Below are 121,896 nucleotides of genomic sequence, written 5' to 3'. Positions count from 1 at the left end.
TCCTTTATCTCACTCAAGCCACACTGGGTGGAATTGGGGTCAAGTGAATGTGTTTGATTGAAATTAAGCAAAACAAAGGGCGCATCAGTGCATCTCGGTTGCACATTTCAATTGCAAGTGCAACATCACATGCGCTAGGTGGTGCACTGTGTAAGTGAGCAAGTTTATGTGGTTTGATCATTGGTAACAAAATCTGTTGCTCAGTAGCGCCACTTGCGCTGGCCTAGCGGCAATACCTATCAGTCTTGTGTTATTACAGCCCTCATGACCACGACAGTGTCAAGTTAGCCGCACTAACACACGGAACCTGCTGTCAGGACTGTCAAAATAAAACGTGCACCGTTTTTTTGCATGTAGCAGCAACTTTGTATGACATAAAGTAGTGCAATAAACTAAAATATATAATTTAGCCATTAAATATATTTAACAGCTTCAGGTTTTAATATAGCAATAATCATAGTATTAGACATAATATTAAACAAAACAATGCCATACTTTTACTTTGCCGGAAACGTTGGCTACTTTCTGACGTGTGTCTGTCTGTCTTCGGGCGGCTTGACAAAGCTTTGACCACGAATGAGCCAATAGGCTGTGGAAGGCAGAGTTGTCCCTGTGGCCGCCATTAAAGAAAGGAATCCATGAATTCAAATGGAAACCAACAGGAACAGAGGCAGAAATTATGACCGAAATAATCGTTAAAATATAGGCCGATGACACATTTCAAGAGGTTTTTACAGGATGTATTTCGTTTTTAGACACATTTTTGCGATGGAGGAGTAAGACAGGACGTCTTTATTTTTTTAAGCAGAGACCGTTTTGGGGCTAAGGGGGAGGGGGAGAGTTGCTTCTTTGCTCTCCTTTTCTTTTTGTTTTATGAACATTTTTCGCAGCCTTTAATTAGTTTTTGCTGTGTGCTTTTGAGATGTCGACGTAGAGCCCACACAGTCTCTTTTATGCGCTTTTAGCTCCGGCGGGGGAACTGCAATCGGAAGGTTGTTGAATTAACTATCCTCCAGCCAAATGTTCCAAAAAATATTTCTCGTTGATTGAGCCTGAACATCTTTTGAAAACACAAATTCGCCAATTGTTCTTTTTTTTCCCGGGAAGTGAAATGATGGAGAGTTGGATCTCGCAGTGAAGAAGGATGAGTTCTTGTTATGTACCAAACGGGGCCAGCTTGGAGGATTGCCATTCCAATCTATTCTGTCTGGTAAGAGATTTAAAACTAAAGGAAAGCAGCCATTTTTAACTAGCTGAACGGGGGCTAAGCTAACGTTAGCCACACAGGCATCAGTTGATAGGAGCTTAGCTAGGCTTACGGCCTGTCGAGCTGACATCATTTCAGGGCAACAAGGCATCCCAAGTCGCTCGTGTTGCCTTGTTCCCTTGTTTTAACACTTTGTCACTTAAACCTGGCTGGAACGGTCTGTCTGTTACAATCTTCTTCCTCTTACATTTCCATTTCTTCTATTCGAAAACTAAACATGCAAGGTTAACGCCACTCGCTTGTTAAGCTTTATTTACTACATTGCTCTGGATAGAAACATCAACATATCGCCTGTTAGCACGGAAATACAATGTTGTGCATTTTACTGCCAAAAAGCCCGACTGCGTGTCCCAGTGAGTTACTTGTTGTAGCACTTTCGCCGTCTCTCCTCGACACCTTGTTTATTATTAACTTGCTATCTCGTTCTCATTACATTTCCACTATGTTTTTATCAAGTGGTGACCCGCTAAAGCAAACACCACATGCACTTCAGTTTGCAGCTTTAACTTCAGTTTGCGGAGACTAAGGGAACCACTGAGCATTAGCTGAGGAATGCTGTGTTGTTGTTGTTTTTTTGCACAACTCTGACAACTCCTGGAGGGACGAATGTCAATGCCTAATTTGCACACCTTGTCGATAAAAACACGCCCCTTACGCTTTGCCCAGAAAGCTATTTTTGTTGTTGTTGTTGTTGCAACAAGCATGCAACAAGATCTTTTTTGGTAACAGTATTGGTTTGCAAGCGTTAATTATTGATGTAATATCTCATCATCTTGTTTGCCAGTGCGGCTTAATCTCCTCGGACTTCATTTTCTAGTATTCACACCAACTAAGGCACGGGCCCCAGGCTGATTATGTAATCTGTGACATGCATTCCTGTGCATTTCAGACAACTAGGTAACTACATATCTGAGCTACACTGTCTGCTACTCTATAAGGTTGCGATGAAGCGTACAGTGTATTCCCCTTTCACTATCTTTTCATATGTTGTCAGTTGTGGCCAGCTGACATTAACCTAAATACACGTGGGATATGTAGTGCAGTGAGCATCCACCGTGTAGTCCAGTCTTCACCCCAGCAGCATATGGAAAGGTGTTGCTTGTGTGTGCAGCTCCTCCTCTGGCTGTATAACCAAGAACATGGTTCTGAATGTGTTTGTTGTTGCAGTTAATAGGCTTGTCAGCAGGCTTAACCACACTTTGATTTGTAGGTTAGCTGAAGAGTGTAAGGCCTACCTGCTCGAGCTCCTCTGAACATCCTGCTTCCCAAGCTGGAGACGTGTTTTCTCGAAGGCTAAAATGTCACCCTTCCAGAAAGTAGAGTTATGTTATAGATTAAATGACACACGACCACTTTGCGGTACAGTGCCACAAGTGAAAGACCACAAAGTACATTGATCCTAGATTGATTTAATGTGTATGCAAAGGAAATGTTGTTCAACGTTAAGTGAGCAGCAGGAGTAGAAAGGCCTCAATAGTAATGTTGACACAGAATGTAGTATAATAACAGCATAGTGAAGTACTACACTGCTCATGCTACAAATTGACACAGTCTCCAATCTGTCCGCCCCCCCCCCAAAGGTAACATTTTATTGCAGAAAAATCCCCACTCTCTCAATACTACTTAGTTGGGTCGATTGTGTGTGCTGAGCTCGTAATTACAATGTTTACGACGGCACTTGAAGGCAGCGTTGGCCACAGTGGACAGCAGAGGTAGAGGCTGGTAGTTGTGGTGCTGTGCCTGTCTGGCTGACTTTTTCCTGCACACTGACAGACTAAGCACAACACCACTGCTGTTATGACTCACTCACTGAACAGACTCCACTTTGTGGTTTTATGGTGAAAGAATGCGAACACATTGTGGGACTTTTTCCCCCCTCTTCGTTTTTCAGTGGATAGTCTTCTCTGGAGTATGATTCTACTTGTTGCATACTTTTTGTGGGGGGGCATTTCAAGTGGGTTTATGGGAATTAACTTGATGTGTAAATTCAGTTTAGTCTGCTTCTGTATTATTATGGACCTACGTAGCTGACATTTGTAGTTTGAGCTTCCATGCATTTCAGCCCCGAAGGTTCTCAGATTTAAAGAAGCACTCAGCAAAAATAATCTGTTTGGTGATTGCATCGTATGTGACAAGAGCTCTGTTTTAATTTCAATTTGAATCTTCTTCAACCAAAAATGCAAACACACACTTGCTTGGTCAGTGACCGGGTGAAGCTGAGGGAGAGGTGAGAGACTTGGTAGGAGAGGAGCATCTGCAGCATGATTTGAGGGGCTTCACCTGTTGCTTGTCTCATATCGTGAGAGGCAGGAAGGCAGCTGTTTGAACACAGCGCTCCCGACTGAGACCCAGAACCCTAAGTGGCCAGAGGGAAGGTGAGCAGCTGGGATAATCAGGGGCCGTAACACCCCCCCCCCCCCGTACGTGTCACCTCAAGGAAGGAGCACTCCCGTGCTGTATCCAGCACCTTTGGCCTTAGATTCCCGCCGAATGCAGCAGAGTTGTTTTTGGCTCCCGAGTATGAAAGATAAAACTTCTCATGACCCACGAGCAGTTGCTCGCATACTTAAGCATTTGCTAAGATGCAGGCAGGTGGCGAAATTGAAAGTTTCATAGAAGAGAGTCGTGTGTTTGAGGCTCACTCGCGCACAAAGCCTGGAGAGCTTGGCCGTTATCCGTGGCACCCTCTGCTTCTGCACACAGGCTGTCACTCATGTATTTTGAACGGACAGACGGAACAACTGCAGAAGGCACATTCATCCCCGGTAGAGCAGTCTGCCTCGTGGATATTGTTGGTGAGGAGTGGAGTAGTGACGGGTCCAGTCTTTGAGAGAGGGGCTCTTCAGTTCTGCCTCTTCAGGCTCAGGAATACCTAAAGACAGAAGTTCATTTTCTTATCTATGATCCAGAGGTTTTATACTCCATCACAGAGCAGGGGGACAAAACTACAGGCAGTGTGACTTTCTACACCATAACTTGTTATGACTTTTTGGAGTGCTATTGAAAATGCAGTTTAATGGCAGTTGACTTCATAAATGATGTAGCCTGCTGTGCAGCTAGAGGGGTGGCTTGTTTAAGAAGAAGTCTCTTCAAAGACCTCTAAAGTCATATTTAAAGCTGGAGGGAGTTGTAGAAGATGTGACTAGAGTTAATGGCAAGGCAGATTTTTCTTCCAATGCTTGCAATCACTCTTTATTTTTCTGTTTCAAACCCAGAACGTTGCCACCGAGCAGTGCAACACAAGCCTTAACGGATCATCTGTATGTCCAGATGATGATGTGCAAACACAAAGATAAACGTCTTGTCTCTTAACAATCAGCAGTGCAAATACTTGGCTTTTTTCCTGTGTAAACAAAACGGGTAGAGAGAGCTGTTTCGTTGAAAGTGTCTTCAGACATTTTTGTTGTTTAATTCATAATAACGGTAATTAATATGAGCTCTTTAAGCTCTAGAGCTGCTTCCGATCCTCACTTTCTCAAGCATGCGGCCATACTGTATACGTGGTGAGACTACCGACTGACCAGACCCCCCACAAACGTCCGTGTTGTCACTTTTGAACTTCACAGAGTTTCCGTTTCTCACCACATCCACACAGTATTGAGCTCAGCTACTCTCGCTGGGATTGTGAGGTAAAACTCGTTGGCCTTTTTTCGCTCTCTGGCATCCAAGCAGTGCAGAAGAGAAAAGAGCGCTCTGAATGTCAGTGAGTACTTTTCAGCTCCACACTGCAGCTGGGCCACATCATGTATCGCTAAATTCTTTCACTGGAACAAACGTTTGCAGCACCTTTTCTTTTCTCTGGTGAAATTCAGTATTATTGCTGTCATTTCAACACTTGAAGCCACTGAACAGAAAACTGTTGATTTAAATGTCTCTAATTGTAATAACTGTGCTGTGTGAGATGCACCTGCAGTGATCGTTATTTCAGAGAAATGATTGGAAAGAGCTGATGTAGATGTGATGCTTTTAATAATAATCTAGTTATCTCATTTCAGATAAAAGGCACAAAGCGTTCAATAAGTCATTTATTACTGAGGATTTCTTGTTGACAGTAACACACCTGACCTCTATACCACAGTTGCTGTCGTGAAGGTTTGCATTGTGCCACGTGTTTCTAAAGGAAAGATTCATAATGTATTCAATTGCCTACTTGGCAGAGAAGCTGCAGCATAGATGCAAACGTCCCGATGGTGGCAGAAACAGTCCCAGAAAGAGGTGATGAATGGAACTGTAATGTAAGATGAATCGTCTGGCCTTCTGCTCTCGTAGACCGTTGTATTTCAATCCGCACATTAATGGCAGCGGCGGCGGCGGCATTAATCAGCATTCCGGCTGCGACTGCTACTACAGCCGCTGAGTCACAAGAGAGGAGGCAGGTCAAAGTTTCCGTGCCCACAGGATGTTGTCAGTTGGTTCAAGTTGCCCTGCGTGAACAGTTGAACCGCAGTCACTGTGGTCAATAACAACAAGCGTGATGGTGTTTTCTCTGCGTGCCTATTTAAAAAGTCACCTGACACCAGGCTGGCCGTTTATTAAAAGGTGAAACCATCTCCTGTTCACTTGCACATAGAGCAGCTTGTTTGCTTGAATTCAGAGATTGCCTTTTTTTAAAAACTTTGCCAGCTGAGAAAGTGTGTCATTGTCAAATGTGTTTTTATTCTATCTTTACTTGAATAACACACGTAATTGATTAGTATAAGTTGTCATCAGTTGGGCTAATGTTCATTTGATTGACTATAGTAATTGATTGTACCTGCTTAATTGCTGTACTCGAATTTGATTTAGTTGGAGATTGGATAGAGAGCAGCTTGCCTTGCCCTATATTCTTTTACTGTAACGTCTACTTGGAAGGTGATGCAGCAGGAAATGTCTCGGTCGGGTGGCCTCTTAACTCTTTACTCTCACTCTATATGTGTCAAGGCAGTTTCGTACAACTTCATGATGATGCAAATACAAGACAGCCCTGCTGTGTGCAGCACGTAATCATGTCAGAAACGTGTGATACCAAAATGTATGAGGAGGAGAGGCCCGTAATAATATCTGCGAGGCACTCCTGAACACAGCCCTGTACATGATGAAGCACACACCGTACCTCTGGAGCCTGGTCAGTAAGAGGATGGGGGGGGGTGTGTTCACATCTGCACTGCTTACGGTCTGCTTTCACAGTTAACCGTCACTCCCGCCCTCCCTTTGCATTGTGTGCACAGATGTTTCCTGGCGAGATGCAGGTGTACTGTGGTGCTTCTCACACTCCAGCAGGAAGGAGCAGCCTAACTGCTGCAGCTCTGTCGGTGCACACAGACCTAGCTCTGCTGTCTGCACCCTTGGAGCCTGTCCTCAGCATGTGTAGCACCTCTTGAATTCCTTAGGAGTGTTCATCAGAGCTCATGATGCTTTGATCATGCATCCATACAGATGCTGTGTTTAAGGGAAATATGTGGATGTCCAATCGGTGTTGAAGCAATAACTTCCTCAGTGCGTGACCTGTAAAGCAGAGTTCTTCTGCTTGTGGAGCCATGCCGGCAGTGCCTAGATGTCCCAGGATGCATTGCTCTGAGCTTCTGACGCCTGAAGGGTTCCCGCCGGCCGTGACCTCTGCCTTTCTGCGCCGACTTTCTTCGGCCGCCTACGTTGAATATCCCAGAGGCGGAGATTAACAATCCAAGCTGGAATAGCAGCCTGTAGTTCCTCCTCACATGCGACTGCGTCACTGCCGCGTCACATGACGTGGCAGTGATGCAGGAAAAACAACAGATTTTTCAGCCGCAAACTCAGCTTTCTGGGTCAATACAGCGTGCACCATCATTTACCATCAACACTGATTAGACGTCCACATAAGTAAAATAAAGTTAGGATGACTCCTTGGGCTTTTGTGTGCTTGCCCTTCACTTATTCCCTTGAGTTAGTGGTGAAGAACAAGTTACACACATGCTTTCTGTTTTCTGATGATGCATACAGTGCATACTTCATAAACCAGCTTGCCTGTATGCTGCTGTGGTGTATTAATTGGACAAGTCCAGGAGTCATAAATATAGTCAGCACTATTCTAACCTCAGGCTTATTAATGATTTGTCCACCTGTGTGTGTGTGTGTGTGTGTGTGTTCTCCATCCTTATTGCTTACTAACTTGTTGTTGTGATCCCGCTCTGCTCCAGCTGATGCCACACAATGCTCTGTTTTGACAGTCTCCCCCCAACCACCATCACAACTCGCACCACAAATCTCCCAGCTTATCCCTAGCCAGGCGAAACACCACCGCATCGCCACAACCACGGGTAATCACTTGTTCAGGCTCAGCGCCTCTGCTCTTGAGTTAAGATATCCCCCTGAATTGTAATGGATTAATTGGTTGAATATACAGAGGGACAGTTTGCCAACTCAGCCTGAACGGGATAGGTTTAACCGGCATGAAAATGAACAGTCCACAGTAACAGATTACTTGAAATGCCTACAGGGACAGATAGAGGACCAAGATTGCCAGCGGAAATGGGGCTGTACGCCTACGGACCCGTGCGCATGCGTGTGTGTGTGCGCGCACGTTTCTACATGTTGAGGTCGACATGGGTTGTCTGTCGGCGCTTGGATGATTAGCAGCAGTGCTAGCTAGCAGCGGAGCGTAATGTTCCTGCTTTAACACTTAATAACTCCGCCGGTGATTTACTGCCTGTGAGGCTTTTTTCCTGCGTGTTTTGTTCTCTCTATAAAAGCCAGACAGCGTTTATAGAAAGGCAAAGCACCCCCACCAGCACTCACCAATAATGAGGATTAAGGTGGAGAGACCACATTTACCAGCATTAGTTCTTTCCTATTTGTGTTCTGTACATGTTGTTCGTGGTGATATTGGAAGCACAAGTACACAGTTCTTTGCAGAAACAAACAAACGTCCCAATTTTTAAAGTCTTTTTTTTTTCCATCAACACACGAGGCTCGTGTTTTGTCATTTACTTTGTATCTTTTAATCTCTTTGTTTTTGACAGCCCATGTGTGTTATTGTCAGAAGTAGTTGGTGGTTGAACTGCCCCATAAAAGAGGATTAATACCTGCTCTTTACACTGTGCTCAGCACATGTTTACTCCGAGGTGCTGAGTGGATCCTGAAGCAGCGACTCTGCACACTGACCGTCTCTTTCTCTCCCCTCTCTCCCCCCCCCTCCCTTGTCTTGCAGGCTGACTTAACAGGGATCAAATGGAAGAGGTTCGTGTGGCAGGGTCCCACCTCCGCGCCCATCCTCTTCCCAGTGACGGAGGAGGACCCCATCCTATGCAGCTTCAGCCGCTGCCTGAAGGCCGACGTGCTAAGCGTATGGCGGCGCAGTCAGCGGCCGGGGCGGAGGGAGCTTTGGCTCTTCTGGTGGGGGGACGACCCCAACTTCGCCGACCTCATCCACCACGAGCTCGCAGGTGGGGGCTCCTTGTCTACACATTAAGGGCATTTGCTAAACAACGATGCGTGTTTTATTAAGATGTGCAGGTACGTCGGCGTTACGCTGCTGTCACACAACGTGGGGGTCAGAGGTCAGGGTCAGATGCTGAACGTGTTGTTCAGCACCCAGGGTGCTTGTAGGGATTCAGTGACTGAGTTCAAGGGAACAGGGAGAGGGCTCCTTGGCACAGAGGGGGTTCTCCAAGTGAAGGAGTCATTTGCCCTGCTGCTGCATGATAGTAAGGCAGGTGGTCAGCCAAGTTAGTTTTTCTAGTTTTTTGCAAATTAGATGATTTAAAAGAGGGAGTGAGAGAGGACCTCTGTTCTATGGGGGCGCCCGTGGCTTACTGGGTAGAGAGGGTTGTCCACCAACCGAAAGGTCACCCGTTCGATCCTCGGCTGCACCGTGTCATGTGTCGAAGTGTCCCTGAGCAAGACACTGTACCCCTAACTGCTCCCCGGGCGCCTGTCATTGGCAGCCCACTGCTCCCTATATATACAGGGATGGGTCAAATGCAGAGAATAATTTCCCCACTGTGGGACTAATAAAGGAATGTTTCTTCTTCTTCTTATGTTTTAGTCTCTACTAGAAATCCATGAATATGAAAATCACCTCCCCATACCGTTGCACCTTTTGTTGGATTTACTGAAGGTTATAAAGCTAAAAGAGTGATGGCTGTAAAAGATAACGGGAGGTGTGGAGGGCTTGCAGCTTTTGTTAGAGACGCACTTGAACATCGATCACCCTGTCAAGATACGTTATTGGTCGTACAATGAAAAATGATACAGATTCTGCTGTCTGATTGTCAGGTAGGCACAGGGGAGGAGCCCTGTAAGTGAGAGCCTCAGGGAAGTGTTCAAATCTGTGTAATCTAATACCCCCCCCCCCCCCCACACACACACACACACACACACATGCACCCTCCTCTAACTGATGAGCTAGCCAGCCAGGCTGGTAGTGCCAACACCTGTAGGGTGACTCCCTCTCACACGCTGGGCTTCACAGCAGATGAGGCAACACCGTGCATTTTATTTTGACCAAGCAGAACAAGGAATCTAACGTCACATGCTGTCTTTCCACAAAGGATGAAGAGAAAGGTGTAAGACGCTGGGCTCAGTCCGATTTATAACTCGAGTGAGAAACACAGCATGCAGGAGCAGCCATGCAGAAACGAGGCAAATGCATCCACCCCTCCCCACTTTCTCCTCTTCTCCCTCTTCAGTAACGGTAACATTTAGCGGTGGAAGATGGGGAAAGGCCGTCTTTAGTCATGCTCTCTGCCATGTAAATTGAACTTTGGAGTCTGAGCCAAGCACAGTCTGTGACCCTCCTTCATTATGGGACATTGTGCTTGAAGTGGACTCAAAATGGGAAGCGAAGGCTACGATGGTCCGCTCGTTCAGCCCTAACGGGTCCGCTAATAGAGTGTGCTACATTTCAAGTGGGAGAGTGTGGTATGGACAATCTATATTTGGACGATGTTGGGAGTCACTGCTGTGTTCTTAATCTGCCTTAGGGGAGATTAAACGTGATATTGTTCGTGCGTCAGGTGATGGAAATTGCATAATTGAATATTGACCGGGAAATCTCGGCTGCATTCTTCCTCGCAGCTTTTTTAAAAAACAAAATCATGAATCATGTTTTGGCAGGTTTTGTTTTTGATGTGGCGCTCTTTGAATTTGTATTAAAACACCACACCTAGAGCACATGTATTCCTCTTGAGGGTGATGTCGACGTGGACAGCCACAGAGACGTGCACGCCGAGCACCTGATGAGCTTTTTCCCCCATGTTTGTCAAGTGTTTTGCACCCTGACTCAACAGTGTCTCTGTGTGAATGGTTCCCAGATGGGCGGTATTATCGCTGTTTCCTGTTTTGGAAGCTGCGGCTCCCTTCTCTCCAGTGGAAGGCGTCTTCCTCCTACTTCTTGAGCCTTTCCCCCTCCTGTAGCTGCTCTGTGTGTAGCCGCTGTGTTGCATTATCGGTGAACTGAAGCAGAGCAGCCTCTCTAGAAGAATCTAAAGGCAGCCAGAAGGCTTCTTTTTCCTCCTCCAACCTCGACTCTGCAGCTGCTGATCAGTCTGTTCAGAGCGGTGTGTCCTGAGACCTGATAACACAGCTGAGACGGGGATGGAGGAATGTCAGGACCTCTGTCTGGATGGCTGTTACCTGTGTATGCACCTGGGGAGAGGACGCTACTGTCCTCTCCCAGAGCCCTTTAAGGCGTGAGTATACTCAGAACTGCATGTTAGATGGCTAAATAGCTTATCGAACTCTCTGTCTGTCAATTTCTGTAATTTTCCCCAAACTGTCAATCTGACATTCACACCCACTTCACGCTGTGATTGTCTAGCTATGCCTAGGTGAGAAAGGAGCCAGAGTTTGAGCTTCTCTCTCTAGCTCTCCCTTTCATTCTTTGCACACTCCTGTCTGTCACGTCTCCTGAGAACAACACTATGGAATGCCTGTCAGGAGAGACTGTTTATAAAATCTGCGCCGGTTCCCCCGTATTCAAACAGTCTCGTCTCCTCCTCTCTGCGACGATCAGCTGTTCACCCTGCCTTCGTGTGGCCGGTCTGACCCGCTATGAATCGCCTTCAGCCGTGGTTCGAGAACACGTCGTGCGAACCAGGTCTTTCGCTCTACAATAATTCCACCCTTAGTGCACCAAAAAAAAAACGTGATCAGGGATTTGTAAAAGTTATATTGGCTCTCTTTCTTTCATCCGATCCGTGACTCTGATCTGTAAGACGATCCGAACTGTGAGTCTTATGATGCGTTGCACCGCTACCTGAGAGCCACGTTATTTCCTGCTGGGTCTGACCATCTAATTGGGAGTAAGGGGATGTCACGTGAATGCTGATAGAATTAGGTTTTCTTGGTCCTCTGTAGGGATGGGTCGTGATATTGAATTTTGAAATGGTCATTAAATTATGAAAAAGTTTGAGCGGGAGATTGGAGGGAACAAACTGCTCTGTGAGCGAGGAGTGCAAGTTATCACCGATCCACTCGCATGCCTTGTCTTCTGGCTCAGTTCGGTGCTTTCCTCACGAAGGCATTAAAGCTTTTTTACAGCGCTGTGAGATGTGCTACGATGCTACTGTGCACACAGATGAAACATGCAAAGACGACTACAGCCGTCAAAAAGTTCTGGAACTCTTTCCCCTGAAACAAATGAGGTGGAGTGCAATCTGACGGTCTAATACGTTTGTATACCAGCGAGTGTTGTCCATGCAGACAATGACAGGACCTGCCCGACTGAAATGTCCCAACAATTGTTGCCTTTGAACCGCCGCACACTGTATTTTCCAGCGGTTCAATGTATTTTCTGTTTGCCTTTTGTCCTAGCCTGGCTCGGGATTAAAAAGCTTTTTTTCCTTTTGCGTATTCAGCCTCTTTTTAGTCTTATGGCAATGTTGGCGGTAAACATGAAAATCCGCTCTTTTCCTTTCATTTCGGCAAGCCGAAATGGCGCTTACTCATCCCACCCCCCCCTCACCCCCCTCCACCCTCATTAGATTAGCGGCCTGTGAAAGTCTTTTAATTTTGAGCAAGTGCCATTTCTGTATACCAGCGTGCCAGTAATCCCTTCTCTCCAGGGAGATGAGGGGAGAAGGAGTGAGCTGGAGAGATGAGAGTAGTGAAGGGAAAAACTTGAGGGATCTTTTAATGTCTGCCGCTTAATCACCATTGAAGGAAGGGTAAGGGTAACCACCAAGCCCCCCCCCCCCTCTACACTGTTGGACACCTCCCCCTTGCTCGCGCTAACACATGAGTAAAACCAATTATAATCTTCCCCTGGCCATGCACAGAAATGATTCCCAACAAGTGAGCTGCTGAATTAAACGGCTTGCCTCCCCCCCCCTCCCACTGGTTGAGTATAGGCATGCATCAAATGCAATGCTCTCTTTATCGTCATCTCGCCTCAAAAGCTGGTGGAATCTCCTGACCAGAGGCATTCAAAGCCAAGGATAAACGGCTGCCTTTACCTCCCCTCAGATCTCTTTTTTTGGGTTAGAAATAAGGAATGGATGTCTGTCTGTGAGGCTAATTGCGCCGTCGTACATTTCTTCCTTGTCTGTCCTGGTCTCTTTTCCCATAGCGTCTCTCCCAGTACGAGTCCCAGTGGGGCCGCTGACAGTCTGGCTTCATGTTTCCCTCTTGGGTCTTTCCTAGTCCACTGGTCCCTCAGCTGCATGTGACTCTAGAGTGATGGGCTTCACGTTGCAGTCGTTCCTTACCTTTCTAATGAAGTGGAAAGGGGAGAACTCAAAGAACGCGGACGTAGGAGAATTCGGCAAACGTCTGTTTCCATGAAAGTCATTTTGGTGTTGCTTGCTTGTAAGCGAGTCAAACATCTATCCGTGCATATTGCTCTGTTGTAGCAAGGCTGGATTATTAGTCGCCTAATGGGAAGGTTGAAAAGGGTGAGACGGTCATCTGCTGCCCAGCACAGGTTATCAGGGAGCAATCTCCACGGCGGTCCCTGGAGCTCACACATCTATTCATCACCGGGCGCCGGGTCGGACCGCTAGAGGACGACTGACAGAGAAACGGTGGGGGATGGAAGTAGAGGACTGCATTTCAATGGTCTGTCTCCTCCACCAGTTGATGAACACTTTGTCTGGGATCCATCCAGTGATGGAGGGAGGAAAGCTTAATGTAACAGCTCTAGGTGAGCTTGTTTTGCACAATGATCTTCTGAACATTGTTTTTGTTTTTGCTGGTATGCAGTAATTCTTGGCTTTCTTCTCTGTTCTTGTTTTAGCTCTCTCCTCTGTGCCTTTTTGAATCGACGGTTAAATAAAAACAACCCTGCTATGTACCTCAGGGCAGAATATCCAGTTCCAAAGGGCATATTTCAGTAGTCTGCGAGGGCCCTGTTGGCTGAAGGTTTCACTGTTTTTACAAGTCAGACTATTTTTTTTCCCCCTGTCTTCTGTGAGGGGCTCACAACTTCAAAATCATTGAACGGCCTTCATACCTGTGAGCCGTACTCCGTTTGAAGCACTACCTGCAGAATACAGATGTTTGTTGACAACAAATTTCCACAGCTTTCAAATACCAAAACATCTGTTGACAGTGTGTCTGCTCTTCATTTCAGTACCTCTGAATCTCGTTGTCTGTAACTGTATGCCAGCGTGGTGAAAGAATTCATCTTGATTGTATGTAAAACAGACTTGAACCATAAAAAGGAAAGAAAGATGTTGTTGATGTAAGTTATTTTTACTGGTAAAAAAAGAACCGTATGGGTCAAACCATGTTGTTGGCACGCAAGACGAGTAGTTTGTACCTCACTGTATTGTTTAAACATCCCCAATGAGGACTAGAAACTTGGATTCGCTTTTATTCAACAAAAATAAACACTGTTATTTTAAGTGAAACATCTTTTTAATGTCACGTCTTATCGAGCTTTTATTGGTTTTAAATTCAGTTATTTGTAAAATACACCTATTCCAAAAATAACTAAAACAGCAAAACATGTGAATCACTCGACTCAAATCATGTGAATATTCTGAATCAACTTAACTTCTAGTCATCATCTTAATCTTCACGATCATCATACGTGATCATTTCACTGCTGGGAATTCCATTGCATCATATCTGGTTTTTAAAAGAATGATTTTGGGCATCTGACATTCATTTGCATGATCAATGGCAGGAAATACCAAAGTGTTCGAGGACATTTTAAACTGTAAATTGAGAGGCTCAGGCACAGCTTGAGTTTTTCCTCATAGTCCTGTTACGTTGACACCATGGCCTGTTTTAGTGCGTTTGTGATTCAGTGGACTTTTTAACGCTTTCTGTCAAATCGTCAAGTTGCTGCCCCTGTTTTCTAAAGTAGCCCGTCTAATGAAGAAGCCCCCCGTCTGTGCAATCAATGCAGTTCTTAATGCATTTTGTAATCAGTTATTTTGCTAATATTGGGTGACTGATCTCATCATGCTCGCGTCGTAAAATGTCCACGCATAGCGAATCACAACTTGTCAATAGAAACAATTTTATTTTTGAATTTAACAAAGTAGCCGACTTGACTTAAACGAGCTGTCGGCTGTTTGGCCGCCAGCCTGCACTTCTGGAAAGCTCTGAGCTTTACGCGTGTCGTGGCAGAAGCTTTCGTTGATCATCAGGGAGTGTGTAGTGAAAAGAAACGGATCTGTTCCCTGCCCTCCACACAATCACACGACCATTCCTGCCTTCTCATAGTCCGTACAGTCGACGGTCTCTGAATCTAAAATACAACTCGGATGAAACTGCTGCCAAGTTTATGTGACGGCGAGAAATGCAAACGGATCTTCCCGACGTGCGATCGGTTTAAGGATGTGCGAGTGGTTGTCAAGTACCCTTTAAAATGACTCTGCAGGCTGATTAGTGGCCGTGTGGCATGCTGAACCGTTGCACATACAATAATCCTCGTTAAACAGCGTGTGACTTTAAAACACCAGTTGTTTTCAAATTCAATAAATCCTGATATTTGGTGCTGCTGCCATGCGGCCGCTCTTGTTTCTTTCCCGGTGCTTGTTTTCATAAATCCGTCGGTAACGGTATCTGCTGTTCCTCCACTTGTCTGCATTGATAAACCTGCCTGTGGACTGTAATCTTCATGACTTGACAAATCTTGAGAGTATGAAAATGTGGGCTCATATTTGTCTATCACAGGCCCATATTCTTACAGCAAAATTGTCAAGCCACCAGTTATGTGGTTGTCTGACTCTGCACTCGCAATCCTATTTAAAAGAATGTAAGAGCATGTCTGCTCTCTGGGATAGTGACGGGAGCGATGACACACGGAAACGAGTGCGATACAGACGCAGTCCCACAGTGATGTAAAGCCCACAGTAACACTGCAGTGGAGGCCCCAGGCCAAGGATTCAGAGAGAAGAGACGCCGTGCGCTCCTTAGAATCCCCAAATGTAAAAAGCACATAATTGGGGCAGGAAACAGTGCTTTCTGGAATGACATTTAAAGATCCCGTTAATACAGTGAAAGCTGTTTCTTCTCTGTTAGTTCTTCTCTCAGGCACATTGTTGTTTTCTATACTATTTGATCACTGGTAGTTTTGGTGAAGGCTTGTTGGTGTGGTGGTCACACAGAGGCCATGGATGTGTATCAAAGATAATTAGTCAGTGATACACATGGTTAACCTTGGCTTAGGATTTATGGTGCTTTCTCTTTTTCTTTTTTTTTTTTTTTTTCTTTTTTTTCACTTCAAAGATGGTTCTATACTTCAGTGTGCGACGTCGAGAACGATGAATAGATAAACCCGGAGCAGCCCCGAGGAGAAAAAAGTAGAGGAGGCCGATGGCTTTTGTGCTCGGGGATCAATTTTCCGGGGCTAATCTCCTTCCTGTGAACCACCCTCCGCTTTCCTCTTTTCCTCCTGCTCCATCTCCCTCTCCCGCTCTCTCTGATAGATCTCCATTGACCGGCACAGCGCAGGGACTCCACCATGCATGCAGCTCTGGCCCATGGGTGCAGTCTCCCTCTCCTCTCTCGCTATCCGTCTCTCTTTTCCCCCTCTTGCTTGAGAAATATTCATTAATTAGTAATGGAGCTTTTACAGAGCACCAGTGGTTCTCTCTCTCTCTCTCTCTCTCTCTCTCTCTCTCTCTCTCTCTCTCTCTCTGATAAGGAGGAAGTGGAGGAGAGGAGAAAACCTTCTGTCCAGGCTTGGTAGAATCCCCCTGAGCTCAGTCGATCACAGGGCATTAATCTTGCTGTTTAATGACCGACTGCTGCTCTAATTGCTTATACACAGACGAGCAACTGGGAGGGAGCGGGGGGGGGGGGGGCTCAAGTATTTTTTCCTTTGCGTTTACTCATTTTCATAACTTTCTTGTTAGTTTATATGGCCTCCAGAAACACCCATGTGCCATTTTGTGATATTACGGTGTGTGATAAGCGGAGCACTGGTTGGATCTAGATGTTCTAGGAAAGGTGTTGTGCACTTTTGAGTCTGAAGGACTTTCACTGCTGGAAGTAGATGTGAGTACTCTTAATTGAGCTCCAGAGCTCTTCTAAAGGGCAGCTCATCCAGGCCTGCTGCACGGGAGGCAGCGAACGTGAACGTGTCCCAGCCCATCAGCTGAGCTCATAAATCTTTGTCCAAACGAGGCCACTCGTCTTAACGCCCCGCGCTCTGACCACCGCGTCCCAGCCTCCCATCACATGTGAACTCAGAGATCCATCACCAGGCTGGAATTTCGGGTCACGGATTATTTATTTCTATAATCTTTTTTCAACAATCTTGGGTACCTGAAGTGTTCTTTACAACCACAGACGGCACTTTAAAATGATGTGTTGGTGATTAGATATATCGCGGCTCATTTTGGATTGGTGTGAATGTCTGACGCTCTCGCACTACTTTAACTCCATTACTTGTAAATAGCAATGACACCGAATGTAAGCAAAGCAGCTCTAAAAGCAGCTGAGGAGACTACTCTCTCTACAGCTAACCTCGGTTATAATAATAATAATAATATTCATAGCATCAGTGAGTTATGATAATTCAAACTGTTCTGTGAAATGCATTGATCATCTTAATTATTTCTCAAAATTTACTAAATAATTTTTGCACTAAAGTTTTCAGTAAAATTTTAAAATACGAAGTACTTTCCATTTTTCAAATGTTAAATCCACACAGGAGCAAACCCAAACAGGCTTATATAGACTCTTTTATTAATGACCTGGAAACATGCTACATATGACATGACCTATATCGGGACGAACCATTAATTAATGAATCAAGAAAATCTTCAGATCATGATTACTGAAAATACTTGTCAGCTGCATCCAAAGCGATCACTTTCAGATAAGACGGTTAAACGGAGGATTTGCTCCGTTATGTTCGTTGAATAGTTCTGTGCTGCTCTTGACTTTTTTACAGCTTCTATCAAGTGACGCACGGCGGTACAAATGATGCTCCTTTTCAACTCGCTAGATCTGCTGATTATCTTTAATCTTTCGCTACTTCACATGGTTTTCCATTCAGACGTGTTTTTTGTTGTAGAGTAATGTTGAGAGTAAGTCCTCCAAGTCCTGTTACCTGCCCAGGATGTTTGGTTTTGTTTGTTATTTTGCATTACTAATCCTGGTGAGTGTTGCATTGTCTCCATTGGACTCACATAGACCTGCACTGCAACATTGTTTTTGTCTGTGTGTCTGTCTGAAGAGGGGAGTGTTGCAGCAGGCGTTGCATGATGAACGTGAGGTCGTTGGGAACACTTGATGTAAACCAGACGCATGTTTGAGAGCTGCTTGAGGGAGAGACTGAGCAGGAACAAGTGACAGGGAGGAGGAGGGAGGAGGAGGAGTGGTCCTGGCAGAGGAAAGCAGATGGGATCGCCATGGCACTTGATGTAAAAGTAGGCGTAGGCAGATTGCTGCCACTTTTACAGAAGAGCCATCGTCCACAGAGTAGTGAAGCAGGACTGAAGGTTTAATTGCAAAGTGCAAACAGGGTTGATGTCTCTCGCCATAGATTTGAGCCCTGCTGCTCTCCTCATTTTCAGTTTGTCTTTGAAATGTTATCAGTCACTGATCTGTCTCTTCAGCCAGCAGTAGTTTGACCTAAATGCTATTTTGTTTCTTCTTCTTTCTTCTCCTGTCCTTCCTCTTAATCTGCTGTCAGTGCCTCGGTGCTCCTGCTTTCTTTTCTTGTTGACTTTTTGCCCTCTTGCCTGCCGCGGCTCTCAGGATGGCCAGACCAGCTGCCGAATCACTCAAAGCAAACTTGGGGAAGGGAAAAAAGTTCTTCTCTCATACATACTGTATCCCATCCACATTTACTAGAAATTGAACTGTCTTTATACTGTTGTTGATTCACATTTATTCTGCAGTTGCTGTGAATTTTTTATGGGAAATTGCTGTTTTCCTTCCTTTTTCCTGCCTCTGCCCTGCTTTCCTGATCTTATCTCTGTGTGTGTGTGTGTGTGTGTGTGTGTGTGTGTGTGTGTGTGTGTGTGTGTGTGTGTGTGTGTGTGTGTGTGTGTGTGTGTGTGTGTGTGTGTGTGTGTGTGTGTGTGTGTGTGTGTGTGTGTGTGTGTGTGTGTGTGTGTGTGTGTGTGTGTGTGTGTGTGTGTGTGTGTGCGTGCGTGCGTGCGTGCGCGCACCTGATGAATTAGTTTGTTGCTCTCAATATTATCGGGCATGCAGCCCTCTTTACTTGGCAGCTAGCCTGAGGTTGTTTTCCCTCAGTTGCATGTAATGTTTTCGAGGCTAGTTGAACACCCACATTGCGTCCATGCAACATTGCTGTCTGCTCAAACTCAGGAGAACATATAAAAGCTCTCAGCATCTCCTCAAACCAGCGTGTCAGACCTCCAAGGCTTGCACAGGGGCTCACAGTGTCTCTTTAGTTTAAGGAAGGAAATCAATGCAATTTCCTCTTTTGATAGCCTTGGAATCATCCAAATTTGAAATACCTTTTATATCTTCCTTGGCATTACAGCAGCAAGCCAAGGACTCTCTTAATAATTGAATAGGTTTCGATTGACTTGCTTCTGGACCGGCGTGGGCCTCCCCGGTGCCTGCGAAGCCGACGCAATGGGTGGGTCACACTCACACACCCGGTATTTATTTCGTCTGTGCTCAGACAGAGACGGCACACTTGGGGAGATGTTTGCCGGAGACTTGACTGAAAGGAGCTTAAGTGCTGTAGGCTATGAGCAGTGGCCGTCAATGAGATTAGAGCAGCGTTCAGGCCATCCTATTCAGCGCAGAATAGGATTCAGAAAGCGACTCTGATATGGGTGTAGCGGTGCATTTATTCATCCTGAACAGCTCGGTGCATGTTCGGTGTGCGTCTCGTCTCGGTTCGGTGTGCCACATGAACCAAATAATTACAGTCCTGTGAGCCTAACAGTCTAATTACACTGTAACTCTTTGCAGGTGTGGAACAGAAACTCAGAAGTGCAAGTTGTGCCAGAGTGTTGGCAGTTTGTCGCTTTCTGTCTGCTGGTTTGGCTTCTCTCATGCGCTGTTATACAGGCTGGGACAGTGAAGATCATCCCCTATCACTCACTGTTTGAAGGCATCATGGTTTGCCAATCAATCATAGCATCACTGGACAATGACTGGCACATTGAGTGGTACCAAGGGTCAACCGGAAGCCGGTAACATCTTTGTTTCTGGAAGTAGCGACGTCAAACATTCCCCCATGGTGTTTAAGCAGCGACTCGCTAAGACCGCAACAATGTCGGTGGGAGACGCACCGTTACACAATTGCGGAAATGTTATCATAATCAGTTTAGTAAAAACAAATGGTATTCATACATTGTATGCCCAGTCACAATACAATGTTCCTGCATGTGCACAAAGATTTATTTTTCTGTACTTCCACATCTCTTTTTGACACATTTGCAAAGGACAATGTAGATATTTACGGCAAAATAAGTAGAAATAAAATCTTGGATTCCCCCGCTGACAAAACAAAACCGGGGCACTACTGAACTGTGAAACTTTAAGCCCCTAACCCCCCCGGTGTCAAAAAGGGCCGAAAGCACCTGAAACCTCCACAACATGAAAGCAGGCAGCGGCAGGTTTCCTCCTGTTTGCATTTTCATCGCCTGAGTACAATCTTTTTTTGCTGCCATTCCCAGATGTCACTTTAGATATGACTTACTGTTTTGCATTCCAGGAAATGTGCACTTTCTGTATCGAGGTGTCAAGTTTCAACCGGTAGATTTGCCAGAGGGTGACCATGTCCCAACTCTCCTTCAGTGATTGTTCCCGCCAGTGAAGGCACAAGAGCCTATTCAGAGTTACCTGTGTGTGTGTGTGTGTGTGTGCGCGCTACAGCTCATGAATTCAATGAGTGTGTTTAGTCAGTGACATTGTCATTGTGGAACTGTGCTCAGAGTTGATGTCGTCCACAGGAGCAGTCGGTGTGTAAACATATTCTTGAGCTACAATGTGGAGAGTTTGAGTTCAAGCAATGCCTTCTTCCAAATAGAAACAAAAGAGTTTGTGATGTTTGCTGTTTACTTTAAGTGACACTTTCTTTCTCAATTCAAAGCCTAGTGATAACATATCATCCGTTACTTTGAAGCTCGATATTGGTGATCCAGTGCAACGTGTCAATATGTTTGGTATGACAGTTGGTGCTTCCATACTTCATCTTGTAAACATTGTATATCCCTATTGGTGACTGTGCCATCTGATGTGTGAGGCTGCTTTATGCTACGCCTCTACCACAGCCAGCAGCATCATGCACCATTCTCGCTGTAGCAGTGAATAGAGTTTTATGTGCTGTCAAGATTGACATTGTTTGCCTTGGAGAGTTCTTTCAGGTTTGTGAAAATGGCACCAAAACTCTTGACAGCTTTCCACTCCTCTGACATTTTTCTGTCTCTCTCTCTCTTCTTCTTTTCCTCTCCAGCCGAGGATGATGGGCTGTGGGAGAACGGGCTTTCCTACGAGTGTCGCACGCTGCTGTTCAAAGCCATCCACAACCTGCTGGAGCGCTGCCTCATGAACCGCAGCTTCGTTCGCATCGGCAAGTGGTTCGTCAAGCCCTACGAGAAGGATGAGAAGCCATTCAACAAGAGGTACGTTGGCCCCACTTGTTCTGCTCCACGTTGTCCTCCTTTTATGGCAGTGCTCTGCACGTGGACCTGCTCTTTGGAAATGGGTGTTTTTTTTCTTCTTTTGGGCACGTTATGTCTCTTGTGGGACGTGGTCTGGCCGAGCAGCGCTCCAACTGACTCAGGATTGACAGTTTTTATGTGGATGCTATTGAACCCACACTTGCTGGGTTGGGGGTTCTGTTCCCACTGGCCACACTTGATACAAATATATGTGTTCATATAGATGCTCTGGACATAGGCAGATATTAAACCGCATATATTATGTGCCTCTGATCTTGATTCAAGTAGCTTATGATTCGATGAGTCCAATGCAGTCTATATGAGCACATTTGTGTTCCTTCTTTAACATTAAGCTGCACAGTGCATGCTGAGGCTGCCACCATATCAGATTTTCACTACACGATTGTCGTGACCAAAATAATTCATAATAACGATATTAACGCGATATCTATATATATTTATAATTTGATAGTAAAAAGTAATATTTTAAATATGGAAGTTCAAACGCAGTTTTCAACGGTATGAGTTCAGAGGTGTAGCTCAACACAGTGATCTTGTTCTTATACCCAAAGCGGCACAGCACCGTATCGTTAGTTAGTGTTTTTATTTCGGGAGCCTTCACTTGCTTGCAGGTTGCTTTGCATCTAGTTCTTTAGTGGAGAGCACTTCTGACGGCTCCTGTACCCGAGGCAAACAACAAACGTAGGATTGTAAACGGATCAAGCTTTATGCAACATTACTGATGTCTCAGAAAAAAAAAGTCTGGATTGAGCGGCGGATCAGCTCAGGACTTCCCTGTATTGTGCACTACATTACAGTTGTGATATGAGGTGCTGTGTGTCTCCTATCCTTCCTCTGAGTGTGTCTGTGTACAGCTGAGACGTCCTCCCACCTCCTCTGTGCTATCGGCTGAGCTGGATTTCTCCCCTGCTGTCTGGGTTTATTGATAAGAGACGGAGACGCCGGGTAGTGAGGAGAAAATGACCGCAGCAGTTTTTAACCTCCACCAACTCCCCGACTCTCCCTACCTCACCCCGTCTCCACATTTAACACACTGCTGTTGTTTGTAAAGAAATATATAACTATGGTGTGAGGTGTAACAGATTCTGTGCTCGCATTGTGTCGCACCTGCAGGGTTGTGTCTGATGAGGAAGCAGACGGCAGCGTCTAAACTGTGAGAGAGTCTCTAGAATCATAGAGGCCGTTCTAAATGCAGTTGATAGCTTCCACACTTTTCGGTGTTATTGTTTTTGGAGTTGTTGCCAGATTTCTCTGGTGACAGGTGACCGCGGGGGCCTCGCAGCGACATAATCCTGCATGTACACGGACACACACGCACGCGTGTGTTTGTTAACAGGCTGCCAGCGTTAATGCAGACTCTTTGTCGGCCCTGCATCTGTCCACAATGACTCTCACCTGTCAGGACAAGTGTGATAGATTCCCACTTAACTGGCAGAATAATAGACAAACGCTGAGACAAAATAATGCCGAAGAGCAAGCCACTTCTCTTTTAAGCGATATTCATGGCTTGTTCTTGAGCTGTACTGCCTCTTAAACCAGTACGCTGATCACAGAGGGCCCCAGTGAAGGGAAAGAAAAAAAACAGAACAATGGTCTTTTCCTCTGCACCGGAATTCACAGGCCATTCTCTGTCTGTGTGTCTGTCTCTCTCCCTCTCTCCCTCCCTCCTTCCCTTCATCCCCCTCTGCTGTCACAGAGCAGACTGGGCAGGTTATAAATAGTGGTGCAACCACCCTGAATCTTAGTTGTCGTCAAGGATGTTTTCCCTCTCCCTTTGGTGTGTTCCGCTGGGCTCCAGCCACGCTGGGATTTTGACAAACAAAGCGCCACAAAACTGTGACGGAAATTTACAAGACCCCTTTTGTGTTTTTTTTATCTGCCGGCTACTGCGCCCAGACCAGCTGGTGTGACAGTGAAACATTTCCTCAGCTGTTATTGATGTGGGGCGGTGGTATTTGTAATTATTGAATCACTCTAGGAATGCTGTTTTTTGTTTCTGTGCGTCCCACTGTCTTGTGCTTGCATGTGATCCAGAGCTCCTCTTCCTTTTTTCATGCGTTTTGTCAACATAAAGATGCTCACGTTTGTGTTCACTCCTTAGGGAGACTTTAATGTCAGTGCTCAGATCTTACATCAGTCTCAATGACTTGCTGATTCCACAGGGAATGCCGTTGAGCATTTTCCAGGGAATTCCCACTCTTATTGTCCGGCGAACTTAACTATGGATTCACTCCTGTCATTCCTGGATACATTTCCTTCCTCCCTGAACACAGAAACACACATTAAACGGATTAGTTAACAGTGTTTGCCATCACCTCATCTGTCTCCTCAAAGCACCTTGTTTACCTTTCATGGAGACGAAGGTCAGGCACTAGTTGGTATTGGCTATTTGTCTCAGTCACAAATGGATGAACAGCAAGGGAAGTCGACAAGGCTTTAAACGCACATGTGACCTCGAAGTTGTCATTAAATATATTTGTATAATGAAATTGTTTTCTTAAGAGCATTGCCTGTATGGTCCCAATAAGACAAGTGTTCAATAACAGTAGTTCAGAATTTAGGTCGGTGTGGTTGTTTATGTGCGACATCAGACATGTTGGCTTCTGGAGAGAATCTTGATTGATTAGTCGATTATCTTAGAACATTGTAGTAAATTAAATATTTCTGAGTTTTGGACAAAACAAGAGATTCATTTCATGACATCACTGTGGGCTTTAGGTAATGTTGACGGACATTAATACAGGTTTTCTGAACCCATCAATTTATCAATAAATTAAATTAGAGCAATCGGATCAACGGACTGTGAAAAATGCACCATTGTTGCACACTCGTCACGCAGGCTGCTCAGATCACATGTGCGTCTGGGAAACACTGGCTACCGTTCTGATCATCAGGCAACTCCTCTGCAGCATCCAGAGTCTCCAGTTGGTGGAGGCTGCGGCCAGCTGACAGTGTTCATAACTTCAACCCCAGACCTCAGCCTGTGTTAAAATGCTTACATCATCTCTCTCTCTCTCTCTCTCTCTCTCTCTCTCTCTCTCTCTCTCACTCTCTCACTCTCTCTCACTGCTCTCTGTTTTAGCCTGATGTGTGTGGTAAGCAGCAGGCAGCCAACTGAATTCTCAGACTCTTTGATATCGATAACCTCTATTAGAGCCTCCAGTTGCTTTTATCTCCTTTTCATATCAAAGTTAGAAGGAATCTGCCATATTTTACATTACGTTGAGAGTTAAAAAGCAATATTAAAAAGAAATGAACTGTTCTTAGTGTATGTTAAAAAATAGATCAATGCACATCGATCGGTTGAAGCCTTTGTTTGTTTATGTGGACTGCAAATGCAGCGGTGTGTGTTGATTACAGCTGACGGTAATTCTCTTTGTCTGGAGTGCAGGCAGCTCCAAGTTGTGCAGCGTGGTTGTTTCTGTGTGAACCTTGTGCTGCTAGGTAGACTGGCTTCAGGAAACGGAGAGAGCGGGAGAGAACACAGGGGAAGGAGGGAGGCAGGGAACGAGCAAGGCAGAGCTCCTCTTGGTTGTCATGGCAGCAGGGAAATGCACCACGGGATGGTGTGTTTCCAAGGTGAAGCGGGATGCCCACGCTCTATTGGTCAGTTTAAGGCAGACTAAGGCGTTGACTTGCTCCTAATTGGCTGCCTTCTCGAAATTCTGAGCAACGTTAAATCCAGCCTGCTTTGATGTTTCAGTTTGATCGGGACAAAAGGGACGTCGCTTCTTATTTTATTTTATTTTTTTATCTGCTTGATATGCGCTCCGTTTTAAAAACCATGGAACGTGGTCCCGCTGCACTGCAATCAGGAGAGAGTCAGATTACTACTCCACTGTACTTGAAGATGTGTAGCCGGCTGTGCATTTAGTCGCTGTTGTCTGACTGAAAGCATCATCAACAAATCAAGCTGTTATCAAACGAGGCCAGTGTGCTGCAGCTCACATTACAAGAGCCAACGATAATATAGTTATACAATAACAAATATGCCTGCATAAACACACGCGGCTGTCTGCGTTCGCCTGCAGGGCTGCTGCGTGTTGTGTCGCCGAGCACATTCTCCTTCTATTGTTTTGGCCCGACGTTGGAAGGCGAGTGTGTGTGAGTCCTGGTGTGCTGTGTCAGGCTGAAGCAGAGCGCAGCACTCTGCTAAGTAGGACAGTGCAGGATAAAGGGCCACTGCCTCCAGTCTGGGGCTAAAGCGCTAAATTTATCCCCTCCCTGCTCCCAGCACAACACAGACACACAGGGAGACGGCCACACAAAACATGCTCGTCAACAATCGGTGTGCCAGCCGGTCCACACAGAGGGCAGTCGAGGAGCTGGCGCACAAGCTTTTAGTTGGAATTATTGGCGGGAGACACGAGAAATGCGGCCAGACGAAACTGCGTCTCCAACATGTGGTGTTAGAGACGCCCTGGTCTCCCCTAGACTTCATCAGTCTCTCTAGCCGCAGGAACTCCGGGGACACTGGGCTGTGGGAGCATGTGACCCAGCGCTCTGGATTTATCATGTTGCTGGAGAGATCCTGTCCAGAAGATAAATATGACTCTTAAAGGAAAAATACCAATGTTTCTCATTGGCATGGGTCATTTCCTTAATTGCTGCACAATTATGTTATTAATAGCCCATTTCCCATTGCTTCTCTTTAGTGTTATGATTTAAAGCAAAGTCTTTTGCATCACTGACCTTACCAAGACCCTTTAGTACTTACTTTAACCCTATGCCCCCCATTTGAACTCTACCATATTATTTATGTTGACTGCACTGGTTCAGAGAGTATTCATCCATTATGTTATTACCTGACAGAAATAAGTCATCATTTCTCTTATAAAAATTGCTTCCTCTCAGTTGACAAGGATGGATTATATCTTTCTATCATGGTGAACAAGGAACTGCATTTCCAAAGAAAATAAGCAGTGTGAAAAATGTACGTAAGATAATATAATTTTTAGAGAAACTAAACTGAAATGATATGGCTTGGATTAAATGTGCCATGGTGACTGACAGCGGCAGATGCAGCTGCCAGTAGCTCCCATGAACTCCGGTACATTTATGTTTTGATTTGTTGTCTTTTTGCCGTTGTTACTGGAGCCCATACGGGCTCGGGCAGTGATACACTCATCGACATTGGAGAGAGAAGCGCTGGGATTGGATTACGTGCAGCGGACCTTGAGACAATCACTGCCCGTGGACCTGGCCGGTCAGAGGATAGTGGAATGGATGAAATGGGATTTGCGCTGGCCCAGCACCGTGAGGTCAAAGACTGTTTTGCCCACGTCTTGTGGACGCCCTGCCCCATCGCGACATCCGGGATCGGCGTGTTCCGTGCGGACAGAACGCAGACGGGACAAGGAGACATTCTTGGAGACAAAAATTCCTCTGTTAAGTCTTGAAGAATTAAATGGCAGGAGTATAAAAACCGCAGTATATCGAATCTGTCATTTAACAAAGTTGTTCTGCTCAGGTTAACTAAATGGGGAAGTGAAAGAGTAGCATACTCCTATTCCAGATTCTGGCTACTCTTACACAACTCTTTGATCGTGCATTTTGTATTTATATGTAGCATCAAAATCCAATTGAAAAGTCACGTAGTTTTTCTGTAGAGGAAACTGGTGCTACGTCAACTTCCGAGGTTTGCCTTCAAAATACACGTCATCCCTGCAGCACTCTGTAACATTGGCATATCTGGTGACACTGTGTGCACAGTGAGCAAAATGTTTAAAAGTAGTGTGAAGATGCAAGAGAACATCAGAAAACTATCATGTTTCCTCACCAATTACGGCTCATAATGCCAGCTAGAGCCCTCAAGAGAACAAGGGAATTTATCTCTCATTACCAAAGTGAACAGGCGTCGGGGTCTCTCTGTGTGTCGTAGCACTGAGGAAACCCGTATTGTGGGATTCAAGGGTAGCGGCAGGGAGGCAGGGACACGTTTCTCTCTTCGCGAGGGGAATCCTGTGTCCTTACATTTCCTCCGCCTCCTCTTTGTTCCCCCGCGCTTCACACAGCCGCTGCACTCCTCCCATTCCTCCCACCTCCCTATGGGACCAGAGGCTATGGCAGAGTTTGGGCAGAGCGAATTTCTGAAGAAGTCGTCATAGTTAATCCGTCAGACGTCCCTCCCTCTGCCTTCCTCTCTGTCTTTTTCTCAGTAACTGTGATTGCTGTGGTGCTGTCTTGAATCCAGAGGTTCAGACAGATGGTCACATTTAAAGATAATCCCTCATGTGGCGCTGAACCTTTCACCTCATCGCTGGAGACTACAAGGTGACTGCATTGTATTAACAGATTAACAGATTGTGGATCCTCGCCACAGCGTACGGCAAACGCCAGAGAAACCTTGACATGAAGTTACTCCAAACTGTTCAGATTCACTGCACAGGCTGATAATGCAACTAAAGAGTCCTTAAGACACACCTGAGGGCTGCGGAATACATAATCCTGATTTAGAGCCGGGGATCAGGGGGCTGTAAGTGATCTGGTTTTTATGTTTCCTCTCACTGTTAAGACAACACTGCGCAGCCATCGGCCAAAACAACTCCCGATGCATCCTCGAAGCTCGATTGATTTGAAGTGTTTATAAAAGTGGGCCGAGATTGATTCCATTTTCTGAAATATGTTTTTTTGTGTTTAATTTGAAGTAATATCTAAGAAGTGAATGTCATGCAGTGTCAGTGGAGTGATCCAAGATGCATTTTAAGATCCGGCCTGTTGGAGCACAACTTTGCGGCTTTCAAACTGATCGGCTGAGTTGAGCTCATTGCGCACATCTTTTCCAGCTTCATTAATGGAACTTGGCAACACGACATACAAATACTGCTGGTAGTGGTTCTGATGTGCAGTTTGATTCTAAGTCTGTGTTTGTCACCTCTCCGGTACACACTTGTTTCTGTACTGCGGTATGCTCGGCATCATTTGAGAGTTTGATTAGTGTAACAGATGCTATCAAAGCGTCAACAAGTGCACGTCCACTGCCATGCACAGAGCATGAAGAACGTCCTATTTGTCCACAAAGACACTTGATCAGGCCAACACATATCGTTGATTTACTTGGAAAAAGCTTACATAGTCTTATCCACTGGCTCTAATGTTGACAGCTAATATTATTAAAAAGTAAAAAGGGAATATACTGTTTGTAATCTCCCTTTAATTTAATCATCCATTCAGTAAATGTTTGCATGCACCATACACAGTTACCCTGATATTGAGTCCCCACCGCTGGTATTTATTGTGACTTTCTGCAGGTTAATTAATTTGTTCAGTAAAACACAGGGATTATGTCGCCCTGTTAACCTTTCCTCGTTTCTCTGGGATACAGTTCGGAAAACCCACAAATACAGTCATGGCATTTAGTCACAGTTCTGTGTCACAGCTGGTGGTCGATCTTTAAAGCACAGTAACTACGGTATAACGTGATTTACAAAAAGCGTTTCAGCTAATAGAAAAGGAAAGGGGCAGAAGTAGGCCTCGTCTTTGTGGGTTCGCTGCAGAATCCCAGCTTTAATCCAGGGTGACGCGGACTTAATTAGCCATGGCTGTGGGTAATGAACCTTTTATTATTACAACTGCCCATTTCATATCACTAAGGGCACGGTGACCTAACGGGAACACGGCTTAAGACGAGCTTCAATTGACATCTCTTTTACGCACTACTGTACCATAAAAGTAGTTTTCCCACTGTCAGGTAAATAGGATGCTACACAGTTAGATTGTTTGCAGCTCTGCGATGTTCTTTGAATGCATATTTTTGGCTATTAAATGCACTCATTCTATCTCACTGCAGTGATGTACTAAGTGCCTCTTTCACGAGAAGCAACAGATGTGGCATCACAATCACGGCGTAGTTGCAAAGTGATTATGCGAACATGTTAATGAGCATAATTACTGAAAATATTCTTTCAAAGGTATCTGGCTCAGGTTGAGGCTGCTGCTTTTTAGCTGACAGCAGGTGTATTAGAGGAACCCTGGGGTGTGTGCGTGTGTGAGAGAGTGAGACGTATCCTAACCTGGGAGGCAGCTGGAACCTGACTTGTTGTCGGGGGGTTATGTCAGTATTATCTTGAGCTGGCTCCAGCTGTATCGGTGAGTGGCTACGATAGGCTTGCAGAGGATCTGATCTCTCCTCTTTCGGTGCTCTCGTCGTTCTATCTCTTTCCATTTCTCCCTCCCAAGTTTAATCTGACGTTTATAAAGAGGCTCACCCCTTCTCCGTTTGTGGCGGAGGGAAATCAATTCAAAGTAATAGAGCTCCTAGTGTGCGTAAGTGAATGTGCTGGCCTTAAGAGTTTCGGTTCAGTGTTTCCTCTAGCACCTAGTCTTCTGTGTGAACCCTGTGCTAAAGCCGGAGCTTGGTCGTCTCGCAGGGCCGTGTGTGTGTGTGTGTTAGTGTGTGTGTGTGTGTTAGTGTTAGCAGCAGACAGTGTTGTTGTTTCCCAGGTGGCCAGACAGTAGGGAAGATATTATCGCCCTGGATATGTGTCCTCTAACTCAATGCTGTTTACCACCTTCCTTCTTTTTTTCTGTCGCTCCTTGCTCATTTGTCTTATCACTCTTGAATGTCACCTCATTATCAAATGAAAAATATATTTGCCATTTTTATGGCTCAGCATTTTTATTGTCCCATGTCAATTCCTAATGTGGCTTTAATATGAAAGTCAAATTTGCACTGCCTTGAAATAATCTGCTGACAGGTCAGGGTACACCGAATGCCCCAAACTCAGGCCTCAGATCGTGTCTCGGGTTTGAGACACAGATTGGATCAGCAGGACATGAAAAGAGCTAATAGAACTTTTAGAGATGCCTCTGTTATGTTGTTTTGCCGCCGATACGGATCGGTTTTGTTGTCGTCTTGTTTTGTTATAGCAGCTGGTATACAAGTCTCCATACTTTGTTCTTGATTTTTAATCCGCGTGAATGACAAATTAACCACGGTCCGTTACATCATTTTAACAATAATACAAACTCCATCGCTCCACCGCCTCCTCGCTCCTTCCAAGAAAAGCGTTTGATAACTAGCATGGTTTCTTGGTACGTCTGTTACCTCACTGTCCACAGTCGGAACAAGTCATCCCCCGTGCAGTGGCTGATTGTTGTTGTAATTCCAGAAACATTGTTTGATCATATTGTGCCAGAAACTGTGCCCACGCCAGCACGTCCTGTCACTGCAGCGGCGCGTGACCAGTCAAAACATGTTTACTTGTAACAACAAGCTGCTGCACATGACAGAAATCCATGCGCACGACAGACCAGAGGTGACTGCTGTGTCCAGAGAGGCAAAATGGCCAGAGAGGGAAGGGGGGGGGGGGGGGGCTCCTCCCAGTAGTCGGGACACTTGCTGCTGTTGTTGTTGTTGTTGTTGTTGTGGTGCTGAGGAAGTGTACACCAGCTAAACGGAAGCTCAGTTCTCAGAGCGCCACCGGCCAAGTCCAACAAACATCTGTGGAATGTTACAGCTCGGCAGCCTCCTTCCTATTTCTCACCTCTCTGTCTCCATATCTTCCACACACCGTCCTTTGGCTTTTGATTCACCTGTAAGCAAGTTTCCTAGTGTGTGTGTGTGTGTGTGTGTGCGTGTGCGTGCGTGCGTGTGTGCGTCCGCATTTATCTGATGCCTTAAAACCACAGCAATAAAATAGTGCCACGATGCCGATGAGTGATTATGTCAGGATAAATGTTAATTAAGTTAAAAATGTCAGAGAGGCTCGTAAAAACAGAACATATTTTAGAAGCGACTTTACAGGACTTGGGGAAATAAACCTCAATGAAAATGCCGCTAATGCATGAACAATTGGCAGGAACATCATAATCCTGTGATCCAAGAATAAGAGTGTTGATGGATTTATAGCAGCTCAGACCGTAAATGAACGAGCTGGGATGCCCTGTCCCTGTAGATTTACATGGGCGACTGCTTTTACTGCCATTTAGTGCGACAACAAGCCACAAATTCATCCGCTGGCAAGCCTCACAGATAACTCACGGAAGATAATGAGATGATGTCGCTCAGAGAGTCATTGTTCATTTCAGAGAGAACAACCCTGTTTCTTTCCATCATTGCCACCATTTTCAAATCATAGAATGATTCCACCAGGTGAGAAATAATTCTTCCAAGAATGAAAGTTTGAGTAAATAGTTAGTTAATTATTGAAAGCCAAGCTTGATAGAAAATTAGCTTAATTGATAAATCAATCTACAGAAAATTAATTTGCAAAGATTTTGATGATCGATACATCATTTGTTGTTTTTTCAAGGAAAACATTCTGTAGAAATGCATTGCACACGCCAGAAAATAATGACTGAAAACCTGTGAAAAGACTGAAGTATATCGTACTGACTTGTGGAGTTAGACAGTAGAACTGTTTTTCACCAGTTTGCTGGCTAGCACTGCTGCAGCCGACTCTGTTGCTACTTTCATATAATTGCCGACATTTTTATCTTTCCTTTCATTATCTGCGGTGTTATCAACTCTGAATACATATTTATTTTTGCTTTACCGGGATTAAAAAAAATTCTGAAAATAATCCTCAATTGCATCCATAGAGAGTTTCATATCTGTGGCAAGCGAGCGGAATATATGGTCCAGTGCAACCTACAGACGTTTGAGGACAAAGATGCAGTCAGTGCAGGTACATTTAGTGTACTGCCAAAAATACAAGCAGCAATGTATACATACCTTTTTGTAAACACATGTCATATCAAAACTTTGGGACGATTAAATGGCCGGTCATCTGTTTGTGTGCTACACAGCGGACCGCCCATTTGACACTGATGGAGGCTGTCAGTCCCACGCCGCTCCCTCCCTCCCTCTTTGCCGCCGCACAGAGCTCCGCTGGCCTTTGGCACCTCATTTCCATGGCATGCCAGCTGAAGGCAAATGTGCCCACCTGCCCTCCTCTGTGTGCGGGCCACGCTCCAAATCCTCACTGGATTATCTTATTGTCTCCTTGCCGAGCCAAAGGCCACCGGCCATTTGCATCCGAGAGGTGGAGCGGGGAGTGCCCTCCGCGGACAATCACAGTGGCGTGCGAGTGAGCGTACGCTGTGAGTGACTGCGAGGAGAGCAGATCCGAGAGCAGAGCGGAGGAGAGGAGAGGCGAGTGGGAGGAAAGGTGGAGACAGAGAGAGAAAGGATGATTAAATGATCTTGTGGCCCTTTTTTTTTCATGCTCCAGCGGTAAGCCTCCCTCCTTTATGTTCTCTCTCAACATGACTGAGAGACAGCGATAACAACATGTGATGCCACACATCTCATTAATGAACAGCAGTCTGACAAGTGTCTAGTTGTTTTGAAGGCTGTTTTTGGCTACACGATCTCATATTTTCTCATCATTATTTAAATGATGTATTTAATTCCTCTGACAATGGAGCAAAGAAACAAGATGAGAAATATGTAGTTGTTTAAAGAGGGATTCAAGCGTCCGTCCATTAGCTCATGCACAGTGTGCTGCTGACAGGTGGTATTTTAATCACACACATGCACAGTTTTCTGTGGTGCTCAACACTAGCCTTGGGTTTTGGCCCTTTTTTTGTAACGTAAGCAGTATCTCGCTGCAGGGGAGACTACATTCTAAAATCACTGAGAACCTGAGTCTTGAGGCAGGTTTGCCACTTTAACAGACAATGTGCGATGGGGGAAGGCCCCCGAGGGGGGTTCCTGGGGACCCTTAGGCAAAGTAAGACAGAGTTTTCAAATGAAATCATAATTTCATTATGGTTTCATTTGGAGTTAAGTCAGGGGTGCCTGTGTTCATTTAAAGGAATAGGTCAGTATGTCACTGCGCCTGGCCGAGACTGGCTGCTCGCTGCAGCTTCATATTTACGACTCGGACACGAGTGGTGTCCATCTTTTCATCCTGCGCTCTGTGCTGCAGCCCGTCTGTCAAGTACAGCTTGATCCCACAATCCCACAATGCCACAACCTGTTCGAACAGTCACCGACCTCCCGTTGCTAGATTAGCCCGAATTGGGCTGCGGCCGGACATCAGCCAGCAGCAGACTGGGTGGCGGGATAGCCTCAGGTCCTAGCTGGGTGAGCTTAGCTGCGGTCTCAGCTCTGGGGCAGTCAACTCCGCTTTCAGTGACTTCATGCGCAAGCTTTCGACACTATGGAGAGGACAGTCAGACACTGATAGAAGAGAACCAATCATGTCTAAGTCTCTGCTTTATTGCTTGATATTTCTCACTGTCTGTAGTTGACAGGAACAAAGTTGATAAGATTGTTAAAATGCACAAGGATGTAAGAATTTCTGAAAGGATAATAAACGGAATCTAACTTGGCAAGAGAGAATATATTCCCCCAAATGTTCCTTTCATGATTTCAACTAATTTACAAAACAATTCAGTGTTTTGTTTAATCATAAACAAAAATAAATGTGTATATTTTGTATTCTCGGTTTTCTGGAGGTTAATGAAATAGACTTATCTGTCTGTAATACTATAAAAGAAAGTACTTGATAAATCAGTGTTTTGGCTTCCCCCCGTGCCTACACTAGACCTGCTCAGATAACACACACACACACACACTCACACTTTCCCACCATGCTTACCAGCTGTTGTTTGCACATGTTGTGTTGTTGTGCATGAATCTAGCACGATGGTGCACGTGTTTGCGCGTGTGGACAGGGCAGTGAACAACACTCCTGTGTACAGACAGACTGACTCATCCGATTGGCTTGCGCTGCAGTTTTGTCACAGCACAAGCTTCCGTAAATCCCGCTGCCTTTGTGTGTCGCTGGGAGACGCGGCGGTGAGGAAACGTGTCATGTGCTGCCGTTTTTTGTTGACGTTTCGCTGCCTACTCGGCCAAGTGCTAAGCGAGCACCTGTTGGCTTTTGAACCACCCCTGCTCTGTCGGCAATCACTCTGCAACTTAGTGGTTTAAGTGTCCAGCTGTTCGGTCGGGTCAATAGTGAATAGATGAGACTGGCGTCCAGGATTATCTCCACTGTTCCATGTGACCTGAAATATTACAGTTGCATAATCCAAAATTGTGTAGACAAACGGATTACAGAATCATGAGGTGACATTTGGAGATGTAACGTGATCCGTTCACATAGAACACGTAGTCCTCTAATCACGACGGTAACGTGATCATTTAGCATGTAATGTCAACAGCGTGCACGTCTGATAATCTTCTTAACCAATCAGCTGACACCAACAGTATTGTAGCAGATTTTAAATCCATTCTTAACTAATGTGATTGTGTACGGACTGCTCTGCGTGTGTGTGTGTGTGTGTGAGAGAGAGAGTCGGGTTGTACTACTGCCTGCTGAGCCACAGATGGCAGCCCTCCACCTCGAGCTTCCAAGTGACCTGCAAACGCAGATGTGTGTGAATGTGTAGCGTCAGCTTTGCTGCGCGTGCGAGAGGAGAACGGTAGATCTGTTGATGTCTGCAGAACACGAGCAACACATTTGGTCTTCTTTGTTGTATTCTCGGTGGCACTTGCTTTTCCTCTCCTCTCCTCCTCTTGTCGCTGTCGAGGCCCTTTCTCCTCTTTTCCTCCCTGTACATAAAAACACCCCAGCGTCGGTCAGCTTATACCTTCTTGTAATGGCAACGTAGATATAGCTTGAGAGGATAACCAGCCCACAAAAATGGTTCATTACTTTGAAGTGAGTGTTAAATAACCTCAACACCCACTCTCCAGTCCGTCTCATTCCAGGTTTGCCACTGCTCCTCGTACTCTGCTCCATGCTTTGCTAATGAGGAAGACTCATGCCTGGCTACAGTTCGACTCTCCATCTCTACTTTTCTACTTGCTGTTTCTCACATATGCTCCAGCTGGTTGGGTGTCAAGCCCTGCCCCAGGACTGGACGGTGTTGTACACACACACACACACACACACACACACACACACACACACACACACACACACACACACACACACACGCGCACACACACACACACGGCAGGAGCCTAGTGTCATTGACTACTCCGGCACCTTCAGCAGTCGTGCCACACCTCCCAAACAAAGGAGCAGGTAACACTTTGCTCCGCAGTGTTACCTGCTTCTGTGTTAAAAACGCACGGCACAGACACCTTCATTTCTTAAAGGCCGAGAACCATTTTCTTTTAAATTAAGGCCCAAAACAATACTTAACCACAGTCACTTTTATTTCATCAAACATTATTAGCATTTTGCGTTAGGAAGCATAAAGACTGAATATAAGCGTCACACAGGCAGACTTGTATGTTCAACTAAGTGGATATTTGCACTTAAAGTCTCTTTCTTTTGAAACGGAAATGAATATTTGTTTTCACCGTGAATCTAACACTATTCTAAGATTTTATACTGATGCTTCAGTCTTTTTACTCGAGTATTCCATTAAAACAATTTGCTGATATTTGTCAGTTTTAATAACAATGTAATTACTTGATACACTCTTTGTGGCACAAATATGAGTTTGGAGGATTGGATTGTACTGTACTGGACTGGCTTTCCCATTTCAACTCTAATGTTGACTTAGGAAGGGTTCTTGTTCTGCGCAACAATGTTCATCAATGTTGGTGGGGGGGGTGGGTGCCTCAGGCTGAAAGATGTCAAAACACTGCAGAGCAGTTTATAAAATTATGAGACAGGATTTCATCACGGCAGCAATAATTTCATCTTTCATCGTGCCGATATATACGAGGCAAACGGTAGAAAGACGCCGTTCGTGTTATTAAGTAATCTACCAGGAATGTGCGCCTAAGCGTTTTTTGGTCGTACAGGTTGCCACATTGTGGTCTGGCAAAAGTGGAGTCTTGTCCAACTGTTCTGCTGGGCGACCCTGCGTTATTTGACTCTGCATCAACACAGTGGACTCATTCAAATGAATGAGGCGGCTGTGCTTCCTCATGCAGCAGCGGTAATGTCATCCAAATTGACAAATTAAGTGGACATCTTCCAAAGTTAGTTCTTTTTAGTGTCCAGCTCCCTTTCTGTAGTCCCTTTATGTGCAGCTCAGCAAGGAAACACTGTGTGGAAACCCAAAGAGAGAAGTTGGCAGTAAAAAGACCATAACTTTAAAAGATACCCAATTGATTTGTTTAATTCAGACTGCAAAAGCCTCGTATATTGGTTGAGAGTGAAAACCCGCAGGAAGGAGGGCTGCTTTCCGACTAGTTGTACGGGATGAGGACTGTGGACTTGCATTGTAGTGACAATAGGACAGGATCGCTCCATGGCTAGTGTAAACCTTAGGAATGACTACAACGACCAGTAGAGCTTCCACTGCACATATATATCACGACAGAAAAAAAAATCTGAACCTATCCTTAAATTTCCCGACAGTTGCAGTCCGATACCTGAATATCTAATCCTCCCTCTCGCTCTGACTCACCCTCATTGGCCTACTTGCTTCCAGCTGTCCAATTTGAATATCATACATTCACAGCCATTCACGAACTAGCACCACCTCATTTTGACAGAAAAAAAACCCCAAGTGGAAGTGTAAGAGGAATGTGAAGCTCTGGGGGGGCTTAGGGCATCTCTCCTCTACGTAGGTGGTATTATCTTATTGAAGTGTGCTCTCTCTTTCTCTCTCTGCCTCGCTCTCCCACTCCTGCTCCTTCTCTTTAATCCTCTGCAGAGTAGGTGTGCCAGAGAGAGAAGACTGATATTTGCTTAACCAAATCCTCGGAGGAGGCAACCCTCTTTGATCCACTTCCAAATTCACAGCGCTCACTTTCATTCGCTCATCCGCCACTTGCGGCGTCTCTCTGCACTCTCTGCATTTGTGTGTTTTTGTGTGTGTGAGAGACAGAGGAGGACGGGCTGAAGGAGAGAGGAAAGCCTGCAGACAACGACCTGCATTGTGCTCTCTCCTTCAGTCTGCCTCGTCCTTGCTTTCCGTTTCTTCTTCAACTTGTCACTTTCGTTGTGTGTTGTTGAGGTCAGACTGGCACAGACAGGCGTTGTTTAAGCAGAGACAGAGAGGGAGAGAGAGAGAAGCTGAGCGTATTGGCTAGAGAGCCAGGGTTAGTCCGGGCTTGCCCCTTTGTTTTACACCCACAGCGCTATCCACACCACAAGGACAGAAACACACTCGCACACACCACCTGCGAGCACCGCTTAGTCGACTTACTTTGCCGTTTAAGTCTCTAAACTCAAATGTCCCACCCATATGTGACATTTATTGAGGGGATTACTAGTTAACATCCTGCTGGAAGGATGCACCTCTTAATTATTGTCTGCAGCGGCATCAGAATATAGACTTGTCCAGCCATCAGAACGATTTGACGCAGGCTCATGGGGCGTCTTTGTATCACCAGAGGGTACAGAGTCTTCTTCTACTCCCTTGTGTCTATCTCTGGCTTTATCTCTCCACTCAACAGTCTCCGTTTATGTCGAAACGGAGTGAGAGGAGAGATTCCAAGACAAAAAAAAAAAATTCTGTCTCTACCTCTCCCTGCCAACTCCTTTTCTTTCCCTGTGAGCAGCATCATGAACTAGACTCATCTGATCTGCTCCCTTTTCCCCGCGGCAGTCACTTCTCCACCTCACTCTCTATCGGAGTTAATCGTTGCACACGTAGTAGTTCTTTTCAAAGGTGCATATTAAAGTAGCGTGATCCAAAACGACTCATCTCTGTTCTCTCTCTCTCTCTCTCTCTCTCTCTCCGTCCTCACAGTGAGCACCTGTCCTGCGCCTTCACCTTCTTCTTGCACGGTGAGAGCAACGTGTGCACCAGTGTGGAGATCAACCAGCACCAGCCCGTGTACCATCTGACGGAGGAGCACCTCACCCTGGCTCAGCAAGCGTCCAGTCCCTTCCAAGGTAGGTTTTATTCCTTTTTATTTAGTCCGCCGCACACTGCCGTTACTTTGTGAGCGGCTCAGAATCCACTGGGAAAAGTCCAAATGCACTGTTGGAGCTAAAACAATTAAAGCAAACATGTTACATGGCAACAGCAAACACTGCATCCTTCGGGGAATTCTGCAGCCCCCCCTTTGAGCCAGTCAGAAACAAACACAGAATGTGACTTAAACCTCGTATGTAATTATGGTGCCTTGGGTTGTCATTAAAAAAACTGAAAAGAAAGCTTGTTGCTGGTACACATCATACCCACATGTTTCCTGAAAAGCTGATCAGCAGCTCAGTGGCTGGATAAACACATAGACAGTGTTGCGCTATAGTGTGTCACTTTGATTTGACCCTCAAGCGGAGCGCCACACAGTTATGGTGAGACACAACATTACCCTCCAAGTATGCGTACGACAGATGAATAAACAGAGAGTGATTTTTGTGGGAGGGAATAAATACAGCTACTCTGTCTTGCTTTTGCTTCTCTCCTTAGTTCTTTGCTTTAAGACTGCCTTGGAATTTCCTCATTCCAAAACAAAAAGCTGTAATCAGCTGACAGAATCCAGTAGAAGCCCCCCTGACATTTGCTTGTACACATGCGTGCGTGTGCATTCAAACGGTAGCATATTTATAGATTTTTTTTTTTTTTTTTTTTTGTGATTTCCAATGTGAGCTAAAATGTAGGGTTAGCTGAGGAGGATACTTGACACACTGCGACCTAGTAAAAATACATTTAGGGATAAATTACCAAACGCTAACATTTATTTTGACAAGCAGAATGACTCAGTCGGACCCAAACTGTGAATATGGGAATCATCTTCATGCTGGCACCACAGCAGCTGTCTAAGTATGAATTTTAAACTTTTGAAAAATCAGCTGTGAATTATATGGCTTTGCCGAGCTAACAAAATATAAAAAGTATGCTAATCAGACATTGGAAGGTAACATCTAGTGGACGTGCTGCTAATACGTTTACTTTCAGCAAGCCAATTTAAGTACAAAAGAAAAGCTCGACATGTTTTCGTACGCACATTACTGCTTGCGATTAATCTAAGAAATAGCATCTTCTAAAACACGAGTTAATCCTCAGGATTCAAGGACCCCACTTAGCTCCAAATAACTTCAGGCTGTTATTTAGCAAAGCACACTGCCTGTTGGCCCAAGGAGATAAGGTGGAATATACTCAAGTAGATAAGAGAATTATGCTTTCACAAGCATTTTTCTCTTAAAATATGTTCACGTTAACGTTAAATACTCAGCGCAAGTGTATGAGTGTAGGTTTTTTTATGACTTATGTTGGTAAGCTGTGTGTGTGCTGTGTTAGGTGCTGTTGCCAAGATAATGTATATTCAATCTTCTGTCGGGCTGTCTTTCATTACTGATTGGCCTGCAGCCAGTTAAGCAAAAAAAGCTTCTGTAGTCACTTTAAATTATGGTGGCGTGAAGCTATAAAAATGCTGGGCTCTAATGATATTCCATCATTGGCTCTAAATTCATTACCCCGCCCTAAACCAAACACCATATAATCTCAAAACCATTGTTTGCTTTCGTTTCCTCTCACACAAGCAAATGTTAATGTCATAACCATTTACTTTGTGGAGGGGAGGAAATAGGTGGCTCTCTGAACAACACAATCACCCTGATTGTATTTGTAACAGAGTGAGCTATGAATATCTCCCTCATGCATTATTTGTCCGTATATGTGCTCACTCCCCCTGATCCTTGCCTCTGCAGCCGATGTCACAGACATGGACCCTGTCGTTGACTTAAATTAGTACTTTGCCCACAAAATGACCATTTGTACATCAATTACTCACCCCTCGTTACCTTGGAGTCTTGAAGAAAACTTTGCTTTGCTCGACAAACTCGTACATCTTCGTTAAAACCTAACTATTTGAAGTACTGTCAGAAGTAACCCTTGCTGAGGCGCGAATTCCAGGTAACACATTGTGAGTAACAGTTATTTAGCGGGCGAAGTATTCCTTTAACAACAACATTGCCGCCTGAACCAGACTCGAGATAATACACGCATTGTGGTTCCAAATAGAAATGCTGCTTCGAAAACTGACAAAGGAGCACTTCATGAGTTTACCTGCTCATCTTCGGTTAAATAGACGGGATGCAGCCCTCCCCTCCCCTCACGCCCCCTCCAGAGTAATAACAGTGATCTCTTCCTCCACTCACCACAGTAATTCCTCTTTAGCCCACCCATTAACTGTGTAGAGCTCTCCTGAAGGGAGGTGATAATGTCCCGTCTAGTTAAAGACCGGTGCCTTGGATAAAAATAAAACGATTATAGGATCTTGGCGTATGGATTGCTGTAAGGGCGGTGATGGGGTTTGCTGGACATTTAGGATGATCACATTGCTCCCCAGTCACCAACTAGTCGATAGTTACTTATGGCTCATTTTATTGGTCAATGAATGTCCTTTTGCCTTTAAAATCTTCATGTCAAGTTCCTCCACAAAGACGCACACACACAGCTCCTCTTAGTCCAATAACATTGCTTCAGTAGAATTGCTTGACGATCTTGAAATTTAACGATTAAAATTCTATAAATTCTCATTTTGATGGGACAAACTGTAAAACCCTGAGGCACCCCTGGAGGGTCGTGTGTGTGTGTGTGTGTGTGTGTGTGTGTGTGTGTGTGTGTGTGTGTGTGTGTGTGTGTGTGTGTGTGTGTGTGTGTGTGTGTGTGTGTGTGTGTGTGTGTGTGTGTGTGTGTGTGTGTGTGTGTGTGTGTGTGTGTGTGTGTGTGTTTTACGTTCAGCACCGTCTGTGTGTTTTGTCATTGAGTACACCGAGTGTCAATACACAGGTGTGTGTTTTCACCGCCGCAGTGCATCTCCTCCTGGCTAACCAAGCATGGCGTCAAGGAAGGGCTGACTTCCATCCCCTTCATCCATCCAGCCCCTCCTCTCCCTCGCCTCTGACAAGCTTGGTTTACTGCGCGGCAGAGCGCTCCGGCAGGCAGACCTCTCCAGGATGTGACCTCATAAAAGGGCGCAGAGTGAATGTAATGAACTCTCAGCCCATTACACTGATCTGAGCACATTTGACATGTCTTCAGGGAGCCAGAGATAGGCTCACAGTCAGAGAGAGAGAGAGAGAGAGAACCAGAGCGGATGGAGGGGAGGGTGCGATGGGGGAAACCGGTAAATCATTTCCATAATTGTGCTGAGTTTGATCTCTCTTCCACAACTGGCCTCAGGTCTTAGGTGTGTGTGTGTGTGCAGCGAGAAATGCAGAAATGAAACGGGGGGGGGGGAGTTGGGTTGAATTTAATTAAGGTTAATATGATCGACCAAAGCTGGATGTTGTTGTGTGCCGCAACGTAACCTTTTGTTCTTCCCTCTGCGGGTTCATTTTTGCTGAGGCAGTGTGTTCTGTGGGCATCAGGATGCATTGTGTCTCTGAGCACCAACCTTTGACTGGTGATGCTCCACAGTGCTCTCACTCCACTACCTCCTCACACCTGCCAGTCTCTACCTTAAAACCCCCAGAAGTGTTTCATCGTTTCCAAACCTTCCCCGTTTATTGTTGTAATCCTCAAGATTTCAGTCCTGGTTGATTTGGTGACACCTGTGGTTGCCATGGTAACAACAAGTGCGGTTCAATGCCACAGCTTGAGCAAATCATCTGTCAGAAGTACAACGGGAGAGATGTATTTATTTTCCAGCGCAATCCAACTTACTCCCCTTGTTTTAAAGGCAGCCAATAATAATTATAATCGCATTTCATGCTGCGAGTGGTTTTCCACACAATAGCAGGGCAAATGCCGATAATGACACGTCTTAGTGTTTTGTGGATGCATCTTTGATGAACGATGATTAATACATTGTTTCCTGTGCTTGCTTCACAATAACACAGCCTCTCAGTGGTAGTAGGTAGTAATTGGTACAGTCCTGATATGGTGCTGACAGAGTGAACGGTAAACATTGAGGCCCATATTGACGAGACACAATTGCGCTGGATTGATCCGCTGTTTGTTTGTTTTTATTTGTTTTGCAGGGACAATGCACACCAATCAACAGTTGTACTGTAAGTGAGCCAGAGTTAGCCAGAGAGGCTAATTTTCATCTGCTGTCCCCGGCCAGATGTTTGAAGGCAGCCTAAAATTACAAAATTTCAACTGGAAATGGAATTAAAATTCATAGACAAACAGACAGCAACGTATAGACAAAACCAATACACATATAAGCAAAGAAAAGTGTACGACACTAGAGCAGAGCAGACATAACAGGCTGCAGCATGCGTCAGGCAGAACAAACCCACCTACAGCACAAGCACATGTATAACACTGAGGCACATAACATACACATCAAAATGGAACAAATAGCAACACTGTGAATCCCTCATGCTTAGGAAGACAATCTGAATCCTGCCTGGGAGTGGTGGACTCCGCCACGACCAATCAAAACTAATATATAGCGAGGAGGTTGCTAAATGTATCTATATCTAGTGAGTGCATGGTATAAACATTTGTACCATGTTTGTTTTTGCGATAACTTTAAGTGTTGTAGGATCTCGGAGGTAATGCATGTCATTTTCCTTTTCCTACTCTTTATTTATTTTTATTTTTTTGTCACGCCGTTGACTCCCGCCATTTTCCCATCATGGGAGCTGTCCTTTGGTCCAGCCGCAGGATCAATACCAGGGGACCGAGGCCATCCAGTCTAGTAATGACTCTAGAAAAGCAGCGCAGAGAGGGACCTTAACTAATGCTCACTCACACACACAACCATATATATATATATATATATATATATATACACACACACACACACACACTTGGTGTGTAAATCTAAGAATGATATGCATATAGTTTGCATGCTCATATGCATGCATTATGTATGTCGTTTATGGTACTATCTGCCTTCCCTGATGGATGGAGGTCTGTTCCACAGGCAGACTGATGGGCTCTCTGTGTGCTCTCATATGTCTGTGCAGTCAAGTGTGTTTGCTGAGGAGTCGCCCTTTTTATAAGCCTCTGTTTATGGGCTCTGAGAGGCCACCGCTTGCCAATAATTGGCGTCTGGATTGCTCTCTAAGTATTTGGCGAGTCAGACGGGACCGGCTCGGTCCAGCGGCGCTCTGGAAAGGTCGCTGCTGATTCGGCCGGAGATGAAAGCATACGGGGGGGGGGGAAGGGGAGGATGATTAAGATGAGAATTAGATTGTTGCAATAGCGAAACTGGAAAGAAGAATGAAATATGCAAAGTAAGAAGGTATGAATTGAAGGCCAGAACTTAAGGAAAGGGCACAAGGAAAGACTATTGATAGAAAGGAATTTGGACAAGATGGGAGAATAAGGAGGAAGAAAAGAGGTAAAGAGTGAAATGGTAGAAATAAAGTTTGTTGAAGAGGAAACAAAAGAAGAGATGGAAGAAGACAGAATGAGGACTGTGGAATGAAAGGTTCAAAATGTGAGCAAAAAATTTGGATTTTTAAAAAAGGAAGTGAGTTAAGGATGTAAAAATTATATAAAGCTGGAAGGAGAAGAGGAAAGATTAATGAAAGTAAGAACAATAAAAGGGAAGTGCAGGAGGTAAAGGATACAGAGTTGAACAAAAGAAGTATCCCAAATCCCAAATTGAGGTGTTAGAATCTGTATAGCATACGACACCCTCTCACCTTAAGAATATCTCTGCCTGTGAGAGGGATGAGTGAGTTTAAGATGTCCTCATGCTGACTAACGTTGTCTTGTCTCTCTGTCCTCTCTTCTCCTCCCCACCCTTTCCTTCTGACTAGTGATCCTGAGTCCTTTCGGCCTGAACGGGACACTGACCGGTCAGTCGTTCAAGATGTCAGACCCGCCCACCCAGAAGCTGATTGAGGAGTGGAACCAGTTCTATCCCATCAGCCCCAGTGCCAAGCATGGCGTGTCGGAGGACAAAGCGGAGGACATGGATTGGGAGGATGAGTCTCTAGCCTCTGTGGAGGTCCTCGTAGGTCAGTTTTTGCAATATGATTTGAGATGAATCTTTGGTGAGGTGACCTGTTTTAAATGTAGAGGCCACTGCGTTGGTTTTGACTGCTTTGGTGTCGTGAACATCTCGCCTCTGCATGTGCAGGTGGTGTGCGGATGGTGTACCCTGCCTGCCTTGTGCTGGTGCCCCAGTCAGACATCCCCGTTGTGGCCCCTGTGGGGTCCTCCCACTGCACTGCTGTCTACCCGGGTGGCCACCAAGTGCCTGCTTCCCAGCGAGAGCCCGCCATGTCTTTGGTGACCCTCACCCCTCCCACATCGCCTGAGGAGGCACAGACAGGTAGTGGTGTAAACACAGCGTCAATTTATAAAGACTATAAAGGGCCGGGGTTGCTTTTGATTTGATTCATCATTAAGAAATGTTCTCAAATGTCTGTTTAACCCTGCCCTTTGCCTCCCCCAGTGGACTCCCACTCGGCCCAGAAGTGGGTTAAAATGCCTTCATCGTCTGATGCGTTCAGCGTGGACAGAAAAAGTCACCACGGAGGCAAGATTCCACGCCGGCAAGCCAGTCAGGTAGTGGAGCGCGTCTGGCAAGAGTGCAATATCAACCGAGCCCAGAAGAAGTAAGTCTGTTTGTTCTTTTCTGGGGAAAGTAGCGCGGATTGATCAGCCGTGCTTCATATGAAAGTTGAACCCAAGCGATTGTCTTTGTGTATTGATCGGTGCTGCGGTAGATTAAACAGGCTGAGAGAGTTCCCTGTATCTGGGAAAACATCAGAAAGTGAGCAGGGATTGAGAGTTTGAAAACGAGGTGGGAGGGTTATGGTTTATGTAAATGAAGCACACAAGCACACAAATAAGATACCAAAACAACCTCCATAAGAACAGCTACTCGCCTGTCTTCCCACCTAATTGGTGCACTGTAAAATCATCAACAGTGTGTTCAAACCATTTGCTGAGTCTTTCATCTCGGTAGAGAGAACCAGCCAGCCTCTCCTGACGGTACTTGTTTTTTTACGAGCACTCACAAGTTATTGGTGTAACAAGGCGAGTAAAGAAGAGCGCGGCAGTGTTCAAGTGCTCTTCGAAAGTCTGACATTTAATTTTCAGTTAAAAACAATACAATTAACAGAACTACTTGAACTGGTTCAGGGTTCGACACAAGCCCAGATGCCAATGCCTGGTTAATTACATCGAAATTAACTTTGAATGAGGTGTGTGTTTCTGGAGTGAAGCTGGTCAATACTTGAACATTTCCCTGAATTTAGTCTATTTTATTTTTTCGTCTTTCACTGACCTGTGCGCCTGACAACCCTGTTGCCTTTCGGTGTAATTTTCCTACACCTACATCAGTCATATATATACTACATTGACAAGGTTTTCTATAATGTCCTATCATTCATATATAAACCATCCAAAAATACCAGAGAAACCGACATGGAAATAGTAGTCTCTAGTAATTAAAGTAGGGGTTAGCTTGCAGTTTGTTTTGCCACATGGTCTCTTGTGTTATTCACCATCAGTGAATCTGACACATTGGGAGCAACCCGGGATCTGTTGCCCCTTGACCAAGCACAGAATGTCGGCTGGTGTTAGCTGCTGGGCTTGTCGGCCAAAATATTATTGCTGCAAACAGGGCGATGAAATCAGCCTCAGCACCAAGCTCTCACCAATCACCACTGTATACCAAAGGGTCGTGCACATTTTTTAGGATTTGGTGGCACAATTTTAGGATTTGTGTTTTGAAAAAAACAAGAAAAAAAGAGGATGAGTCTGTTCACATAACTAAAGAGCTGCGATACTCACAGACGAAAATAGCCATTTAATTGTGTTTTTTTTTTGTTTTTTTCCTTCCTTCCTTCCTCAGGCGAAAGTTCTCAGCCGCAACCAACGGTACCTGTGAGGAGGAGCGGGCTGAGAAAGCGGGAGCCTGGGATTTTGTGGAGCATTCACAGAGGTCATACTGCAGCTGTTCCAGGTCAGTCACTTACCACGTGGATATTGTACAGCATGTGCAGGTATTGCTCATACGTGTGCTCAAAGACATTTCAAAGAGGTTCAGCACAGTCTATGGAGCTTTGAACACCGGCACAGAGGGACACAGTCAGCAAAATATCTGCCAGTTATATCCACGTCTAGTCCGACAAGCATATTATCCTTCATATTTTTCAATTCATCACTATTTTGTCTTAAGTGACAGCCTTGCCGGGGCTGAACCCTCTGCCGCGGCAGTGTGTTTCTGTAAGTCAGACATTTCTATTCTTGCACTGATGGGAATAACGTGAGGGAGAAAGAATAGCTTGACCTCTGATGGAGCACTCGAGGGATGCTGCGGTGTAGAAAGGACCCCGCGTGTTGCTCTTAGCGTTGACGAATTAGCTCAAAAGATGTTGAATGACGTTTAAATGTCACGAGAGTCTGACACCTTACCGTTAATGATATTCTTTGTTTGTTGTGCATGCTTCCACCTTCACACCTCTATTCAGCATGACTATTTTCTACATTCAGCCTCACACTTGCAAAAGCTTGATTTCAGCAGTGTGTTTGTTTTTATTGTTCATCACATTTTGATTTAAATACTTTCTTTGAAGCTTTCTTTAATGACACGGCAAATCAGCTGTAACCTGCAGCCTTCAGTTGGGCCACAACTAACTCATACTTGTTAATCTTTTATTTTATATATTATATATTATATATTATATATATTATATATTATATATATATATATTATATATATATATATATATATATATTATATATTATATATATATATATATATATATTATATATTATATATATCGTTTTCTCCATTAATCGATTCGTTGTTCAGTCTATAAAAGGTGCCTGTAATATCCAAAATCCAATAGATTGAAACACAGTTAAGATTCATGCTTAATGAGCAAGTACTATCTAAACAGTTTTTCCGTGTGTTTTGATTGGTTGATACCTTGCAAGTGTGGGCATACTTCCATTTGGGAATTTTTTGCACAAGGCTTTTTTCTTTCTTTCCCCACTGAGGGAGAGGAGAGCCGGCTTGGGCCGCAGAGTGGAATCGGGCCGGTCAGCTGGAGCATGCTAATTTGTTGGAAGCCACCCAGCACTTTGGCGACACAGATATGGGAAGCTGTGTGCGTTGCCAGCTTTATTGGCCATTAGCTTTGTTTTGTAGATGGAAGCCTTCCGTGTGTCTGCTTATCTCGACATCTAATTGTCAGCACACGCTAGGGCCCTGGCCATCAAAGAGACAACGCTTCCTCATCAACACCCTAATGTACAACCGTGGCAGCAGGCTGAGCGGCGACCCCGCGACGGAGAGGCTAAAGAAACACTGATGTTGACCCAGGAGATAGGCGGCGGTGGTGGTGTAAGAGGAGGTGGGCCAACTGGCTCGGTTTGTCAGGTGGTCTCAGGTGAGGTGGTCCACACGGCAACCAACAGATCCTGATGACCACGGCGAAGCCTTGTTATACTGTGTTCCAGTGTAATGTATCATCAGATCAGCTTCATTTGAACTAGCCGAATAGGCAGTAGAGCTAAGAATGAGGTATTTATTTTCATCTGTCAGCACTTTGGTTATTTGCTTTATTGATTTTCTTTTTGGAGGTTTTGTAAAAAGGTAAACAAACACATCCACATAGTGGATTAAATGTTGCAGACACTCTCACACTCGTGCTAATTGATTGGAGATGAATACGTGGGGCTGTCACGTTGCAGGTGAGAGGATTAAGTTACTTGTTGTTTACTAGACGTAGCAGATGTAAGGGGTTTAGAAGGAGATTTTACACAAGCTGCACAAGATCGCTGCGTATCACGACAATGAAACATTCTCCTCATGTACTGTCTCTGTTGCCGTTTTGCTTGGTGTCGCCGGTGCCTCATAGTCTCCCCATTTTTCCTGTTTGTCTTCTTCTCTGCAGATACAAGTCAGTGAAGCAGCGAACAGGCAGCACCCCAGGCCAAACTCCGTCGGCGGGCCAGCCCTCCCAGACTCCTACCAAGCACAAAGCTGGGGGAGAGAAGCCAGAGAAAGGTGACAAGCTGCAGAAAAGACCCCAGACACCTTTCCATCATCGCAGCCTGACCAGCGACGACGCGTCAATAGAGGCCGAGGCAACAGCTGGCCAAAGGTTAGCCATGAGGGGCCAGGACGGAGGAAGATTCCCTAGTATGCGCTCCACGGACGTGTCCGGCATCCAAAAAGCCCCCCAGCTCCACAGTGGGGGCGTCAGCGCTGGGTCGTCGGAACAGGTCAACTCTCCCCAACCCCCACCACTTAGCCCCCACCCCTGCGAGCGTGGCGAGGAGTCAGGGGAGGGCATGAAGAACCCTTCAACCCCCAACAGCCAACACTTTTACCAGCCGCCCCCAGAGCCCTGCCTGGTCGGGGTGAAGGGGGGCGGCGAGGAACCCGGAGGGCCAGAGGGCCTGAATCAGCACTTCCACTCCCATCACTCCCACTCCCACCACGGAGCTTCGACTTATTCTGAGCCCCCGGAGCCCACTGTGTATGTGGGCACGGCGGTCAACTTGGAGGAGGACGGCTCCCACGCACCGTGGCGGTTATTCAATCTACCCCGCAGGAAAGATGCCGAGATGCCCACACCACTGCTGCCATGGGACAAGCTGAGGGACGAGCCCTTAGCGTCGCAGGACAACGTGGTGTCGGTCACAGAGTGAGTGACACCTGCCAATTTTTAGATCACATTTTCGATGACTTCTGTCACATACATAGACAGGGCGATAAAGGCTTCAGCCCTTCGCAGTTAGGCTTCCAAACCCTCCATTTCCCACCTTTACCTCTGTTAACAGAGAGGCCCACTTTAGAATAAAATGTTTTGACAGAGTAATCATGCAAAACCCTCTCATTCTCTTGCTATCAGATTCCCCCGCCTCACTCCCCCTCCCTCGTCCGTCAGCTTTAGAATGTTCAGTATATCACTTAGCTGCATACAGCATGTTAATCTCTTACTACGTGCCTTTTTGACATCATACGCCAGCTCTACTCATCGATTCCTTGACACACATACTGGACCTCGGAGAGAGGAAGTGTAATGATAGGGTTAGATGAAGATAAACCTGCTATTGTAAACCAGTTCGAGATGAAATGAGTACTGTCAGCTGGCATGGAGCATCAGTTTGGCAGACAGTGGAGGGAGATTTGCACCAAGAAGAAGCTGCTAGAAAGGTAGAGGATCGCAGACGGACAGAGCGAGGGGGGCTTGTCCAGTGTGAAGACAGGCAGAGTGACCAGCAGGCCGTGGGGCGGCCAGAGTGGGAATTATTGGCGGGGTTATTCAATCCCTAGGGGCCAGCCGCTTGGGATGGCTATTCTAGTGAGCTGTAATCCCCCCCAGCCACAACTCTGAATGGCGGCTAATCTCTGGCCCTGGCCACTGCGCACCATCACCTCACATCAGAGCTGGACAGGCATGACGAGAGGACAGAGGTGCATGGGGATATAGGAGGCAGTGGAGGGGAGGGACGCATAAGTTGGGTCAGAGCAGCCAGTGGTTTTCTTCTTTTTCCCCTCCCTCCCTGTCCTGTTGCATAGAAGGAACAAGTAGTTCCCAGTCATAGCCACATAGGAGATTTAAATGAGCCGAGTGAGATATGTGTCAGTGCTGCAGTCACCAACGTCTCCATGAATCCGCTGGGAATGTAATTGTCTGACAACAAACATGATGCATCCAGTTCTGCTGCCTGACAGCTGTCAGAGTTGTTTGCAACCGCTGCCATTTCTGTTTCTGCAGATAAACGCGGTAGCAGCTCCAACACATGATAGCCGGCAACATGAGGCCAAAACAGAGCCGCTGAGGAAATGTTCCTGTTGGCCAATTTAAAAGCAAGAATCATTGTGAAGTAGTTGTTTCTAAACACAATTACAACTCTTCTTTGTATTATTTGGGAACTGATCAGACTGACATCTTACAATAAGAGATGCAATTATCTTTCTCTTTAATTATAATTGATAGCATACACAAACAATTTTATAACTTTTCTTTAATGGAAAATTCAATTGTATGTTTATACATATCAGACGAGTCGGATATAATTCTATACTGTGTATGTAGGCCTAGGTCAACTAGCCTATTTATTATCCATCTAACACTGTATTTATTTATACAAAAATATTCATGACTCAGTATTTATTTACTAGAATGTAAAGGTTGTGAGTATTGTATTAACTCCCACCTACTGACCGATGAGTGGGGGAGACCCCGCGCTGTTGGCAGAAGTGCCGGTCACTGCAGTTAGTCTGAGCAGCATCATGGGAATGAATTTCAATATGATATATTTGAATATATGTTGTCTTGCTTTTTCACTGATGGTCTGAATAAGTCACCTAATTTGTCGCTGGTGGCTTTTTTTTTTTTTTTTTTTTGACTAAAGTTGCAAAGTCCTGTGGGAAAGTTGGCAACACAGTGGGTGTGAAAACAGTTGTGTCCTGTCTGTGCCCCTGTGTGTGAGACTTGAAAATCCACATGGTGTGTAAATTTGTCCGGAGAACAAATTGGATTTCATGAAACTGATTCAGTTTGGACCGATTCATATCGATTTCAAATGATCTGCAATATAGCTCGTCGAGTGTACATTGTGGAACTGCTGGGTGCTATGTGTTGCCTGTGAATTGTAAATCTCTGATGGTGGTCTCACACTACTGCAGAGTCCTCACGCCTCTTGTGTTTTCTTCTTCCCAGGGTGATGTCCGCATCGAATTGGTCCCTTAAGGTGTCTGAAGAACGTGTCCAGATGTATCGAGCCAGGAGGAACCAGTACCTATCGGCTGCCATAACAGACGGAGATCACGAGCCGGAGGTGGACCCCTATGCCTTCGAGGAAGGAGATGTCAAGTTCACATTCTCCAACAAGAAGGATAAGGCGGGCGGGGAGCGGGAGCCAGGCAAGAAACATAAGGTAAGCCAAGCAGAGAGGGGTGAAGAATGTTTCTGAGCTGGAGTGTCACTCCTCAAAGCCTTGCAGTATCTAATGGATGTATTGTCCCTCCTTGTTAAAATGATCCCTCGTGCTTATTGTTGCTCTGGACAAGAGTTACTACACGCTTTCCTACGTGTGTATGATCAACTACATGAAAACAGGTTTTGCCACTTGTTTCCATAAAAACAAACTGCAGTACCTCCCTGTATTGGCAAACCTTACCTTGGTACAACTCTCATTTAACTCCATCTCTAACAACATACTCAGATCTTTCATTGCACGCAGGTTTTGATGCACCCACATATTTTAAATGTTTGTCTGCTGCTGTTTGAACTCAGCTATGCCAACAAATAAGCCACGCACAATGCCGGTTCCAAGTTGGTTGCTCTCAATCCAGTTTGCAGCCACACCCCGTTGGATTTAAGCAACATAAAGACAGTGACAAGTCTTGCTGAAAGGCAACATGGAGAGTAACCACTTCATTCACACCTTCCTCACTAGTTGCACGGGGTAAAAAAGGCACAAGAGGGCTGATTTTAAGATCTGTGAGCAGGCGAGGTAGAAAATCAGCCATCAGCATCCTCTGCGATACTAAACAGTACGGCTGCTTTCTGCATACATCCGCTTTCACTGCCTAAGTCTAACAGTACAGGAAGCTATCCCTGGATCTCTATTGTTGTTTGAGCCCAGAGGAACATCAAATAGTTTGCCTGTCCAATCTCCTTTTAAGTTATGTTTTTTTCCTATTTGATCTGCCGCCTTCTTCCTCCTTCCCCTTCCCACCGTATTCATCTGCCTCTGGGGGCTGTTGGCTCCGGCTCCAGACGAGGACCACCTGTTAGCCACGCAGCGCCCGCAGCGCTGAAAGGGAGATTCGATGAATGTGTGTTCATTCCTCGCCTGCATGTTTGCAGCAAGCCTCACAGAGCCTCGAGTCTATCCGCGGCAACAAAACCTGGCTCGCTGAACCATTAAGCTGAAAAAGCACACTCAAATATTTCCCTTCTCCTCTGTCCCCCCGGTCTTTGCTGGAATGTAAGGGTGAAGGCAGATCTCAGTGGAGGGGGGAGTCCCAGAAGAGCAGTCTGTGCAGCGGATCCGTTCCACTGTCTGCTTTATGTGGTGTGTGTGTAACTTTTTACTTGAGATACTTAACCTCCTGCCTGGCTGATGCAGAATAAAAACCTGGAGCACCAAGAGAATTTCCTCTTGATGAATTTAGTATATCAAGTTAAAGGTTTGAGATTCCAGCATTTATTCCTCACCACTTTGGCCCTTTATGCAAGTGTCTTTACAGCTTGACAAGCCGTTGCTCGGCACACTCTTAAACCACTTACTGTGTCTCACTGCAGAGTACAGAAACCTAGCGTGAACCGTAAATGAGTATCTCCAGCGATCAGACCATAAAATCCTCCGACTGTAAAGTTATTGACTCTGCTGCTGAGGGCCATGTGACACACGTGTTGCGCTGGAGGATCATCATATGCCACTGCACAGAAGTGGTCCACCTATGTCAGAGCCTGCTGAATTATGAAGTGCTAGATACGTGCTTGGGGGGGGGGGGGAAGCCTCAGATAAATGAGGGAAGCAAGTGAGATGGAGGAAATGGGTGATGGGAGGCCTTCATGCAGGCAGCCTTGGAGTCGAACAAGCTTTTGCAATATGTTAAGGCTCCACACGTGCACACTTCCCCACCCATGGCCAGGTTATTGATAAGGGGTTAAGGCATCATTACCACCTATAGATTGTGGCCTTGGTGCAGATGTTGTGCGCTGCTGTGGATTGGTCCTTTAAGGGAGACGGATTAAAGCCTGCGTTACTCAGAGAAAAGCCCTGGAGCGTAATGAAATCAATGGCGGGGACATAACATTCCTGTTCCCCAGCTAGAACTGGTCAGCACACAGTGTTCACACAACCCGTCATAAGAGAGCACACACACACACACACACACACAAACAGAAGGCCAGCCCTCCCAGATATTGATGTCTGGGTGGGAGCCTAAGAGGCCATTCCTTGGATCATGATTTCACTCTGATCCACACTGGGAACCTCATTTGCCACAGCAGAGGCAAGCTGTCCCTTTTTTCTGTTCCTGTCCAATTTTCTCCTTTTATTATGGCTATTATTTATGATATGTTATTAGTATGTTTGCCTTGATTGGAGAAAGGAACCCCCTTTGATATTTTTGGTGTTGTTCTGTTTTGTGATTAATCCCAACTCGGGTCCAGTCAAATGTATTCGTCTCGTTCTTAATCACAGTTGTGGGCTCAAAGGATTTCACACACCCACATTTTAACACCGTAATGGAGCAGACTTTGCTCACTAACGGGTCCTCATTAAGCGCACGAAAAAGCTTCATCGACATGGGACCGGTGTCATATTATTATAAACAATGTGTCTGTCTAGACCGTTCATTCGGAGCATTGTTTGATTAAATAATCACTGTGTGATGGATCCGTCTGGTTGCTTGGGTTCGTGTGGTTTGTTTTTCCGTCACTCCTAACCTTTCACGCCTTTCTTCTTCCTCACAGGGTGAAGATGAAGGAGCTGGTCCGTCAGATGGTAAGGAACCTGTGATGTCGATGTTTTTCTTCTTTCCTTTAATAATAACTATTTTACCAGAGATTAAAAAAAAACTGGAAAATTCAGACACCAAATTAATTATTTACATTTTAAATAGTTTGCCCCCAAAAGAAGAATTTGATTATTAAAACTTACATTTAGTCAACATCTCTACATTGTTGCATGACGGGAGAATACTGTTTTTATACCCGTCAAATTTGAATTTGTGTTCCCGTCTAAAAATGTATAAATGACACTTGATCATTATTGAACCACAACGGTGCATTTGAGCTCTAAATATTTAAGGCCCCAGTTTTTCTTTGGGCCCTCTGCAGGCTCCTCAGGGGTTACATTGAAGAGGTTCAAACTGTGATTTATCAGTCCATTGTATGTTCAGCTGATATGGGCTCATCCCGTTCCAATAGTGATAATCCAACACTAACCTTGTGAATTTTGAAGAAGAGCTTTGCCAAAGCAACACGTTGCCTATTAATATTCTAGCTTGTTATAAGCTGCATTGTTGTACACTTGCCACTGAAACAGGAAGCTTTTCATATTTAAATTCTGCACACACTTTGATGCTAAGCTTTCAGTGTCTTTTACCAATTACTGGTGAGTTATGTTTTCCTCATGTAACTGTTATAATATAGTCATACTGCTACCCTCAGAAGACACCGGCTGTGTGGCCAAAGGCTCGCTGCTCCTCGGTGTTCAGATCCGGGGACATTGCATCCTAAATTAAACTTTGGTTACTTTTTCAATTCAGTCTTTCAAAGCCCCCGTTTCATTGAGTTCTCAAGCCCCCAATATCTACTTGTTCATATTTAAGTGTTAACAGTCGGCGTGTTTGTTCATGCAGATGCTCAGCGGGCGGCCGCTTCCAACCGCATGGCCTCCACCAGCCTGATCCACGAGACGGACCTGGTGGTGTCCATCAACGACCTGGACAACCTCTTCAATTCGGATGAGGATGATCTGGCGGTTAGTAGAGACCTTTTCTTCCAGTGCAATGAATATCTCATGACACAGAGCGTGTTCTGGCACAGTATGTGTGTGTGTGTGTGTGTGTGTGTGTGTGTGTGTGTGTGTGTGTGTGTGTGTGTGTGTGTGTGTGTGTGTGTGTGTGTGTGTGTGTGTGTGTGTGTGTGTGTGTGTGTGTGTGTGTGTGTGTGTGTGTGTCCCCTCTGGCGTGCATGTGCCAGAGCAGTGTCTTCACTCTGCCCATCATCAGCTGACAATTCTCACTACCCACTTACCAGTTGCTCCAAGAAGTTGTCATGTGTGATACTGACTTGGAGGCCCCACAGGTGTGAGCAGTGTTATTAACTGACACTTTGAGTTACCAAAATGGTCCGGTGCTAAAAAAAAAAAAATCCTTTTTTTTAATTTTTTTTGTCCACAGCCTGGTTCCAGGCGACCAGTGAATGGAACGGATGACAAATTTGGCAGCAAGGAACCAAAGCCATCCTCTTTGGACCCTGTCTCCTGCATTAGTATGTATCTCTACATCTGTGTCTACTGATGTCTCTCTCTCTCTCTCTCTGTCTCTCTCTCTCTCTTTTCCCTGAACACTGATGTGCCGTGTCTCCTCGATGTAGGATGGATTTAGCTCAAATGTTAATCTAGAATCAGGTTTGTCATACCCGTTAGCCCCTTGAACATTAAGAAATGGTACACTGGGATTTTGCCAGAAGCCACTTCATTTTAAAGCGTAGTATTCCCTCTGCTCACAATTACAGCTAAGTGAAACTGCATCATATCCTTTTAATCCACTAAATAAAATTAAGGCTTTCACTACTCCAGCATCAGTGGTGCTCACCCTTGGCTTTGCCACCTAGTGGTGAAAAGTATGGCTGTAATTAACTTCACAGTGCATCAGTGTTCAGCTGAGTCTCCCTTTACCTGCTGTCTTGTCGTCTGCTTTGTTACTATGTTGTGAGGTTTCTATGCTAACACCACAGTCTCAATGTTCCACCCTATTTGTTGACTTGAACACAACTGAACCAGACATTATTTTTTGTGTTTAGTCAGTTATTTATTCTTAGGTTTGAGCTTAGGGACGCACATGTAGAGCTAAAGAGAATTTAAGGACAGTCTATATTTTACTGTGAAGCAAATTGGTCTCAGATCAACCACTTAGCTTTATTTTAATGACCAGATGCTGAGCAGTACTAGACTCTGCCCATTTACCATCAGTTGTGTTTGGTGAGCCCCCCTGGAAGCACCTCGCAATTCTGAAAGTGTTTTTCGAGTTTGAGGCCTTGGATACTCAACACACACACAGTCTCTGGCCATCTTTACATCGAGATGTACATCTCTTTACCAGTAAACGTGTCCCTCTCGTGTAGAGCAGAATGATCTCGTGGAAATTAAAGCAATATAAAAAGAAGGCGCTCCTGACTCTGCATAAACAGCTCTGCTGGGTCCTGTAAATATTCTCGCTAATATATATAAAGAAAATGAAAAAATGCGAAGGAACATGCCAGGGTAACTGTGACAAACTATGTAAACATGTCATCGGTCGTGGGCGAGGAGGCGCCTGTCAGGCTTAAAGTGTGTCTAATAATTATTCATCTGTTTTGTATTTCCATGGTAGCCGCCTATAACGACAGCTGCTTGTCATATGTGGTTGCAGAACAAGAAAACATACATCAGCATGCATCTCTACTGGAGCCGTAGTAACAAACAGTTTAACATTACACATCTTACATTAAGTCATCCACATTGTTATTTTAAGAATTGGTTTGTGTCACAAAGTGCTGTTCAGATATAATCTAATATATTGGAAACAGACTTATGTTTCTCATTATTATGATTATCTCATTATCAGCATGTTTAGCAGTGGAAGCTGTGTGTGCTGTGGGCGTTGGAATAGACTTTCGAAACATCTTCTGCACTTCACACGTTTTATAATCCATGTCATATTTTGATGGGCCCTTGTTCTTCTCTCCCACCAGGCTCGGCAGACCTGCACCAGATGTTTCCCACGCCTCCCTCCCTAGAGCAGCACATCATGGGCTACTCGCCCATGAACATGTGCAGCAAGGAGTACGGCAGCATGGAGCACCACACGGGCATGTCCGCGCTGGACGGCAACTCATCTCTGGGAGGCCACTTTAAGATCGAGGTGGAGGAGAGCTTCTGCAGTCCCAAGCCAGCTGAGATCAAGGTGGGTCTAGACTCTGTAAATCTGTCAGGTCTTATTGCAGTGTCGGATTACAACTGGCTCAACCAAGAGGTCGGATTTACTGCCCAAACCAATAGATGCCATAAGTCAAAGTGAACGAGCTATTGATGGATGTGTTTTCTTCACCGTGCTCATTTTTGAACCAGCTCACACATGGTCAGAGGCTGCTCTTCAGATTAGGAACCGAGCGACATGCTAAACCCTCCCAGTTCTGTAGTTATTGAGAAGAAGCTGCCACAGATGTTGAGTTTATGGGAATATAAGGTAGCAAAGTCTCATTTCTCTGCCTGACTTAAGTCTTATTTTCCTTCCATCTTGTAGGACTATTCGTTTGTGTACAAGCCAGATCTGTGCCAGCCGTTCGTCGGCTGCTCAATGTTTGCCCCTCTCAAGACATTACCCAGCCAGTGCCTCCCGCCGGTCAAAATACCAGAGGATTGCATCTACCGACCAAGCTGGACCATGGGCAGGGAGATGCTCAACCCCGTGCCTGTCATGACCTTCCTCAACAAGGACAGGTATGCTGCTGTAGTGCTTTTCCATGAGGTTTCTAATGAGTGGCTGTTTGCCATCTTCAGACAAGTCTTCACGTGTTGCTGTTAACACACAACGGAGATCTTTAACCAGGGTTTTTTTCTTTTACCGGCTCAAAATGAGGAGGAGGTGGTACCGTCCCAATCATGTGCACACATACCGTCCTGGACCGTGAATGGTCAATATGCTAAATTGTAGCCTCATAGTCAGTGGTAGTGTCTATATTGTGAATGTGAAATGTTCATCTAAAGTTTTCTGTAGTGGTCCCAGCAGTATTTGTTCCTAAAGTGTACTGAGGTAGCACATGACATGTTTGAGACTGAGACCACAAACACTGATATGCTAAATATCTTGTAAAACATTTTGACTCGACTGGCAAATAATATTTTCTCAACAATATTGATCTCACCATATAACAGAAGCCGTCAGAGCTTTGTTGAGAGCTGGAGGCGGGACGACATTTGATGGAGGATGTCAGCCCCGTTATTCTCTATGTAGGAAAAACCCCCCGCTTTAATAAGAGAGTACCAACAACTGGGTAGGCAGTACCGTGCAACAAGGGAAATGATCCACTTAAATCGCAGCTTAACAGAAGCACGTCAAGTGACTCCAGTGATATCAATGCTGACACTCGTTTACATGCCTTGTTTCCGTGTAATTCCTATCTGGCTCGTTTCAAAGATTCCTTATCATTTTATCATGATGATCTGGTTACTGAGGCATTCTAATTTAGACTTGCAGAAGAAAAAGCCAAGGCTGTGCTGCCTGGTGCTGTTTTTTTTTTTTACGTTTTGTGTGCACAGAAGCATATACTCCTACTCTGCTCCCTTTCTGTCCACACACCCTCTGGTCTCTCCCCGGACACCCCCTCAGCAGGCTGCTCAATTTCCCATGCATGGCTGCCTCATGCGGAGCAGGGAAATGAGTGTAAAATGCCGTCTTGGTTGAGGATGAGGATTATCACTGGAGTGGTGAGATGGGGCCCCCACAGCGGCTCCATGCCACCTCACTGCTCATGGCAGCTTGGAGTCTCCATTGTATCTGTCACTGTTCCTCTTAACTACACGCAGATGAACCTCTGCTACTTTTCACGCACACACAGGAATTAAGACAAAAATGTGGGAACTGGACGCAGCATGTGCAGCTGTTACCATATTATACTGTATTTCATTCACCTGGCAGGGAATCTAAAATGTGTCGGGCTCACCAGTGATCTATATCTAATCTTGCTGCTATGAGCAGTAATGATCTTCATGACTTCTTATTTTAGCTTTAACGGTGTCGGCCTCACTTTGTGTGTGTGGCTGAATTTCATTGCACTACAAACCATTCGATTCTTGAACGAACAACACAAGCCCTTTCAACTAATTACTCATTTCTTCAGCTGTGGTCGTGTTTGGAAAATGTTTTGACTTATGAAAAATGCCAGACGCGTTGCTCGTGCAGGCGGAGGAGAGGTGTCTGTACTTTGGCTAATGTCCAGAGAGTGGTTGGTAAAGATCGTATAACGTTGTGCTGGTGCTGCCTTCGTGTCTGCATCCCATGTTAAACGTGGCCTGGCTGCTTGTGCTGGGACTTCCTTCTAATAGGTCTGTGCCAGGAGTTGTTCCCCACATACAGCTAGGGACATGATGTGCTCACTCTCCCTCCTTCCCTCTCTCCTGCTCTCTCTCTCCTTCTCTCTCTCTCTCTCTCTCTCTCTCTCTCTCTCTCTCTCTCTCTCTCTCTCTCTCTCTCTCTCTCCCCTCCCTCATTCTTGTTCTCTCATGTGTTAACATGTGTGCAGTCTAAGCTCACTCTGCATTGCTTTTGTAGTGAACGTTGTCGTGTCCGACTGCATTATTACTCAAACTATCCTCACAAATGCTGTGAGACAGTTGACGGTATTTTGTTGTTTGAAGCAATGTACTGAACATTGCTGTCCTGGTTTTTGAAAAAAGACCTGGGTAAAAAAGTATGTTCTGTGTGCTAGTGCTTCCATTTTCATGCCACAATTAGATGTTCTGGTACATCTAATTGTGGTATGATTTTTCTTTTTTACTGTGATGGGAAATTAACAGTGTTGATATTTGAAGCTATTGATTCGAAGAGTTATACTTATTCATTGTCTGATAGGAATAATTTCTAATTGTCCACAAAGCTTTGTTGGGTATCACAGGAGGAGGTTTTCTTACCCTAAAATGTGCCACTGTCAGACATACTGTAGTGACTTTCTTTAGTTTCTAATTCATGTCCTTTTGTTTCTCTGCCCTCAGTAACATCCCCAGTGTGGGCAGCACCATGGACCAGGACTACAGCCAGACCTACACCCCTCAGACCCACACGCCTTTCATGTCCAACAGTGCTCCACCAAGTAACGCTGGCATCCTGCCTTCCCCTGCCACCCCGCGTTTCTCTGCCCCCACCCCACGAACGCCACGCACCCCACGCACGCCTCGGGGCCCCTCCAGCGTCCAGGGCTCGCTCAAGTACGAGAACTCCGACCTGTACTCGCCAGCGTCCACCCCCTCCACCTGCCGACCGCTGAACTCGGTAGAGCCGGCCACCGTACCCTCCATCCCCGAGGCCCACAGCCTCTACGTCACCCTCATCCTCTCCGAGTCGGTCATGAACCTCTTCAAGGACTGCAACTTCGACAGCTGCTGCATCTGCGTGTGTAACATGAACATAAAAGGAGCTGATGTGGGCGTGTACCTGAGCGACCCCGTCAGCGAGGCTCAGGAAACCTGCAGCTGCGGCTTCAGCGCCGTGGTCAACAGGCGTTACGGCAACGGCTCGGGCCTCTTCCTGGAGGACGAGCTGGATATCATCGGCCGCGGCTCAGACGTCAGCAGAGAGGCGGAGAAGCGCTTTGAGGCGCTGCGGCTCTCCTCGCTGGAAAGAACTGGAGTAGGGAGGGGTGACCGTGTCCCAGATGAGGTTATTCTCCTCCTACAGGACCAGTGCACCAACCCCTTTTCGCCCATTTCAATCCTAGAGCATGACATAGTGACACGGGGGCCAAGCGGGGCCCCCGTGCCGCCCTGTGTGAGGGTGGAGGAGAGGGACTACCACAGCGACTGTTACATGGCCCTGGAGCACGGCAGGCAGTTCATGGACAACATGTCGGGCGGCAAGGTGGACGAGGCGCTGGTCAAGAGCACCTGCCTGCACCACTGGGCCAAACAGAACGGTGAGAGATGTGGCAGTCTAGGTTTTCATGCTTGCCAAAAAAGGCTGTTGGATTCCAAATGATGTTTTCTCAGGCCGTTTAAGTTTTTTCGCCTGATTTTAAAAAATAAATAAAAATAATAATAATAAATAAATAAAAATAAAAAGGTTGAAAGAGGCCGTCTGCAAGAAAGCAATATTCCAAATAATTTATTCAACAACTGAAAATATTCTTCAAACAAATGAAACAGCACTTAACATCAGAAATCTCCCTAAATTCACATCTTCAACTACATTGAACTAAATTTGTTCGTGTTTTATATGCTGTGATTTCAAATTTGTAATGCTTGTAATACATTGACATATAGTAATTCAGTATTTTCACTTATGATCAGTTGAGAAACATAAATGCTTATTATTCATTTAAGTGCAACCTGTGTATGATAAGTTTCTCATGTTGTGATTTAATCTTAAGCTTCTCCTTTACTCGTCTGTTCTCCAGCGGTGGACGTGAGTGCGCTGTGCTCTCAGGATGTGCTGCGGGTGCTGATGTCCCTCCAACCCGTACTCCAGGACGCAATCCAGAAGAAGAGGACAATAAGGTCGTGGGGCGTTCAGGGTCCCCTCACCTGGCAGCAGTTCCACAAGATGGCTGGACGGGGCTCTTACGGTAAAGCTGTGGAAGTTTATCCACTTATGCACAGTTCTGACTGATGTTTTTTTCCCATTCAGTTTAGCTGTATAAAAGTGAGTGAATCCGTGTTTTGCACCACATATGCAATGGAGGTTTCTTAGAGAAACTATGAGGGTGATGACAGCAGTTGGTGTTCGTGTGTGTGACATTTGGAATGTGAGTCTTGGGGTAGAAAAACTCTCTCTATTGTCAGCTCAATAGACAGTGTGGTACCTCTGCTGTGGTCCAGATGTCAGCTCTGTTGGGAGGAGCTGTCGGATGGTTCGGCGACATCACATTCTGATGCACAGTGGAGAGTGGAAAAAAGGAGGGAGGGTGGCTGACACCTCACCTGTAAACAGCACTCGCTCACTGTTCTTTGTGTTTCTCTCTACCTCCTTCCACACTTTTGGTTTTTCCCCCTCTTTGGCCTCCTTCCATCTCACCACAGGCACAGACGAGTCCCCAGAGCCTCTGCCCATCCCCACCTTCCTGGTGGGCTATGAGTATGACTTTGTGGTGCTGTCTCCGTTTGGTCTGCCCTACTGGGAGAAACTGTTGCTGGATCCCTTCGGCTCCCAGCGGGACATTGGGTACCTGGTGGTTTGTCCTGACAACGAGGCCTTGCTCAGCGGCGCCAAGGGCTTCTTCCGAGACCTCACCGCTGTCTACGAGGTAGGGACTCTGAAGAAGGGTGTTTACGCTATCCAAATGTTACAAAGCTCTACTTCTCTCTATCGCAGGTTTGGCAGTTAATTAGTAATTGTCCTGATCATTCATGATCACGGTCTATTGGAAACATGTTAAACAACCTAATCAATGAAAAAGCACTGCAAATACTGCAGCTACACTCAAGTTGTAACTCACTTAGGTTTTATGAGATGTGATTCATGTACCAGTTCACACACTCATGTTCTTTTCCGTCTGTTTTTCTCCAGTCATGTCGACTGGGCCAGCACCGACCCATTTCCAAAGGCTACCCCGATGGCATTGTCCTCGTCGGAGGCAATGGGGCCAAGAACCTGGTGGATCAGCCAGTCAGCGACTGGTTCCTCAAGGCTGCCAGCAGCAACAGCGACGCCTTCACTAAGCTCAAACTCTATGCACAAGTGTGCCGCCACAACCTCGGTACGTTTTATTTACAGCCTGCAGGGTTACTGTTGCATTTCTTTTCTTTCTACACGGCCGCTCAGGCAGTTCTTTGTCGCTGGATTTCCACCTTCGACACCACTTGGTTTATTTTAAAAAGCATAGCTGGAGTGTCTTGACTGTTTGAAAGAGAGCTTGAAGTCAGTGAAGGAGAAGGTCAAGTTGAAATGGAGTAAATGCAGTATGTTTTCATTTTCTCAAATGGTGATTGATGGCATTAATGGAAGTCCAATGCCGTGCTTTCTCCCTTTAGCCCCATACCTCGCATCACAGCCATTGGACAGCTCCCTCCTCACACAGCCCAGTCTCCCGCCATCGTCCAGCCAGTCCCCATCCACACAACTGTCTAGCTCCACCTCCAGCTCAGTCGGCCAGCAGGGCTCAGTGAACGCTGCGGGCTCCTCCGTTCCCAACAACAACAACAACAACAACAGCAGCAACAACAGTGGGCCCGGGAACGGCTCCGCGTCATCCAACAGTCTGGTGACATCCTCGGGCCAGCCTGGCAGCGGCATACCATCTGCTAAGCCCAGCTCTTTTTCCCCCTTTGGGAACATGGGCACCCAGGGCCAGGGAGGTGGCCCCCAGAGTGGACAGCTGGGGCAGCAGGCTGGTACCCAGAATACTGGCACCTCAGGGGACAACTCCAGCAGCCAGGCCCAGGGGCCCACAGAGCCTCTTGAAAGGTACCGCAATACACACAAGGCTGCAGACCTTCAACTCTAAAAAACAGTGTTGTGTACTAAGTGACAGTCAGTCACAGGAAGCGTTAAGCTGAGGCGATGCTAGATTGGTTCAATAATACTGTGTGTGATCTTCCTTGTGCTTTCCTCAGCACTTTGGAACGAGAGAAGATAGGCGTGCCCACAGATGGGGAGTCCCACGCCATCACGTATCCACCCGCCATAGTCGTTTACATCGTGGACCCCTTCAGCTACGAGGAGGCCGACGGTGGCCCGGGGCCGGTGCCGGCCCACTCCAGTGTGTGGACGCTGGGCTTGCTGCGCTGCTACCTTGAGATGCTTCAGTGCCTGCCCCCACACATCCGCAACTCTATTTCTGTACAGGTAAGCGAAGTTCCCAGGAGAGCCACATTTTTATTGCTGACCATATTGTATTTCATTATCATGAAGGCATAAGTGGAAATGCATTAATTGTGTATTCAATGTCAGCGTGTCAATGGCTCTTTAATGTTTAACAGATTATGCTCAATGGCATCATTGCTGACATATCCATCATCATCGGAAGCAGTAAATTGTCCATGATTACCATCATACCCTGAGTGACCAGAAAACAGAAACGGCTTAACAATGTAATGGAATGGAAATCAATGCAATAGCAATGGATACTACCAAACTTACAATGCTCTACAAGTTTGTATATATAGAGTTTCCATGGTAGTATTTTGGGAGTGTTGTGTTTGACTGCATTATATTCAAAGTTGTTTCTCGTATTTAACCATCAAAAATACAGACTCTCCTCTTGCCACATACACATTTATCTTCAGATGATGTTGTCGGTGCCGGTTACAAACAGCCTCGGTCATGAAAGACACGCTAACGTGCTGACGGTGGTCATATGGAAACTTTAGAGGCAATTTGTGTGTAATTTGGCTAGCAGTACACACCAGTAAAAATCACCCCATGGCATTCGCTCCTGGTGGTCGTCACCACTGTTTCAGAAGAAGGAAATAACTGGAGTGACCGGCGAACCAGCTTTAAAAGTGACATGGTTTCTTCTTTCATGGGTAGTGTGTGTTGTGTTTTAGAAGTGCTGTGTGGTGGATCTAATTCATGCCGATGGGAAACGTGGTTCCCGTGGGTTTCGAAAAGTAACTGATATATATTTGGAAAAGTGATAACTTTTTAAAGGAACTCTTAAGTGTTAAATTTGAGTTCAGCCCACGGATGTGTCATTGGGTCCTCCAGCAGAAATCGATGGAAGAAAGGCACTTATTTGCTGTCTATTCATTATTCTGTTGACCATAAGTATTTAGGCCCAGCAAGACTTGTCGAAGTAGGCTTATTGCATGACAGCATTCTTCGAGGGGAGCACATTTGTCAAGTGCTTTTGGTTCCTGCTTTTTCATATGAAACTCGTTTAAAAAAAAATTAAAAAATAAAAGAATATTACAATATTTCTTCACCAATACACCTTACCTATAGTTGAGAGAGAAATAGATTATTCACTGCCTCCGCTCAGTCACAGTGAAGAGCAACTGCCCCACCACACTCCTCATGTTTTATCTGTAAGACTCCCGTTTTGACTCCTTCGTACATCATCTGTGATGAGAAAAACAGCACACAAAACCGAAAGAAGTCCCGCTGCTCTGCATCCCTGCCTCCGTTTCCATCACTCGTCTCTGTTTCCATTAGTTAGATTTGTAGTTACGTCGGTTTGAGACGTGTCTGTTTGTACAAGTTGTTGTTCTGTTATCCTGCTTTACTCTGTACAATGACGCAGCAATGAAAAAAGGGCAGCGATTCCACTGACGAGATGAGGTTTAACTCGCCCAGCTTCTGGACTGATTATTCAATTTATCAACATTGAGGGGGCAGCCCTAATTTAGTTGAATGGGATTGCATTGCAGTGTGCAGAGCGTTTTATATATTGGTCACTTGGTGAACGTTTATGCAAATTATAAATGTATTTTTAGTTCCACACCTGAGAATTAGACATGAAGTGAATTTGAATGTTGCCTGACTCTTTTATGTACACTTGCCACTTTTCTCTATGTAGTACTAGAGTAGTAACTAGTAGCAAGATATTGCATGAAGAGAAGCGTTGTTGGAGTGTCTCTTGTCTAACAACTTGTCTTTTTTCACCTCAGATTGTCCCCTGCCAGTACCTGCTTCAGCCAGTACGAGGTGAAGACCGCCACATCTACGCCCAGCACCTCAAGTCTCTCGCCTTCTCCGTCTTCGCTCAGTGCCGACGGCCGCTGCCCACCTCCACCAATGTCAAGTCGCTGACGGGCTTCGGCCCAGGCCTGGCCATCGACACCGCACTGAAGAGCCCAGAGGTAAATGCAACGCGTAGTCAAGTTGTAGCAGTTGCACTCTTGATTGTTTTTGACATGATCCATCTGTAAAGCAGACAGAGAGGCGTTGTCCCGGCGTGCGGTTGCAGTTGAGCTCTGCAGCTGATCAGCAACATGCTAGCGTTGTACTCTGATCGATAGGCAAGTAAACAGAGGCTGACACTGTGGCCCTAGCAGCAGCATTTCAGTTGCTTTCAGCTCTCGTGCCAATAATGAAAAGGACCTGATGTGACCCAGCCTTTTGCCGGCTGTGTTCACTTTACCACTGAAAAGAAAGAAGGCAATGAGATGGCGTTTTTAGTGCTAACCATCCTCAGAGTTTTTTCTTCTGGAACAGGACTACGGGAACTTGTAACCCCTCTGCTACTACAGAGTTTTCTTTCCATTATCTGCTTGGCTAGCTCCCTGAGACCTTCCATAATGGGATCTCAACTCCAGGTTTAGACAAAGGGGCACTTAAGATCAGGACCTTATTCAGTGGACTTCCTTCCTTCCAGCCAGCGCTACCCTTTCCCTTTGACACACTGGCGAACCTTGAGCTGTCTGGCTGGGAGGACTGGGATATGGATAGGACAATTCGAGTGTCACGCCGGACATATTTGCTTGTAAAGATGCCTAGAATGTGAATTGTTTGGGTCAGCTTGGCTCTTAACGAGCAGAAATTAGGATTGAAAGAGAAGATGTCCTGCTCCTGTGAAAGTCCAGCAGCCAGTCATGCATGCAGAAACTTAATACATCTGGAGCATGTCCAGTTTTTCTCCATTTGTTTAGAAGGGCTGAACATTTATACTAAATCCTTTTATCCTGAACATCTTCCCCTCCCAATCTGCAGAGGCCGGAGTATCTGCGTCTGTATACACCCCCGTTCATTCTAGCACCGGTAAAGGACAAGCAGACGGAGCTCGGAGAGACGTTTGGGGAGGCATCGCAGAAATACAACGTGCTCTTTGTCGGATACTGTCTGTCCCACGACCAACGCTGGATCCTGGCTACATGCACTGACCTGTATGGGGAACTCCTGGAGACCTGCATCATCAACATCGATGTGCCCAACAGGTATGACTACCACCCTCCACCTGCACGATATTTAAACCTACCAGCTTCAAAGTCTTTTATTACCATCTTTAGGTATCACTGAACACAACTGAACCCCCACACGAGTACTGAGCTTATTAAACTCTGTGTACAAGAAGAAGTAGAGAAAGAGTTTCAAGTTGTCTTTCCTTAAAGGTATAACATGTAACTTTTCCACCTTAAAATGTATAAAAACTACAAGAGCTATGTTATCTATTTTGTTGAGTTGTGTACTTACATTATCCCAAATATTCCCAGCAATTTTCAAACCTAGAGAAATTTGATGGTTTTGTTCACGGTAATGGTCCGTTTTATTTGGTGGCCTGTCGATGGCGTCAGATCCCCTGTGCGTATGAGCAGCCTTGTGGTTGTCTGCCAGAGGCTGTCATAAATGAACTTTCTCATCCAGTTTTAAGCCACATTTTTACGATACACGCTTCCCACAGCGTCGGCAAAACACCAATTTTTATTGTGAAACTGCTTTATTCAGTGTTTTTACCGGTTTTAATAACCTGGTCCGGTTGTTTTGGAGAGGAAGAGACCTGTGCCCACAATTCGGCGAACCGAATTCCGTCTTTTGTTGTTGTTTTGATTGAGAGACTCCTAGCAGCAGAAAGTTAGATATTTTATGTTAAACGGGTGTGACACAACTAAGAGAATAATTTATAGCTGTCATCTAACAAAGCTGTCAGCTGACAGAAAACATGTCACGCAAGTGTTTTTGTTCATAGTGTGGTTATTGTGAAAGTATCTTTAACAATCTGGTCGATTCTTTGTCTGTGTAGCCGGTAGCACTCAACCAGTGGTTGTTAAAAACCCGCTTGCCATCATCCTCCACATTCTCCACCGGTTCATTTTTCTCTGTGAATACCCCTCATTCAGACACAGCTGCACAGCAGATGTGTGTGACCTTACAAAAAGGTGCACGGCAGCTGTCACCAACACTTAAAATGTGTCTGCGTCAGTTATGTCAAGCCAGCTGTCAAATGACACTTCTCACTCAAGTGTAAATTAGGTTTGAGAGGCAAAGCACACAGCTGTCAGTCAAGGATGGTCTCTGCACAGGCCCTCACATTCCAGAGGTTCACCTTCACCTGCCTCACAAACTGTTAAACCAGCTCTAGTGGCTAGCAGCTAAGCTCACTGTATGTACACTTGACTCCCTGTCTTGCATGTCTGTTCTGCATACTTTGACAAGTGGTTTTGACATGTGAGTCGATGCGTGTCCCGCAGGGCGCGGAGGAAAAAGGGCTCTGTTCGGCGGCTCGGCCTGCAGAAGCTGTGGGATTGGTGCTTGGGGCTGGTGCAGATGACATCACTCCCCTGGAGGGTGGTGATTGGCCGACTGGGCAGGATAGGACACGGAGAGTTAAAAGGTAAGGAGGACTAGTTAAATGATGCTGAAATGCTTTTTCATGACAAAAAAAAAGAAAACGGCATTCAAGACATTCGGGTGTTTTTTACACCAGCGTGTCACATGTTCATTCATCCCTGTTGCTCTCGTCTCTCGATGTTCCAGACTGGAGTATTCTGCTGAGCAGGAGAAACCTCCAGTCACTGAGTCGCCGGCTGAAGGAAATGTGTCGAATGTGCGGCATCTCCGCCTCGGATACTCCCAGCATCCTCAGCGTGTGCTTGGTTGCCATGGAGCCCCAGGGATCATTCATCATCATGCCAGGTGCAGTGTGTGTGCAAATGACAAAGATTATCAGAACACTTACAATCTGTATTAACATGCACTTCTCATCTGAGTCGATTACTCCTCCAAGAAAGGTGTGTTCATGTCTGTTTGGGTGTGTGTGTGTGTGTGTGTGTGTGTGTGTGTGTGTGTGTGTGTGTGTGTGTGTTTGGGGGTGTGTGTGTGTGTGTGTGTGTCTGTGTTTGGGTGAGAGTGTGCGGCGTGATGGATGGCAGCAGCATATCACAATGCATGCCTCCTCCTTGTCCAGAGCAGATTGATGGCAGGGAAGATCATGTACCTTTTGCTCATAAAGCACTACCTCTCAGATGCCCATTGATCTCAATGCGGTGTGATGGAGAGCCAGATCAATGGGTTTATTTTGGGAAACGAGTGGGGGATTGTCAGTGCATCATACCAGGATTGTGTTGAGCGATGCCGGGCTGAGGCCATCTCCTTTCTAAAAAAGCTCTTTAAGCTGAAAGAGATTAGCAAGGCTGTGTTAGACTCAGATGGATATGACAAGTGGGGGGGGGGGGGGGGGGGGTTACATCACTGTAACATGGAACAGAAACTCAAGAGAGTTGCTGGCTCTAGACGTAACAGCTGTTTCAGTTACGATTATGAAATGCATATGCGGAAACCTATATGAATTGTAAAATTAAGACATTAATACTTCAACAGTCGTTGAAATGTTATGCTGTAGTTGAAAATGACTTTATGTTTTTATCACAATTGGAAAGTTGTTACTTGGTGCTCGGTTGAAGATGGTCCTTGTATATTTTTAAAGGAGCTGTATGTAACATTCTGAACATTAATATAGCAGTAGACAGCTATTTTCTATGTGTATATCTAGTGGAGGGATGTCTACCTGAGCGCTTCCTTTATGTGTGTTGTTATCAGAGCTTCTCCTGCTGTGTTGACATAGCCTGGCCGGCTGCACGTGCATTTCAGTGCACGTGAGCGTGCCCCACTGGTTAGCTCACGGCCGCTGCTAAACAAATCACAAGGGCTATAGAACCGAGCCACTCTGGTTGTTATTACAACTGATTCTACATAGATTGATGAAGGGTAACGTTTGAGTTATTTCTTTGGCAGCAGAGTTAGTTATATTCCTTTGTGAGTTATATGACACTTCACCAGTTTAAAGATCTGACCCGCAGTAGGTAAAAGGATTTTGACAAGCATTCTTATTTTGTTGCCGTCTTCTTAGCCTCACTGTTTATTGACCGGTCGCTCTCTCCTTCCTCCTCTCCCATTAGACTCTGTGTCGACAGGCTCAGTGTTTGGCCGCAGCACCACCTTGAACATGCAGACGTCCCAGCTGAACACCCCACAGGACACCTCCTGCACCCACATCCTGGTCTTCCCCACGTCCGCCTTCGTCCAAGTGGCCAGCTCCAATTACACCAACATCGACCCAAACATCGACATTCTAAACGCCACCAACGGTCAGTCGGGCTCCTTCATCTGTCTTGCAGTCGTTGGACTTAAGCGAAGCCACAGATGTTAAAGGGAAATGCAGCCATTACTGTGTTTCCCTTCTAATCTGTACTGTTTTTTTCCCAAATCCTTCCTGTTTACTTTTCGAGGCTATTAAGAGTCTGTTTAGAAGTAGTGTGTGCTTACATGCTTAGTGCATCTACAGCACCTCATGCGTCTTAAGCTTATTTCCTGAGTGCAAATGGATTTAATGACAGTAATATTAAGCATGGTCCCTCACATTCCATATTCAGTAACTAGCAGAATGTCCAAATAATATCTTCTGAAATGTATATTGCGACAGAAAAATACATATTTTTGGCACACAGATATGTGGGAGGGGACATTTTCGTTAAGAGTATTTTCGATGCTTTCAGAGACGCATGGAGTGTATTTGTTTAATAACAATCCTCCCACATCATCACTTGCAGACCTGTTGAATTATTCTCCTGTTGTCCTCAGATGGGTCCGATGCCATCGGGATCTTTGACCTGCTGGACCAGGAGAACGAGTTGGTGGACCCAGACATCATCAACATCTCGCCCAACACCTCACCAGTACACTCGCCTGGCTCTCATTACCACCACGGGGGTGATGGCAGTAAGGTGAGTCAACCCGTGCACGCACACAGGCCACGGTGTGTTCCGTATACTTCTATGTTGCAATATTGAAAGCAGCCTCGGATTGATGTCGCACCTCATGTCTCCCATTCCTCTGTATGTTGTTAAATGAGTCAGAATACAACAACATTAGATAGTCTGATCAAAAGACATGCAGTACAACTTGTGATATGACACATGGACACAATGCTAACCTTGAGTTTCTCCCTTGTTACAGGGCCAGAGTACTGACCGTATGGAGTCTCATGAAGAGGTTCCGAACCTCCTGCAGCAGCCTCTGGCACTTGGCTACTTTGTCTCCACGGCGAAAGCCGGCCCACTACCTGACTGGTTCTGGTCAGCCTGTCCGCAGGCTCAGAACCAGTGTCCACTCTTCCTCAAGGTAGCAGGCTCCGCCCCTCTCACGTCTTTATTTAATGTTTTTCGTTTAGTGCTGCCTTTTTACACAATGAAGACTAAATTACACTAAAGACACCCTAATGGAAACATCAACGTAGGTCACGGTGCACTACAAAACAATAACAAACTAACTGTAGGGATATTCATTAATTTTAAGAAATATGCTTTCTTGCTGAGAGTCAGATTGATACCACTCATGTCTGTCCGTTAAATGTAATGCTTCAGCTAGCATCTGATTAGCTTAGCATAAAGACTGGAAACAGGGTAGCAGCTAGCCTGGTTAACCTGTCAGCCCCTCTAAAAGCTCACTTATTAACATGTCTCGTTTGTTTAATTTGTATAAAAACAGTAGTGTAAAAATGGCACGCATGGTTTTACGAGGGATTATATGGTATGATTCATGGATTCGCCACTGATTGCCGGGAAACCTCACTGTGACAACAAGACTCCAGGAAGCCATTGCTTCCAACTGAGAAATAGTTCAGCACGCAACTCCCCATTGGACCACAACAGTCCTTTAAAAATGCAGTTATTAATATGTAAGCTGTAAATGAACTGCTAACCTGTTCTGTGGCATTTTGAAGCTCAGCCCCAGCAAGTGTTTTTGAGGTAACTGAACCCTGTAACCGAAAATGTTAGATACAAGAGGACGACAGAGTTTTGATTTGCACGGGTATCCCCTCTGCTGCTGTCACCGCTCTGTGAAAAGAACTGTAATTATTTACATGAGATGTAATAAAAGGTTAATAACTTTGTTATGATGCCATTTCCCCTCGCTCCCTCTCTCAGGCCTCTTTGCACCTCCATGTGTCTTCAGTGCAATCAGATGAACTACTGCACAGCAAACACTCCCATCCCCTTGACTCCAATCAGACCTCAGATGTACTCAGGTAAACAACACCGGAACACACACACAATACTATGACCAACCCGCTGACTGTGTTTTCAGCAGGGGTTTGTATTGCAGATTTCATTCAGACTGAAGTTGTTTTTTGATACAAATAATGACTAATTGACGATATTCATGAGCATTGAAATGGCCCAGGGTGGATCATTTTGAAAAATAAAGGCTTATTTTATTTATTTATCTTTTTAAACCCAGCGTGCCACCCTACAAATACCTCCAATTTAAAGATGCATTTCTGATGTGTGCCTGAACAGATATGTGCTGGAGCAGTACAACGCCCTCTCCTGGCTGACGTGTGACCCGGCTACACAGGACCGACGATCGTGTCTACCCATTCACTTTGTGGTGCTCAACCAGATGTACAACTTCATCATGAACATGTTGTAGCCAACAGCCTGTTGCTGGCGGGGATGTAGGGGAAACATTTCAAAGAAAAAGGAAAGCGACGACTCAAGAGGGAGCTTTCATCAAGACTGAAGGAAAGTGCAAGCAACCAGACGGGCGTACGGAGCTGGATCCTGCACCAAGATGGGATTAGACGACTGGTACTGGTTGAGACGGTCAAGTCCGTGTGAATCAAAGACATGCACAAAGAGACAAGCGAATAAAGATGAGGGGGGGAACCAGAAGTTGAGTCGCAAATTAATGAACGTGAGAGAATGACAGATTGGATGTCATGGTATGTAGCATGGCAGCACAGTCACTGGCCAGTGTGTACCGGAGAGACAAGTCTATTTGTAAAGTTATTGGAAGAAAAGGGACATATTTGATCGTGGAAAAAATGGATCTTTGATTTTAAGATCTGAAATTCCTTTGGATGAAATAGTATCCAATTGAAATGCCTGCATCTATCTTATTTATTGTAAGTTTTTAAATGTATAATTTGTCTTATTTCTTAACCTCTTTTATATATAAAAAATGGAGAAGGTTTATATCACCTTCCTGCTTTAAAGCAATCGGTTTAAGATGTATGTAATCGTCTTAATTACAAAACAACCAGGAAAAAAAATCCCATTCAAAATGAAATAAGGTCCCAGTAGGTTGCTTTTAGAGTATTATTTTTTGTAATGGAGACAGAATATTTGTATTGTCACAATGTACAGAAGAATGAGAGTGGAGAATTATGTTCCATGCCTTTGAGCATGGACGACTTACAGCAAAGCTGTAGCTACAGAGGACTTGTACAGCAATGAACTTCACTGTGTTCAAATAAAGAGGTACATTGTTGTATATAGTATTTTATACCACACATTTAGACACAAAAACCAAACGGCAATATATATAAATAATTATATATGAATGCCATGCCAGCAGTTGGTGGTGTGGCTTCTGTTTTAGGAATAAAGTGCGTCAACTTATTTTCCTGTGCTTGTGATTATTGCTTTGGGGAGGGGGACGGACGGTGATGTGCAATTGGACAAAGACACCAATAGCGGAGTGGAAGGAGAACTATTGGCATCTCTTGGAGGTAGCTGACCTCAGGTGCGACCTTTTTTTTTTTTTTTTTTTTTTTTTTTTTTTTTTTTTTTTTTTAATAATGAGAACAGTTGCCTTAATGGCAGACATGCAGTGTCCCTTTCAGCACATCCCTTAAGTATACTATACCTCTCCTTTACTCTGATTGGCTGAGTTCTGGCTCGTTTGGCACCGCTTCTGATTGGTTATGGATACATTTAGACCAGTCCCATTTTACTTCAGTGTGAAAGTAAATGCATGGTGTAAATGAACTTTAACCAGCTATGAATGGCTGCCCATTGGATCTCCAGTGTCTGTGCACTGAGGAGCATCTACTGTCTGAATTTCTCCTGTTCAGAGGTTGAGCTGTGCTTTAATTATTGGAAAAATCCACTGCTATTGCTATTAACCTTGCATATTTGTCAATAATTGTTGGCTTGAGATATTTGACCATCAAAATGTATGTGGTCTTCTTTTGAGTGTAGAAAATACATTCAATTTGAAATAAAACCCTGAAAATTAATTTTCAGTCTTGCCATGTTTTCTTTTTGAGAAATCATGGTTGTTTGCAATAACCATCTGCTTCTACAATACAGTGGGTCTGCAAGGTTGTTATCACACTCACTTTTGTATTCACAAGTGGGAAAGGTAGCGGAATAACCCTGCATAATAAACGGAGTCGGATATCATAACGTGTAAATTGCTGAATTGCCCCGAGGTCGTGTTGAAGCAGCTGGCAATTCATTCTTTTGAGAATTTGCTGCAGTTTTCTTCGCTGTCAGCGGCCTTTAAATACACAGAGGTCCCGCTCTGCTTTCCTTCATCCCCAAGCAAATGCTGTCAATGTGCCCTTGAAAATGTAGTGGAATTTACCCTGACATGTCAGTGACTGGCCGGGTAAAACTCTACACAATGTAAGAGAGAAATGTAATCAAACAGAGGTAATTGTTTGGCCTCTCATGTAACTGTAAAACCTATGACACGTCACATTATAAGATATAATTAAGAAAATGTGCTTAAATACAACACACTCTCAATGACCTTTCAATGATATTATAATATATTAATATCTGCACCGTAACCAGATATCAGGTCTGTCAGCCACAAGAGCTTGGGGAAAAGATAACACACCAGCGAGTATCCACATTGTCTATTTTCCACGTGTTATTTATGGTGCAGAAATTAATCTCCACACGTTGTCACCAGCAAGAGGTCTGTTTGCATTATTCAAAGAGCCGAACAACTGAAACTTTCCACTGGAGCCACTGTTTTGTTGTGCATGTGAAATAAGTTGTTCTAGTACACTCGTGCAATGTGTCAACATTGCCCAGCCCATGTTGATCGTACCACCGCCTGCAGTCTGGGCATCACCGGGAGTGTTGTAACGTTACTGCCTCCAGTCAGTGCTGTCAGTCAGTGCTGCTCCACAGTGCCCATTCGACCGGCTCCCTCACTGTCACACTGACATAGTAATCACTGTAGCTACAGATGAGATACAAGTGGATATGCGGAAACCATAATAGACTGAGCATTGCAAAAAACAAATACATTTCCATAAAGCTACCGGAACAGCTAGGACGAGCTTTGGACTCCCAATAACATTAGAGGCTGACGGTACACAACAGAGCCCGAGGTCTGGAGGCCTCTGTGGTGAAATTTAGTTCTAAGTATCATCCTAAGAATTGAGGTAAGATGATTCGTGTCGTATTGTTGTATTTACGTTGAATGTTTACACGGCAGAGACGGACCAGACAGCACATGAGAGTATTATCCTATGACCAGTTAGCCTAGCCTAGCCTAGCTGCTAGCTGGCTAGTAGCATGCGCCGCTCAAACAGCAGCTGACAAGTGAATGAGTGTTAGCTACTGCCAGTTAGCTGTTAGCTTAACAGTTGGAGTTGGCTGTATCTTGCGATATTGCTTCTGCTTTTGAACGCGTCTAAGTGCTACGCATGAATCGGAATAATGTGTTGACTTGGGGTGGGAAGATTGCGCGTAAGTTTTTGTGTTACCTGCCCAGTATTAGTTAGCATTGACATTAGCGTTAGTTAGCCGCAATAGCCAGCCTTCACTTTGTTTTGTTAGCAACGTTATAATTATACTAACAACCTTTACATTATGTAGCAAATTAATAACCAAAACTATGGGAACATGAACTAACTTGACATTGCGTACGATTCAGATATTTACGAACGTTAGTAAGATGAGAAATGAATGCATTGGCACTAAGAAAGTTAACTCAGCTTCTTCTGTCAGCTGAACTCTGAGTTGTTTAAAGTCTATCTAGAGTATATGTAGAGTCTATGTAGTGTTTGCTAAACCATGCTATCGGTGCATCTGCTCATACCACTCAAGATGCCCAGACTAGAAGACTGTCTACTGTATTTGCTTCATATGCCATCAGATGCCGTCCTTTTAAATTGTCTGCTTCGCCTGTCCCGTCCAGGCTAAGTTGCAGAGACATGGCAGACAGTGCAGGGCTGCAGTTTGTCAGCTCTTATGCCTTTGAAGCCATGCAGAAGGTGGATGTGGGTGGGCTGGCTGCCCTGAGTGACCCTGAGCTGAGGCTGCTGCTGCCCTGCCTGGTGAGGATGGCTCTGTGTGCCCCAGCTGATCAGAGCCAGTCCTGGGCACAAGACAAGAAGCTCATCCTCCGCCTGCTCTCCGGGGTGGAAGCTGTCAACTCCATCGTAGCGCTTTTGTCTGTGGACTTTCACGCCTTGGAGCAGGACGCACGAAAAGAGCAGCAGCTCAGGTAAATCTGACATACACCTGGTGACATGAGTATTACTACAGTCTCTTATTAAGAATTAGGTGCCTCTATACACAATGTACTGTCTTTTCCGCCAGGCACAAGGCAGGCGGCTCGAATGGAGAAAGCATCCTGGTGTCACAGCTACAGCACGGCCTGACCCTGGAGTTTGAACACAGTGATCCCCTCAGGAGACTCCGTCTCACCCTCAGTGAACTGTTGGCGATCATGAATAAGGTACGGTACGAGGTGTCCCCACATGGTTCAGTACATCAAAGGACATTGAAAACATCAGTGAAGTTAGCTTGAATGGTTAAAAAAAAAATGGTTAACGTATTTTTCTTATGAAGTGAATACCAAAACCATGTTAAGAAAAGTCAAAGATATGTGCAAAATGATGCTAACCAAAGGATGTTAGCTGTTGTTTTTAAAGCTAGCTCTGGTTATGCCACTCTAAACTACCCAGACAACTAGCACTGATGATGGGTTACCAAGCCGCGGCAGAAATGGGGCAATTTGGTGGTTTCAGCGGCCCGTCTGAGCTGTTGCTTTTTGTATAGTATAGAGATGTGGAGGAGACATCTTTCATGCCTGAATATACAGAGACAGAGTTGTATAAATATAAGGAAATTAAAGCACGAATGATTTTGTACAAAATACTGAATGATTGAAAATATACTACTTCTTCAGATGGGTCTTGGATGAAAGGAACAGGATTGCACAGCTTCCTTTACTTGTTCATCAAAGCTTAAGTTTGCATCTGAAATGATTCCCAAATTTCTGCTTTCACACTGACTGACAAATTACATGTTCCTTTGTACTGCTATTGCTCTTCAACACTCGCTTCTTCATCTAATAGGATGACTCAGATGATTGATCCACACCATGTTTCCCATTCCCTTGTTGTTTCTCAGGTGGTAGACTCAAATGGAGAGTTTTTCTTAAAGTCCTCTGAACTTTTTGAAAGCCCCGTTTACTTGGACGAGGTCGCTGATGTCCTCTGCATTTTACAAGCAGGTACCCGACTCCTTTTATCTTCTTTGTAGTTTTACCTTAAATGTGCTGTGAAAGTGGGATGGTGCTGAATATATGTACACGCATACATATCTATCTATATAAGCAAACATTAGCTGCATCATTAGCTGTATATTACCAAAACTATCTAATGGTAAAGCCAGCCTGAAAATATCCCACCTCAGTGATTTTTGTCCTCTGCAGTTGACAAATGAATGTGTTTATTTTCTTTCCTTTTCTTAGAGCTGCCTTCCTTGCTCCCCATTGTGGACGTGGCAGAGGCTTTGCTGCATGTCCGCAATGGAGACTGGTTTCTGTGTCTGTTGGTCGCCAACGTCCCTGACAGCTTCAATGAAGGTACAGTAAATCATCCGTCTCACAACACTGCACATGCTGATAATGTGAGGTAGAGTGTCTGTTTAATTGCCAGTACGAGCTTCATATGGTTAGTGAGTGTTCCTACTGAGGCAGAAATCCGGCTTTACTTAACGTTACCTTTGAAGCGTTCTGTGATAGCTTCATTATAGGCAGATCACTATTGAGTTGCCATCACGTTTTCTTTCCCAGTTTATCTGTTTCCCCTCTAATTCCAGGCATACCACTGGTCCAATCCAAGGGTGTGTGTATTTGTCTTTGATTGATGGGCAGTATTGTGTTGCTCTGTGCTGTGTGTGTGCTTTGAGAGACTCCTTATAAGAAAACGCCCGCCGTCTCCGGTGCTTCCTTAATAACACAAAGAGGGTCAGATCTACATAGCAGTCAACATCCTTTTGGCTCTGTTACAGGAAAAGACTTTGTTTCACTGAATTGAAAGTGAAATGAATTGATCTCAGGGTGACGTGTGGGAAATGTCTCTGTCTAGAAGCATCACGGTTTGTCATGTTGAACAAGAGCTGGTTACCAGACCTAACTGCACTGACTCCTCTGTGGCACATGCCATCATCCTGAAGTGGCGGAGATGGGAACTAATATCCCTTCAGTGCATGCCATCGTCCCAACCAACCACGAGCAGTTTGCCTTTTAAACTGTCAGCTGTGGGAAAGTACAAGGAGAAATGAGATATGAGATAAGGCTCTGGCAGTGCTGTCGTGGGATGACTGTTAAATCTTATTTACAGACAAATAAATGAGTCATGATTCTACAGTCCGGGGTATTTATGGAGGAACATGTCTTGACCATTGGAGAAATGATACAGTCTTACTGCCTTTAAGCAAGGATTATAAAGCAAACATAACATTATAATGTATTGATTGTATAGTATCTCCTTTACTTTCTGGGACAACTCAGTCGGCATGTTGTTAATGGGAGTATCAAAATGTACAAATTCAGGAAACTCTAACACTCTATGTTATTTCTAAGGGTGATCTGTGCTGCTTGTTTCCTTAAATGTGCATGTGTGTCTTTGCAGTTTGTCGAGGTTTGATAAAGAATGGAGAGCGTCAGGATGAGGATAGTGTGGGTGGTCGACGCAGGACTGAAGCCCTCAGGCAGCTCTGTCAGATGAACCCCTCACAGGCCCTCAACATCAGAGCCATGGTGGTCAGTCACACTATTAATACAATCACAAATGTAACACCAGCGTCCTACTTTATACATAACCTCCTCCCAAAGCTGATCTATTTCAGACGAGAGAATCCATCACAGCGGCTGTGTTCTGCTTGAGATGCATTTGCGCTGAATTTCTCCTGCTGTTCTGTTCACATTAATCAGGCATGTGTAAACTAAAAGTAACACTTGTTGCATGATGTTTGTTTTGAATGTTGTCAATTATTTGCAAAAACATGGTTGCATAAAAACGGTAAGTATGATCTCGACACAAGTATTTGCTGTAACTTGTTTTCATTTTCTTGATTTCGCAGCTTCTCTTAACACCTAAGAGGTTTAAGTCAGCATGCGAGCCACGCCTCCCCATTTATACCTCCTCTGAAGTGCCACGCTCGTGAATTTTCAAACGCTGAACATAATGGCTTTAAAGGGACTATCATTGATATTTTATGATCACATTGTCGCAGGTTTCACATTTTTATTTCAAACGTTGTTAACAGAGAATTATCACTGAGATCTGCAGCTCCCCGCACCTTTACAAAGCTTTACAGCAACTTTCAGACAATCATTTAGAGCCACAACTTTATTGTTACCAACACTACCTGCTCAGCACCAAACAGCAGACAGACTCTGTGACCAAAGTGGCCAAAAATATAAAAAACAAATCAGTTTTGCAGGTTTAACATCAAGTTTCAGCTTCTTTTTTTTTTAGCAAGACTGTCAAGTTTCCTCTGGTTGTAGCATCTTAATTGTGAGGATTATTTGTCTTTTCAGATAGAAAACTTCATATATTTGGGTTTTCACCCGTTAGTGGGACAACACAACAAAGACGCTGGGCTTCATGAGATTAAGACGAGCATTTGTTACAACTTACTGACATTTCATCGATAATAAGCACATTAATTGAATAGTGATGGGCTCAGTTTAGCCAGAAACATTATATTCTCACAAACACGGGTTAGAAAGATTTTTGCCTTCACTGATATATGCTGTGGTACACTTTGTGATAGTATCCCTAGAGGGAGAAATTTGTCTTCTGCCCCCCCCCCCCCCCCCCCCCCCCCCCCCCCCCCGCCAACCTCGCTCTCAAGAAGGTTATAGCACGAGGTCAGTTTTCGAACGAGGCCCCAAGAGGTAGTAAGAATTCATTGCCTTCCTGAAGAGCGCATCAGCAGGACTTATACTCTGCTCAAAACTGTCCTGTGAACGGATTAAAGAGCAGGTAACATGCAGGGACAAGGGACAAAGGATGCTGACGACTGATGGGTATTAGAGCTAAAACTATTTGTCAATCAGCAGCTATTTTAAAAATCAATTAATTATTTGTCAAGCAAAAATGCAAAATATTCGATTTTCTACATACTGTACTCTGAGTCTTTTTTTGTTTTAGTAGCTCAAACATGAACACTAGAAGACATCAACTAAAAGAGTGGCTTGTAGAACAACACACAGACAGTGTGGAGTGTCATTTGTTTGTTTTTCAACATAAAGGTATGCCATCAGAAGCATTTACTAAGAACATGATGTAATTGACAGTGTTTTTGTTTATTCTGTGTATTCCCAGGTAGAGGAGTGTCACCTGCCTGGTCTGGGGGTGGCTCTGACTCTGGACTACAGACCAGACACACCAGATGAGGCAGTCAGTCCGCTAGTCTCTTATGTCAGTGGTCTGCTACTGGGTACCAATAGCAAAGTCCGCACCTGGTTCGGCATGTTCATTCGCAACGGACAACAGGTGAGGGAGCAGCCTTTGTTCTGTACTCCATTAATTGTTGTTTGATTAGGCGCGCGCACACACACTCCAGTTTGTAGATGCTAAACTGGTCGCAGAAGAAGCAATGCAGTAAGATCCACTAAGATCACTTAGTTTCAGCATGTTGAGCAGAGGCAGAAGTGAGCTGACAGGGCAAGATGCTGTGGTGTATTCACGGTGCACGTTACAAGAGTCTCGCCGTGTTAGGGCGGACACCTCATCTGAGTCTGCTGGATGTGATGGGGTTAAGTTAAACTAGTTGTTTACATGATACTTGACTTTGATTAGATAACATGTTCATGTTGTGTGTATGTAGTAGTAGGAGAAGCATCGCCTCAGTCAGGATGAAGCTGGGGCTTTTAACGTGTATGTCATGTAAAAACACATGGACACATTCTCAAACATGTAGGTTTCTCTTTCTATACTTGTGAGGACCCTCCTTGACATAATTCATTCTCTTGCCCATTGTTTTTTTTTTTTTTTTTTCACCCCCATTATTTTCTGTTTTAATTAGTCCTAAATGTATGCTAATGTTTAAATCATGACACAAAAATACACATGGCATCATGCATATTTCCATCTGATGGCAGTTCATGGAGACAGAGAGATACTTTTCACAATCAGCCTTTCATGCTATCGTTTGTTTGTTTCTCTTGTGTAGACAATAAGACTCCCTCAGCTCTGTAGAGAAGCCTCTCTGCAGCATTGGGGAGATGTATTGAAACGTTCTGTCCATCTTCGGCCCTCAACAGAAAATGAATTGTTGATTATTATTATAATTATTTTGTTAACCTGTTATATGTTTGTCATTTATCATAAACGAAGCCAAACATTCACTGGTTGGAGCCCAAGTGTAAGTGAGGCTTAGCAGCTAACTGATGTCATTCTCTTTGTGCTGCCAGCGAAAGAGAGAAAGCAGCTCGGTGCTGTGGCAGATGCGCAGACAGCTGCTGCTGGAGCTCGTCGCCATCCTGCCACGCTCACGCAGCACCCACGTGCCCAATGACGGCGGTATGCAAGAGGAGGTCAGCTCAGGCTACTCTGGCCTCCGAGAGGAGCATGTGGTGAAGGCCAGCGCTCTGCTCCGACTCTACTGTGCCCTCATGGGCATCGCCGGCCTCAGGTAGGTCAAAGAGGACGCAGAGTTTACTTTTTAGATTAGAAATGTTCCACAGTCAGCGAGTTTGTTTAAAGTAGTACCTCTAGAACATTCATGTCTTAATGATAGTATTCTCAATATGATCCCTCTGTAGACCCACAGATGAAGAGGCAGAGCAGCTCCTTCAGTTGATGACCAGCCGGCCCCCGGCCACTCCTGCCGGCGTCCGCTTTGTCTCTTTGTCCTTCTGCAAGCTGCTGGCCTTCCCTACGCTGGTCAGGTACATGAAGCTAGACTGTCTTATTGAAGCCTTTGTTTTATTCGGCAAACACAAAAAAAATCATTAGGTTTGGATCACAAACCCTATTCAATTAACAGTGGTCTTGAGTTTTGATTTTCTGCCAACGTAAGCTGCCAGCCAGAACTCTTCTCTGTAGCTTTTGGAATTGAACACCTTGTTACATGGAGTGTGAGCATTATTATCTGTGTGTGTGTGTGTGTGTGTGTCCAGCACTCCAGAGCAGGAGCAGCTGATGGTCATGTGGCTCAGCTGGATGATCAAAGAGGAGGAATACTTTGAGAGGTATGTCCATACATTTTGTACCTATATCTAATCCATTAACACAGAGATTACATAGCGCTCACCTGCTCACCATTTCTCAAGAAGCAGTGTCTTTATTGTTTAATAATTGATTGGAAGGTGTCTCTGGGTTTTGCATGCCGTTTGCATTTCAGCAGAAAAAAGGTTAAAATATTCTACCAACTAAAGAAGCTGTTTATAAATCATAAAACACAGCTGGTTAGTACTGAAAACCTCTGTGCTCACTTGACTTCATTCATGATGGAATGGTTCATTATATTATTTGTTTAACACTTTCATTTGTCAGATTTCTCCGCTTTTACTCCCGTCTAATATTTTAAATAGTTTGATCTTGTTAGCATTGTGATGGCATTGTGTTGCTGCCTTCAGCAAATGTCTTATTATTATTATTATTATTATGGGATTCATAAATTCAGCAAAGTGTTTGTTTGTTAAAGTGAAGTTAATATGGGCTGTCCTAACGATGACTTGTAACTGCAGCAGTACATATGAATGCGTGTGTCTTAAGTGACTTTAGGGGCGATGACAGGGATGCAGGCTGATGGGAGAAGGTGTGCACGTGTGTGTGGGTTGATGCCACTAGCCTAATCCGTTTGTTAAGATTCTGTCCTGTAACATACAGGATTAACGACAAGTCCAAGTGTCTTTTCTCACTCTCCTCGCATGCTTGTGTGTGTGTGTCCTCCTCCTTACAGTGCTGCAGGCGTAGCCGCTTCTTTTGGAGAGATGCTATTACTGGTTGCCATGTATTTCCATAGCAACCAGCTCAGCTCCATTATTGAGTTGGTGTGCTCTACTTTGGGGATGAAGGTAAGGTGGTAGGTGGGAGGGAGGCAGTGATCAATACATCAGTCTGGCTGACCAGCTCCCGACCCGACTCCTCCACTGCAGCAGTGAAGCGTAGAGAGACCATATCACTGATGAAACACTCGCAGCATACACACATATCTACCAACACACTCCATACCCCGTGGCCAATTTGCTCTTTTATTTCTTATTAAGTGCACCATTGTTTCCTGCCTGTGTGCTAAGTAGTTTTCCTGTCTCAGTGTATTTCCACTAAGATGTGTAATGTAATTGGATTTAGAGCCTGTTTGTTTCCACCCCGAGGGCAATCCTCTCAATTCAGTGTTGCGCCTGCCATGTAGAATTTTTCTTATAAAATATGAAAGGAGGGAATTACAAAATACCATCACTGTTGCCTGCAGGTTGTTTTCACTCACAGTAAACCTACCATTGTTGATATTACATACATACATACATATATATATATATATATATATTTTTATTCTACAGATTGCTATCAAGCCCAGCTCTCTGAGCAAGATGAAGACGATCTTCACACAGGAGATCTTCACAGAACAGGTACATAAGTTGTCATCCTTAGATCCTTATGCACATTTTCGTCCTGCTGATTCTAGTGTTCAGTGATTTATTTGTATGTTTGTGTCGGATTTTAGTTCAGAAATTAGAAAAATTAATCGGAACAAAAAAAAAAATATTTGCCTTGTTTTAAAGATGAAAAAAATTGTAGCTTGGAAAAATGATCCGAGGAAAACTGTTTCACAGATGTAAAATAAGATAATTGAATAAGAAACTTAATCCTGGCAAAAATAATTCTTCAACTGCACTTGCATCTTAATCACGAGAGAAAACAACTCTGGTCCGACTTCGAACATTGATCACCAGAATTCTTTTTTTTCTCACTTGCCTCTCAGGGCTGTGGTCTTTTATTATTATCATCAACGATCAATTATTTTGCCTAATGAGAGCTACTGTAAACTCTCTAAAATGATTGAACAATTTGTAAAATTAAAGAAAATGACCCACTGAAAGTGGCCATAAATCACTTTCATGTATGTTTTAACACTAAACAGCAGTTTTGGGTAAAGGTATAGATACCTAACCTCAGTGTAACAACGTCTCACTGCATATAATCATCATATGGTGCAGTCAGTTATGTTTGCTTACACGCATGTTGTTCATGGTAATTAACGATCAAGAATGTTCACCTTATACTCTCAGTAGAAGATGGAAAGGAAGGCAGTGAAGCAGCCAGAACAAAAGAAATTACTTTTAAATTTGTGCGCATTCTCACTAACATGTGACGTTGAACTGTACAGAATTTGTAGCTGTGTTCTGTGTATTTTCCATCGTTGCTTTTTAAATAACTTGTTTTTCTATTTCCTGGTGTTCAGGTGGTTACAGCACATGCGGTGAGGGTTGCAGTGACCAACAACTTGAGTGCCAACATCACAGGATTCCTCCCAATTCACTGTATCTACCAGCTGCTCCGGAGCAGAGCCTTCACCAAGCACAAAGTGTCCATCAAGGTAGGAGATGTGCGCTCGGTGGCTCAATGACGGGTAGATGTCTATTCTTATTTTTTATTTATTTTTTAATGAATTTTGCCATCCGGTGCTGTCCTTGTGTGCGTCTTCCAGGATTGGATCTATCGCCAGCTCTGTGAGACAACCACCCCCATGCACACCCAACTGATTCCCCTCATCGACGCCTATATCAACTCCATCCTCACTCCAGCATCCAAGGCCAACCCAGAGGCCACCAACCAGCCCATCACTGAGCAGGAGATCCTCAATGTCTTCCAGAGCTCTGCTGGGGTGAGTCTGCCTCAGGGATTCATGGAAACTGCAAAAACATTAGAGCAACATTTTCCTTGACCAGAATTACTGGAGTTTGTTCCTTCTCTTCAGTGGCTCTTTAAAGAATATTGCTTTTATTATCAGATTTCTTTTTGTCTTTAAAACTCTTTTGTATTTAAAAACAAGTCTTGCTTGTTGCTCCAAGCCTTCCAGGTTTTATATCGCAGATTCATTGTTTTGAATGTATCCATCACTCATTCACTGGCGATGCAGAGCCCTGCTTTGCTGCCCGTCCCTCACCTGTAGCTGTTGTTTTGCTTCTCTTTTGCTGTTGGTTAGCAAGGGGAGGCGAGTCGAGGAGGACGGCAACGCTACTCCATCACCACCCGACTCCTCATCCTCTACTACATCCTGTCTTATGAGGAGAACCTGTTGGCGAGCACCAAACAACTGGGTATGTACAAGACAATAACTGTGTCCCATATACCACTGCGCTGTGCCAGACTTCCCTCTGGGCTGTCGGCTCACTTCCTTTCCATTTCTTATTTCCTCCTCTTCTGCCTGTCAAAAGTGCATCCATTGTCATCTCCTCCAATGAAGGAGGCATTGTATGTGAGATAGAGGGAATTTGTCAGCCAGTGAGAGGAGAAAGGCAGCTTTTGTCCTCTGTTAAGTTGTAGGAGATGCTCTCCCTCTGGATGTGCAGTCATTCATCCTTTTCTCTCTTGGCAGTGAATGTTGGCGGCTTCATAGAGAATAAATGGAGGGCTGACAAAGAGCCAAGTACAATGGCTGCGGGAACTGAGCTAACTCGGACAGCTGTAGGTTAGATTGAGCATTAGCAGTTAGCCTAGTCAGTGTTTATTCTCTCCCATGACGAGCTCTCCTCTTGCCCTTCATTAGACCAGATTTATGTGAGAGTTTATGCCCATCTCTTTAATTGCTGTGTTTACCCAAGTGCTCCCGCAGCCTTCAAGGAAGGAGTAATGAAGCCCATCAGCAGTGGTAATGAACCCACGTCAATGAAAAATCACCTCCGCTCCTCTTAACGCATCGGCACAGTGGCTCTGGCGTCCTTACACTGCCAAATAAAACACTTATGCTCCGGCTTGTCCTTTCCTTGCTTCATGTTATCACCCTCTCTATTTCCTGTCTTATAGTTTCTTTGCTTCACTCAACGTTTTCCTCTTCTTTTTTTAAGCCCTGATGCAGAAGAAGCCAAAGTCGTACTCAGCAGCTTTGATGGACCAGATCCCCATTAAGTACTTGGTTACACAGGCCCAGGGACTGCAGCAGGAGCTAGGGGGTGAGACATGGACTTAAATCCACATTTTATTTTACTGTTATAGTATTGCATAAGGAGCACACAGGTTACAAACCAAGATTGCAGGGATAACCCTGGGAAAAGCTTCCAGTTTGTTTGTCTTACTCTCAACTGTAATTGCTGTGTTTTGTGGGAAGTGATAAAGATTGTGAACGATCATCCCTTGTTGGAAACAAATAAGACTTTTATGTTTGGAAAAAAATGGAAAAACACACAAAAAAGTAAAATACACCACAATATTGTGGGTAATAGACTTACAAATAACCTGTTCCCAGGTCTGCACTCTTCCCTGTTGAGGCTGCTGGCCACCAACTACCCCCATCTATGTCTAGTGGAGGACTGGGTGTGTGAAGAGGAGGTGACTGGTACCCTGCCCCTGCTGAGGAAGATGATGCTCCCCAGCAACACCTGCAGATACACCGAGAGCCAGCTCCACCAGGGTGAGGAGGATGGGAATAAGGGATGAAAGACAAAGGGTTCAGGCTGGTAGTTCTCAGCACCCATGCTTTTGCTAAAATTGACCTTGCATAAGGTAAATAGAAACAAATAATTTTTTTTGGATTATAGATACAATTCAAATGTAAACTGAGATTGTTGAGATTGAAAAGAGAATGCTCAGAGTAAAGCCGGTCAAACAGCAGCGGTGGTAACCGAGGAGCTGGGGTTGTGTAGGTAAGAGAGCAGTGTTTGAGTGTAACGGGGAAGAGACGCTTACTATTGTGTAATAGATTTACAGGTGCAAGCCATTATCAAACTGAGATCTTATCTCAATAGTTAATCCTTCCAGGTTTACAGGATTATGCTGTAATTGGCTTTTCTTTGAGAGATTCTTGACAAAATGCAAACGTGTGACGGATAATCGGTTTCACACCATTATGCAGGTTAATGTGTGTGTGTGTGTGTGTATATATGTGTATATATATACCTTTACAAATTTATATTTTATGTAATTATGCAACTATGCACAGCTGTGTATTGACACTTTCTTTATAGATTAAGGTTTAAGGTTAACATTGCTGTCGTTAAATTTTATTCTCACCACCATTAAGTCTAAAGAAAACGTTGTAACTGTCTATTTGATGCTCCAGAAGTTTCCTTTTTCTGTTAATGTCAATGTGCACATTTGGTTCATATTTGAAGATTAATTAAACTGTCGTCCCCCCCCCCCCCCCAGCCTTCCAGAAGTTACCATCCAGCAGTCCCAGGCTGATGCGGATCCTGGAGCATTTAACGCTGCTTTCACCTGGAGACCTGATCCCTTATGCGGAGGCCCTCACAGCCAGCATGGCTCTGCTGCTGGAGCCCGCTGTGCCCCGCCGAATACTGCAGACACTTAACAAGCTCTGGATGGGCCTCAACACTGTGATGCCCCGCAGGTACATGCTCCGGACACGATTCAATGTTGTGTCAAAGGACAGAAACGGCTACAGTGACAGCCTCAAGTGAGATTACCACTGAATGTCACATGGGAATAATACATTGTGGTAATTGGAATTTAAATTAGTTTACCTTAACTTTCACATAAGATCCATATAATTGATATACCTAGTGCATATAGCTTTTCTACCTCGAGGCCTCACATTAATGTCATCACTTGAGTAGTGGGGCTCAAAATCAATCAATAGTCCAGATGTAGTATCTTGTCTTCACTCATTAGCATTTGAGACATTTTGCTGAATGTAATAAGAAAAAAAAGCAAACAAAAATATAAATATCCAATCCATGAATTAAGTGATACTTTTGCCAGCTGGTTAGAGTTTTAATTGTATGTATTTTCAGTGAAAGGTTAACTGTAGCGCTTGACTTGGTGGCTGTGTGAAGTTGCTGTGAGACTAGGTAAATGGATTAAAGGGAGACCTGTGGAACAAGAGTTGTTGCCCTTCACCCGAGGCTGCTCGCTCACTGATTATTGTGTGAATAGATCAGAGGTATTGAGCCAAACATCTCTGTCAGCCTGAGCAAACTCTCTGGACAGAAAAGGGCGACCCTCACTCTGCCCCGGGGCCCACAGGAGCACAGTTACCAAAGCTCTGAGCAGACATCCCATCGATCCAAAAGTGTTCTGTAAGCAGAAGAGCTCAGGGCAAGAAAACTGAGGGAGACTCTCCATGAGGGAGATGTAAGGGATTGTTGCCTCCTCCACTCTTCTCTTCCTCACTCCCTCTCATAGTATTGAATGTTGCAGAGGGCTGGGCTCTGATTTACCCAGCAGGAAGGGAGCAGTGTCAAATTTCACACAGATCAACTGATATATGCCAACGCGGAGAGCTGCAGGAAGGCTTGGCGTTCACATCGTACCCTGCTGTTCATAGTTTAGCATCGGTCTGATAAGGGAGATTGAGGGTGAAAAGCTGCTACAGGCTAATTTGTGAGTAACTGAATCAAACCCCTACTGAAGTGAGTCTCATATTTTAGAAGCATCAAAATAGAATAAATCCATTGGAAAAAATCGTTGACAGTTTATGATTAGTTAATCTGGATGAGTACGATATTTTGTCAACCAGCAATTTACGATCATCTTTTAAAAATTGCAATAATGTCTCTTTCTGAGCTGTCACTCTTTTCAAATGTTAGACTTAACCGATCTTTGACATCTCAATTTGAAATTAAATTCTTTGTTATTCCAAGCGCTGGGCAAAAAAAAAAGCAGCAGCAAACGAGTGATAAGGGGGAAAAGTTGAAACTGGTGTCTGTGTTGCAGGTTGTGGGTGATGACGGTAAACGCCCTCCAACCTTCAGCTAAGCTGCTCAGGCAGCAGCAATACACTCAGAACGACCTGATGGTGGACCCTCTCATCGTGCTGCGCTGTGATCAACGGGTGTACAGGTAACTACGGCACGTATTCTAAAGGGCCGTACATGGACACATGCAGCACATGGACGCACGTTCAGTACAAATGAAATAGCAGGTTCAATTATAAACATTTGTTTTGCAAGGTGTCCTCCTTTGATGGACATTGTGCTTCACATGCTGAATGGCTACCTGCTGGCCTCAAAAGCCTACCTACACTGTCACCTGAAGGAGACGGCTGACTTTGATCGGCAGAGCCAGACGGTCTCAAACTTGGGCGTGCCCGGACAGCCAGACACACCCGAGGTCACCAGGGAGGAGCTGAAAAACGCCCTTCTTGCTGCGCAGGTATTTCAACCACCAACACAGACACACTTTGTCTCTCTCACAAACTCAGACTTCACTTCTTTAAAAGAGGACTCTTTTTCATAATCTCATGTCGTGGGGTTTTTTGTGAAGCATGGTGCAGAAATAATATGGCTCGAAATTGCACCAAACAAATATGTCAGAGACTATCTTTCACATCTAACCGTGGTAGCATCTCTTTTCTATTTAACCTCAGGACAGCGCAGCAGTTCAAATTCTCCTGGAAGTGTGTCTGCCAACCTCCGAAGAGCAGCAGCAGCAGCTGGGGGCCAACACAGAGAGCCTGCTGAGTAGCATTAGGGCCCCCTTGGCAGGGAAATCGAAACAGAGAAGCCTGGGGCCGAGAGCCAGAGGGGGCGTGGAGGACGGCGAGCCAGAGGGAGGCCTACTCAGTGACTTGAGGGAAGTGCAATGTCTCATCTGTTGTCTGCTGCATCAGATGTTCATTGCTGACCCCAACATTGCCAAGTTGGTCCACTTTCAGGTAACGCAATGTGAAGACGATGAAGTGGACTGTACACTTGATCTTTTTTTGTTTTGCTGTGACAGTCAGAAGGCTGGCAGGTTTACAGAGTCACAAACATAAAAGAGAGAGATATTCCAGAAAAGATCCAGGTTACAGAGAAATAACTCAACATTTATAATAGATCAGACAAATACCTATACTGACTCCAGTTTACAAACTGGTTTCACTGGAAACGTCTGCTCTGCCGTGAAGGAACTCAAAGAGAAAGCAAACAGGGCTTTTTATGTCATCGTGTGTTCAGTTGATATCCAAATTCCAATTAGGACACGGCTCAAAATATGTAAATCAGTTATAGTATCGATTGCATTGTATGGCAGTGAGATATGGGGTCCCTTCCTACAAAATGATTGGACAACAATTCAGTTGAAATCCTGCATGCAGAGCTCTGCAAAAGTATTCTCTCGGTGCAAAGAAAACCAAAAATCATCACTTGGAATGATATTACACACTCGCAACATAAACTAGAAATGTATATATGTCCCTAAACAGACAGAATACTGGGGCACAAGACAGACTCACCACAGTCTGTCAATAGAGACGGTCCGACACGGAGAAGACAGGCTGTGCTGTCATTGTGATGAGGGAGCTGTAGAGACAGAATTACACTTTCTAACACAATGTCCCAACTACAGAAGTATCAGGGAGGAATTCTTCCCAACATCTGAAGAGAATTGCCCTGATTTCCAAAGTGTGGCAGAAAGGGAGAAATTACCCCTCAGAAGAAAGAATGAGCAGTGTTTGCTGCTAAATATGTCGGTTCCTTCTGCTACAAAAGAGGCGTACAAAAGTACCCGATTATTTTCCATTTTATTCTGTTATATAAAATTGTTATTCACTAGTTTTTGACTCCGTTTTATTTAGCTTTTGTTGATGTTATTCACTGTATTTCATAATCATAATTGTGCTTTGGCAGCACGTCAGACGTCATGCCGTTAAAGCCAATTGAGATGAATTGATAATTGAGTGTTGTGACAGGCTGAATCAAAAGCTAACGGGCACGTGTTGTTCAGGCTCTTTCTTCTCACATTACTGCATGCTTAGATTTTCTTGCTCCCCTCCAAATTTTTGCCGTTAGAAATGAATGTGATCATGCAAATACCCTTTGTGTGAGTTGTTGAGTGGATAGTGCCGCATTACTGAAAATACCTCCGAGTCATGTTGACCCCATTAGTCATCACATTCTGCCATGGCATTAGTGGTAAGTGACTGCAGCACTCCCAAAAGTAGCAGACAGCCATATGGTGAACTTCATCAATCCAATCCCCCCACTGTCACTCTAATCCACCCACCCACCAATCCAATCCACACTGCCGAGCAGAAGCTGCCGTGTGCATTTGTATTTACACACCATTTAAACGTACGTGTGTGTGCTTAAATGATAACTTGATTGAATTTACTGTGTATTCCTTATCCCTCCATTCTTCGTTCTAAGATTTATATTTCCTGCTTCCTCCGTCTTCTGTGCCTCTCTCCGTCAGGGTTACCCTCAAGGTCTGCTGCCTCTAACTGTGGCAGGCATCCCCTCCATCCATATCTGTCTGGACTTCATCCCAGAGCTGCTGGCCCAGCCCCAGCTGGAAAAGCAGGTGAGCCCTCCCCTCTTTGTCCTGGCTTTGAATCGTTGCTGGCCCTGGGCTTGTGCCAGAGCCTCTCTTACACATACATGTTTAGTTTTTTTTAAAGCCGCTCCATTGGGTGCTCTCTGTTTGCATATTTGCTCCATAAAAATGTGGTGATAAATGTGTAGCTGTAGCTGAACCTATGTGTCCACACAGATCTTTGCAATCCAGTTGCTGTCGTACTTGTGCACCCAGTACGCTCTACCCAAGTCTCTCAGTGTGGCCAGGTTGGCCATCAGTGTCATGGGCACCCTCCTCACAGGTCAGTGAACTGAACTGTTGCTTGTCTTTACATCTCATACATTCATGCTTTTGGCTTCTTTCACTCATCATCCTTCTTTTTTTTTTATCTACTTTTTGTGTCCCCATCATTGACTTTGCTTCCAGTAGACTCGCTGTATACCGTAACTCGCAGTGCAGTCTGTACACGTTGTATCAGCTGTTGTGATACAGTATGTCTTCATAATTGTATCCCTATATTTGGCTGCCACCATCTGTCCTTCGGCTGTTAGTGCAGCATCCTCTCTCCACTGCATAAGTGCACACTGTGTACCAGCCTATTTGCCACTGCGTTCGTTGTTCACGCAGTTCTTTTGTGTACCGTGCGTTCTGTCTTTTTAGTGCTGACTCGTGCCAAGCGTTTCTCCTTCTTCATGCCCATCCTGCCATGCCTGGTGGCCTTCTGCCAGGCCTTCCCTCCGCTCTATGATGACGTCGCAGGTCTGCTAGTACAAGTGGGCCAGGTCTGTGCCTCCGATGTTGCCACCAAAGCCAGGGACGTTGACCCGCTTATCGCGCGTAAGTATAAGTTGATCAATATTTCATCATTAAGAAAATGCATCCTTGTGTGCCAGATCACATCCAATTATAAAAAAATTTAAATAAAGCCTTAATTAGCCTTAAATACTGATCTTGCAGATTGACTCTGGAAACCTCTAATTATAGATAATATGTATAAAGCGTTTAGATTTTGAAAAGCGATGTCCATTTATTCAGAAGCTCTGCATGATAACACCACATGGACAGAAAAAATAAGAAGTTACATTGTGCATGTGCCCTGATGTTTACACATTTTTTGGACGTGACATATGATGAAGAATATTTCTAGATCAGTCTGAATCTTAAAAATGCAATGAGGACATATGACAAAGAGTATAGTGTAAACAGATGTCTAACAGTGTTTAAGTCGTGACATTAATAAGACGTTTGTCATGTTCCTGCCTCAGGCCTGCAGTATCTGAAGGAGAAGCCTCAGGGGGGTGCGGCTCCAGGAGGAGGTTCCTCCAAGCTGACTTTACCCCAGAGGACAGCAGAGGAACATGGTGGAGCTGACCCTGATGTCCAGCTCTGCTACTGTGTGGAGGCCACGTTCATGGACATCATTAGCTCCACCCTTCATGGACTATAGACACGCATCTTCTCGAGGAAGAGGAGGGGACTGGACTTAAACTAACAACTCCAAACACTGCCTCTGAAAGACATTCGTATTGCTGAGAGGGCTATTGTCAACACACATTCATTCACCTTGAACACATGGGCCGATGTCCCCTTTGTCACTGTCTTTCAGACAATGTATGATTGTTGTAATGTATATCCATGTTCAGTCTGGACTGAGGAATCCATTCTCCACCATTTGACACCCTGTAAATAAATCATGATTTGCAATTTATTTAGAAATGTATGTTCATGGGCTCTGCCGGTTTGTAGAAAGTTAAATACAAAATGTTGAATGGGTTCATTTTATTGACCTTTTTACAGGCATATTTTTCTAAGCTGTGACCTTTTCTCAGCCACTGGAAAATGTTGAAATAAAGAGCTTTTGTACCGTTTGTTTGTAGTACAACAAAGATACCCTTTCATTGACTAGGTTTATTTGGGGCAAAGGGGTCATCATTCTGCATCATGTATGCATGTAACTTGTGTCCGTCTATCACTTGGTTGGAAATCTAAATCTCGTCTGGTATCCAGATGCTCTGTATTTCGTCTCAAACTTGTCTTGTTCTCGTGGGTTTCCAGACTCAGACGCTCGTGTTTTGGCCTCCCGTTTAGCCTCTTACAGTCTCCGGTCTGGACGAGTTCGTTGACAGCTCTTATGTTCACGGTGTACTCTGTTTTCTCCCGCCCGTCCCTGGTTCTCGCGATTTTTGAAAGTTTGTGATACTTGAGATAATTTCGACTTCAGCATTCGCTAATGTCACTGCGAACCGGCTTTATTAGACTCCACACGCGTTAACGCTGAGGAGGAGAGTAGCGGAAGTGTTACGTTTACGACCACAAGTCGGTAAAGCACTAAATGTAATTACATTAGACCGTAAACTTGGTCATGAATAAAAAGCCAGTGAAAATGCATCCACACCTGTGGAGGCGAACGAGGAAGAGAGACCGCTCCAGTGTCCGGCGAGAGGAGACCAGCGCGTGCAGCTGCTAACGAGGAAGTCACATTGGAGTTAAAAGGTAAAAAAAACTTCACTTTAACTCTCACTTACTAACTTAAGTTACTCAAGATTTCAGGCAAAGTAAATTAACTTATGTAGAGAAAAGAAATAATAAAATCGAAGGCCTATTCTTTTCTTAACATGGAGTTATAAAAGCTGTTTCAAAGACTTCGCTCCTTCAAGTGGGAATAAAGTGCAGATGGAGAAATACTGCATAATTTATTTATTTATTTTATGTTTTAAAAGTTTGAAATGCAGTCCAAAACTACATTTCAGTTCAATTAAGTACTGGGTTGTGAAAATTCCCAGAAGGAATCGGTGTCCTTAAAACTCCGTGGCCCTGATTGTGTGCACCTGTGTGTGGAATAGAGGGGGAAGTCTGCAGAGATTATTTTAATATTCTGACGTATATTTTATAGTTGTATGTCCTTGATCAGAGAATATGAAATTATTCTGATACTTTTTCTTATCTGTGCATGGGGTTCATTTCATTGGCATCAAGTGCAACCAGTGAGGCCAAGTGAAGTGAGTCATTTGTGACTTCCTGGAGTGCTTCTGTCAGATGGCAGTCATGCTGCATGCTCTGTGTAATTCAGAGGATCAGTGGAATTCATTTAGAAGTAGAGCTACATTAGCACATATATGATTACAGGCTGCTCCATATTTTGGAGTAAACTGCTCCACTGGTGATTTCCTGATGCTGCACATTTAAATTCAGTAGATTATTTTTCTGAGTGGTTTCTTTTGGTTGAATACCAATATTGGATGGAGACTGTTAAAATCCTTATTCAGGCTTGGTCCTGTCTTGACTGTGGTCAGTTTTGGACATGGACTATACTTAGCTGGTATTGCCTGCAGCCCTGCTAGTAACAGGCATTCACTGGTTTGTCTCATTGTCATATTTAGGAGCGATGGATAGTCTTTGGAATTGTTTTCACTGTCTGTACATATTCCAGAATCATCTTGAATTACAGAGTCTCTGTTCTTATATTTGTGGCTCACGTCGTAAAAGCATCTTACTGCACACAGCTTTCTGTTGCAATTGCTCTCTCACATATAACACTACCCCTGACTATATCTTATAAATGTGGCTAATGCTGTAATTGGAGAGATTGTTAAAGGGCCTAAAGTATTTTCAATACCGTTGTTTTTGAGTTTAACATTTAATACCCACACGGTGTATGACAGCGGGTTACTATATCTGAAACAGACTGTTAACAGACTGTTATAGAGCCTTATTTAGGCGACTTCCTTCTTTACATTTATACCACTCACTCACTGCACTTATTACCCCACATATGAATCCATATTATCACAGCTGTGCCACTACCATCACATCCTAATAGACATATTGAGGTGATTCACCAGAGGGCAGTCTTGCCACACTAAAAACAACAGAGCCTTCCCGACAGACTGCACCATTAATTACATAAACCTTCAAGAGTCACACTGAAGAACCGAGGCAGAGGTTTCAAGCTTTGCACACATTATGCTGAAATATAAAACCATCACTGTTACAGAAGTTACAGTGTAAGATGGCCTATGATTTACAGTGGTAATAAATATACTTTTGGTATTAACATTTACATTAACATTTAAGGTAGTCCCCTGCCTCTATACACAGTCATCCACTCCTGTATGAGCAACCAGAATGATCTTGTACATAAGAAAGAATTACCAAGGAATGACATAAATAATGACACGGGAAGACATTCATATTGTAAAGAGGGAATGTTATATACCATGCAGATTGGTAGATAATATGTACTGTGTTTTGTAATCTTTTATCTACAGAGGTGTGAGTGACTTGCATCCACAAAGTCTCTGTGTGTGTTGTGGAGGCATTTATGAAGCGCTCTGCAGTAGTTTGTTGTGTTGCTGCGGTTTCCCAAACGTTGTGAGAGATGCCTGAAGCAAGTGAGGGCGAAATCACAGAGCAGTTTTGTTTTCATCGGCAAACACCGCTGTGCCGCCTTCCAGCACCGAGCGCACGAAACACCATGAGCTCGTTGTGTGATGCCGACAATCGTCAGCTACTTTGGAAAGACCTGCTGATGACATTCATTTTGTAATTAGACACAAGCTCTCATGCTGCAGTCCATTAACGAGTTGATTGCATTGCAACGTATCAAACAGACTGAGCGGATTAAGTGGTGAATGTGAGACAGAACATTCATCCAGACAATGTAAACAGCAGATCTATCTATAGACTCAGAGCAGCCTGCAAGTTTTACACTAAAGCGTGGCATCCAGTCACACACACACCAATCACTAATCAGGAAGTGGCTGTGAGTTCATGTTGGCAAAGGATTCGCTGAATATCTTTTTGAACAAGAAGCTGAGAGGATCACAGCTAACGAGGAGGCTCTTCATCCCCTTAAAGTCATATTAAAATAAGATATCGTGTCATATCTCTGGCAACAGCTGTTCACAACATCACACATTCTCTGATTAGAGTCCCAGTCTACCATGAATCTCTTTGGAGGAAGTTATTGTACTGATAATGTGCTTAAATATTCTACAGGGACATGAAACATGTCCGTTATGATCAAAAGGTGACTTGATATTTGTTGTCGTTCATTATGAATACACTGAATTGCGTTATCTTGTTAAGAACTCGTGGTGGTAATAGGGATTCAGTGCGAGGGGGTGCACCGTGCAGTCTGTGGAGTTTGAGCTGAATCTCTTATTTGTGATGTAATCTTTTGCTTTCCCAGGCCTTGCTCTTAAGCCAAGGAAGTGTAAGCACTAACCTTATTGAGGAAAAAAAACAACAGTTTCTCATCAATGCCTCTACCTCTTTAGAAATCCCCCCATGAGCACCAGAGGGAAGCACTTAAAGTGTGTTCCTAATGCACTTAGCTAGGTGTACACTACCTCCAGCTTTTCTAATTCACACCACACTCCAGGTCTATTTGCTTCTGTTTACTTGCTAGTAATAAAAGACAGGCTCTTGAGAGGCAGCAGAAAGAAATCCCACTTCAGCTTATTACAAGAGTCATTGAGGTTAGCAGAGCATTTCTTTCCCTGTTGGCCCTCAGTGGCTCTTCAGGTATAATGCAGTAAAACACCCACACACTGCCGTGACTGCTGCCAAGCCGTCCACAAGGACAGTGTTTGTCTCTCTAGTGCTCTTTGGGTATCTGACTTTTCAAACCTGCTCTTTGAATTTGGAAGGTTTGCAATGTTTTCCTACAGTTTAGTGCTGGGACACTGTGAGGGATTTACAGTGTTGTAAGTCCATTTATCTTAGTTTTAACTTTGTTTAGTTTAGTGTGTGAGGCTTTCTGCTAAATTACAGCGACTCCGTCATCATCGCAGCGCGCAGGTTTCGGTTGCTTAGTAACGGCAAGTGCGACAAGAGCACAACCTCCTCAGCACCTCGGACAAAGGGACGACAGATACGACAGATATCGGATAGAATCACCTGTTTGATTTGATAGATGGTGCAGCCGTCTGCAGATCATTGTAGACCGCTTTACCACTGTGCCTGCGCTTACACCACTACTACCAGCACAAAGTACAAGACGCATGCTTCCCCCTCAACCACTGACTTTGCGCTTCCTCATTTGAAGAACACCTCCCACCTGTGCGCCATGCGCTTTGCACCGGAAAACTGTCTGAGTGCTACTTGAACATGCAGTGGTGCATTGAACTTTGTACACCTAATTCGTTTTTTTTTACTGCGCATCATCTGAGTATTTGTCCTTCTTTCTCTGGACTTCCTTCCCGGCCGGATCTGACCTAAAGAAAAGCAACATTGAACTGCTGCAGCATCGTTCATTTTAACTACCAAGCAAAGGTTTCCACACATGCGATTACAGCATATTTGCCGAGCCTCTCTGAAACAATTCCACGCTGAAAACATTTAACATTCAACGAACTAATTGTATTTTGAATGGTGCTTTATCGTGCTGTACACAACACATGCTCTGTATCAGGTTCACTCGTTTGGAGTGAGATGGTAAAAGATTGGACATGGTCACAGTCTGGGTCATCTTGAACATGATTACATTGAACATTTCAGCAAACCTGTATTTACTATTTAATTCTTTTATGAGAGTTTAAAAATGAGAAAAATTTTCAGTATCATTTGAGCGGACTCGCCCTGTACAGTAATGTACAGTGAATCTGACATTTTGAGCAGATAACCATCGTGCTTCTCAGTAAACCTATTATATAAATAATATCGTCTTTTCTTTTCAGGATGCAAAGTAATCAGTGATAAATGTGTATTTTACACGTTAGACGTGAGGGCGTTTGTAAAGCGTGAGAGTCGGCCGCCCTGGACCGTTACAGGCTCTGGTGAATGTATCGCTGGCTATTATGTGCTATTTCAAGCCCTGCTGGGATCCGTACTCTGCTTCCTACGTGACTTTTGTTTCTATTCTGCTTGACGTGAAATAATTGTGCTGATATTTTGGCCAGGACATTATTGAAAACAGATTTATATTTATAGAGACAATCCAGGTCAAACAAATCCAAAATATTGGTGACCATATGGATATGTTGCTTAAACAAATGCTGAGATTGTGGTAGAGGTTTCTGTGTAGTGTGTATGTGCCTGTGTGAAGATGTATGCTGGATACAAAATCTATTTAAAGGTGAAACCACCATCATCCTCATTATGTATCAACGCTTTAAGGCATTACAAACATGAAGAGGTTTGGTTGGAATGCTTGCTGATCTTCCAGTGATCACAGACCAGAGGTTGATGATTACTGACTGGTTAATTACCAGCTACATAACCAAGTGAATGAATATTTGTCCTGCTCAGATGAGGTGGTTTTCTCTTTATCTACATTTCCTCGATGTGAAAAGAAACTTGTTTTGGCTGATCAAAGAACAAGGGGAGACAAGTGAGACGGTGGTTTCTCTCAGATCGTCCCTCCGCCCCGTCCCTTTCAGCTGGTAGGAGCTGGCAGAATTGATTACACGTAGCAGGAGCACTTTGTCAGGCCTGGATGCATTTTTCACAATGTGTCACGAGGAACAAAGGGACACTATTAAAGCTTTCGTAACACCCTCTAAAACTTTTGATTTTCCCCTCGGCTGAGCAGGAAAAACGTCAGGAAGACGGTGATTTCAAATTAATTGGCAGCGTGTCAGCGGCGTATTTACATTTTGTTCTTTTAAAGATGCAATTAATTACAAGAGATGAAGAAATGTGCAGAGAGATGCGTTGCGTTGGTTGCCCCCCCCCCTGTCTTCTGCTCTCAGGGAGTGTAGGCAGGCGTGGCAATTAAGCGCAGACTAAAAGAGACCCAAAGCTCCCATGTTTCAGCAGGTAAAAAGGCCCAAATTTAAAGTGCCTGGCAGGAGATGTAACAGACAGAAAGTAGCATGTGGTTTGCATACTTGTGTGCTTCGAGCTACACTAGGAAGATGTAACAAAATGTTCTCTTTCAAGAGTTTTGTAACTCCAGGAAACTATAGCAAATTGGGTGCAGGGAAGGCATAAACTGTAAGTGCAGTATGCAATAAGTGAAGGGCCCCAATAGCTTCTGCTTTTATCATAAAATGAGCTTTTCTTCAATGTATAACTAACAGAACTGAAGCAGGGAAATGTGATTTAAGTCACCCGAAAGTCTGTCTGGCATTCGTCATCAAGGGAGCAGTTACATCGACATCCCACAGTCTTCCTTGTCTAGACTCTTGGACTATTTATACCTCTGGAATTATTGAAACACAGTACACGTTCAGTAAAAGAGATGAGGCAATGAAGCGTCTCTGTCTGGCAAACTGTCCTTGTTGATACGTTGATTTATTTGAGCGCATGCTTCTTTTCTTATTTTGATTAAACTGCAGAGTCCTAAATTTTAAATGACAAATGTTTCTTTTTTCCTCTCCAGCATCTCGTTTTGTTCAACGTGGCTCCACTTTTCCTCTTCCCCTTGGGATGCCCCTAATGACCCACATGCCTGGGCCTCCAGCCGCTGGCCTCCCCAGAGCTTCTAAGAGAGACCCATGTTACAACACAGCAATGGTTTGGCTCGCTCATTCCTTTAATGCTGAAACACAAAGTGGAGCTGTCAGAAATACCCGCAGGCAAAATAAGTATTTTTGTCCCCCCCCCCCCCCCCCCCCCAGCGGCCACAAACACAGCGACAGCATGCAGGAGTTGCTGCAGAGCTTCTTTAAAAGCAACAAATGCTTTTGTACTGGAAATACATTAGTCATAAGGGTAAGGCAGGAAAGGGAGAGAGGGGGGGGGGCAATTGAAGTTTTGCAATAACATCTCAAATGCCCCACATTTCCACTCTGGCAGTGAGTACGGAAAAGTTTGAGAAGAAAGAGAAAGTTTGATGTAAGAACATAAAGAGGAATAATGCTAGATACCTCGGGAGCTTGCTCGCTTCGCACATCCCTGTGAAGACCAAAGAGGGCCCTTTTAAAAAGCTTGTATAATTGATTCCACCCAGAGGTAACCCAAGGCAATCACCTACCCCACCAAAAGCGAACACTAAAGCCCTGTGTAAAGAGCGCCTGTTTTTGTGCCATGCTATTGCTCTCTAGTCCCTGTCATTTTTTTTTTTTCTAGCTTTCATCTGCGAGTGTGAATATGCGCGAAGTGAGGCGAAGCTGAATAAACATTGTCTGAATAGGTGATTGATGGATCAATTTAGGTCCCTCGTTTCCTCGCTCCGGTGGCGGCATTCACATTGATTATGTTGCCTGTGATCGCTGGCCAACATACAGTCCTTGAAATGAGTGTGTCTGTTGGAAAACGTCCAGCGCTGCCTCAGCCAAACAGATGGCTCCCAATGCTGCAGTCGTATCCATATTAATGGCGTGATTACAATGCATTACAATCGAGAGATCTTGTCATTAGCGTTGTGATTTAAAAAGCAATTATGGTTTTGGTTATCCTCTGCCGCAGCTAGTGTGTGTGTGTGTGTGTGTGTGTGTGTGTGTGTGTGTGTGTGTGTGTGTGTGTGTGTGTGTGTGTGTGTGTGTGTGTGTGTGTGTGTGTGTGTGTGTGTGTGTGTGTGTGTGTGTGTGTGTGTGTGTGTGTTGCTTCGCCGGTGGGCCCGTGGAGATGGCAGATTGATTCCTCAGCTGAGGACTGTGTTTAGCCTCCTGACTGACTGACACCTAATGAGCTTCATCTGCATAACGATGAGAGGCAGCAGCATCGCAGGATGAATGGAGAATATGAAAATGGTCATAAGTGCATTATTGTTGGTGAGAATGGATGTTCAGGCATGTGTGTTTGTGTGTGTTTCTTTGCTTCAGGTCGTCGCTCAAATATCAGTTCACCATGCATATATATATATATATATATATATATATATATATATATATATATATATATATATATATATATATATATATATATATATATATATATATATATATATGATGAGAGCAAATGTTAGCATGTGAACACGCTAGACTAAAATGGTTAAGATGCTAAACATACGAGCTGTCTGTAGACTCTGGTTCTCTTATTAGGGCTCGAGCGATTCCTCGATTTATACGTCCAAACACGTGTCTGTGCACAAGAACGCTTTTCTCCGATTGTTTTATATTTTCTCTACTTGTAGACTTGTAGAGTGAGTAAATGGCTCTAACTAACGGCACAGACTGTTGTTACATCGATAAACTCTTTGTTGTTTTCCTTGCCACACTGATGCAAAAATTCATTTGCCAGTGATTATTATAAACCGCGTATTACTCCAGTGATGAAATCAATTCATCTCATAACCATTTTAAGTAAAGTGCTGATTGTCCAGTTGAGGGAAAGGGTTGCTCTGGTAATACAGGGGTTACAGTGATGTACAGCACTGTTCTGATCATCAGGAGTTTAGGATTATCTTGTTTTTAACAGAATACGCTCAGACAAGTTTATATTTATTTTGAGTAAATTAAATGTTATCTTAATTGTAAACTTTAGAATAATTGCTAAATTAATCGTTAAATTAGTTGACTAATCGGGGAAGAAATGATCATTAGATTGAGTGAAAGATAATCGTTAGATGTGTGACATTCAACACTCGTACAGGGAGAACCCCATCATGGAAGAGGCAGAGATATGAGAGATATCTCCACAACAATAGCCTCAGTAGACCATGCAATGCAGCCACAAGACGAGTTATTAGTGACACCCCCTCTTTGTTCCAGGCTTGAAAACTCACTCGTGGTCATTTTGAGAACAACATCACTGCTGATCAGTTCATGTGTGCGACAAAGAGCAGATGAGACCAACAAGCTTCAGGCTTCACTGGTTATTAAAGGTAAATAATGATTACAAAACATCCATCCATCCATCCATCCATCCATCCATCCATTTTCCTCCGCTTATCCGGGGTCGGGTCGCGGTGGCAGCAGGTCAAGCAGGCCGACCCAGACTTCCCTCTCACCGGCAACATGTTCCAGCTCATTCTGGGGGATCCCGAGGCGTTCCCAGGCCAGCTGGGAGATGTAATCTCTCCAGCGTGTTCTGGGTCTTCCCCGGGGTCTCTTCCCAGTTGGACGTGCCTGGAAAACCTCCAGTGGGAGGCGTCCAGGAGGCATCCTAATTAGATGCCCGAACCACCTCAGCTGACTCCTTTTCGACGCGAAGGAGTAGCGGCTCGACTCCAAGCTCCCTCCTGATGACCGAGCTCCTTACCCTATCTCTAAGGCTGAGCCCGGCCACCCTACGGAGGAAACTCCTGAAATCCAAACAGGGATATTAAATTCATTAGAGTGATACGTAAATACTTGTAAATCTGCCTCTGTCTCACCAGATGAATAAGGGCTACAGGGAGAAAAATGAGCACAAGTGGAGTTAAGTGAATGTAAGACACTGTGTTGCTCTTTTAAAGCGTGTGCTATTTTAAGACCTTGTAAAGGGCAACACCATCATCCCTGATGAAGAGAAACAGACGGGTAGCGGTGTAAAAAATGTGATCCCATCTTCTACCTCCGCTCTGTTATTACCTCAGGTGTGAAATCCTTTCCTGCTCATGCCGGAGAACCAAGCGGACGTGCTCAGCTGTGAAATTGTATCTTTTCTGCTCCCTCCGCCCCGTCCCACCAGCTCCCCTCCCTGTCCTCCGACTGGATGGCAAAATGCCTTTTTCTTCGGCTTCAAAAAAATAGGAAAGGGAAAAAAAAGGAGCAATGCTTCCTGTTGTGAGGTGAAGCCGTTCTGCTCCACAGCTTAATAATCACGTGCCTGCTTCTGTGTTCTGCAGCTACGAATGAAGGGATCAGAAACCCCTCGACACCGCAGAACAACGGCTCACCAGTCAAGGTGGCTGACTTCTCACGTTACCAGACGACCGTGCTAATGTCGTCTTGTAAGAGCACTCGGAGGAAATGAATCAAACGCGGAGCTGAGAAGCTCCATCTGGGGACATGTGAATTGAGACGTAATGAAAGCACGGCAAAAAAAGGTGCCATCTGTTAACGTTACGAGGTAGTTTGAGCACATTTTGAAATGAAGTCTGAGATGTTTAGCTGCTGCAGTCAGGCAGCTTGAGGCCTGCTTGCCTAATCCTATGCAGATCCTCTGTGGCTTCACCCATGCCCTGACAGCGATGCCCTATTTTCTCTCTGGCTTCCCCTGTGAGAACAGATAGCTCTTCCACACCTCTCCACACTGCTGGGGGGGCAAGACAGCAGCACTTTGCCTGGAGTTTTATGGCTCATCCGGTGCTGGAATGCATAACTCACAGGGCTCCTCCTCACGTGCCACATACTTCATTTGCTTTTACTCATATCCCAGTAGTGATATATAAGAAATTGTCACGAGGTCAGGTTAAAGTTATAATTCTTAAGATTTCAGTCCTTGATGATTTGGTGACCCCTGTGGTTACTGGTGTGATTTAATACTCTTGGTGCCAGATTCTGGGGTGAGCTACTTCACCAGTTGTGTGTTGTGTTGTATCTGTTTACAGTGCAGCCAAACATGTTCATTTGAAAAACAGTCAATAATCAGCCTTTGCAGGGCTCCAGACTTACTGGTGCCACCAACTTTCTCAGTCAATACATGATTTGGTCGCACTCTTTTTACTGGTACAGCATGGTGTTAGTCAGGGATGGAGAAGAATAGTTACATTTACTCTCAAGTACGTAATTGAGTACAATTTTAATGCTACTTTCGAGGGAAATAATGTAGTTTTTACTTTACAATATTTTTTATGAGTAAATTAAATACAATGCATCATTATACAGTAAATTAAACAACTCAAAAATATAAAAATTTAATAAAAGTAGCTCTATTGCATCCAGCTGCAACATTAAATTGCATCTTACTTGTTACAGCATCAATATTAATAATCTAATATTATGATTTATAATCACCATTTGGATGCATTGTGAGTACTTTCACTTTTCTACTTTAAGTACATTTCCTTGATTATATACTTACATACTTTTGCTTAAGTAAGATTTTGAATGGAGGACTTTTATTTGGTAAAGAGTGTTTTTTTTATTGTGGTGTTTAACTGAGGTAAAGTACTGAAGTAAAAGTACTTCTTCCACCACTGGTAGCAATCGGTGACACGGGCTCAGTCGGTCTCGCGAAGGAGCATTTCTGCTCCGCATGCACAAATGCAGTCCCACGTGCACTTATGTGCTCGTCACAGCCCCTCGCTCAGGGCACCGCGTTTGTCAGGTTAACTTTGGAGGAGGGGGTGAAGGAGACTGTGGCTGATGCCTCTGCTCCATAATGATCGCGATGCACGCGCACGCACGTGAGCACGTGAAATTGTAATTTGGCCGCAGTCTTGATCCCTGCTTTTCAATCATGTCACGAGCAACCACGGTTGTATTTCATGCTGCACACGGCTTGAGTCGTTATTATTATTATTATTATCATCATTAGTTAAAGAATGTGCTTACCTCACAGAGAAGTTGCAGCTTTGCAGCCTGTCGCCTGCAGCTCTGCATCCAACTACTGCCTAAAACATTTAAAATATCGTTTTGTTGTGGATGCATTTCGATGAACAATTATTGTCAATGCTTGTGACAAATGCTGTATTTTGTCGGTTGAATTGTATTAATATGTGGCAGGAGTAGGACATGTTTGGTTTTCATTAGTAACTCGATACAGCAGCGATCTGGCTGTAGCAGAGTAAACAGGGAGGCTGATACCAATGAGATTGTATTGGATTATATGATGCATCGTATCCCGTGAATCACTTATGCGTGTAAAGGAAATTTGAATCATGTGCAGCATTTGATGGACCCCGCCACTAAATATGAAAGCTACTATATGAAGTGGTGATTACAGAGTGTTACATTGAGTGTCTGTTGCTGGAAAAATGCAGACCAAAAATGTGTTTGGTTCCGATTATTACTTTAAAAGATGAATGAGTGAGTTTTTTTGCATTCATGCTCACAGTTAACAACTAAATAGAAGCAGAATTTACATTAATAATATTTTTTAATTCACACTTGATTGTGCATCATAAGAAATAAAAAAACTATATGTATACATGCACCCATACATTTATACTCGTACATAGACGTATACAAATACAATAAGATATTTACAATAATATATTGTACAAAATACAACCATGCATACATTTTTAAAAAGGTCAACGTATACAAGGCAAACACACTAAAAAGAGAAAATCAAACAACAAACCTCAAGAACATCAGCTCTCCATCTTTTGTTCCATTCAGTTCTGTACTGTACGGTGTGACTGCTCGAGGCAGGGCTGCTGCTTTCAATTAGTTCTGCACTGGACGTGACATCAGAGGTCAGCTGAACATTGAGCAGACACAGCTGGGAAGTGAGCTTTTTCTGTGCTGATAGTTCACCAGCACTAAAACTGAGGTTCAAAGTCAAGCATGGATCGTTATTATGGCTCGTCTGATTTACCACCTGGAATGATTTTCAAAGTGTGAGCTGAGCCCACTGCTGTGTCTTTCTCCTGTGATTTACTTCCTCTGCAGCACAAACTGTTGGTGAGACGTACGGCCTGCTATAAATCCTTTCCCCATGAAAATGTTTCTGAGGATCGTTCCTGCAAGTGAAACGTAATGTTGTAGCCTTTAACAAATGTGGTAATAACACCAGCAAGTAAGTGCATTTTTATGTGATTATAGGAGCAATAGTAACTCACTGCGTACGGGTTGAGTACTGCAGGCTGCACTAAAATGCTCATTAGGTCAGTAAAAAGAAAAGAATTACATCAATTAGTGAATGTTAATAAAAGATAAAATGTTGCAGATTATTACTTAACTGGGAAATATTGGAATGCATCTCTGACCAAACACATGTATTTGAAACCGCCTACTAGATCCTACTTTAGTCTGCAGTATACAGTACATGCTGCATACTGTGTTCATCAGTAGTGTGCAGTATTAACACTGGACAAAACAAACTCACACCACTATTGCAATTTTATCCAAAAATACAACTTATTGAGCTTTTATTTTGTTTTGTTTGTGACCAATGTTTGTTTATTTTAAGTCTATAAGATACTTTATGGTTTTTGGCCACTGTTGTTGTGATCATAGACTGTGCCGTTCCAGCGCTTTGCATTGTGGGATACAGTAGATGAGGTAGATGCTACATTTTGGCCGTATCAGCAGTTTCGAATACAGCCGTAGCATGGCTGAAATTAGTCATGGTATGAATTCACATATTTTGATATAGTAGCGCACCTTTGCTAAAAACTATATCTTTGGAAGCCTGTCATCAGGCAACATTATCTCCAATCTCTCTGTAACAAAATAGTGTTTCCCTCCTGCAGCCCTCAGTGGAGTGAGACTGACATCGGGAATGTCTGCAGAATAATCTCACAGGACTGTAGGGAGAGCCAGAGAAAAGACAAAGCCCTCCAATATGATCTCTGAGGACCCCGCAGCAATCCACTGTTCTCCTCCCGCCATCGCCATTACTGACACTATTGATTATGGCCCTGGGAGTGATGATAGCATTCGGCTCTCCCCCTCCAGCGGAAGCCACAATCATGCCGCCGTGTTTCCTAAATGATAGACTGTCTCGGAAATGAAAGAGGAGGTGAGGGCTGGAGAGAGAGAGAGATAAGAGTGATTGAGAGAGATATGAGAGGGAGGCGGTGGGATTGGAGGCTGGTGGGGGGGGGAGGTTGTATTAATATGGCTCGGTTAGTTTTTCATAGCAGCTGAGGAATGTAATGTTCCTGTCGGCCGCATTAAAACACGGGGGCATGGTGTCAGAGTTGTGTCGGAGACAGCGGGGCCTCTGTGGATACATGAACATGGCGTAATTGCCTCTTTGGCTGTTTGAATTGCTAACAAGGGAGCCTGACATTTTCAAATGGTCCTGATTGCGTAGAGCTCAGGACACCCAGGCAGCCGCGCTTCTTATGTTATCGGTTGCTTTTAAATGAGACTAGCGGCAGCATGCTTTTGCATGTGGAGAGAATTACAAAAAATGATACTTCATCGTGAATGTCTCCATAAAAAGGATTGCGAAGCTTTCCTCTCCGTTAGGACACACACACTGCACGTCACACGCCAGGTGGCTCCTTGATTTAATTAGCACAGTGGAGCAATAGTAAATCAGATGGTGCTTTTTAACTCGGTACCGAGCTGATAGACCCACTATGACTGTATTCTCTGTCTCCTCTAGGGAAGACAGTGGATCACAGTCTGCCTTGAGTCAAGGATTATAGAGGGATTATAAGTAGACTTTACTTCTTCAAACCACTTCTGTATCTGGGTCTTTGTCTTTGACCTGCAGCAAAGAGACTGGAGTGTTTAACTAAATCACCTTTGGTTGGTCGCTCTAAGTTAGGTTTGCAGCTGTGACTTGGATGCTATATACTGTATATTCTCTCCCCTGATATAGAATAAAGCAGACAAGATTTTTGAGCATGCATGATCTTCAGTGCTACCTTGTTTTATGTTTGCACAGTAGCACATAGAGTGGTGCAACAATGACGTATTTTTGTTGGCCAACCATGAAAGTTAGTGGTGGGAATCACCAGAGGTCCCACGATACGATATTATCACGATACTTAAGTCACGATACGATATTATCACGATACTTAAGTCGCGATACGATATTACCACAATACTTAAGTCGCGATACGATATTACCACAATACTTAAGTCGCGATACGATATTATCACGATACTTAAGTCGCGATACGATATTATCACGATACTTAAGTCACGATACGATATTATCACGATACTTAAGTCACGATACGATATTATCACGATACTTAAGTCACAATACGATATTATCACGCTACTTAAGTCACAATATGATATTATCACGATACGATATTATCACGATACTTAAGTCACGATATGATATTATCACGATACGATAGTATCACGATACTTAAGTCGCAATACGATATTACCACAATACTTAAGTCGCGATACGATATTATCACGATACTTAAGTCGCGATACGATATTATCACAATACTTAAGTCGCGATACGATATTACCACAATACTTAAGTCGCGATACGATATTATCACGATACTTAAGTCGCAATACGATATTATCACGATACTTAAGTCACGATACGATATTATCACGATACTTAAGTCACGATACGATATTATCACGATACTTAAGTCGCGATACGATATTATCACGATACTTAAGTCACAATATGATATCACGATACGATATTATCACGATACTTAAGTCACGATATGATATTATCACGATACGATATTATCACGATACTTAAGTCGCGATACGATATTATCACGATACTTAAGTCACGATACTATATTATCACGATACTTAAGTCGCGATACGATATTACCACAATACTTGAGTCGCGATACGATATTATCATGATACTTAAGTCACGATACGATATTATCACGGTACTCAAGATATGATATTATCACGATACTGCGATATGCTGAGAATTGCGGTAACATATTGCGGTAATATATTGCGATATATTTAAGATAAAGTTTTCAGTCTGTTCATCTCACTTCAATCATTTTTATTGCAGCAAAATGGGATTGTCAAGCAGACAGACTGACCAACAATGTCATAAATGTTGCATGCACCTGACAAACTGAACTGTTTGTATCACAGTACATAGTCCAACTTAACTAAATGCAAATGTGTGGACTCAGTATATGAACTATAACTTCTATAAGTAGGATATAAGAGTTATATAACTCAGTATAACTTGCGATGCGTGGACGTCAAGGCAGAGAGCCAGTTATGCGCCGCACTCTCCCCATGAGCCTGGCTACTGTTGGCAGATTTAACCCCGTTGTGAGGCCAGATTGAGCGTGTGAGCGAAACACTTCACATGCAGGTATCCCGCTAACTGAACGGCAACGCCCTCGTTAGAAGCGTTGTCGGTTACAACCACCAGGTTTTTGTTGGCAATCCCCCATTCTTGTGCTGCATTTTGCAGGAGGTCTGTAATGTTTGCCCCGGTGTGACTTACGTGTACTGCTCTAGTTTGGAGAACATGAGACAGCAGTCGCCAGTCCTCTGTGAGATATTGTGCTGTTATAGTCACATAGGAATCCACTGCGCTTGACGTCCACGCATCGCAAGTTAATGCAACTCTTTCTGCTGTACTCAAAGACTCCTCAACTTTAAGCTTCACTTCTCTGTAGAGCTTGGGCACGGCTGTGTCGGTGAAAAAACGCCGCGACGGAGTCATATACCTGGGTTCCACTGTCTTGAGCATGTAACAAAAGCCTTCTTGCACACACTTGCAAATCGCACGTGTCATATCCATGTCCTTCTTCCCTTCCTTGTTAAAAAATCCAAAATAAGTCCAGACGTTTGATTTAAACACGGACGGCGCATTTCTGATTTCTTTCTCCGATGTCTCCATCTTTGTTTTGACCAACTTCCTACCAATCACGCTGACCCGGCACCTCTGCTGACCTCACCAGAAAAAAACTCAGCATCATCTAGTGGACTGAAAAAGCAATTGATTTTATTATTCTAGTACCAAAAGGTTTAAATAAAAGATTGATACTTGGCTTCTGTGTATTGATACAATATTGCCATTTTGTAGTCTCATTTAGCCACAAACCGCTTCTTTAGGACGAGTAAAAGCTTCAAAATTCACAAGAGGATTTACTGACGTAGTTTGTGTCGTAGAGCAAATGTTAAAATCTTTTAAGCTTGTGTTAACTGTAGACCTTATTTCAGACATCTAACCAAAAACCCATTCAAAAAACCCTTAAACAGAAGTGCAAAAACATTGACTCATTTCCAGGTTTTAGGACTCGTTACTGCACTCTATCCCGCTTTGAAGTCTAGTGTAGTCTAGTATTATACCTGTGGATGCGTCTTCACTGTATTATGTCTTATCTCTGTTGCTGCTGTCTCGTCTGACATTCTCAGAAGAGTCTTAAAATGAAATCCAACCCGACCTTCATCACCACCACCTCCCACTCCGCTGCAAACCTGCCTCGAGTGCGACGAAGTCAGCAGGTCATCAGGAAAGATAAGACATAATCCTTGTTCCACCAAACTGTATGCTCTCTGTTCCTTTGCTGCACCCTAAGATGCTGCCATTGATCACTAGAAGACATTTCAAGGTTTCCCATGTGATTACTATTATTAACATTACTCTATCAATGAGGGGTTATTCCCTCCAGCAAGGTCTACAGGATTAAAGCATTCATAAAGGGCTCAGATGCCTGTAAGAGAGCCCTCATGCACAATGCTAGGCCCTCGTGGACTTAAAGGAAAAACTTTTGAAATGGATTTCTTTACGAAAGAAGACTCTGGTATTTGACCTAAGTGCCTTGCTCAAGAGCACTTTGTAGATGTTTTTTTTTTTTTCAGTTTTTCCCCTGTCTGTCTGGATTTAAACTACAACCCATTTGACTGGAATGCAGCCGTAGGAAAGACCGGATAGTCTGAGATAGAGCTGAGACTGCAGTCCCCACAGCATGAGACTTGACTGTCAGTCCAGATAAGGTTTGAGTGACAGCTCGGTGTGTTGTCGAGTAGCTTTGGAGACATGCTGACAGTGTGTGCCATGCACACACACATACATACACACACTCACTGTAACTGTGTTTTCCCAGAAAAAATCAGCGATGGCAAGGTTTCCACACCTGAATGAGCTGCCAGCACCCTAAGAGCGTGTGTGTATGTGTGTGTGTGTGTGTGTGTGTGTGTGTGTGTGTGTGTGTCTGTGTGAGAGTGTGTGTGTGCCACTAATTGAATTCAGGGACCTTGGCACAATCAGACAGTGTTCACTGTCTTGGTAACCTTGCGCAGCATTTATCGTTATGAGTCAGGCGAGCGTGTAATTGCTATTTTGACACAGATGCCGTAGCACCGACTTTCTCTGATTCTCTTCATTCACACTTATTCAGTGTGGCTTTGTGGCACAAAGGCAGTAAAACTGACTGTAATCCTGCGGGCTTAATAATAATAATAATAACTAACAAATTTTGCAAGACAGGTTGACAGTGTGGCTGCTACTGCCCGAAGACCTTGCAATATACAGTATATACACCAATATTACCAGTAGTATCATTGAGGTTCAATTGAGATATCGTTTCTTTCATTTCTGCATTTTAGATTCATACTTGTCCTCTTTGACAGCAGAGCTTTGAACAGATTTTATTATTACGGAGCTGTGTGTAGCAATGATGTGTTCCTCAGGCGAGGCAAAGTTCCTCTGACATGTAAATTTGCTTGTGGAACTTGAGAAGAATTGCGTGTTCATTTATATCAGAATCAGCTTATATTAGCCACGCATGTGAACGTACATACAAGGACTTTGACTCCAGTTTTTCTGAGCGCTCGATGTACTTATACATAAATTGACATCCTGCTAAAAACAAGAATGAAAAAATCTACGTAAAGGTATAACATAAACATTTAACTACCATGCACACATTTAAATATATATAAAAAGGCACATGTAAAAAAATGAATGAAAGTTGTAAACAGAAAAATAGATTGCTTAAGGTAGGTAGGTGGATATGACAGTAGATTTATATTTGACAATGATGCGATGTGTAAAAAGAGTGTTTTTAAATTAAAGTATACAATTGATGATATGTAGGTACACTGGATGCTTCGTGTTTATTGCACAGAGATTGTTTCTGAGATCATGTGACCGATATTAACTCTTGATGGTGTGTGGGAAGAAATATAATGCATACAATACACACAGGGGGGGAACTTCTCTGGGGACCTTGAATATCCAAGGGAACTTTCATAGAAATCTGGCCCTTAGCTTTCAAGATGCCATGTGCGTTAAGTGTGTGTCCTCTGCACCTTCTCATCCACAGCTGCAGAGCCAGCAAGACCCATCAAAGGACTAGATGAAAGGCTGACCCCGAGAGCTCAGCTCAGCTCTGCAATCCAAACATTGACATATGCTGCTGCAACCACGCTGAAGACCAAGCAGATGGAGAACGGCCTGGAAAGGTAGCGTGCATAGAGGGGTGTGTGTGTGTGTGTGTGTGTGTGTGATGGTGGTGGCTTGATCCTGAGGACTTCAGCATGACTTAATATGTGCATTTTCATACACACCTGTCGCACTGAGCCGACCGAGCTGCTGTGGGTTTCCAGATGTTCTGCTTTGCATATGTGCGACACTCTAATAAGGGCCGCTACAGTGTTCCTACACATGTCGGTGACAAATGGAGTGGTTGCTGTCCCACTACCATGTTACAATCAACAATCAAAAGCACAAATGCAGTAAATACTTTTACTGCTAGAGAGGGTTCAGTATCAGGAATTTGTTTATTTTCTACATAACTGATGAGAAAAGTTTGTTTGAATCCTACTTTTAACTGTCTGCAGTCAAGTTTGATAGCTTTCTTTTCGCTCAATGTTTTGGTGTCAATCCCTCAAACTCAATTCACTGCCCTCTAAAATGACCAATGTGACCCTACGAGGGGCTGTTTGCGTCAGCTGGTTATGTTACATGCAGACGTTGATGCTTTGTTGCTTGCTAAGGTGGAAGCTGAGGAAGATTGTTTGATTTGGTTGGTGGTCTAGGTCGCATGCGGCCGGTCAGGAAATGTGTATTAGCTTAACATGATTGTAGCTGCTTGTTTGTTGTTACCAGCATGTTAGTAGTTTGTAGATGCTTTTAACAGAAGTCTTTATAGCCGGCTTCGAAGGGCTGATGTGTGGGTGCCATAGACTGTATGAAGTATGGACATTGGTCTCTGTGACGTCACCCATAGGTTTCTGAGGAGCCGTTGTGAAGCTCAAGTTGGGTGGCTCTGAATGTCGCCATATTGGCAGTGATGACACAGCCTAGCTTTAGAAAATCGGCAAAGAAGTGGATCATCAGTGGAGCTGAGGTAGTCGCGGGTGAAGCAGCAGAGCAGACGGATAGCAGCTAGCGACCTGAGACATCACCCACGTGTCACTCAAAGCAGCCACATCCTCAATTATACATAACTTTAAGCCTTTATGCAATTCAAACGGGTGAGTTGTATTCAAAATACCAAAACTGTTTTAGTACCAGGCTGTGAACATGTTTATTTCTGCTTCACAGTTGGGCATTTTGTCGTGGGGGTCGGTGAAGATTGACTCGCTCAAGGGGCCGTTTGCAGAGCTGCAGTTTTTTGGTAGTCCCGCGTTGCCTTCATTTCTCAGCACCGAAGGTTGGCACTTGGTGGGTGTAGTTAAAGTGTTTTTTTCCTTTTGATAAAATGGGTCAACGGACAAGATTCATGCATTGAAACGTTCCTGGTGGCTATTTGTGAGACGAGTGGAACAAGATAAACATTGATGGTGGCTGGACAGCTGAGTGGGCCATGGTATTCAGATAACACTGCCAGCCACTGTACAGTAGTTTAGCCAAAGCAGATATGATGCAGATATCAGCCGGGGTCAAACCATTAAGCTCTTTGCTTGTGTGAGGAAAAGATTCAGAAGCAGCTTTAAGCTGTCAGAAAGTTATGTTGTTTCTGGGGAGAAAGGTTTGAATAACAACATCACAAATAGATGTGCAAATTGATTCAGCTGTCAAAGAACCAGATGAACCTGAATATTGTGATGTCTTGGGAGGAGAATTATCCCGGCATCTTTGAGCTAGAGACAAATGATTCTGCAAAGCATGTACAAACGCCTCAATAAGTGACACTTGAAGTTCACTAGTTCAAGGAAGCTCATCATACAGAAGCACAGGGCTAGACGAGCACAACATGAGCACAGCATGAGCAGGCAGCTCAAAGCTGCAAGAGCTGGCACACCTTTTGACTGGCCGATGAACCGATTTGCAAGATTTTCATTCTTAAACTGGACTATGAATATAACTGCATAGTATCCGAATTATTCAAAATACAAACCTAGCAATCATATTTTTAATGCCTGGTTGACAGCCTGGCAACGACTTTTAAAAGTTAGTGCGGAGCCCTGAAGGGTCATGGGTCAAAACACATTTTAACATTCACACTGGGCTTCCGTAGAGATGCTGACCCAACTTTTGTCACATTTTACCACGAGTGTTGATAACATGCCCTCCAATCTTTTCATCTTTTCTGCCAACACTATGTTTAAATCTAAATGTAGGCGACTGAAACCTCTGGTTTATGATTAGCAAATAAATGTGGTCATGCTTAAAAGAAGCTAACATTTACCGTTGGTAGGAGACAGAAAGACAATCGGTGTCTCTGGTTTTGCAGCACTTGAAGCTTTTTCCAGTTTTTCTCTGCAACCGTTATTGAGAAAGTCACAAGAAATCTCTTGTCTGACAAATGTAAGCATACTGTAGGTAAGGTTGAGCCTTTTATCAAACAACTAAATGCTGAGGGTTTTCTAGTGAGGGTCGTCCCAAATTCACCCAGAGGCTGTCGTCACCTGTGGGGACTCCAACCTCGTCCTCACTGTAAGTTAAAGGAAGTTTGAAAACTTTTTATGACATTTTCAAAAACCTGCGTGAATCTAAAATTGTAATGACCAAATGAGCACCAGTCAGGTTGTAAAAAGTGATGCGATTTCTCGGATAATACACATTAACATGAATGATGGTTGGTCAGTGCCATTAAATGTCCATCTGACAGGAGAGGGTGGGAGGAAATGGAAGATGTGAGGAGATTAGATGGAGTGAAAAATGGGCCGTTATGAGCAATGCTGTTACCATGTAAAGTACGTAGTGGATTGACAAAGATGGATTTCCCATAGTTCCCTGCTGTCCAATATATCACCAGCGGAGGGCTTTGTCCTTCACTGTACACGCGCATAAGTAGAGTCTACCTCAAAGAGTTCAGCAATGTCACTCAACTCACATTGTATGCCAGTGAAAATATCCATTCCGTTAATTCAAGTAGTCAACGTTTCTTGATTTATTGAAGTTTTAATATGTTTTTCTATGTCTCACATATCCTGGTTCTGATTTTTAAAAATTTGTTTTCCTTTATTCCTCCAGTTTCAGCTGAATCTTAAACTGCTTGGCAGGAATGTCTGTTTTCCATTTGCTTCCCAAAACCCACATTTAGACCGATTTGTTTCCCTAAAAGCTATTTTCCTGTGAACAAACGGTGTGTTGACTGGGCATTGTTTTATTCTTTGTGGGCTGTGTAAGTGATCTGGCACAGGAACTACATTTGTGTGGCATCAGACGTTTCCTGTGGTGAGAACCACTGTGTGCTTTTGTTCGGTTTTTATTACCTACCTGTTGGCTTTCTCAAATTCTTGGAATCCACTTTTGCAGACAATAATATTGTTTCCTGTGTTCAGCGTTTTCCTTCATCTGTTCAATTCTGTTGTTTTGTTGCGAGGCGTTATGCTTTCAGGGACAAGTTTTTCCTTCTCAAATTTATTTTTTTCATATATTTGTAAAAAAAATGTTCTTATCAAAAAAGCATTTACGGTCATTGAAACTAATTAATCTTGATAAAAGGGGACTGGGACTGTTTTGTCTAAGAGTGGCAGTCACACTGTGCGTTTTCCTCGTATCCTAACATACCCAGTAACTTCTCTACTAATGTAATCTCATTAAAACCAGACGCAGCGCCTGCTGGCTTCCACCCAGCTGAGTCTGACTGTGCTCCAGGCATATAAAGATGAAGGATGCTAGATCACAACAGCTGAACACACCAAAAAAGCGTGGAGACAAACAGACAAGGCCGGGATAATCACATCTGTGACTACTTCTATTTACTTAACTATCCATCTTTGATAGCAGAACGGCAGCTTTGTTTTGACCAGAAGGAGTGGAAAAGCTTCCCTATCAAACACAACAGTTGCTCTCTAAACACAACCAATTAGGATGACGGATGACTTGCGCCTCGGCAAGCTTCCCACGAGAGACGGGAACATGCAACTCGAATAACAACACAAACAAAGAAAAACAAAGAACAACATCAGAGAGCAAAGTGGAATATTCTTCATCCTGGGAATTTTGCTGCTTTGATTCCCTCCCCTTGGTCGATTGTTCTTTATCAGGCCCGACACTCTGTTCTATTTGAGGAGATTTGTTGCGCGGGGGTTTTGATGCATAATGGATGGGGGCTGGTTCGGAGCAGTGCCTTGTGGGAAGATGGAGGAGAGCTGGTGAGGGCGTGCCGCTGTTGCTGATTACTTCTCATTGAGCCCAGGCGCCCTTGGGTTCATCTTTATGACGCGCTCGGCATGTAAAAGCGACATACTGTGCCATGCCTCATGCTATGACCTAAATGAGTTATACGCAGTATAGCAACACCTACTGTGTGTCCAAGAACAGCTCCTTCCCCCTGATTTACAATTCAGTAATGCAGCATTATCGCCTTTAACTTCACTGTCTTCCCGGGAGAGTGAAGGTCTCCTTGAAGAAATAAACCGAGCTGTAAACAATGTCGAGATGAGCTCCAGGAAGCCAAACGTGGTCTCGCCAAGAGTGTTCTGCAAATCTGTTAAGAAAACTCATTACTGAGAACTACTGAGCATTGCTTGGGAGAGATCTGTTTAATGAGCACTGTTTACCCTGAGGACAGAGCAGCAGACTGACTGAAGAATCCCTATTGTTGTAGTCATTCTGTATTTGTAGATTCATACTCCAGGGGTCCTAGAGGTTGTTCAGGATGTACAGTCTCAGGCATTTCATCATCAACCTTCGCTTTATTGTTTCTATTGAACTGATAATGTCAGATCTGTACCAGTATCACCAGCGTGTCTTTGCTATCCCTTCAGTTATTTCCTTTCTCGTTTCTTTATCTTTCTCCTGTCCACTTCAATCTTCCCACACACTGGTATCTTTGTCGGAGCTGCCTTTAGCCTGCACAAATACGTTTGAGGCCCGGCTCTTCTAAAGAAGGGAGTTATGTTCAGTGATGACAAGAATTGATTTCCAATTTCCTCAACAATGACTGCATCATTTCCAGCGACTCAGGCAATTTGGCCGACATCACTGAGGCTGCCGGGCGCTGTAGATCAGGCTGACAGCTGTCTTCACCTTCGGGCCCTGCTCACTGAGATCAGAGAGGGAGAGAGAGTCTTTTCACTCCATCAGAAATTGCTCCTGTCCTTTAGAGAATTCAACATTTCAACCCTTTTAGTGGACAAATGTGCTTTTGTGTTTGTATGTACAGTGTCTGTGTGTGTGTGTGTGTGTTGATGTTTTGTTCAGCTTTCATACAATGTTTTCTTTTGGCCCTCTTAAATACATATCTTGCTGAGATTCTGATGGTTTCATTTTACGTTTGACATGTATTTGTATATCTGACAAGGCCTGCCAGCGGTAGTCACTTAAAAGGCTTATTGAGAGGGAAGAAGCTGGAAAACTGGTCCAACTGATGGAATAAACGCCTCCAGACAAGTAAAAGCTGTCAGTGCAACACAGCTGCTAACATTGTTTGGGGACACCTTACTGGGAAAAATGATCCGGTGTGGATTTGGTAATATTTCAACTGAACTCATTCTGCATTCCAGAGAAGAGAATTAGTCACTTTTGTGGACCATACAAACTCATCCTACATGAGATGAAAGTATTTACTATGTGAATAGTTGGACCAGCTTGCAGATCCTGTAGATATCTCCAAGATGTCAACAATGATACAAAACGAGTTTAACAGCAGCAGATATACACGACTATGGATTTATTGCATTTGTTTTTATTCTGGAAAAATGTTGACAAAGACACCAAAGTCTTCATCACTCGGCCATCTTATCAGTATGTCTTACAAACTGGATACATCATGTTAAAAGCTGCTCATATGGGCTTTAAGCACATTGATTGGCAATTGACTTGCAGTGGTTGCATAGCCAAAGGTGTTGCATAAGCACTGCTCTTCATTGCTCTTCTCAATGATTTGATCCAGTTTAAATATACAACGGTTGAAGCACTGAACCAGGATGTTGTGTTTGTCGGTCATGAAGTGTGTAATGGGTCCTTCAAAAGAGTTTTGTGGTTTTTAGAGTTTGTGATCATTAAAAGTGTTGATTCAGTGCGTTTCTAAGAGTACTTGACCGAGTGATGGGCATGTCCTGTGTGTGTGTGTGTGTGTGTGTGTATTTGGAGATTGTGTCCATGGAGGTGTTGGGGTGATCAACCACTCTTCAACAATCAGCCTCCAGCTGTCAGCTCTCCAGCAGCCTCCTCCACTTTTGCTGGCAAATGTGCAAACGTCAAACTGTTTGGACAAGAAGTTCTGTCAATACACAGAAAACACAGAAACAGCAAACAGGACCCCGATCATGCCACAGAGATTATCACAGAGGCCATTAGAAAGCCATCATTCAATTGACACCACACACACGTGTTAAATTGGGACTCTATAAGATGATAGGGGCTCCTCTTAGACATGGTGTGAGGATGGAGCTTCATCATAGTGGTGGCGTAGAGGTAGAAGCGGGAGGCCATTTGTCAGCCGTAATACATCGCTCAGAGCAGTTGTAATCAAAGAGCACTTTGTCCTTTTGACGAATGGTCTGGTAGAGGGTTGTTCAGCACTAAATGCTCTGTGGCTGTGTTAGAGGGCAGTGTGGGATTAGGCTTTAGTTGCAGTGTAAATGCCTGTGAGAGTTGTTGTTTTTGATTATTCATTATTTCATAATGTGCTGTGTATCAGAGGTGCTTCTCCTGGATAAAGAAATGCAAACTTTTTTCAAATTCAAGACTTAAGATATGACCAAGCATAGTGTTTATGTCCAGAACACATTTAAATAAGGTCATGAAACATGTTAGACTTGCTTTATAGTGATACATTAAAATCTTCATTTCAAGCAAACACATACACATCACCCATGCTGTGCAGTATCTATATGCTCTTTTCAGTATTGTGAGTATGACAGATTCCATGTCCCCTCAGATCTTGTTCTCCTACAGGATTCACTGCAGCAGATCAGTGCTTTTAGTTTTTGTACATTTAAAGGCTTCACATGGAATTATAATGAGATGAGAGAGATTTAGTTCATCCCCTGATGGCTCACAAAGAGAATGTGATATAATTAAACTAATCCCAAGATGGCTGTAGCCCTTTATAGGAAAATTCATTTCCTCTTATTCAACTGGCAACGGGTTTACAAGTCATTCTAGTGGAAATTACGGAGATGCTTTTAATGCTCAAGATGTTTTTGTATTGAGGAAGGTGCTCTTCTTTTCCTTAAGTAACACAGTGGTTTAACTCCTCGAGCATTAACAGAAACACACATTTCATACTGTAGGTCAGAGCCTCAATTCTGAGCAAGAATGCTCTGGCATGAAATAAGTGAAGACCGAAGTGCTTAGAAAAGTAACATAGTTTGATCTAACGAAAGAGATGATAGCCATTTAAAAACAAAACTGGCTTGTCAAACCATTTCTTCTCCTGTTCCCTCAAAGACACCGGGCTCTCCATTCAGTCCTCAGTGAGCCATGTATTATTCCAAATAGCTAAAACATCTCTAATAGCATTGACTAATGAGTTGGCTAATCCGAAGCATGCGGTGAATCAATGTAGAAGCCAGTGTCTGGGATGAATGAGACGCGCTGCTCGTGGTGTCTGGGTGCTTTCTGGTGGCCCAGCCTGTGATTAAACTAAGGGAAAAAAAATCAATACTTGAATTCATCTCCCAAATCACAGGAACGTATTAGCGTTGTTAAACACATTCCACTTAAGGCAGCAAATGAGCACTTTTCAGACCCATAAAATGAGTCATCTTTTAAACCGTCTGTTGGAAGTGTGTCTCCATCGGCCATTAAACGCTGCCAGACCCTCATTACGCCGCGTCTCATTTCTTGTCAAATGGTCGTGTCGATGGCCCTGATTCATAGACGTCTCAAAGGCTCTCAGCCGATGGGAAAGCACCAAAGGGTCTCATCAATTTAAAGTTAGGTGTGAGTTGTCCTTAACTTCCTCTGCCCCCCCCTCTCACACACACAGACGACCGCCCAGTCACCTACACACACTAAAACTGTAGTCTAGAGCACATTAGAATTAGCATTATATACAGACAGCGTGCTCTAGCTGAGGTCCTGCGGCAACATTTAGGGATTGATCTCATATTCTACCTAATGTGATCTTAAACAGTAACATCGCTCACTGCTAATACAGGGATGCAGTGCTAGGGAACATCTCTTCGCAGGGTAATTTACCTCCTTCTTTAGCTGAGTGAAAGCTGTCCTTGGCCACAGGGTGGGGATGTTTGTCCATGAATAATCTCTGTGATTACACCTAATACCAGTCTGCTCAGGTGTGTCATTACCTTTTTATAGAGAGACTTTCTAACTTGAGGAGCACAGATGCTCTCATCGTGGTTTTTAATGCTCTGCTAGATGTCTGATTGGTCGGGTGTACTTGGCCTTTTTGTTACATTTCAGGTGGTTGGACACATTTGCGGTGTTACTGTTGCTTGTAAAGTAATAAAGGATCTTTTCACTGTCATCAGCGTCTTTGAAACTGGTCCCACACAGCAGACTGCACAAGCTTTTATGGTACAAGTACAGCGTTTTTGTCAGGACTGGGGGTTGATAGATGTATTTGTTCTTCCTCGCCATCGGCGGGTTTCATCGAGACGATGATATTTCTATTAATCGTGAAAACCTCAACCTGGGTCCACGGAGTTCTGGGGCCTTTGAGACTCTGATTCGATTTTCCATTTTAGCAGTGCTTTTGTTCCTGATTCTTGTTCCCTAAAAAGCAGAAACGTTTATCTGACGCTCCAGTCATTTAGTGACTGCAGTTATTTCCTACTGGACCTATCAAATGGTGCTTTGCCACCCAGACACTGAGGAACAATAGAAATTGAAGTACTCCCCATTACTCTCCCGTCTCTCCACTCAGCCGGTCTCCCAGTGTAGCTGTCACGCCGCATGCCAAACCTCGCTCTAAAAGCTTCAACTGAGCATGACAGCCCTGCGCCCTGCAGTTTGCAGCTCCACCATTCTCAGGGAAACGCCTTGATTGGCTCTTTTATTGTGTGGCGATAGGTCTCCAAGCTCATAAGTCTTAAGTACAGTGAAGCATTTACTCACGCAAAGAGGGTTTCCGAAAGCTTTTCCTCAAAGAAGTGTCACTGATCTTTCCCAGGGTTCAGTTCAAAGGGAATGTCAGTGCTGGCCAGATGGGTGCAATAGAAGATCAGGCCTGCCAAAAGGCTTCTCCGCCTCTCTCAACCATCTGCACACACACACACACACACACACACACACACACACACACACACACTCCCATGACCCAGTCAGAGTACTGGAACTCAGATCACTAGTTAAAGTCTACCTTATAAAGTACTGGCTTCATGATAATAGATCCATGTGGTTATACAAAGATAGGATTTGATCCATTAGAGTTGAGTAATACAGACACTATCATAAACCATAGAGGGCATTTTCAAAAACAGGAAATCAAAAGAGAGGATGAGGCAGAGTGAGAAGAAAGAAAGTTATGGCTGTAAAATAGTTGAAATGGGAGTCGCAGAAGTCTTAAATCAAGCTGACTTAATTTCTAGGGAGATGAGATTGGATCTGTCTGCAAGGCCATGTATTCACAAACTCTCTGTTCTGACTCGGAAGCATGGTTACAGCTAGACAGATCAATACACACAATGCAACGGGCTTTTGGCACTCGTCACAAATTCAACAAAACACAATATCCTGTTACCCACTGTTGAATTGGATCAATATTTCCTGTTTTCTTCTTTTAGCCAATTGTGTTCTGATATTATATGTCTATTACTTACTGGAACATGAGTAGAGATTTGGTATCGCAGAGAGTGCTTCAACAAGTGCTTCATTATCGCTGTAGGTGATTGTTACAACAGATGTCAGGTTAGCTACATCACCAATCAGATGGGGGGGGGGGGATACATTTCTCTGTACGGGCCCCCTCTTCTTCTATGAATCTCCTACACAGTACAGCTCTGTCACTGTGTCTGCATTTGTCTCACAGAAAGCTGAACCAATCCACACTGGTGTTACCTCTCCTTTTAATTTGGGGTAGAGCATGCTTGTTTTAAGGTGTTTCATCAGGCTTATTGTTTATTTGTACAGTCACTGCTGCAGAACGTTCTTAGTAGTCTAAGTTCCGTACCTTGGCATGTATTCTTATGGCTTGAACTGCAGGAAGCATAGGAGTCGGTAGCAATGCAAATGCACGGAAGAATGCAAAAATACAGATGACAAATGCCATGTTTTGGACAAAATACTTATTCCAGTGAGGTGCTGGCTCAATGCTGGCATGATAAGCAGAAATAAAAATGAATAGACCAGCGAGCAAGTATTAGCTCCACGATTCAGAGTGCAGATGTCCAAGTACACACAACCACAATAGTAAAAGCTG

General features: G+C 44.2%; 2 protein-coding genes across 9 annotated transcripts; both read left to right on the top strand.

Moving 5' to 3' along the window:
* Window positions 1-583: 583 nt before the first annotated feature.
* med13a (mediator complex subunit 13a) lies at window positions 584-72,769 on the top strand. Of its 6 annotated transcripts, XM_076102254.1 has the most exons (32): window positions 590-992; window positions 1,108-1,210; window positions 7,453-7,542; window positions 8,433-8,667; window positions 21,069-21,237; window positions 37,915-38,060; window positions 43,839-44,039; window positions 44,162-44,356; window positions 44,480-44,642; window positions 45,887-45,997; window positions 47,937-48,692; window positions 50,718-50,934; window positions 53,487-53,517; window positions 54,377-54,498; window positions 54,920-55,010; window positions 56,475-56,686; window positions 57,026-57,222; window positions 59,494-60,410; window positions 60,891-61,058; window positions 61,513-61,736; window positions 62,000-62,189; window positions 62,464-62,896; window positions 63,046-63,277; window positions 65,041-65,232; window positions 66,083-66,306; window positions 67,558-67,700; window positions 67,844-68,002; window positions 69,265-69,453; window positions 69,947-70,089; window positions 70,322-70,486; window positions 71,293-71,393; window positions 71,665-72,769. In XM_076102254.1, exons 2-32 carry the CDS (start codon window positions 1,145-1,147, stop codon window positions 71,795-71,797), a joined length of 6,615 nt encoding a protein of 2,204 aa, XP_075958369.1. In that variant the 5' UTR covers window positions 590-992; window positions 1,108-1,144; the 3' UTR covers window positions 71,798-72,769. The 6 variants fall into 6 exon arrangements, with proteins under 6 accessions (XP_075958374.1, XP_075958369.1, XP_075958371.1 ...); XM_076102256.1 differs by lacking the exon at window positions 7,453-7,542 and having other exon boundaries at window positions 591-992; XM_076102255.1 differs by lacking the exon at window positions 590-992 and having other exon boundaries at window positions 1,001-1,210.
* A 1,496-nt stretch (window positions 72,770-74,265) lies between these two features.
* ints2 (integrator complex subunit 2) lies at window positions 74,266-92,686 on the top strand. 3 transcript variants are annotated; one of them, XM_076102260.1, is made up of 25 exons: window positions 74,266-74,552; window positions 75,311-75,619; window positions 75,715-75,853; window positions 76,531-76,633; window positions 76,874-76,987; window positions 78,039-78,169; window positions 79,740-79,910; window positions 80,831-81,051; window positions 81,182-81,307; window positions 81,539-81,610; window positions 82,324-82,438; window positions 82,925-82,993; window positions 83,827-83,961; window positions 84,073-84,249; window positions 84,571-84,685; window positions 85,433-85,537; window positions 85,831-85,995; window positions 86,730-86,931; window positions 88,257-88,382; window positions 88,493-88,694; window positions 88,909-89,196; window positions 90,717-90,824; window positions 91,014-91,119; window positions 91,479-91,655; window positions 92,084-92,686. In XM_076102260.1, the coding sequence occupies exons 2-25, from the start codon at window positions 75,327-75,329 to the stop codon at window positions 92,263-92,265; spliced, it is 3,642 nt and encodes a 1,213-aa protein (XP_075958375.1). In that variant the 5' UTR covers window positions 74,266-74,552; window positions 75,311-75,326; the 3' UTR covers window positions 92,266-92,686. The 3 variants fall into 3 exon arrangements, with proteins under 3 accessions (XP_075958375.1, XP_075958376.1, XP_075958377.1); XM_076102261.1 differs by having other exon boundaries at window positions 75,269-75,619; XM_076102262.1 differs by lacking the exon at window positions 74,266-74,552 and adding an exon at window positions 74,654-74,859.
* Window positions 92,687-121,896: the final 29,210 nt, after the last annotated feature.

This window comes from Anarhichas minor, unplaced genomic scaffold (genome assembly GCF_050575085.1).
Source record: "Anarhichas minor isolate MPS153535 unplaced genomic scaffold, ASM5057508v1 ptg000027l, whole genome shotgun sequence".
NCBI classification, from domain to species: Eukaryota; Metazoa; Chordata; class Actinopteri; order Perciformes; family Anarhichadidae; genus Anarhichas; species Anarhichas minor.
This window is presented reverse-complemented; position numbering and strand designations above follow the sequence as displayed.

What these genes read in the sequence shown, in the direction of transcription:
- med13a (XM_076102254.1), top strand. Translation starts at nt 1,145, where the DNA reads ATGAGTTCTTGTTATGTACCAAACGGGGCCAGCTTGGAGGATTGCCAT. An exon ending in CCGCATCGCCACAACCACGG is followed by an intron (nt 7,543 to 8,432) that starts GTAATCACTTGT and finishes CTTGTCTTGCAG; the next exon opens with GCTGACTTAACAGGGATCAA. An exon ending in ACCTCACCGCTGTCTACGAG is followed by an intron (nt 61,737 to 61,999) that starts GTAGGGACTCTG and finishes GTTTTTCTCCAG; the next exon opens with TCATGTCGACTGGGCCAGCA.
- ints2 (XM_076102260.1), top strand. Translation starts at nt 75,327, where the DNA reads ATGGCAGACAGTGCAGGGCTGCAGTTTGTCAGCTCTTATGCCTTTGAA. An exon ending in ATGGGCATCGCCGGCCTCAG is followed by an intron (nt 81,052 to 81,181) that starts GTAGGTCAAAGA and finishes ATCCCTCTGTAG; the next exon opens with ACCCACAGATGAAGAGGCAG. An exon ending in AGCACAAAGTGTCCATCAAG is followed by an intron (nt 83,962 to 84,072) that starts GTAGGAGATGTG and finishes TGCGTCTTCCAG; the next exon opens with GATTGGATCTATCGCCAGCT.